The 123369-nt window shown below is 44.1% G+C and overlaps 8 protein-coding genes and 2 pseudogenes across 9 annotated transcripts; all 10 read right to left on the bottom strand.

The window, feature by feature from the left end:
• Positions 1–537: 537 nt before the first annotated feature.
• Positions 538–1640, bottom strand: LOC120713902 (germin-like protein 8-5). Its single transcript, XM_039999867.1, has 2 exons — positions 1458–1640; positions 538–1307 (listed from the first exon to the last, which is right to left on the bottom strand). Exons 1-2 carry the CDS (start codon positions 1570–1572, stop codon positions 745–747), a joined length of 678 nt encoding a protein of 225 aa, XP_039855801.1. The 5' UTR covers positions 1573–1640; the 3' UTR covers positions 538–744.
• Positions 1641–3600: 1960 nt separating this feature from the next.
• LOC120711632 lies at positions 3601–8448 on the bottom strand (annotated as a pseudogene). The gene is made up of 15 exons (XR_005690366.1): positions 8290–8448; positions 7141–7490; positions 6876–6986; positions 6562–6803; positions 6268–6471; positions 6092–6184; positions 5893–5985; positions 5450–5791; positions 5324–5371; positions 5200–5259; positions 4608–4700; positions 4428–4485; positions 4274–4342; positions 3923–4192; positions 3601–3838 (listed from the first exon to the last, which is right to left on the bottom strand). The product of XR_005690366.1 is annotated as an uncharacterized LOC120711632 (transcript).
• A 21961-nt stretch (positions 8449–30409) lies between these two features.
• On the bottom strand, positions 30410–31898 carry LOC120711635 (germin-like protein 8-7). Its single transcript, XM_039997231.1, has 2 exons — positions 31375–31898; positions 30410–31205 (listed from the first exon to the last, which is right to left on the bottom strand). Exons 1-2 carry the CDS (start codon positions 31490–31492, stop codon positions 30646–30648), a joined length of 678 nt encoding a protein of 225 aa, XP_039853165.1. The 5' UTR covers positions 31493–31898; the 3' UTR covers positions 30410–30645.
• A 2005-nt stretch (positions 31899–33903) lies between these two features.
• LOC120711634 (germin-like protein 8-7) lies at positions 33904–35051 on the bottom strand. Its single transcript, XM_039997230.1, has 2 exons — positions 34878–35051; positions 33904–34670 (listed from the first exon to the last, which is right to left on the bottom strand). Exons 1-2 carry the CDS (start codon positions 34993–34995, stop codon positions 34108–34110), a joined length of 681 nt encoding a protein of 226 aa, XP_039853164.1. The 5' UTR covers positions 34996–35051; the 3' UTR covers positions 33904–34107.
• A 2716-nt stretch (positions 35052–37767) lies between these two features.
• LOC120711636 (germin-like protein 8-5) lies at positions 37768–38878 on the bottom strand. Its single transcript, XM_039997232.1, has 2 exons — positions 38688–38878; positions 37768–38537 (listed from the first exon to the last, which is right to left on the bottom strand). Exons 1-2 carry the CDS (start codon positions 38800–38802, stop codon positions 37975–37977), a joined length of 678 nt encoding a protein of 225 aa, XP_039853166.1. The 5' UTR covers positions 38803–38878; the 3' UTR covers positions 37768–37974.
• A 1975-nt stretch (positions 38879–40853) lies between these two features.
• On the bottom strand, positions 40854–45857 carry LOC120711633 (annotated as a pseudogene).
• Positions 45858–53287: 7430 nt separating this feature from the next.
• On the bottom strand, positions 53288–54409 carry LOC120713901 (germin-like protein 8-7). The gene is made up of 2 exons (XM_039999865.1): positions 54235–54409; positions 53288–54038 (listed from the first exon to the last, which is right to left on the bottom strand). The coding sequence occupies exons 1-2, from the start codon at positions 54350–54352 to the stop codon at positions 53476–53478; spliced, it is 681 nt and encodes a 226-aa protein (XP_039855799.1). The 5' UTR covers positions 54353–54409; the 3' UTR covers positions 53288–53475.
• A 5526-nt stretch (positions 54410–59935) lies between these two features.
• LOC120713209 (germin-like protein 8-7) lies at positions 59936–61017 on the bottom strand. The gene is made up of 2 exons (XM_039999214.1): positions 60897–61017; positions 59936–60684 (listed from the first exon to the last, which is right to left on the bottom strand). Exons 1-2 carry the CDS (start codon positions 61015–61017, stop codon positions 60122–60124), a joined length of 684 nt encoding a protein of 227 aa, XP_039855148.1. The 3' UTR covers positions 59936–60121.
• An 8303-nt stretch (positions 61018–69320) lies between these two features.
• Positions 69321–75614, bottom strand: LOC120713208 (germin-like protein 8-11). Its single transcript, XM_039999213.1, has 3 exons — positions 75536–75614; positions 75415–75467; positions 69321–69878 (listed from the first exon to the last, which is right to left on the bottom strand). Exons 1-3 carry the CDS (start codon positions 75612–75614, stop codon positions 69321–69323), a joined length of 690 nt encoding a protein of 229 aa, XP_039855147.1.
• A 36967-nt stretch (positions 75615–112581) lies between these two features.
• Positions 112582–113645, bottom strand: LOC120713900 (putative germin-like protein 12-4). The gene is made up of 2 exons (XM_039999864.1): positions 113452–113645; positions 112582–113341 (listed from the first exon to the last, which is right to left on the bottom strand). The coding sequence occupies exons 1-2, from the start codon at positions 113567–113569 to the stop codon at positions 112779–112781; spliced, it is 681 nt and encodes a 226-aa protein (XP_039855798.1). The 5' UTR covers positions 113570–113645; the 3' UTR covers positions 112582–112778.
• Positions 113646–123369: the final 9724 nt, after the last annotated feature.

Genomic DNA, 123369 nt, shown 5'->3' with positions numbered 1-123369 from the left:
GCGGCCGGTCGTGAGCTGTGGCGGACAACCGGTGGGGGGGGGGGGGGGGTCATGGTGAACACCGCCGAGGATGAAGATAGAGGGCAGCAGCTATGGTTGATCCGGCGGCTGGGAGCCGCTGGAGACGGAGGAGGGCATGGCGAGGGCGAGATCTTCTACGACGCATCAGGTGCGTGCATTGTAAATAATTGCATCCGTCACGTCAGCCGAAAAGCCCTCACGGCGGCAAGGTCTGTGATGTGCTTGATGTTAGGCGGGGAAAACCTCACCGAGATAATCATGTACGCCTCGCATAATTTGCAAGTTCTGGGTGGCCAAAGTAACTTGGCGGCTCCTCAAGACCCGTCACACACTTGTTCATTGACGAGCTCGTCGCACGTCTGCACCATTCTAGTTAACCAGTTCACGTTCCAATTTGACCCTTGAGGTCGGGGCCGGAAACACTTCATATGTATTGGGAGGGATTGAGGTGGAAAGTTTGTTTATTTTCCCTGCCAATCCATACATATTGGAAGGGAATGGGTTCACCAAAACAAATTTTGTACGAGCTCCATGTAATTCACTTCAATTTTCAAAGGAGGAATGGTACAACAGTGTCAACGAGTCAGCAGTGACAATATGTGAGTACATGCCATTTATTTTATTGATCATAACATCTAGAAACTCAAAACGTGTAGTAATATGCAAAATACATATAAAGCAAACACTGGACGTAAATTAAATATTATTTATCTAGTTGTTTATCTAGTTGTGATTGTTCTCCCAGAATTGGGCCTGGAGCCAATCAATTGTCCCCTTTTGCACCTGGAATGCCTTGGCCAAGACATCATCTGAGATTGGTGGTTTTGACCCAAACACCGCATTCGCAATGGTAATAGCCCCAGGGTTCTGGCTGCTGAGCGCGGCAAGAGCAACTGCTGGCTTGTCGTATATGGGGTTGAATTGGAAATGGATGAGCCCTTGTGGGAATACAAACACATCACCTTTGTTGAGCACCTTGGCAAATAGCTTGTTGTCTGGGTTGGAGGTGACAAATCCAACGTAGAGTGTCCCCTCCAGCACAGTGAGGATCTCTGTGGCACGTGGATGTGTGTGTGGTGGATTCTGACCTAGGGGTGCATAGTCAATACGGGCCAATGAGATGCCCAGGGTGTTCAGTCCAGGCAACTGCATGACATTGATCAAGGTAACATTGGATCCAACCTTGCTCTTCGTGGTGTCCATAGGCTTGTCAAGGTTAGCTGCCTTGAAGAAGTCATCTGCGTTCACGGCCATAGGATCCTTGCAAACAAACCCATTCACCTTCACTGAATAGATAGACAAAGATAATTGTAAGAAAATTAGGTTCAGTACATAATGATGTTTTTTGTATATAGGAGAGATGTATGTTCTAACAAATGATTAAGCATCGATTTAGTTAATTAAGACATCATTGCTTAAAGCGTGTATATTCATACCAGGAGAGTGTATGTCGGCGACGCAGAAGTCCTGGAGTGGGCTCGGGTCAGAAGCAATGGCCACAAAAGTGACCGTTGCTAGAAGAGCTGCAAGAAGAAAGTAGGAGGGAGCCATTTGGATTTCTCTTGCTTTTATGTTTGAGCTCTCTGAAGTAAACTGTCTGCTGCTTGATTGTGTTTGTGTCTGTCTTGTTGATGTTTTGGGCGTGGCCATGGTGTGCTTATATAGGGTCTGCCACTGCAAGAGGCAAAGTCTAGCTATGTTGAACCTACCAACAGAAGAAACGGTCTCTGGCTGTTAGAAGTTGCTGATGATGCAATGAAGAACATTTCAAAGCAGCCACACTTTCAATATTTTAAACCATGCTAACAAATCTGACGTCTTCTCTTTGATCGTATCACACATATAAAAATATATGATCTTTCTTGAGTAATGCTATTTGGATGCTAGTCAAAGATGGTTACATTTTTTAGAAAGTAAATTTTAAATTAGGGAGTAACCAAAATACGTGCTATTCCTAGTAATCACAATAATGGTGCTCGAGAGAACCCCAAATGAAAGATTACATGGTGTTTGGTTCGGTTATTTTTCAGCGTGATCCAATCACACCGTGAGCTGATACCGTTGATTCTGTTTGTTTCACCTTAAATGGGATCCGATAATTGGATAATCGATATCGCACCTTCAGCGAGTCGACTATGCCCGATTTGAGCGGTAAGCGATCCCTCCCGCAGGGACGCATGACACCGCATTGCTTCCCACTTCCGCGCCGTGCCGCTGGTAATATGAGCGGTTGTGGATGCTCCCCTATGCTACAAATCTCCCGATTCAACTCTCGGGCGCTTGCACACTTGGCCATCAACGCTCGTATAGTCACGTCTCAAGTCTCGCTCGTACGCACAATGCCTAATCGAGTCTGGTGATAGTCCTATCTGCTCAAGGGTGAGCTGCAAGCTATCCAGACCATCCATGGCTAAATCGAATATTCGAGCTCCTCCGCCCAAAACCAGGGCCGCACGATTGCCGAAATCTCTACTTTGGTGTTGGTCAAAGTGAGCCAAGAACAAGAAAATTTAAAATTGAGATGGGCATTTCTAATCTAACTAAGAAGAACTGAAGTTGCCTCAGCCAATTTACTTCAGCATCCATATAAAATCCATTGTTGTGGAGCACTAAAAAACAAACCTTATAACATCCTTGCTTTGTACCTAAGTACCTAACATAGGTCACAAATTTTCTTACGAAATAATAGATCATAAATAATCTTCTTATTGTCATCCATGATCAATTGAGTCCTACCTAGAAGATCAATGTCATTTCCATCATTTACTTGGCCAAAATTTTGTTGGAGTAGTTACTTCCACGACTTGATCCAACACATCCATACCAAAGATGGGGGGAGGGTAGATATCGCATACACATGTTGAACAATTAAGTCTTCTATATCAGTACCAGATCAATAACCATGTGGTTAGCCGAGTCAACTTCTTGACTTGTTCATATAAAACCCTGACTTGCTCCTTCAGAGGCAATAAGCAGCTACATATCAAAAGGGATGGTTAGTTTGGTGTGTGTGTGTGTTTGGTTTGGGGGGGGGGGGGATATAGCTAGGAAAGGTTCGAGTGGAAATGACAGGCACATTTGTGTGAGAAAACCAGTTTAAGCCCATATGGACCTAGACAACGTACTACAGAACAGAGTTTTAGTAACACCAACTTGTGTTACTGATGCTTAATTAAAGTGTTACTAGATCTCCTAGTAACATATCCTATTAGTGTCACAATATCCAATGTTACTACTATCTGATCTATTGGAACACAAGACATGTGTTCTTTTATATCTAGAAAAGTGTTACTACTCTATAACATGATTTTTTTATCTAGTGGAACATTTGTTAGTGTTACAATAATTATGTACTGTAACATTTTTCTTTATCTCTAGTAACACTTTTTGTTGTGCTAGTAGCACTTTGAGAGGATATAGTTTGGAATTTTAGGAATACATGGTTTGTAACACATGCTTTATCTATTGTAACACATTTAAAATTTCAAGTAAGCAGCAATTATTAACATGCAAACCAACTATAGCCTAAATGTATATTTTGGAGGAAACATAACACATTGCACAATCACTCAAATCATGGATCTCAGTAGTCATAGAAAGTTGCATTGATTGTAGGAATGTAACATAGTCTTTGTTCAAATAATGCAAAGTATATTTACACAATAATATGATAAAGAAGAGCAAATGTTTACAAATCTGCGCTACATGAAATGAAATGCAATAAAAAAAATAAGCAATATTCTAGAAATTCTTGTCTTCATGGTCCATGCGTGTGTGCATATTCAAGTACATATATTCATCCATTGATCATTTCAACCTGCATAGAGAATGAGTGTTGTATAAATGATCATTACAAGTTTTCTAGATAAATTATATATGTAGAAAGCTTGTTGTAACATACACAAATCAAAGGCCAAGCAATCGGTGCTCTTTTGGCATGGGCATTCGGTGCTCTTTTGGCATGGGCATCACTAATTTTCTTGCATCCACTTGTGGGCCTTACTAATGGCTCATCTTGTATAACAGGATGATTGATACGCACTTTGTAGAATTGTTTTCCTATCTCAACTCCACCAACAGTTTCTTTCGGATTAGAGCTCAAAATGTTTGCATAGGCCACAATTTCCTTATTTGGATAACTTGCAGACTTAAGTACCACTGTGGTTCCATCCTACATTAAATTAACAAAGTCACCAATAAACATTAGTTGAGTAAAGATAATCCAATCAGAATGGATGTTATGTGTGTTCACCTTAATTTGCTGAGGTCGTGTATATTTGGAACACTTCTGTCCTATAGCATTATCTTGGAGTGCTCCTTGCTGGTTTTTTATCATTTGATATTAGGTACGGAATCATGCCTAGAAAATTTTGCATGGACAACTCATAAAGAAGTGTAATTCTTACATATCTTTCTTTTCCTATTTATTCTAGCATCACTTGATGGATGTGTACGCACACCAACCTGAAATCAAGTGAATATTTCTGTATTTACATTAAGTTATGGAGTGCAATAATATTATTAAATGGATGTAACATTGTGTGGCAAATATGACACATATAACTGATTTGGCCAGAATAGTGTACCTCCTTTTGTCTAAAATGATTAGTAGAGCATTGTGGGGATGATTGTTGTGCTTCCTGATCTGAGAACTCTATGTAATTTGCATCACCTTGACACTAGATCCAACAAAAACTCATATGAATTTAAGACACTAGATAAAAATTTCAAAATATAATCAGCTAATAGTAGGGTGTGAAAGCCAAGAAGGCTCACATGTAGCAGACAGAAGCTCACACATAAAGAACACGTACACACTGGTTTTGGTGCTGCAAATGCTTCCTGCCTTTTCTGATTTTTTTCCTCCTATTTGATCCCAGCTGTACACTTCAATTAGCCTAGGCCAATCAGCTAATAACTACAGCAATTACTACTTTGATTTGGCTATTATTCAAACTAACTAGCATCTGGAAATCAGCTGCTAAAGACTTAGCACTTAGAATCTACAAACCTTGACAGATTCATGCATGCACAGGATTATTGCTAACAAGGTGTTGTTAAGTGACAAGCAACAACTTGATCACCATTTTGTTCGATAGAACTGGATCACTAATTCATGTATGTACACGTATGTAGAAAATAAGAAAGGTATTTGCATTAGGAGGGAGATTCAGTTACCAATTCATCCCTCTGTTGACAGAGAATATCTAGATTGTTTGGTTTAGCACATTGAACTCTCTGCAATTTGAAAAGAACATTTTAGCCCAGAGATACAATTATGTTCAAGCATGAAAAATAATACCTTTCTGTTGGAAGACACTACATGATTCTGAATTTTGTCATGGTCAATCTGAAAATGATCAGCCAATTCACAAAGTAAATTTGAGACAAATTTTGAAGCATAGAGTTTAGTAAAAGACATTGGTACCTTTGTTCGTTCTTCACTCTCATGGTGCATTTTGTTGTTTATAAGTTCATCAATAACTTTTTCTTGTCTTCTTGAACGCTCCTTGAGTTGCTTTATTTCCTCCAACATATGAGTCTCTACATCAGATGACGAACTATGTAGTGCAGCTATATTAATATCCTTGAAACGGCTTGTTGTTCTGCCTTAAACTTGTTTAGGAATCGGAAGCAATCCCATTCCATGTACTTGTCCAGGTTTCTCCTCTCCCAAGACTTGATGTAGTGCATCTCCTTCCCATGCAACTCTCCCCTCACTATCCTGTGCTAATTCTGGTTGTTTTTCAATCAGATTTTCCAACTGAACCTATAAGTGAAAAAGAATAGACCTAAATCTAAATATACTGATAAGTAAAAACATGATGTTTGCAGACATGATATTCACTTCATTGTGTGTGTATATCATACCGCAAGCTGATTTGCTTCCTTCGCCCTTTTCCTGTGAGTTGCTAAGTAAGCTGTTGCTATATGTGGTTTCTTTTTTTCAGGATCAGCTTGTCTCTAGACAAAATTCCAATACCAGAATGATTAGAAAAAAATAGATGACCCATTGTTCTCAAACCAAGGCTTCAAACTAATAGCAGATTAATAGAATAAAGGGGTTCACCAAGTCCTCTGACCAACGCGCATAACTCTTTGTACCCGCTGTATGTGTTGTCTTCTTCATTTCACGACTTACTTTGTTCCTCTCACTAAGGGCCTGTAGTACATACAACATTAATAAATATTCTTTCAGTTTATAAACAAAAGAGAATGATAGAAATATTGATGCATATTACTGACTTTTCCTTCTGCTGACTTCCAATATTTTACTAGTGCTTTCCATTGATCTTCATCAATATCATCTGGACAGAGCTTGTACAAAGCTGACCTTTTCTTCTTTGGATTATATAGCTTACTTTTTAGTGTTGCCTTGTACTTTCTCCAATCTCTACCGATCGACTTTAGCATCCACTTCTCACATGAGCGTGGATACAAGAACTTGGTCTAAAATCAGATAGAGGTATATTTAATTATTTGGATGGTAGTGACTATACCCAAAGCTCATATCATAATATCTTAAAAAATTTAGCATACCTGAATGCACTGAAGTATGGTTTCAGATTTATCATTCTTTACTTTTCTCCAATCTTTGATACGTAAAGGACAATAACCACAATTTCGTGATATGGTGCCTAAAAATTGCCCTAACAGACCACCTTCTTTCCCAATAGGTTGCCCAAGCTGGTTACATTTCACTAATATTCGGTTTTCCTCTGGTAAGTCCCAAACATGCGCCAAAACTGTTCCCTTTCGCTTGGTTACTTTATTGTCATCACCTTTGAAAATAGGTTCACATTAGTAATCCCAATTACACAGGTACTTGATTACTATTACTAACAAATCTGTACCTGATGTTTCTTGGATGTCATCATCATCATGCTGGTGGTCAACCTCATCGGCATATTGTTCTTTGGATTGAATTACATTCAGCTGTTGCTTTTTCTTTCTACCACTTTTCTCTATGAACAGATGTTGGACAAGAAGAAACACGTTCAGAGTAATATAATGCCTATGAATAAATGAAATGTAACTACTAGTGTGATCATGCATATATAAGATTTTCTTGGATGCTGAAACATATACAAAAAAGAGCAAAATGTGGCTTCACAGTACCTTTAGCTTTTTTCGCTGCAGATTTGGATGGTTCTTTGTTGGACTTGGTTGGTGCTATGGTGGCTATTCTCTGTCTTGTCACAAACAAGCTAACATTCTTCTCGCTCTCATTCTCTTCAAGCATTTTCATCACATCCGTATCCCATTGTAGTGCAACCAAACCATCTCTTTTCTTGTAGTATAGATAGTCGATTGATGTGTACCCATATTCCTCGATCAGCTCAATCAAGTTGAAGAAGCATATCACATCTCTGTCCATTTTCCTTTGTACATTTTCCTGTCCTGGAGCTGCCCCCTCGCATACAAGATTTAGGGTCCAAATATCCGCAGCCATGGTTAAAACTGAGCACCTGGGAGAAAACAACATGGTCAATAAAAGTATAAGGGTGTGGTGAAGTATTCTGAATGTTGGATAAATCATTTTCACACCTCCCTAGATCAATGCCATGAAAATACGGGCTGAAGGCTCCCTTTTATTTTACAAAGAGTAGGCATCTATCAGTAAACTTATGCATCAAAATTTAATGGCACATGCTGCAGGTTCCACAAGATTGGTGTGCACAACCTTGTATACATATATTCTATCATTATTGAGCACAATTAATAAAACCAGCAACATCTAAATATGATGTACTCCATCAGATAACATGTGTAAATAATTCAAGTGACAACAATTTCGAATTTAGAAGTTCTCAGATTGTATATAGTTATCTTCTAATATGCACAACTCATGCCCAAGGGTCAGGATTTTGACAAAATATCTTACGATAATCATCTGGATGATATTAGATTTCAGAGCATGTTTTCCTAATATATTAGAACATAACGGAGTGTGTAGGGATCAATGATTCACACACTCGATTCCATTCACACACTCGATTCCTCCAGTTCAAAATGGGCTAGGGTTAGATTGATTGCTTAGGGATAAATGGCTCTGCCACACGATTCGAGGCACAAAATTGAAGATATGGAATTATAGAAAATGATTGTGTAACTGCAAACAATTGAAATCATGATCAAAGAAGAGATATGGCATACCTTGAACTCCTCTGCGGCCAAGTTGTGGAGGCACAGTGAACTTGTAGAAATTGAAAATGAGAGGATTACAAATACCAGTGTCAGATCCACAAGAAGAGCGCAGGTACTCACAGTTGACTTCGAATGGGAGGGAGCTTGGGGCCAGAGATGATCCGGGAGATGGGAGACGAAGGGAGCGAGCTTGGGGACGGACGGAGGTGAGATGAGAGCCAGAGGGTCGGGGACTGGGGGGAGCGAATGGGAAACTGAACTGCCTGGTCCCCTGTTAATAGCTGAGGCGTGGTGGACCCTATTAAGGTGGGAAATTTTGTGCCGCCAAAAAATTTTTTGGTCACAAACTTTTGGTGGGAAACAAGAGTCGTTATCACACTTTGATTGGAAAATTGGATGGAAATAAAATTGTATAGCAGGGACGACACTTGCATATGTGTAACAAAATCTGTGATCACGAGCATGCATAAAGGGTACTAAAAAACTGATTGAAAATTATATACTGTTTTTTCAGCAGGTATATCCATTTTATTTACGTCTAATGGTACTAGATGCTGGTAGTGCTAATGTGATCATATCTTGGCTGGAGAAAGGGCTTCCCAATTTCTTCCTCTTTGCATATTTTTCTAGGAACCCATATTATAGGGTCTGTTTGGCGGTTGGAGCTCCCATGGCGGTGGCGGAGCCCAAGCTCCCGCACGCGGAACCAGTGCTCGGGCCCCGCTCGCGGCAGCAGTGGAGCTCCGGCTCCCCCCAGGTGGCCGAGCACGCTCGCAGTGGCTACCCTGCTGTCGTGATGCTTTTTATTTTGATACTTAACATGTAAGTAGGGATGGATAACGAGCCAGCTCAGCATGGTGGCTCATTAAGATAACGAGTTGGCTCAGCTCGGCTCGCCTTGTAATCTTATTAACACGTAGAGAATCCTACTCAGATCGATCCAGCTCACGAGCCAGCTCAAGCAGCTCGCAAGCCAAATAAGGAAATCGAGACTCAGGCAGCGCGGATGGTGGGGGCAAGCTAGGGAGCACCGATTTGATTGCGCAGTGGGGGAGCCGGGGTTATGACGGCGCGTAGAGGCCGGCGCTGGCGCCTACGAGTTTGCAAGACGACGTCAGCGGAGGACCGAGGCCTGCCGGCGCTAGTACCTGTGCTTGTGAGGCCGCGCGAATTGGCAGCAACGAGCAGATTGGGGTTGGAGGGAGACCTTGTTGCCCGAGGCCTTCGCCCGCTCGACAAAGCAGTCCGGGTCTTCGTTCCAGCTTGTCTTGACCTGCGTACTCGACGTGGAGCCTTCGGTGCGGGGGCCGAAGGTGGCGTCCTCAACAGGCAGCTCGCGAGCCAAATAAGGAAATCGAGACTAGGGCAGGCCAGAGGGGCACCGATTTGATTGTACAGCGTGGAAGCCGGGGGCTCAACGGCACGCAGAGGCCGACGCCGGCGCCTGCAAGTCGGCGTGGCTACACGGATTTTGCTAATCTATATTATTTAAATGTATAACCAAATGTATATATGTTAGTAATAGGTAGGCCTTGGACTTGTTGTCGATCGAAACCGACCGGCGAGCAGCGACGGGCAACACGAAGAGCCGGGAGGTTGCTGGGGCGCTGGCAGGCACTGCCCCCTCGTCGACGGCCTGCAATTCCGTCACGCGCCCGGAGAATGTGTGAAAACCGGGCGTGCCACCTGACCTATACCCGATCAGGAGGGTGTAGACGTGCTCCGAACAGTTTCCTGCGTACAAAGACACGTGTAAATGTAAGTCCGAGCCGTGGTCGGCTCCCCGGGACGACTCTTGCATCGGCTTTAAAGAGCCGATCGAGTCCCGGTGTCAGATGGGATCTGATTGTATCCAGATATGATAAATAAAGCAAATAATTGTAAAGCTGCTTCAATTGAATCTAGCTAATCTAATCCACGATGATAAAAGCTTCACTGCTAGATCGGAACATCCTACACGTGACTAGGCCTAATGAACGTAACAGACCACTGAACCGTAACCCAAAACAGAGGCCTAAGAACTAGCAAGAGCCGATTCCCGGAACAATCCCTATCAAGGCTAAGATAAAGCATCTACTACGCCACCGGATCTTCCAATCCGTTTGCAAGGCCTAACCTAGCAGATATTACGCAAACTCTTAAGAAAAGAGCAAACCATAACAGATTAGATCTACTAAACACAAAAGAAGTAGGGTGTTGCCTCTGTGCGACTAATTCTATGCGACAAGAACTAGCATAAGATTGAAACATGACTGCACAGAGACAACATGATATTCGTAGATGATAAACAACGACGCACAATGGATCTACTAAAAGCCATGCTACGAACATCGGGATAACTAGTACTACTCGCCATTAAAAATGCTTTAGTACGAGTAATACCAAGGTAAAATCAAGAACAATACTGCCCTGATCGCGAGGAGCGATCAGGGCAACATGGCACTTACTTGGATGAAACCCTAGAATTAGGGGTGGCGATGCGCCGAGAGTTGTTGTTTGTGAGACGTGATGACGCTCTCTTTCATGAATAACAAAGGATACATATTTATAGTCCGGAGACTTGGGAAACAATCTAAACTAATCTTGTCCCGATTGGACTCTATCTCTAATCTTGAACTAAATCTAAAGATACATGGCCCATGTGGCCCAGATGCTCACGCAGGAGCTGATTTACAAGTCTTTTTCAGTCTTCTGCTTTAAGCCCATCTTGATTTCGGCCCATAAATTAATCCTGTTAATTTATGGCGATAACACATGCCCCCTGGTTTTGGCAATGATAGTTCCAAAACCAATCCGTCGCTTCATCTTCCCGTTAATGCTTATTAAACATACTGTAACCACCAAGGAAGACGCAACGTCTCTGCAACTGGCTCCTCGTAGAATGTGAAAACTGCCGATCCATCTCCCATCTTTCGCTATTTAACCTGACCCCGAATCGGCTCTTCTTCTCAGCAAAAATCCTTCTTCCTCCCAAAGCCAGTAGCGCAGAAACCCCAATCCTCCAGCAGCCATGGCCATCTCCTCTTCCTCCGGCTCCAACTCTTTTGGAGATTCCTCTTCTTCCTCCTCCTCTCCTCCTTCTTCTTCCTCCCTCTCGGCCTCCTCTATCGACTCTATCCCAGAGAGCCGAGAGCCGACCCCCTGAGTGGGACCCAACAGCAGCCTATGAGGCGTTGGCTCCTCTGCACTGGGATGCAGAGGAGTTCGATTTCGGGGTTGCCTCCGAGGAGGACGAACCCACAACTGAGGGGGAGGAAGACCTCCAGTTCCTGCTCCATGAGGAACTGGAAAGCAACGAGGACGACGCCTTCTCCTGGGAAGGAGCCGACTCCTCCGAAGAGATCGGCTCTTCCTCCAGTGACGACACGGCGTCAAGGGGAAACCCCCACCAATTCCTCAAAGCCCCCTCGGAGGGGAGCAAAGAAGGAAGCAGCAGCAGCAGCGGCAGACGAAGCAGCAACAGCGCCAATGACAGCGGCAATGGCGGCAGCGACGACGACGACAACGATGATGATGACGACGGCGGAGACGCACCGCCGCGGGGCCCGAAGCGTCGTAGGTATTCAGATACCTACGACTGGTAGATGTAGATAGCATTGTAGGAATAGGATCACAAAGCCGAAGGATTGATTCCTTTGTAAAATCGGCTTTCCTTGTAATAAACTTTCCTTTAATGAAATCAAGTTTCCCCAATTTCATGTGTCTTCATTTATTTCTCAAAAAGCCGATGGCAACGCATCAGGCTTCTATAAATATCCAAGAGCCGACGAAATTCAAACTAGGAGCAACCCGCACAAGAGTAGAATATCGCTTCCAGCTTGAACCGAACTCGACGAACTCTCAAATTCGAGTGTAATTCGAAAACCAAACTCTACAAATCCGAGCAAGAACTCTCCAAGCAGCTAGAATTCAAATCAGAACCCATAATAATCAAACCCTAAGTCAACAGATCTGAACCATGGCGGATTCTGCAGTTCAAACAACAAGTTCTAATGATGCGGCAACTCACGGCCTGAAGGTAATATTCGGCCTAATCCTTTAATTTTCTTCAGTTTATCAAACTTCTAAAACTGAAACTCTGAAACATGACACCATACATATATTTCTGAACTTCTGAACTTCAGGTGTCAAACATCCTTTTGCCACATCCCTCTAATCCAAAATCTTTCTATCTTGGCCCACAAACCCATGAAAACCCCATAGATTTGATCTCTTGTGAAGCAAATAGGATCCCTTTTGTGAGTCAAAACATCGATTTGAACCTCTGGGCCAACTGCTTAAGAGCCTGGCCTAATCCACCTGAAAGCTGGATTACATGGTACAGCAGAGTAACAAAAGCCTACATGCCCTTGTGGCAAGATTTGAACATAGCCGATGCACTTAACCTATCACTGTCACCCCTTGACAAAAATGAAAATCTTCTGAAAACCATCGGCTATTTCTGGTCTGATGCTCTGAATTGTTTCCTCTTTGGTCATGGACCCATGACCCCTACTCTGCTAGATGTCACCATGATCACTGGACTAGATATTAACTCTCCTAATCCTGCTGCTCACAAAATGGCAGAAGTCCCCTTCAAACTTTCTTCCAAAGTTAACTGCACAAACTGGGGTACTTACATAAGTCAGCACATGAAAACAAAAGGTCCAGTGACTGAGAAGGAACACACAGCCTTCTTAAATCTTTGGCTAGAGCACTTCATCTTCTGTGGCCCTTCCTTAGCTCCAACTAAGAACTATCTCCCCTTGGCCTACCACCTGGCCCATGGTAATCACACCGGCCTAGGCAAACTCTTCCTTGGAGAAATTTACAGATATCTCCATTTGATGACATCTAACTTGCTTAATAAAAAGAAACTGAGAACTGGAGGCCCTTGGTGGTTCATTCAGTTGTGGGCACAACTGTACTTCCAACATCATATTCCCAACTTCCAAGGCCTGACCAAGAACTCTTTCCCTGATGAGAGTGGCAAACCAATCAGATGTACTAGTTACGGCCAAGCTTTGTTCAGTCTCCCAGGCAGTAAACTGAATTCAATAGATGCAGCAAACTGGTTTAGAGTCTTCTACAAAGGACTAGACAATCCTCTCTACTTCCCGTTTACTGAATCTGAATCCTTTGAGAACCCAACTGCCTTCAGATTAGATAACTTTGCCGATGATGACAGCACTCGGCATCTATATTCTTTAATGATTCGACCTGGCTTCCTTCCTGTTGGCATCAGCACTTCTAACAGAATTATCAAGCTAGGTTATGAATCTTACCAACCAGTTATAGCAGCTCGGCAATTTGGCCTAGGACAGGTCCCTCCCCACTTCCATATTCACCACTTGGTAGAGAGCAGAGCCGATCTGCCTGATGGTCTCACCAGCTCGAGATGCTACATCATGTTTGACAATCTCCACATTCCAATACCAGCCGATCTGTCCTTCACCTCCTCATCAATCGACTTTGATACCTGGTGGAACATGTGGAAAACTCATGTCTTCAGAAAAGCTCTAGGTCCTCGACTGCAGCAAATCGACCTTGAATATGCAATTCCCGAGGAAGAGGTACTGAATTTATGCATTCATCCTTCTAAGTCCTCCATCCTTTGCATCTGTCTAATTCTAACTCACCCTGTTTGCAGCAACAAGATGGTCCAGAACTTATGACCAGCACTGGGGAGCCATTCCACTTTCTTCCAACTGCTCCTGATGTACTCTTTTGCAAAGGATCACCACCAATGAAGAAAGTGATAATGACTGTTCAGCCAGACTTACTTCAGTCGGCTTCCAAGCGAAGACAAACTTCTACAAGCGTTGCCCCCCCCCCGAGTCTTGACCAAGAAAAGGAAGATGATCACGAGGCGAGTGGTCAAGAAACCAGCACCAGTATCCCCAAGTCCATCAGAGTCCAACACCAACCAGGTAACTCATCTTTCTAAAATCTCCTCTTTATTTCGCATACGTATACTCTGGTTGACTGTAATTCTATGTTCAGGATGCAGCTGAAGACATCCCCAATGTAGAAAGCCCGGATCAACATGAGATGGCTGCAACTCCTGATGCACTGTCGGATGCAAACGAGGAACAAGCCGATGCAGTAGATGCTCTTGACGTCAACACCAGCTCTGACAGGACGATTGCTCCTGAACCGCCCAACACTTCTTCTTCAAAACAGGTAACATTACAAAACCAATTCTGAACCAGCCGATAACTCCATAAATGCATCTTGCTCTAACTCCAGATACACCCATAGAGTTTCGATATTTCAGGTTTGCTTTCCTTTGACCCTGCATCAATGGGCCTGACTACCCCTGGAGCAGAGACATCTTCTCTGCAATAATCAGCTAACTTGGCACATCAGCTTCAACTTATCAAGGATCTTCTATCTGCTCCGATCACTGCTCTAGTTAATGATTCCAGCAAGACAAAGAACATTTTTGAGCAAATAGAATCCCAACTCCCGGAGCCATTGCAAATCAAGCTCTGGTCAGCCAGCAACCTTTCATTCTTTCGGATAGAAGTGAGTAAAGCACAACAAAGGATGGAAGCACGTCGCTCTCAAGCTTCTCTGAAGGCTGATATTACCCAAAAGTGCAAGGCCCTCAACTAAAAGAAAGCAACTCTAGATATCAAAGCTGACGTGTCTGCCAACATGAATCGACTCGACCTCCTGAAGAAAGAACTGGCGGAACTCGAAGAAAAGGTCCGCACCACCAAGGAACTCATCCAGGCCGAGGAAACTTCCATTGCAAACTCCAAACAAGAAACCCAGGAAATATCTGAGCAGATACAAGCAGAGTTCGCAGATATCAGCACCTTGAGTCGGCAGATAGTTTCAGGCAATAACAAGGATGACGAAGCGATTGTAGCACGAGCAGACGCCGTCCGTACTGAAGCCATCCACGCCATAGAAGAATTCCTGAACCAGTAGATAGGCTCAAGAGACAATGAGTACTGCCTGTTAACCTGAAACTTGCACTTGTTTAAAAACATCTTAAGTCGATGGTTACACATCGGCTATCTTACTTCTCATATGCATTTTTTTACCGGCCAACTCAACGTGTTGGCCTATTACACTGTAGCTAGATGGATCTCATCGGCTTTTCGTTACTCGCCTTTCCACATGCGCGGGAAATACTTCTTTAGATGTTGGCCATTGACAGCAACAGGAAACTTGACGCCGTCCAATTCCTCGAGCATGTATGCATTCCCAGGTAAAACCTGATCAACCTTGTACGGCCCATGCCAAGTTGGAGACCATTTACCAAACTTTTTATCTTTAGTTCCCAACGGCAATACTGCCTCCCAAACCAAGTCTCCCACCTGGAAATCCTTAGGCTTGACCTTCTTGTTGTATGCACGAGCAACTTTAGCCTTATTTTCTTTGATCTTCTCCAACGACCAAAGTCTTAGCTCTGTTAGGTCCTCCACGTTGTCATTCATCAAGGCTGCATACTGTTCAGCAGATAGATCATTCTGAAACTCAACACGCCTTGATCCGGCCGTGATCTCCCGCGGTAGCACAGCATCCTGGACGTAGACTAGATGGTATGGCGATGTCTTGGTGGACCCATGACACGAAATACGATATGCCCACAAAGCTTCTGACAACACCTCGTGCCAGCGCCTAGGATACTCATCGATCTTTCTCTTTATGAGCTTGATGAGGCTCTGGTTGGATGCTTCAACCTGTCCATTAGCTTGGGCATAATATGGAGATGATCTGATCAGCTTAATCCCCATGTCATCGGCAAATTTTCTGAATTCCTCTGATATAAAGACCGATCCTCCATCGGTCGTAATGGTCTGAGGGATCCCAAATCTGTGGATGCTACCGACCTCATGGGCACTGCCTCTACCTACTTTGTAAAATAATCTGTGGCAGTTAAGACCCATTGGTGACCCTTGCTAGACGACGGGTTGATTTGTCCAATCATGTCCATGCCCCAACCTCTGAATGGCCACGGTTTGATGATAGGATTCATCACTGATGCTGGCACCATCTGAATTTTGCCAAACCTCTGACATGCTTGACATCCCTTATAATATTTGAAGCAATCTTCAAGCATAGTGGGCCAGTAATAACCCGATCGCCTAATCAGCCACTTCATCTTATGAGCCGATTGGTGAGTACCGCAGGCTCCTTCATGAACCTCATGCAAGAGCCGATTTGACTCTGAAGGTCCTAGACATTTAAGTAGTAGTCCTTCCAAGGTCCTGTAGAACATGTCATCCCCTATCAGAACATACTTCATGGCCTTGAGTCTTATCCTTCTGGGTGCCCCCCAAACCGAATCCTTCAAGTAATTGAAGATATCGGCTCTCCAGTCTCCGGGTTCTAGAAACTGAACCTCCACCTCGACTCCATCGGTTGTCTCCTTATAGCCAGAAGCCATATGTGCCAAATCATTGGCTTCATTGTTCAGAGTCCTGCGTATCCAGTGGAAATTGATGTACCTGAATCGTGACATCAACTCACGGCACTGCATCCATATCGGGAAAAGATCTTCGCTCTCACATCTATATTCCTCCGTGAGCTGAGAAATCACCAGCTTTGAATCTCCGAAAATTTCCACCGCTTCTGCACCGGCTTCGAGAAGCAATTCCATCCCTTTGCGAACGGCTTCATATTCCACCAAATTATTGGTGCATGGGGCAGTCATCCTGATGGAGAAGGAGTAAGTCTCCCCACGAGGCGACACCAACAGAATTCCCACACAGCACCCATCATCACAAGCCGATCCATCAAAGAACATAACCCAAGCACGAATAAATACCGCAGCAATATCAGTGCTGATCCTGTCTGCAACGAGATCCGCCAGTGCTTGTCCTTTGACTGCTTTTGCAGGCTGGTATCGGATATTGAACTCTGACAATGCAAATATCCATTTTCCAAGTCGGCCTTTCAGGACAGGAGCCGACAGCATGTGCTTTATGACATCCGATTTGCATATGACAATTGTTTCCGCCGAGAGCAAAATATGACGAAGCTTTGTATAAGCAAAGGCAAAGCTTCTCTATTTCAGGATACCTGGTCTCGGCGTCTAACATGCGTCTGCTGAGGTAGAAAACCACCCTCTCTTGGCCATCATGCTTCTGGACAAGCACCGAAGCAATGGAAGTGTCACCCACGGATAGGTACACGTAGAACGGCCTATCTTCCTGAGGAGGAATCAACACTGGAGGCTTTGACAAATATTCCTTGATTTCATCGAAAGCTTGTTGCTATTCTGCCCCCCAGCGAAACTCATCATCGGATTTGATCTTCACTAAACCCATAAACGGCTCAATGCATACAGACAGATTAGAAATAAATCGCCTGACAAAGTTAATTTTACCGATGAGTTTCTGTAACTCCTTCTTTGTAGTAGGTGGCTTCATCGTCTTCACCGCTTCTTGACTCTTTAGACCGATCTCAATTCCCCCGTTCATGCACCAAGAATCCTAGAAACTGACCGGCCGTCACACCGAAAGCGCACTTCTTTGGGTTCATTTTAAGCCCAAACCTCCGAGTCCGCTCCAAAACTTGACGCAGGTCTTCTAGATGCCCCCCAGCCGATTTGGACTTGACCACAACATCATCAATATAGATCTCTACCAGTTTGCCAATGAGGTCATGAAAAATATAATTCATGGCACGCTGGTACGTTGCACCGGCATTTTTCAGTCCAAAGGTCATAACCAAGTACTTGAACAAGCCAACTGCGCCCGGTACTCTGAACGCAGTCTTGTTCACGTCTTCTGGGGCCATGAAGATCTGGTTGTAACCAGCATTGCCATCCATAAAGCTCATCATTTTGTGGCCAGCAGCTGCGTTGATCAGTGTTTCTGCAACAGGCATCGGATATTCGTCCTTTGGTGTTGCTCTGTTGAGATCTCTAAAATCGACACAAACGCGCCATCGGCCATCCTTTTTTTGCACCGGTACTACGCTAGAGATCCATTCTGCATACCGGCATGGCCTGATGAACCCAGCATCCAGCATCTTCTCCACCTCTTTCTTAACTTCTTCTAGGACTTCGGCCTTCATCTAACGTGCTCGTTGCTGAAACGGCCGAAACACTTTCTTGAGCGGGAGCCGATGCTCGACGATGCTTCTATCCAGCTCGGGCATCTCGGTGTAGTCCTATGCAAAGCAATCCCGGTATTCTTTCAGCAGTGCAATCATCTCCTCTCGCAAAGCCAGATCCAACTTTTTGCTGATAAATGTCGGTCGTGGCTTATCCCCAGGACCGATGTCAACCTCTTCCAAGTCATCAGCTGACGTGAACCCATATCCAAGTTTGCCATCGTCTGAAAAATCAGCTGCGAACGCAAGCGAGTCTTCGTTATCCACAAGATCAGCGGCAAACACAGGGAGATGACAAGAAAAATTATTTGGCCAACCGCACGGGCTGGCCGCTTCCATAATTCCATCATCATTCGAAACCAAATAGTCGATGAGTGGCCAACTGCCAGAGCAGGCCATCGTGTGTACATGATGTAACAATTCCGAACCTAAACAGAATTTTTCTATTTTTTGGGGCCGATCGCTGGGACCGGCCTCTCTAATTCTATTACACCCCGTGGCATGCCAGGATGCATATATTCTGTGAGGCCAGTGGATAAGACCAGCCTCAGTCCGTTTTTTGTCGCCTCGATCCGATCACAGTCTTCCAGGGCGATCCCTGAGATCGGCTCTTGTCCTTCCGCATCCCAGGCGTTCATATCTGCGAGCGAGACCTCGCTGGAATCGTCTGCAGGGACCACTTCTACTTCATCGCCATCCCATTGAACGAGGTACTGATGCATTGTGGAAGGGATACAACAGTTGGCATGAATCTAGTCCCTCCCAAGCAGCACTGTATATGTACTCTTGCTGTTAACGATGAAGAACGAAGTCGGGATCGTCTTGCGGCCCACTGTCAGTTCCATGTTAAGAACCCCCATCGCCTCTGATGGCTGTCCATTAAAGTCATTAAGCATCACATTGGTCTTGATCAGATCGGCAGAAGAACGACCTAATCGGCGCAGCACAGAGTATGGCATCAGGTTAACTGCGGCACCAATGTCGACCAACATCCTGTTAACAGGCTTGCCATTGATGAAGCCCTTGAGATATAACCCCTTCAGGTGCTTGTAGCTCTTCTCCTTGGGCTTCTCGAAAATGATTGGCCGTGGGCCGAGATCCAGCTGCGCGATGGCCAATTCCTCCAGTTGTGGTGCTCGAAACTCCGACGGGAGTACGAACAGCATGTTCACATCAGCCGATGGCTTGTCATCGGCTTTTGTCTGCTTGGGGCGCCACTCTTTTCTCGGAGGGTGCCTTTCCTCCCTTCGCGGTCGTCTGACTTGCTCCACAAGATCCGGACGCGCTTTCCTCAGCACGTCGAGGTACTTTGCTTCTGCCTCTTCCAGATTGCGCAAGAGCTGCACCCTGCGCTTCTACGAGTGATTGAGCCCGTCAGGGCACCACCGTGGGCGATGGTACCTGTCTTCTTCCTCTAGCTCGGAATCACCCCTGGATGGGCGCCTCACATGGTCATCCTGACGTGTTCTGGGCCCCAAGCGCCGAAACACCGATGTCTCGTCCTGCTGGCGTCCTCGAGGCCTGCACTCCAAGCAATCATCTATAGTAGGCAATCGGCTCATGCCGGAATTCCAGCAATACATGAAGAACGGGCAGTGCCAGTGATCGCGTATAGCCTGGTGTCTCCCCAGTGTCCTTCCTGTGCGGTGCTCATACTCGTCCTCTTCCGATTCGTATCGGCGGCGCAACTTGTACTGGTACTAGTACTTTTCCAGAAGCCGATTAGAAGCTGGAAGCTGATTGCGGATGTGACGCACCTGCTCTTCAGTCACATGCTGCTGTTCCAACTTGCGTTCATTCTGCGGCCGTTTGCCAAAAGCGGCCTCTCTCCTCTGCTTGTCATGGCGGCGCATGGGTCCCACCATGTTGATCTGGAATGCCAAATCCTGGTCCTCGGATCCGAAGTCCGACAGCTCCACCATGTTAGCGTGTGGGAAGGACTTTGTGTCAACCTTCATAGTGTGTTGAGCCAGGATTAATCGGCCTTGCTCGATAGCCGATTGGATCTGATGACGCAGCAACTTGCATTCACCCGTGGCATGAGTAAACGAGTGGTGCCACTTGCAGTATAGCCTCCCCTGCAGCTCTTGTGCCGTTGGTAGCTTGTGATTTTCTGGGAGCTTCAGCTGTTTTTCCTTGAGGAGCAGATCGAATATCTGCTCTGCTTTGGTCACATCGAAGTCGAAGCCCTTCACAAGCCCCTGCTGCTTGATCCACTTGCACGGGACAGGGTTTGCCCCCCGAGTCCACTCTGCCACGGCCACTTCTTGCTCTTCACCAGAGTCATCAGATTCTTCTGCCTGGGCCATGTTTACATGGTGCTTGAACTTGTCCTGGTACAGCTCAGGATGATAATGCTCGTATGCCGTAAGCTTCTGTACCAGGTGCGCTAGAGATGTGAACTCCAACTGGAAAGCCGCATCCTTGATCGGCTTAGCAAGCCCGAGGACAGCCAGATCGACTGCCTCCTTCTCCGTGATGCACGACGAGTAGCATCGGTTCTTGACTTCTCTGAAGCGCTGTATATACTTCGACACAGTCTCTCCTCGCCTTTGCCTGACCTGGGCGAGGTCGGCAATTCCGGCTTCAGCAGCCTCCGAATGGTACTGGGTATGGAACTGATCTTCAAGCTGCCTCCAAGTTCGAATCGAATCCGGAGCCAGTGTTGCATACCATCCAAAAGCTGGGCCTGTAAGAGATTGGCCAAAAAACCGAACCCTCAACGGGTCCGACACTGAGATCATCCCAAGCTGCGTTAAGTATCGGCTCACATGCTCGATGGAGCTGGCTCTTTCTGACCCGTTGAACTTGGTGAACTCGGGAAGCCGATACTTGGACGGCAGAGGGATCAAGTCATAATCACTTGGATACGGCTTTGAATAGACGATCACTTTCCTCTTTGGCAGGATGCCGAACTGGTCTCTCAGTATTGCACTGACCTGCTCCACACTAAGAACTCCTGGGGCCGATGGCTCAGCACTCGGCCCAGTAGTGTACTTTGCCAGCCACGCTTGTTTCTCCGCGTCTGCTCCAGAAGCTCCTAGGTTTGCCATCTGCACCGAGCGTGTTGGACTGACGCTGTCAGGGATGTAGGCGCACGTGTAGCCGTGCGGGATCTCCTTGGGCGGCTCGGTGAGGAATTGACCTTCTCCAGGATCGCCGCCGATCTTATGGACGACGTAGATCGGCGAATTTTGTGGTCTTGGGGCCGCAAACGAGAACGGCAGCACCGGTCTAGAATGCAGCGTAGCTTCCTCTGTGTTACTCCCCAGGGTTGGCCCCGATGGGGAGTACTGGTTCTTGATTATCTCCTGGATGACGCGATGCGCCATGCGCTCAAGCTCGTTCATAAGGCTCTGAGAGTGCCGATGAAGCGCATGGGCCACCATGTAGTTCATCTCTTGACGCAGGGCCCTGGTGCGCTCCTCTGATGGTACAGACAGGTCCACGTTGTCGAGAGCGCCTTCAGGCGAGAACCCCTTCCACCTGATGCCATGGTTGCGGGTCTTCTCAAAAGAGCCGATGAGATCGGCTTCCAGCAGAGCTTTGATCTCATCGTACTTCTTCTTGCGTTCAGGAGGGAGCTCTTCATACGTGACGGGCTTGGGAGCGGGTTCTTGATCTTGAGCTCCAGTCATTGTTGTAGTGGACGTTGTTGCCGAGAAAGGTCCCACCGGGCGTGCCAGAATGTGTTGTCGATCGAAACCCACCGGCGAGCAGCGACGGGCAACACGAAGAGCCGGGAGGTTGCTGGGGCGCTGGCAGGCACTGCTCCCTCGTCGACGGCCCGCAATTCCGTCACGCACCCGGAGAATGTGTGAAAGCCGGGCGTGCCACCTGACCTATACCCGATCAGGAGGGTGTAGACGTGCTCCGAACAGTTTCCTGCGTACAAAGACACGTGTAAATGTAAGTCCGAGCTGTGGTCGGCTCCCCGGGACGACTCTTGCATCGGCTTTAAAGAGCCGATCAAGTCCCGGTGTCAGATGGGATCTGATTGTATCCAGATATGATAAATAATGCAAATAATTGTAAAGCTGCTTTAATTGAATCTAGCTAATCTAATCCACGATGATAAAAGCTTCACTGTTAGATCGGAACATCCTACACGTAACTAGGCCTAATGAACGTAACAGACCACTGAACCGTAACCCAAAACAGAGCCCTAAGAACTAGCAAGAGCCGATTCCCGGAACAATCCCTATCAAGGCTAAGATAAAGCATCTACTACGCCACCGGATCTTCCAATCCGTTTGCAAGGCCTAACCTAGCAGATATTACACAAACTCTTAAGAAAAGAGCAAACCATAACAAATTAGATCTACTAAACACAAAAGAAGCAGGGTGTTGCCTCTGTGCGACTAATTCTATGCGACAAGAACTAGCATAAGATTGAAACATGACTGCACAGAGACAACATGATGTTCGTAGATGATAAACAACGAAGCACAATGGATCTACTAAAAGCCATGCTACGAACATCGGGATAACTAGTACTACTCGCCATCAAAAACACTTCAGTACGAGTAATACCAAGGTAAAAGTAAGAACAATACTGCTCTGATCGCGAGGAGCGATCAGGGCACATGGCACTTACTTGGATGAAACCCTAGGATTAGGGGTGGCGATGCACCGAGAGTTGTTGTTTGTGAGACGTGATGACGCTCTCTTTCGTGAATAACAAAGGATACATATTTATAGTCCGGAGACTTGGAAAATAATCTAAACTAATCTTGTCCCGATTGGACTCTATCTCTAATCTTGAAGTAAATCTAAAGATACATGACCCATGTAGCCCAGATGCTCACGCAGGAGCCGATTTACAAGTCTTTTTCAGTCTTCTGCTTTAAGCACATCTTGATTTCGGCACATAAATTAATCCTGTTAATTTATGGCGATAACAGGACTACCCTAAATTTGGGCCCAAAGTATTTACCAGCAAACCACACGATAATTAGTCATCTGGCAAGATTCATCTGCTTCTATTGCTGCCCAACACCGTGACCCAATTACGATATAGCGTTGGGTTGTCTAAGCAAACGGCTATCCAAACTGATACAGTTCATGGGCCGTTCCTGGCTGTTGCTGGATTGTAGATGCGTAGGCTACGTACCATCCAGGTTCCCCCCTACGCCTCCCCGTGGAGCTGCATCGTGCCGCCGCCGGCAGCTCCTGCCTCCATCGGCCACTGCCCACCAGGCCATCAGACTCGCGCCTCCTACCAGCCCCTCGACTCCGACGGACCCCTGCTTGGAGCTGGACTGCTCGAGGTGGCCCCTCGCGGCCGCGCCCTGACCCAGCCGCTCGGCGTGGCTCCGCACTCCGCAGCCCCGCACCAAGTTTCCTTCATGCGTGACACTTGGAGTTATTAATAGTTATTTTTTTTATTGCAGAACTATCAAACTTGGAGAAAGCCATGAGTTGTAGATATATCATAGTTTGTTTTGATGACATTGCAAAAGCTACATTTGTAATAAAAATTTGTACAATATACTTTATTTATTGTTAAATTTTCAATGAGTTTTGTTTGTACACATACTCCTTGCCTTATTATCATATATTGCGCTGACCCCACATTGAACATTATGTATGCCGTGGCCAATAAATGAGTCCTTTTCATCACTAATACTTCTTTTTTTATATAATTTCTTCGATATACCCAATTGTCTACTCGCGATGCTATATAGTGTCATCACATTCATGGCACTTAGTGAATTTTTTTTTGTATGGGCTTCTTTGTAACACTTAAATTGTAACATTTTTTTATATGTGTTACAAAATACTACTATCCTTGTAACATTTTAGTGTGTGTGTTACAGTAAATATTTTCTGTAACACAATTTTACATAACAAGTGCTATGTGTTACAGCATTTATTTGTAACACATATCTATGTGTTCCTATTAAATTTCTCTGCAACACAATGATGAATGTGTTACAGGAGTGTGTTACAATATCTTCGTTATGTAGCCAGAAACACAATTAGTTGGAGGTTTCAAACGATTTTGTTTATTGTGTCTTCAATACAGTTGCCTAACGGATAGTGATTGTGCCCTAAAAAATCACTACCAGTTTAAGGCTCTAATTGATATTTGGCCACAGTCACCTGGCGGCTAGCAAGACCCATCACACACTTGTTCATCGGCTAATAAATACCTTTCACTCCTATAAAACCGATTTGTAGAAACACCTGGACTTTTTTTAGGGACGGAACAAAATTTCACCATTCTCACAAATATTGCTTAGTTACTGTAGCAACCGACCCGCCTCTAAAGATATATTTGTACGGGGTGACGGCGCTAAGCGGCGGCAGCGCAGGGCCTGGGCCGTGGGGGCAGCGGGGCACAGCAGCCAGCGGCGTGTGCGGCCTGCGGCGGACGCGGACGCGGCGGCCGGCGTGGCGCGGACACGGCGCATGGAGGTCTACGGCGCGTTCGGCGGTCCGCGGCGAGCACGGCGAGCGGCGGCGGGCACAGCGGTCCGCGGCGAGCATGGCGGGCGGCGGCGCGGGCGGCGGCGCGCTCGGACGCAGGCTGTGGCGCGCGCGGTGGGCACGCGGGCCGCAGCGGTCTGCGGCGAGCGCTTCGGGCTGTGGCGAGCGCGGTTGCGAGCGTGGCGCCGGCAGGGATCTAGGGCGTGTACTACATGAAGGACGAGGGCTGCTGGGGTGATTTACTGATTCTATTTGAGCACGGCTTCGCTAGGCCTGGAAGATGCTCGGCAGCACATAAGCTTTGCCACTCCCAACGCCCGTTCCTCCATCGCTTCATCCTCGTCTTCTTCGACGACATCCTCATCTACAGCGACACGTGGGCGGACCACCTGCGCCACCGGCGCCTAGTCTTCACCGCCCTCCAACAGCACCACCTCTACGTCTGTCACACCCTGAAATTTTTAAATTTCAGGATGTCATTAAAATTAAAAATAAAACAATATTTTTCTCATAATTTTAATATTTTCTCAACATTTATTTTCTTCACAGGGAATTTAGTATTTAGTATGTAAATACTAAAATAATTGGTTGTTTTCAAAAATTAAATAAGGTTGTTCTTTTGTGTTGCATGCATGCCGCAATGCATTATTCCATTGCTTGTTGTTCAACTCAAGTTTGAATTCTCCTGAATTTAAATTTGAATTGAATATGTTTGAATCTATTTCAAAAGAAAATGCAAAACCTTTCTCCCTCTCCCCATCTCTTTTCAGCCCAGCCGGCCCAATCCCTCTCTCCCTTTTTCATTCCCTTTCTCATTTTTTCCATTCTTTCCTGCGGCCCAAAACACCTCCACGCGCCGGCCCACTCCCTTTCCCTGGCCCAACCTGGCCTCCCATCCCTTCCTTTCCTCCCTGCCACCGACAGGTGGGGCCCACCTGTAGGGGCCTTCCCCTTCCCCGTGCTCACCGCGGACTCTGGTTGAGTCCGGACGCCACCCGAGTCCCGCGCCGCCTCGGGCGTGGCCCGCACGCCAAGGCCCTCCTCCGGCCTATAAAAGGCGCCGCCCTGTGCTCCTGGAACCCTACCGAGCCTCAGCCGCCGCCCAACCCGCGCAAAACCCTAGCACCGCCGCCATTGACGAGCCCGAGCTCGGAGCTCCGCGTGGCGCCGTTGCTCCGCCGTGCCCCCGTCGTGCTTGAGCCGCTACGAATTTTCGCGCCAAGGTAGTGAAGCTCGCCGGAGCCCCCGTCTTCTCCCTCCCTCTCGCTCTGTTCCGCCCAGAGCTGCTCGCCGGAGTACCGCGTCGCCGCTCCGCCCGCCATCCGCCGTGCCTGCGCCGCGCACAGAGCCCTGATCGAGTCTGCTTGGACACGCTCTCGCTCCTTGTCCCAAAACCCGCGCCAAACCCTGTCGGAATCACGTTTTATGCGATGCGCCAGCAATGCGCCGCCGCCTAGTTCGCTGCCGGTAGCCCTGCGCCGCAGCCAGCTCCGCCGCCGCTTCGCCCAAACCGATTCGAGCCGCCGGATCTTGATCCAAGGTCCAAAACGGATCTAAACAGTCAACCCAGGGAATACCGGTCAACCCTAGGGCATTTTGCAAAAGAGACCCTAGGTTTTGAGGAAATCAACGCGCCGTCCATTGCAGTTCAAAACTATTTCTGTTTTAGTCCAAATCTTTACAGAAAACACCCCGAGGTTTTCTAAAATCAAGCCCGCCGTCCAAAGCTTTAGTTTTTGCTTGCTAGCCCCTATAGTTTAGGTTTTATCTCGTTTTAGTCCATGGATTCTTTAGAGCTAGCCTCTGGAAGTTTAGATCTATCGCAAACAAGTCCTTGGAACCATGTTTTAGCCATAACTTTTTTGTTTTAACTCCGTTTTCATCGATTCTTGCGCTCACGTGATCCTTGCAACGTGTGCGATAGCTTTATGACCTTGTTATCCTCTGTGAACACAGTTTGCTTTGTCTTGCAAATCTTTCCCGCTAGTCTTCAACTCTATAGTTAATCGCAACTAGATCCCTGAAGCACCGTTTAGTCAATAGAATCGCCGTTTTAGTTCTGTTTTCCGCGTTTTTTGCGCTCTCGTAACCGTAGCAGCGAGCCCGATCCTTTAGTACAACCTTTTAATGCTTTTATATGATTGGTGTACTATTCTTAGTGGTTTTTGTTTGTTGCTTTGTATGTTTGCTCAATGATTGCTTCGAATAGAAGGATCGCTGTTCGAAGATTGAAGAATCAAGATTTCCATGTAAGCCAGAGCGGAAGAGCAGTAAGAGTAGCTTTTCTTTGGAGAAAGGCAAGTGACCCTAACCATCTTTCTGTCTTTGCTTATTTACAAGAGTATTATGATGATTTAATTGGAACATGGAGAACCACCCAAGAAAACCGTACAACCACAATACTACATGGCTCTAGTCTTGGCTGATTAATTAGAGACTCTAGCTTGTGACAGTCTTACCAAAAGGGCAAGAGGGGATACATCGATGGGGTATAGCTCGGTCCTCTTGGGGCAATTGGTATTGTTTAATGGCCTTTGGCAAGGTATCACCTCATTAGGGCAGTGTTATGACCACTTTGGCTTGAAACCTTAGCGGATTGTCATGGGTTAGGGAATCTTTGTAAAGGCCTCGTAGCGTCCCTATGCAATCACACCTCGCAAGTGTGATACTGTGCCTAGCTAGCACATTGCGTGGTTGGGTTTAAAGTTCTTCAGAATTTTTACGCGAATTGTGGTGAAAGTGTACAACCTCTGCAGAGTTAAAACTAACCGGTTAGCCGTGCTCACGGTCAAGAGCGGTTTAGACCCTCACATGATTAATAAACTTAAAGATGGATATAAAGCACATTCTGGTTATTTCTTGTGGCCTTACTGAGTACCAACCATAAGTGTACTCACCCTTGCTTACTGCTGCTCAGAAGGGAAAATTGCTGAGAAGTATTTTGAAGATGATGCTGAGTTCTAGGCGTGCGCAACCCCCAGTCGATTGCCTGTGAAGTTTGAAGCCTTCGTTTCCAGGATAAGCTGTATAACTCTGATTTTTTTAATTGTTGTTTTTACGTGATACTGTTACTGATTATTCACTTATAATGTCTCTATATGTATGAAACTTGATCCTGGCACACATATGGATATGCATTCGGTTTTGTTCTTAAAACCGGGTGTGACAATGTCAAGTGCACCAAGTGTGCTTTTGGCGTTGACTCCATCCACTACCTGGGGCACATCATCTCGGCCGATGGCGTGGCCATGGACCTGGCTAAGGTCCAGGCAGTCCGCGACTGGCCTCGACCATGGTCTAGACATGCCGTTCGAAGCTTCCTCGGCCTAGCGGGATACTACCGCAAGTTCGTCCGCGACTACAGCTCCATCGCGGCACCGCTCACTGCGCTACTGTGCAAGGAGGGGTTCCTCTGGACAGAGGAAGCCACGATGGCTTTCGAGGCCCTCAAGCTCGCCATCATGTTGGCACCGGTGCTGCGCCTCCCCGACTTGACGTAGGACTTCACCGTCGAGTGCGACGCGTCCACTTACGGGTTCGGTGCCGTGCTCCTGCAAGAACAGCAGCCAGTGCCTTTCTTCAGCCGCCCGATTGCTCCTCGTCACTGTGCCCTCGCCAACTACAAGCATGAGCTGATTGGGCTTGTCCAGGCGATTCGCCACTAGAGGCCATTTCTCTGGGGTTGCCGGTTTCTGGTGCGTACTGACCACTACAGCTTGAAATTTCCCTTGGATCAACACTTGGCCACAATTCAGCAGCACCACTGGGTCGGGAAATTGCTGGGTTTCAACTTTGCCGTGGAGTACAAGCCGGGCGCCACGAACATCATCGCCGACGCCTTGTCCCGGTGCGACATGGAGGAAGGCATGCTGCTCGCCGTCTCGAGCCCCCGTTTCGACTTCATCAACCGGCTACGACAAGCGCAGGACTCGGATCCGGCCCTATCCACCATCAGGGACGAGATCACCGCAGGGCATCGCACAGCGCTCTGGTCCATCATCGACGGCATGGTCGCCTTCAATTCTGGCCTCTAGATCACGTCGTCGTCGCCGCTACTGGCTGAGCTCATGGCCGCTGTCCATGAGGACAGCCACGAAGGAGTGCAGCGCACATTGCACCGCCTTCGCCGGGAGTTCCATGCGCCAAACTTGTGACGCATCATCCAGGACTACGTCCGCACATGTGCGACATGCCAGCGCTACAAGTTGGAGCATCTTCATCCAGCGGGACTCCTTCTGCCACTGCCGGTGCCGTCGGCGGTGTGGGCAGACCTCAGATTGGACTTTGTGGAGGCGTTGCCGCGCGTTGGGGGCAAGTTTGTATATTGACGGTGGTGGATCGCTTCAGTAAGTACTGCCATTTCATTCCGCTCACTCATCCATACTCGGCGGAGTTGGTGGCGCAGGCGTTCTTCACCAACATTGTACGGCTCCACGGCGTGCCCCCAGTCGCTGGTCTCTAACCGCGATCCCATCTTCACATTGGCGTTCTGGCGTGAGCTGATGCGGCTCATGGGCACCAAGCTACACATGACCACGGCTTTCCATCCCTAGTCCGATGGTTAGACCGAGGCGGCCAATCGGGTCATCGTGATGTACCTACGCTGCTTCACGGGAAATCATCCCCGGCAGTGGCTCCGATGGCTCATGTGGGCAGAATTCGTCTACAACACCGCCTACCAGTCCTCGCTCAAGGACACCCCGTTAAAGATCGTGTATGGGCGCGATCCCTATCCATCCGATCCTATGAACTTGGCGAAACTAGGGTGGTGGCTGTCGCGCAGAACATGGCGGAACGGGATGAACTCTTAGCGGATGTACGCTACCGCTTGGATTAGGCGCAGGAGATCCAGAAATGACACTACAACAAGAACCACCGCGCTGTCTCCTACGACGTCGGTGATTGGGCGTGGCTTCGCCTCCGCCACCGTACCCTGACGTCCCTACCCTCGGTCATGAAGGGGAAGCTAAAGACTCGCTACTACAGGCCCTACCGCGTCGCCGAGATCATCAATGACGTCGCCGTTCGCCTGGTCCTGCCTCTGCGCGCATGACAGCACGATGTGTTCCACGTCGACCACCTCAAGAAGTTCGTGGGTACACCTCCGGAGGCACCACCACCACTGTCGGATGTCCACCATGGTGTGGTGGGTCCCGAGCCAGAATGCACGGTATGCGCACGCCTGGCGCGTGGCGTTCGGCAAGTCCTCATTCGGTGGAAGGGTGCGCCCGCGTCGGCAGCTATGTGGGAAGAGATCGATGGCTTCACCGAGCACTACCTGGCCTTCCAGCTTGAGGACGAGCTGCTCGTCGATGGGGGGGGAGTCATGTGGGGCCGACACTACACCCGCTGGGGCCGCCGCAGCAACGCCTCAGGATCCGATCAAGCCGCAGCCATCGCGCCGTGATCTGTTGGCGGCGCCATCAGTTCCTAAATTTTAACGTGTGATCTCCAGGGTTGTTGGAGAAGACACTATAACTAGTAGACGTAATCAGGGATTGAGAATTAAGCAAGAACTACCAGTTCCCCTAATCTCTCTCTCAATCTCAATCTCATCCCCTTCACCATTGGTTCGTAGGAAAACAACCCCGGCGACTCTACCTGCCTAGGCTACGAACTCCGTAGTCGGGGACCCACTGTCTTGGGCCCCAACGCCCTTGACAACCTCCCCCTGTTATGGCTCTCATGCATATTCTGCATTTGAAATGTATAATTATTGCATCATTAGTCAGCTGTCAATATAAAATTTCTGCCATAACTTCATCCAACTTACCACTTTATTAATGTAAAGGAAAACTCATTAGTACATCATACAGCCTTATTTTGATACGAACTCTAATTATCAAAGTGATTTGAGGGCCTTAAACATACTTGGTATACGACTCGATACACACCATTTGCTTTTGTTGTTTGTTACATAAAGATTAAACACATATGCACTTCCCGACCGAAGATTCAAGATATGCATCACCTCACATGTTTTAGTTTTTAGTAGTGATTGTTCTCCCAGAACTGAGCCTGGAGCCAATCGATTGTCCCCTTCTCCACTTGGAATGCCTTGGCCAAAACATCATCAGAGATTGGCGGCTTTGATCCAAATACTGCGTTGGCAATGGTAATGGCCCCAGGGTTTTGGCTGCTGAGTGCAGCAATAGCAACCGCTGGCTTGTCATAGACGGGGTTGAACTGGAAATGGATGAGCCCTTCGGGGAATACAAACACATCACCCTTGTTGAGAACCTTGGCGAAGAGTTTGTTTGGGTTGGAGGTGACAAACCCGACGTACAGGGTGCCTTCAAGCACCGTGAGGATCTCAGTGGCACGTGGGTGGGTGTGCGGTGGGTTCTCACCTAAGGGAGCATAATCTATACGGGCCAGAGAGATGCCAAGAGTGTTGAGGCCAGGGAGCTGCATGACATTGATCAAAGTGACATTAGACCCCACCTTGCTCTTCATGGTGTCCCTAGGCTTGTCAAGGTTGGCTGCCTTGAAGAAGTCATCTGCACTAACAACCATGGGGTCCTTGCACACGAATCCATTCACCTTCACTGTATGGATTATAGAAGCCAAATAGATACACAGACATAAGAAATTGGGCTGTGCATATAAATGTTTGCAGTGTGTATTTGTGTATTTTAACGAATGACTACTGTCTGATAAGTGACTTATAGCATAACAAGAACATTAGAAAATGACATAAACTAAGTGCACACATACCAGGACAGTGCAGGTCGGCAACACAAAAGTCCTGGAGCGGGCTAGGATCAGAAGCAATGACCTGAGAGGCCACCAATGCTAGAAAAACTGATATAAGGAAGTAAGAGGAGGTGGCCATTTGGTTAATTGAGCACAGGTGGGTGTGTTTGTTTTGCTGATGGTTCGCTATGGAGGGAGATGGATGTGCTTATATAGCCACAGCACGCGGCAGCGTGAACTTGTGAGAGACTGAACCAGTCAAGTTGAGCCGACCAACAGAAGAATTGGTCTCCGGGTGTGGTAGAGAACCTGCTGATGAAACTACGTAGTATACGCAGTTACCTTTATGAACTCTTCAAAGCTACACCAACTTTAAATTTAATCGTTTTTACTCTGCCAACTAACTATTCTGACGTGGTCTCTTTTGCTCTAGCAAAACTTTTTAGTAAAATGATACCTGTTCTTTTGCTCATGTATGTTGTGTTGCGTATTCAAGATTGTTTATCTTAGCGTGGTACCAGTCACCTATATGTTAGCTTACAATACTCACTAGTACTGCTTGACTTTTCTAGTAGACACGGATGAAATGGTCTCTGTATCAACCTTTCAAAGCTAGCTTTCTATTACTACTGTAATATAATCTGACGTTTGGGGGGGGGGGGGGTGACTTGTGCGTGTTTTGGGACACTCTGAGCTCAACCTTAAGCACACCTTTGCAAATGGACTTTGTCATTGTCTCTTACCATCCGATCCATTGAAACCTTGTTACTCTGATTAGTGACCCTCAGCTTCTACATACACCGACCAGGGGAGTGCGCACGACCATCGTACGTGTGAATTGTGTGCACAAGGATTTTGAGACTGTTAGGGTTTATATTTATTACCATGTTGTGAACATCATGCACATTTCCACATTTGAAATCATGGGCAACCACACCATGATTGAGGCATCGTATAAAATTTGTAGGAAGAATTTAAGAAATTTATCGTTTTATTAATTAACATAATATAGGGGTCGAGCACGACACATCATATGTTATTAATGATTACATACGAAGCCTATTTTTTCAACGATTTCAAGGCCGGAAACGTAATTGGTATAGAACTATGAACGCAGTGAGGGGCTGTTTGGTTGCCGCCGCAACTCGCCATGAGTAAAGTGAGGCAGCCACACCTGTCCGACTGGTGTTTGGTTGTCTAGTAAAATTTGGCTGCCACACATTTATTTGCTTGTCGTTTTGCTTCTGTTCACTTATCCTTTAGCTGGTGGCGAGTGTGGTGAGTTGCGGCAGGTGAGGCAAGCTTTCTCGTTGCCTCGGCCGTGGCGACGCTACTGACGCCACACTGTGGCGTGGCTGACTGAGGCTAAACCAAACATCCCCTGAAACTTCATTTTGTTGGTTGTTACATAGAGATTGAAATAATCCTTGGAAACTCTCTATACGCATCTTCTTATATATCCATAAAGTTCCGCCTTTTAGTATTGATTATTATTATTCTCATAGAAATGTGAGATCAATTGCAACGGATGGGTGGGTGGGGTTGGGGTGGGGGGCGGGGCAGGGGCAGGGGCGCGGGGCATCCCCACCTGATTCATTTTCTTCATTGAATCGGTGCACAGATTGTTCAAAGGGTTGCAGCTCTACAAACCAGGTTTCTAAAAGGAAGTGAGTTTGGTCCAAATACTGCATTGGCAACGTTAATAGCCCTAGGATTATGACAACTTATAATATAACTTGAGTTGTATGAGATAGTATATAGTCATACTATATGTAGGGTACAACTAGTAAATGATCTCGTCATCCTAAATGGTCTTAAATTAATAATATATAAAATATGAAATTTTAGATCTTACCATTACAACTTTGATATGGAACTACTCTACATCCGAGGTTGTTTGAAAATAAATCAAAACTTGTGGATTTTGAAACTAGAGAACTTATAATAATTTTTTGGACTATTAAATGACCTTAAATGAAAAAGTTATCAACTATAAAATTTTAGATCTTCGTCAAGCTCTACAATTTTGGTATAAAATTTATCTTTATCCGAGATCATATAAAAAATTATAATTTTTTGTGTAATACCATTTGTAGGGGCGGATCATTGCCGTCACCCGCCCCTAAAAATCAATTTTCAAAGGCAGGTAATGGTGTCACCCGCCCTAAAAAATGATGGTCATTTCTAGGGGTGGGTGATGGCATTACAGGGACGGGTGACGCCATCACCCGCCTCTAAAAATATATTTTCATGGATGAGTTAGTTGCTACAGTAACCCCGCTCTCTTTGTAGGAGCGGGTTACTTTTTGACCTGCCCTTGAAAAATGGGGAGTGTTCCTACAAATCTTTTTTTGTAGTTGTGACTCCAGTGCCCTACCTATTTGACCATTTGCCACATATACAACAAATCACAATTATCTGTTGCGGGCTCAAAAAAACCCATGTGCTACACACACACACACACACACATATATATATATATATGTAAAATGGGCTTGTAATAATTATTGTTTTATGCAATCAGACCAACAAAACATGAAAACATATTCTTGAATAAATTGTATACAATGTTCACTTTAAATAATTATCCAAAGAGGGCAGTAACCCTCGCAAGTACACAATAACATTGGCGCAGTACATAAATACTCGCCATTTATTTTACCAAACATAGCATATAAACTAAAAATAGGTAATTGTATACAAAATGCATGTAAAACAAACATTTTCATACTAGAAACCCATGCTTGATTTGATTTAGTTGTGGTTGTCCTGCCAGAACTGAGCCTGAAGCCAATCAATTGTCCCCTTCTCCACCTGGAATGCCTTGGCCAAAACATCATCGGAGATAGGCGGTTTTGATCCAAAGACTGCATTGGCGATGGTGATAGCACCAGGGTTTTGGCTGCTGAGCCCAGCGAGTGCGACCGCTGGCTTGTCGTGGATGGGGTTGAACTGGAAGTGGATGAGCCCTTGGGGGAATACGAACACGTCACCCTTGTTGAGGACCTTGGCAAACAGGGTGTTGTTTGGGTTGGAGGTGACAAACCCAACATAGAGCGTCCCCTCGAGCACCGTGAGGATTTCAGTAGCGCGTGGGTGCGTGTGCGGGGGGTTCTCACCTAATGGCGCATAGTCGATGCGAGCCAGAGAGATGCCAAGAGTGTTGAGGCCAGGGAGCTCCATGGCGTTGATCAATGTGACAATAGACCCCACCTTGCTATCCTTGGTGTTCTTGGGCTTGTCAAGGTTAGCTGCCTTGAAGAAGTCATCAGCATTCACGGCCATGGGATCCTTGCAAACAAATCCATTCACCTTCACTGTTTGCATAGAAGAAGCAAAATAGATATACAAGATCAGAAACTGGGTGGCGCAAACGATAACAAGTTTCACTGTACAAATAGAAGAAGCAAAACACATACACAATAATATATATGTACCCTCTGACAGATGATTACCGTTTTGATTTTTGTTTATTGCATTAACATCAAAACTACATGAATTACAGCAAGTGCAAGCATGCATACCAGGAGAGTGCTTGTCTGCGACGCAGAAGTCCTGCAGAGGACTAGGATCAGAAGCATTGCCCAGACATGCGACCAATGCTAGAAGAACAGCTAGAAGGAAGTAGGAGGATGGGGCCATTTTCTTTCGTCTCGTGCCTTTTCTGTTGGCGTTCTTTGCAGTAGGCCAACCAGCTACTTGTGTTTGTTTTTTGTTGATGCAGGGAGATGGGATGTGCTTATATAGCCATAGCATGCACGCAGCTGCTTGAACTTCTGAACAATTGAGCAAGTCAATAAGTTGAATGGACCAACAGAAGAAATGATCTCTGGTTGCTAGCACCTGCTGACGAAATAAGGAGCTATATGAACCTTTCAAAGCATATCATTGTCAATATCTTTACACGGCAGTACCAAATCTGATCGGGTCGCTTTGCTCCTTGGCCAAAGATGGAATACTCATACCCGTTCCTTACTTTGTGTTGAGTGTCATACAAAAGATTTCTTTCCCTTTTCAATTTGAAATCTCAGACTTTAAAAATTAAAAGTTATACCCTCCGTCCCTAAAATAAAGTCATGTAGGAAAAAGACTCAGACATATATAGCCATATTATGCATATCGTACATACTAAATATGATAACAATGACAAGGATTCTTGGATAATTTTAATCACAGAATGATTGTCTTTTAGGATTACTTGGTCGCCATTGTGTTGGAGTGGTTACATTTTGTTTGGTTACTTAATTAATATTGCAAGTTAAAGAATGAAATAGTCCTCCATCAATAGGTACCAGATCAAAAGGTACGTGGTCTGACTAGTCACCTTCTTGACTTTGTTCTATCACAACACCATCCTTACCTGCTCCTCAGGCAACATCCAAGCAGCTGCGTTCATGAAAAATTGTATTTAGTTAGGCCAAGCATATGACCGCGGCCGGCCTGTGGCGCTGTGATATATGCATGTAAAATGATACACATTATGCATCTTTTTGTGTGCGAAAGAGGATACACATGTATCACAGACTCAAGTAACAGATTTGATGTGTTCTCTTTGCTGTTATCAAGACATTAGAAAAAAAAACTATGCCTTTTTCCGTTTTTTGAGATGCAAGTTCAAGGTGGTCACCTTTTCTAAAAAAATATTTTAAATTAGGGAGTAGAGTACATAAGGGAGATTTCTAGTAATCACAAAAGTGCTCAAGATCCCCAGAAAATTTTTTAAAGCAGGTAAGTGTTTGTTAATTATTACTAGTTATTAATGTTGTCGATATGGTTCAAAAAGAAATTAAAATAACAAGTGACCTCATTCTTATTTACAAATTAGTTGACAGAAAAAATGCTAATATATATATGTAGAAGATCCAATTTTCTAAAATGGAGAGAGTCACACGATATATGAGACCCTGGCAAATGCGGGCACGGTGGTGGATGTGAAAACTAGAAAAATGGACCGGTGCTTCGGTCAATCTATTGCGCTCAGATCACATACATAAGAGGGGATGAACTTGTCAATTTAGCAGTCGTGCACGTTTTACTTTTGGGTCACACACCTTGGCATGATCCCTGACCACCCGATGAGTAATAGAAGATTTAGTCCAGTACAATGCATCCGTACCAACAGGGGTAGAAGTTGTATAAGAGTAACTGTCGCAAGCGCTTTACTTTTGAGTTATTCAGGCGAGGCTTCAATCTGGTATGTGGTCAAACCAAGTTACGTGTCCACGATCTGCCTATTTAACTCTTTGACTTGTTCATATCACACCCTTATCTATGCTGTCCTTCTGAGGCAACTTGGATCTGCAACATGCATGTGAAAGTGCTCTTGAATTTAGGCCAACTATTCTTCTTAATGACATATAAGAACTACAAGATTAATTAGGTAATAGCTAATCGTGCCTTAATGCACATAACTCAATATTATTTAAAATACTGATATTACATAAACGCAAAATCCATTTTATTTATTCAGAATTAAATCTAAATCATGATTGTGCACATCCACATAAAGATTATTTCTCCATTAATCTTATTATGGGAGACCTACAGTGATTAATTTGTTCCCTTATTACTAGACTAGTTTTAACTTACAATATCCTGAAGCACGATCAGTGTTGGCGGCCTTGTTTTCTTGGCATCATTAAGCTGCCCATGGAAGACAATAGCAGTCACGTCGGGGAAATCTATTTATCTCGCACGTGGCTGCGAACAGAGATGTTGTAGAAGGATGCGATGCTCGCTGCTACTGTGTTGTTGCCGCCAAGTTCAGGGTCTGGATTGCTGGGCCGGGTCTTGTATGGTGGGTCTACGGAATTCGAAAGAGGGACCTTGGGCAGCGGCCGATGATCGGCGCGGTGGCGACGGGTTGTGGACATGGTAGGGAGGCGCGGCCGGTCGTGAGCTGTGGCGGACAACCGGGGGGGGGGGGTCATGGTGAACACCGCCGAGGATGAAGATAGAGGGCAGCAGCTATGGTTGATCCGGCGGCTGGGAGCCGCTGGAGACGGAGGAGGGCATGGCGAGGGCGAGATCTTCTACGACGCATCAGGTGCGTGCATTGTAAATAATTGCATCCGTCACGTCAGCCGAAAAGCCCTCACGGCGGCAAGGTCTGTGATGTGCTTGATGTTAGGCGGGGAAAACCTCACCGAGATAATCATGTACGCCTCGCATAATTTGCAAGTTCTGGGTGGCCAAAGTAACTTGGCGGCTCCTCAAGACCCGTCACACACTTGTTCATTGACGAGCTCGTCGCACGTCTGCACCATTCTAGTTAACCAGTTCACGTTCCAATTTGACCCTTGAGGTCGGGGCCGGAAACACTTCATATGTATTGGGAGGGATTGAGGTGGAAAGTTTGTTTATTTTCCCTGCCAATCCATACATATTGGAAGGGAATGGGTTCACCAAAACAAATTTTGTACGAGCTCCATGTAATTCACTTCAATTTTCAAAGGAGGAATGGTACAACAGTGTCAACGAGTCAGCAGTGACAATATGTGAGTACATGCCATTTATTTTATTGATCATAACATCTAGAAACTCAAAACGTGTAGTAATATGCAAAATACATATAAAGCAAACACTGGACGTAAATTAAATATTATTTATCTAGTTGTTTATCTAGTTGTGATTGTTCTCCCAGAATTGGGCCTGGAGCCAATCAATTGTCCCCTTTTGCACCTGGAATGCCTTGGCCAAGACATCATCTGAGATTGGTGGTTTTGACCCAAACACCGCATTCGCAATGGTAATAGCCCCAGGGTTCTGGCTGCTGAGCGCGGCAAGAGCAACTGCTGGCTTGTCGTATATGGGGTTGAATTGGAAATGGATGAGCCCTTGTGGGAATACAAACACATCACCTTTGTTGAGCACCTTGGCAAATAGCTTGTTGTCTGGGTTGGAGGTGACAAATCCAACGTAGAGTGTCCCCTCCAGCACAGTGAGGATCTCTGTGGCACGTGGATGTGTGTGTGGTGGATTCTGACCTAGTGGTGCATAGTCAATACGGGCTAATGAGATGCCCAGGGTGTTCAGTCCAGGCAACTGCATGACATTGATCAACGTAACATTGGATCCAACCTTGCTCTTCGTGGTGTCCATAGGCTTGTCAAGGTTAGCTGCCTTGAAGAAGTCATCTGCGTTCACGGCCATAGGATCCTTGCAAACAAACCCATTCACCTTCACTGAATAGATAGACAAAGATAATTGTAAGAAAATTAGGTTCAGTACATAATGATGTTTTTTGTATATAGGAGAGATGTATGTTCTAACAAATGATTAAGCATCGATTTAGTTAATTAAGACATCATTGCTTAAAGCGTGTATATTCATACCAGGAGAGTGTATGTCGGCGACGCAGAAGTCCTGGAGTGGGCTAGGGTCAGAAGCAATGGCCACAAAAGTGACCGTTGCTAGAAGAGCTGCAAGAAGAAAGTAGGAGGGAGCCATTTGGATTTCTCTTGCTTTTATGTTTGAGCTCTCTGAAGTAAACTGTCTGCTGCTTGATTGTGTTTGTGTCTGTCTTGTTGATGTTTTGGGCGTGGCAATGGTGTGCTTATATAGGGTCTGCCACTGCAAGAGGCAAAGTCTAGCTATGTTGAACCTACCAACAGAAGAAACGGTCTCTGGCTGTTAGAAGTTGCTGATGATGCAATGAAGAACATTTCAAAGCAGCCACACTTTCAATATTTTAAACCATGCTAACAAATCTGACGTCTTCTCTTTGATCGTATCACACATATAAAAATATATGATCTTTCTTGAGTAATGCTATTTGGATGCTAGTCAAAGATGGTTACATTTTTTAGAAAGTAAATTTTAAATTAGGGAGTAACCAAAATACGTGCTATTCCTAGTAATCACAATAATGGTGCTCGAGAGAACCCCAAATGAAAGATTACATGGTGTTTGGTTCGGTTATTTTTCAGCGTGATCCAATCACACCGTGAGCTGATACCGTTGATTCTGTTTGTTTCACCTTAAACGGGATCCGATAATTGGATAATCGATATCGCACCTTCAGCGAGTCGACTACGCCCGATTTGAGCGGTAAGCGATCCCTCCCGCAGGGACGCATGACACCGCATTGCTTCCCACTTCCGCGCCGCGCCGCTGGTAATACGAGCGGTTGTGGATGCTCCCCTATGCTACAAATCTCCCGATTCAACTCTCGGGCGCTTGCACACTTGGCCATCAACGCTCGTATAGTCACGTCTCAAGTCTCGCTCGTACGCACAATGCCTAATCGAGTCTGGTGATAGCCCTATCTGCTCAAGGGTGAGCTGCAAGCTATCCAGACCATCCATGGCTAAATCGAATATTCGAGCTCCTCCGCCCAAAACCAGGGCCGCACGATTGCCGAAATCTCTACTTTGGTGTTGGTCAAAGTGAGCCAAGAACAAGAAAATTTAAAACTGAGATGGGCATTTCTAATCTAACTAAGAAGAACTGAAGTTGCCTCAGCAAATTTACTTCAGCATCCATATAAAATCCATTGTTGTGGAGCACTAAAAAACAAACCTTATAACATCCTTGCTTTGTACCTAAGTACCTAACATAGGTCACAAATTTTCTTACGAAATAATAGATCATAAATAATCTTCTTATTGTCATCCATGATCAATTGAGTCCTACCTAGAAGATCAATGTCATTTCCAACATTTACTTGGCCAAAATTTTGTTGGAGCAGTTACTTCCACGACTTGATCCAACACATCCATACCAAAGATGGGGGGAGGGTAGATATCACATACACATGTTGAACAATTAAGTCTTCTATATCAGTACCAGATCAATAACCATGTGGTTAGCCGAGTCAACTTCTTGACTTGTTCATATAAAACCCTGACTTGCTCCTTCAGAGGCAATAAGCAGCTACATATCAAAAGGGATGGTTAGTTTGGTGTGTGTGTGTGTGTGTGTGTGTGTGTGTGTGTGTGTTTGGTTTGGGGGGGGGGATATAGCTAGGAAAGGTTCGAGTGGAAATGACAGGCACATTTGTGTGAGAAAACCAGTTTAAGCCCATATGGACCTAGACAACGTACTACAGAACAGAGTTTTAGTAACACCAACTTGTGTTACTGATGCTTAATTAAAGTGTTACTAGATCTCCTAGTAACATATCCTATTAGTGTCACAATATCCAATGTTACTACTATCTGATCTATTGGAACACAAGACATGTGTTCTTTTATATCTAGAAAAGTGTTACTACTCTATAACATGATTTTTTTATCTAGTGGAACATTTGTTAGTGTTACAATAATTATGTACTGTAACATTTTTCTTTATCTCTAGTAACACTTTTTGTTGTGCTAGTAGCACTTTGAGAGGATATAGTTTGGAATTTTAGGAATACATGGTTTGTAACACATGCTTTATCTATTGTAACACATTTAAAATTTCAAGTAAGCAGCAATTATTAACATGCAAACCAACTATAGCCTAAATGTATATTTTGGAGGAAACATAACACATTGCACAATCACTCAAATCATGGATTTCAGTAGTCATAGAAAGTTGCATTGATTGTAGGAATGTAACATAGTCTTTGTTCAAATAATGCAAAGTATATTTACACAATAATATGATAAAGAAGAGCAAATGTTTACAAATCTGCGCTACATGAAATGAAATGCAATAAAAAAATAAGCAATATTCTAGAAATTCTTGTCTTCATGGTCCATGCGTGTGTGCATATTCAAGTACATATATTCATCCATTGATCATTTCAACCTGCATAGAGAATGAGTGTTGTATAAATGATCATTACAAGTTTTCTAGATAAATTATATATGTAGAAAGCTTGTTGTAACATACACAAATCAAAGGCCAAGCAATCGGTGCTCTTTTGGCATGGGCATCACTAATTTTCTTGCATCCACTTGTGGGCCTTACTAATGGCTCATCTTGTATAACAGGATGATTGATACGCACTTTGTAGAATTGTTTTCCTATCTCAACTCCACCAACAGTTTCTTTCGGATTAGAGCTCAAAATGTTTGCATAGGCCACAATTTCCTTATTTGGATAACTTGCAGACTTAAGTACCACTGTGGTTCCATCCTACATTGAATTAACAAAGTCACCAATAAACATTAGTTGAGTAAAGATAATCCAATCAGAATGGATGTTATGTGTGTTCACCTTAATTCGCTGAGGTCGTGTATATTTGGAACACTTCTGTCCTATAGCATTATCTTGGAGTGCTCCTTGCTGGTTTTTTATCATTTGATATTAGGTACGGAATCATGCCAAGAAAATTTTGCATGGACAACTCATAAAGAAGTGTAATTCTTACATATCTTTCTTTTCCTATTTATTCTAGAATCACTTGATGGATGTGTACGCACACCAACCTGAAATCAAGTGAACATTTCTGTATTTACATTGAGTTATGGAGTGCAATAATATTATTAAATGGATGTAACATTGAGTGGCAAATATGACACATATAACTGATTTGGCCAGAATAGTGTACCTCCTTTTGTCTAAAATGATTAGTAGAGCATTGTGGGGATGATTGTTGTGCTTCCTGATCTGAGAAGTCTATGTAATTTGCATCACCTTGACACTAGATCCAACAAAAACTCATATGAATTTAAGACACTAGATAAAAATTTCAAAATATAATCAGCTAATAGTAGGGTGTGAAAGCCAAGAAGGCTCACATGTAGCAGACAGAAGCTCACACATAAAGAACGCGTACACACTGGTTTTGGTGCTGCAAATGCTTGCTGCCTTTTCTGATTTTTTTTCCTCCTATTTGATCCCAGCTGTACACTTCAATTAGCCTAGGCCAATCAGCTAATAACTACAGCAATTACTACTTTGATTTGGCTATTATTCAAACTAACTAGCATCTGGAAATCAGCTACTAAAGACTTAGCACTTAGAATCTACAAACCTTCAGATTCATGCATGCACAGGATTATTGCTAACAAGGTGTTGTTAAGTGACAAGCAACAACTTGATCACCATTTTGTTTGATAGAACTGGATCACTAATTCATGTATGTACACGTATGTAGAAAATAAGAAAGGTATTTGCATTAGGAGGGAGATTCAGTTACCAATTCATCCCTCTGTTGACAGAGAATATCTACATTGTTTGGTTTAGCACATTGAACTCTCTGCAATTTGAAAAGAACATTTTAGCCCAGAGATACATTTATGTTCAAGCATGAAAAATAATACCTTTCTGTTGGAAGACACTACATGATTCTGAATTTTGTCATGGTCAATTTGAAAATGATCAGCCAATTCACAAAGTAAATTTGAGACAAATTTTGAAGCATAGAGTTTAGTAAAAGACATTGGTACCTTTGTTCGTTCTTCACTCTCATGGTGCATTTTGTTGTTTATAAGTTCATCAATAACTTTTTCTTGTCTTCTTGAACGCTCCTTGAACTGCTTTATTTCCTCCAACATGAGTCTCTACATCAGATGACGAACTATGTAGTGCAGCTATATTAATATCCTTGAAACGGCGTGTTGTTCTGCCTTAAACTTGTTTATGAATCGGAAGCAATCCCATTCCATGTACTTGTCCAGGTTTCTCCTCTCCCAAGACTTGATGTAGTGCATCTCCTTCCCATGCAACTCTCCCCTCGCTATCCTGTGCTAATTCTGGTTGTTTTTCAATCAGATTTTCCAACTGAACCTATAAGTGAAAAAGAATAGACCTAAATCTAAATATACTGATAAGTAAAAACATGATGTTTGCAGACATGATATTCACTTCATTGTGTGTGTATATCATACCGCAAGCTGATTTGCTTCCTTCGCCCTTTTCCTGTGAGTTGCTAAGTAAACTATTACTCTATGTGGTTTCTTTTTTTCAGGATCAGCTTGTCTCTAGACAAAATTCCAATACCAGAATGATTAGAAAAAAATAGATGACCCATTGTTCTCAAACCAAGGCTTCAAACTAATAGCAGATTAATAGAATAAAGGGGCTCACCAAGTCCTCTGACCAACGCGCATAACTCTTTGTACCCGCTGTATGTGTTGTCTTCTTCATTTCACGACTTACTTTGTTCCTCTCACTAAGGGCCTGTAGTACATACAACATTAATAAATATTCTTTCAGTTTATAAACAAAAGAGAATGATAGAAATATTGATGAATATTACTGACTTTTCCTTCTGCTGACTTCCAATATTTTACTAGTGCTTTCCATTGATCTTCATCAATATCATCTGGACAGAACTTGTACAAAGCTGACCTTTTCTTCTTTGGATTATATAGCTCACTTTTTAGTGTTGCCTTGTACTTTCTCCAATCTCTACCGATCGACTTTAGTATCCACTTCTCACATGAGCGTGGATACAAGAACTTGGTCTAAAATCAGATAGAGGTATATTTAATTATTTGGATGGTAGTGACTATACCCAAAGCTCATATCATAATATCTTCAAAAATTTAGCATACCTGAATGCACTGAAGTATGGTTTCAGCATTATCATTCTTTACTTTTCTCCAATCTTTGATATGTAAAGGACAATAACCACAATTTCGTGATATGGTGCCTAAAAATTGCCCTAACAGACCACCTTCTTTCCCAATAGGTTGCCCAAGCTGGTTACATTTCACTAATATTCGGTTTTCCTCTGGTAAGTCCCAAACATGCGCCAAAGCTGTTCCCTTTCGCTTGGTTACTTTATTGTCATCACCTTTGAAAATAGGTTCACATTAGTAATCCCAATTACACAGGTACTTGATTACTATTACTAACAAATCTGTACCTGGTGTTTCTTGGATGTCATCATCATCATCATGCTGGTGGTCAACCTCATCGGCATATTGTTCTTTGGATTGAATTACATTCAGCTGTTGCTTTTTCTTTCTACCACTTTTCTCTATGAACAGATGTTGGACAAGAAGAAACACATTTAGAGTAATATAATGCCTATGAACAAATGAAATGTAACTACTAGTGTGATCATGCATATATAAGATTTTCTTGGATGCTGAAACATATACAAAAAAGAGCAAAATGTGGCTTCACAGTACCTTTAGCTTTTTTCGCTGCAGATTTGGATGGTTCTTTGTTGGACTTGGCCTGGTTATTAAAACGACGTTTAAACGTCGTGAAAACGATGTTTTCACGAGAAAACGTTCTTGTGAAATCGACGTTTAAACGTTAAAACGTCCGTTTAAACGATAAAACGTCCATCGTTTCGTTAAAATCTACAATCTAATCGTTTCGTCGTTTTATCATTTGAATAACCCTAGGACTTGGTTGGTGCTATGGTGGCTATTCTCTGTCTTGTCACAAACAAGCTAACATTCTTCTCGCTCTCATTCTCTTCAAGCATTTTCATCACATCCGTATCCCATTGTAGTGCAACCAAACCATCTCTTTTCTTGTAGTATAGATAGTCGATTGATGTGTACCCATATTCCTCGATCAGCTCAATCAAGTTGAAGAAGCATATCACATCTCTGTCCATTTTCCTTTGTACATTTTCCTGTCCTGGAGCTGCCCCCTTGCATACAAGATTTTGGGTCCAAATATCCGCAGCCATGGTTAAAACTGAGCACCTGGGGGAAAACAACATGGTCAATAAAAGTATAAGGGTGTGGTGAAGTATTCTGAATGTTGGATAAATCATTTTCACACCTCCCTAGATCAATGCCATGAAAATACGAGCTGAAGGCTCCCTTTTATTTTACAAAGAGTAGGCATCGATCAGTAAACTTATGCATCAAAATTTAATGGCACATGCTGCAGGTTCCACAAGATTGGTGTGCACAACCTTGTATACATATATTCTATCATTATTGAGCACAATTAATAAAACCAGCAACATCTAAATATGATGTACTCCATCAGATAATATGTGTAAATAATTCAAGTGACAACAATTTCGAATTTAGAAGTTCTCAGATTGTATATAGTTATCTTCTAATATGCACAACTCATGCCCAAGGGTCAGGATTTTGACAAAATATCTTACGATAATCATCTGGATGATATTAGATTTCAGAGCATGTTTTCCTAATATGTTAGAACATAACGGAGTGTGTAGGGATCAATGATTCACACACTCGATTCCATTCACACACTCGATTCCTCCAGTTCAAAATGGGCTAGGGTTAGATTGATTGCTTAGGGATAAATGGCTCTGCCACACGATTCGAGGCACAAAATTGAAGATATGGAATTATAGAAAATGATTGTGTAACTGCAAACAATTGAAATCATGATCAAAGAAGAGATATGGCATACCTTGAACTCCTCTGCGGCCAAGTTGTGGAGGCACAGTGAACTTGTAGAAATTGAAAATGAGAGGATTGCAAATACCAGTGTCAGATCCACAAGAAGAGCGCAGGGAGATGGTCAATAACAGTTGACTTCGAATGGGAGGGTGCTTGGGGCCAGAGATGATCCGGGAGATGGGAGACGAAGGGAGCGATCTTGGGGACGGACGGAGGTGAGATGAGAGCCAAAGGGAGGGTCGGGGACTGGGGGGAGCGAATGGGAAACTGAACTGCCTGGTCCCCTGTTAATAGCTGAGGCGTGGTGGACAGGTGGGAAATTTTGTGCCGCCAAAAAAATTTTTGGTCACAAACTTTTGGTGGGAAACAAGAGTCGTTATCACACTTTGATTGGAAAATTGGATGGAAATAAAATTGTATAGCAGGGACGACACTTGCATATGTGTAACAAAATCTGTGATCACGAGCATGCATAAAGGGTACTAAAAAACTGATTGAAAATTATATACTGTTTTTTCAGCAGGTATATCCATTTTATTTACGTCTAATGGTACTAGATGCTGGTAGTGCTAATGTGATCATATCTTGGCTGGAGAAAGGGCTTCCCAATTTCTTCCTCTGCATATTTTTCTAGGAACCAGTATTATAGGGTCTGTTTGGCGGTCGGAGCTCCCATGGCGGTGGTAGAGCCCAGGCTCCCGCATTCGGGCCCCGCTCGCGGCAGCAGTGGAGCTCCGGCTCCCCCCAGGTGGCCGAGCACGCTCGCAGCGGCTACCCTGCTGTCGTGATGCTTTTTCTTTTGATACTTAACATGTAAAGTAGGGTCGGATAACGAGCCAGCTCAGCATGGTGGCTCATTAAGATAACGAGTTGGCTCAGCTCGGCTCGCCTTGTAATCTTATTAACACGTGGAGAATCCTACTCAGATCGATCCAGCTCACGAGCCAGCTCAAGCAGCTCGCAAGCCAAATAAGGAAATCGAGACTCAGACAGCGCGGACGGTGGGGGCAGGCCAGGGAGCACCGATTTGATTGCGCAGTAGGGGAGCCGGGGTTATGACGGCGCGTAGAGGCCGGCGCTGGCGCCTACAAGTTTGCGAGACGACGTCAGCAGAGGACCGAGGCATGGCTGCCTGCCGGCGCTAGTACCTGTGCTTGTGAGGCCGCGCGAATTGGCAGCAACGAGCAGATTGGGGTTGGAGGGAGACCTTATTGCCCGAGGCCTTCGCCCGCTCGACAAAGCAGTCCGGGTCTTCGTTCCAGCTTGTCTTGACCCGCGTACTCGATGTGGAGACTTTGGTGCGGGGGCCGAAGGTGGCGTCCTCAACAGGCACCTCGCGAGCCAAATAAGGAAATCGAGACTAGGGCAGGCCAGAGGGGCACCGATTTGATTGTACAGCGTGGAAGCCGGGGGCTCAACGGCACGTAGAGGCCGACGCCGGCGCCTGCAAGTCGGCGTGGCTACGCGGATTTTGCTAATCTATATTATTTAAATGTATAACCAAATGTATATATGTTAGTAATAGGTAGACCTTGGACTGCCCTAAATTTGGGCCCAAAGTATTTACCAGCATACCACACGATAATCAGTCATCTTGCAAGATTCATCTGCTTCTATTGCTGCCCAACACCGTGACCCAATTACGATATAGAGCGTTTTGGTTGTCTAAGCAAACGCTATCCAAACTGATACAGTTCATGGGCCGTTCATGGGCTGTTGCTGGATTGTAGATGCGTAGGCTACCTACCATCCAGGTTCCCCCCTACGCCTCCCCGTGGAGCTGCATCGTGCCGCCGCCGGCAGCTCCTGCCTCCATCGGCCACAGCCCACCAGGCCATCAGACTCGCGCCTCTAAGGGTGGGAATGTGGAAATGGTTATCCGAATTTTTTTTCATCCGTATCCGTATCCGCACCTAATATGGATATCCGTATTCGTATCCGATTGTAATGTGGTACTAAAGTGGATATATCCGAATTCATTTTCCCTCATTTTTCTCTATCCGATTCCACATCCGTATTCGACAATATCCGCAACATCCGTATTCGAATAAGAATGAGCACATAGGAAACTATTAAAAATTATATATATAACTAATGATTAGTGATATATTAGTTTTAGTATTAATAATAATGTATTTAGTGGAACTATTTAAGAGTGATCATGAATAAATGACATGTGCTACTAGGTTTAATATTACTAATGATATATAAATATTAAGTTTAATTAATTTCAATTTAATTAACTATGTTTTTATATGGATAATCATATTGATTTTAATTTACTTTGGTTTATCCACTTATTGATAAAATTATAAATATACTTTATTCCATTTATTCTTTATAACTATCTATATTTCCATTAAATATTTATTTATTTACATTTATATCTTTATATTATTAACTATTTAAATATTTATGGATAAATATGTTTTGATGAGATGTCTTTTTCTTAACTACAACAATTACATACTTTAATCCTTATTGTATAATGACTTAGCGATACCTTCGAAATATATTTATAATGAATAAAACAAACGAATATAACTATGTTCCAAATCAAGTAAATATCCGAATTCGGTATCCGAATTCGAGACATCCGTTTTGCATCGTATCCGACAACACCCGAATCCGTATCCGTATCCGAGTTAAAATATGGTAAAAAATACTATCCGAATCCTATTCCATACGTATCCGATCCGATTCCATCCTTACGCGCCTCCTACCGGCCCCTCGACTCCGACGGACCCCTGCTTGGAGCTGGACTGCTCGAGGTAGCCCCTCGCGGTGGAATACTGAGTTTACAGTTAACTGTAACTCCAGGAACTTACGGTCGATTCGTTTCCTTCCCCTTCCCCATTCCTCCTTCCTTTCCTTCCCATTCCTCTCGACAGATCGGGGTCCCGACCATAAGTTGCTGCCGCCGCCGGCGCGCCTCCCCGCTGCCGACTCCCCGCCGACCGCCACTCCCCTTCCTCCCCGAAGCCGCGCTCCCCACCCTCCCCTGAGCCGGCTCCCATTCCTTGCCGAAGCCGCCGCGCCTTCCCCACGGCCGGCGCCGCTGCTGTCGCTGGACCGTCTCCATGGGAAGCCACAAACCGCCGGCGGCGCCGCTGGATCCGCCTTCCTTGGGCCGCCGCGCGCTCCCCCGTCGCCCGCCGCTGTGAGATCCTGCCTCCGCTGGGCCACCGCGTGCTCGCCCGCCGCCGCCACAGCCGGATCCACCTCCGTGCGCTGTGCGGCGGGGGATGCGCGGCGCGGTGGGCCGCCGACGGGCCGGCGGCGTTGGCGGGGAGGTAGGTTTTTTTTATTTAACAATTTTTTTTTACCGACCAAAAGTTTACCCAAATTTTTTTCTTTCTTGATTTTGATGCAAATTTTTTTATTCTAAGTATTTTTTTTGGATGCAAATTTTTTTCTATTCTGGATGCCAAATTTCTCTTTACAAAATTTCTCAATTTTTCTCTCAAATTTTTGTTTCTAACTTTTTCTCGTCAAAAATTTTTCTCTCTCCAAAATTTCTCTTAGAAAAAAATTTCTAAAATCGGAAAACGACAAAAAATTACTAAAAATGAAAAAAAAACGGTCGGAAGATCGACCGTAGGGAGCCCTTCCCTACGGTCAACCGTAAATTAGCGATATCACCCCCTCGCGGCCGCGCCCTGACCCAGCCGCTCGGCGTGGCTCCGCACTCCGCAGCCCCGCACAAGTTTCCTTCTTGCGTGACACTGGGAGTTATTAATATTTTTTTTTATTGCAGAACTATCAAACTTGGAGAAATCCATGAGTTGTAGATATATTATAGTTTGTTTTGATGACATTGCAAAAGCTATATTTGTAATAAAAACTAGTACAATATACTTTACTTATTGTTAAATTTTCAATGAGTTTTGTTTGTACACAAACTCCTTGCCTTATTATCATATATTGAGCTGACCCCACATTGAACATTATGTATGCCGTGGCCAATAAATGAGTCCTTTTCATCACTAATACTTCTTTTTTTATATAATTTCTTCGATATTCCCAATTGTCTACTCGCGATGCTATCTAGTGTCATCACATTCATGGCACTTAGTGAAAAAAAATTGTATGGGCTTCTTTGTAACACTTAAATTGTAATATTTTTTTTATATGTGTTACAAAATACTACTATCTTTGTAACATTTTAGTGTGTGTGTTACACTAAATATTTTCTATAACACAATTTTACATAACAAGTGCTATGTGTTACAGCATTCATTTGTAACACATATCTATGTGTTCTTATTAAATTTCTCTGTAACACAATGATGAATGTGTTACAGGAGTGTGTTTTACAATATCTTCGTTATGTAGCCAGCAACACAACTAGTTGGAGGTTTCAAACGATTTTGTTTATTGTGTCTTCAATACAGTTGCCTAACGGATAGTGATTGTGCCCTAAAAAATCACTACCAGTTTAAGGCTCTAATTGATATTTGGCCACAGACACCTGGCGGCTAGCAAGACCCATCACACACTTGTTCATCGGCCATGGGAGTCGGAGCTCCATGGCGGTGGCGGAGCCCAGGCTCCCGCACGCGGCACTGGTGCTCGGGCCCCCGCTCGCGGCAGCAGTGGAGCTCCGGCTCCCCCTAGGTGGCCGAGCACGGTCGCAGTGGCTACCCTGCTGTCGTGATGCTTTTTCTTTTGATACTTAACATGTCAAGTAGGGTTGGATAACGAGCCAGCTCAGCATGGTGGCTCATTAAGATAACGAGTTGGCTCAGCTCGGCTCGCCTTGTAATCTTATTAACACGCAGAGAATCCTACTCAGATCGATCCAGCCCACGAGCCAGCTCAAGCAGCTGGCAAGCCAAATAAGGAAATCGAGACTCAGACAGCGCGGATGGTGGGGGCAGGCCAGGGAGCACCGATTTGATAGCGCAGTGGGGGAGCCGGGGTTATGACGGTGCGTAGAGGCCAGCGCTGGCGCCTACGAGTTTGCGAGACGACGTCAGCGGAGGACCGAGGCATGGCTGCCTGCCGGCGCTAGTACCTGTGCTTGTGAGGCCGCGCGAATTGGTAGCAACGAGCAGATTGGGGTTGGAGGGAGGCCTTCGCCCGCTCGACAAATCATTCCGGGTCTTCGTTCCAGCTTGTCTTGACCCGCGTACTCGACGTGGAGCCTTCGGTGCGGGGGCCGAAGGTGGCGTCCTCAACAGGCAGCTCGCGAGCCAAATAAGGAAATCGAGACTAGGGCAGGCCAGAGGGGCACCGATTTGATTGTACAGCGTGGAAGCCGAGGGCTCAACGGCACGCAGAGGCCGACGCCGGCGCCTGCAAGTCGGCGTGGCTACGCGGATTTTGCTAATCTATATTATTTAAATGTACAACCAAATGTATATATGTTAGTAATAGGTAGGCCTTGGACTACCCTAAATTTGGGCCCAAAGTATTTACCAGCATACCACACGATAATCAGTCATCTGGCAAGATTCATCTGCTTCTATTGCTGCCCAACACCGTGACCCAATTACGATATAGAGCGTTTGGTTGTCTAAGCAAACGGCTATCCAAACTGATACAGTTCATGGGCCGTTCATGGGCTGTTGCTGGATTGTAGATGCGTAGGCTACGTACCATCCAGGTTCCCCCCTACGCCTCCCCGTGGAGCTGCATCGTGCCGCCGCCGGCAGCTCCTGCCTCCATCGGCCACTGCCCACCAGGCCATCAGACTCGCGCCTCCTACCAGCCCCTCGACTCCGACGGACCCCTGCTTGGAGCTGGACTGCTCGAGGTGGCCCCTCGCGGCCGCGCCCTGACCCAGCCGCTCGGCGTGGCTCCGCACTCCGCAGCCCCGCACCAAGTTTCCTTCATGCGTGACACTTGGAGTTATTAATATTTTTTTTATTGCAGAACTATCAAACTTGGAGAAAGCCATGAGTTGTAGATGGAGTATATCATAGTTTGTTTTGATGACATTGCAAAAGCTACATTTGTAATAAAAACTAGTACAATATACTTTATTTATTGTTAAATTTTCAATGAGTTTTGTTTGTACACATACTCCTTGCCTTATTATCATATATTGAGCTGACCCCACATTGAACATTATGTATGCCGTGGCCAATAAATGAGTCCTTTTCGTCACTAATACTTCTTTTTTTATATAATTTCTTCGATATTCCCAATTGTCTACTCGCGATGCTATCTAGTGTCATCACATTCATGGCACTTAGAGCATCTCCAGCAGTTTGCCATATTTTACTTGGCATATCTTGTATTTTGCCAACTTCTAAAAAGATATGCCAAATAAAAAAAAAACTTATCTCCAACAGTTTGGCATAATTCACTTGCCAAACCCAATCTAACTTACATCAGGAACCCTGAGAGAAAAACAAAATTATATTTGTGTCCTTCCACATCTTGAAAACTTAAATCAGGAACCCTTCTCTGTTATTTATTTCTTTTTTCAACCTCCCACCTGACTAGAAACCACGATGCCAACCGCGCACCGCGCGCGTATATTTACGCGCTGGAGGCTAGTTTTTCCCAAATTGCTAAAAACTGCCAAGTCTTTTGCCAAACTGTTGGAGGAGTATTTTTAACGTTTTTGCCAAAAATCAAAGATGACAACTCGATTTGCCAAACTGCTGGAGATGCTCTTAGTGAAAAAAAATTGTATGGGCTTCTTTGTAACACTTAAATTGTAACATTTTTTTTATATATGTTATAAAATACTACTATCTTTGTAACATTTTAGTGTGTGTTACAGTAAATATTTTATGTAACACAATTTTACATAACAAGTGCTATGTGTTACAACATTCATTTGTAACACATATCTATGTGTTTCTATTAAATTTCTCTGTAACACAATGATGAACGTGTTAGGAGTGTGTTACAATATCTTCGTTATGTAGCCAGAAACACAACTAGTTGGAGGTTTCAAACGATTTTGTTTATTGTGTCTTCAATACAGTTGCCTAACGGATAGTGATTGTGCCCTAAAAAATCACTACCAGTTTAAGACTCTAATTGATATTTGGCCAGTCACCTGGCGGCTAGCAAGACCCATCACACACTTGTTCATCGGCTAATAAATACCTTTCACTACTAAAAAACCGATTTGTAGAAACACCTCGAATTTTTTTAGGGACGGAACAAAATTTCGTCATTCTCACAAAAATTGCTTAGTTACTGTAGCAACCGACCCGCATCTAAAAATATATTTGTAGGGGGTGACGGCGCTGAGCGGCGGCAGCGCAGGGCCTGGGCCGTGGGGGCGGCGGGGCACAGCAGCCAGTGGCGTGTGCGGCCTGCGGCGGACGCGGCGGCCGGTGTGGCGCCGACACGGCGCATGGAGGTCTACGGCGCGTTCGGCGGTCTGCGGCGAGCGCCGCGGGCTGTGGCGAGCGCGGTTGCGAGCGTGGCGCCGGCAGGGCTCTAGGGCGTGTACTACATGAAGGAAGAAGGCTGCTGGGGTGATTCACTGATTCTATTTGAGCACGGCTTCTTTAGGCCTGGAAGATGCTCGGCAGCACATAAGCTTTGCCACTCCCAACGCCCTCTACCTATTTGACCATTTGCCGCATGTACATAACTTCGTGTTTCCACAAATCACAATTATCTTTTGCGGTCTCCAAATAAACCCATGTGCTATATATATTCATATATAAATTAGGGTTCGTAATAATTATTGTTTTATGCAATCAGACCAACAACATGAACACATATTCTTGAATAACTTGTATACAAGGTTCACTTTAAATTATCCAAAGAGGGTAGCAACCCTCCCAAGTACACAATAACATTGGCAGTACATAAATACTCGCCATTTATTTTACCAAACATAGAATAGAAACTAAAACAAAGTAATCGTATACAAAATGCAAGTAAAACAAACATTTTCATACTAGAAATTCATGCTAGATTTGATTTAGTTGTGGTTGTCCTGCCAGAACTGAGCCTGAAGCCAATCAATTGTTCCCTTCTCCACCTGGAATGCCTTGGCCAAAACATCATCGGAGATCGGAGGCTTTGATCCAAAGACTGCATTGGCTATGGTGATAGCCCCGGGGTTTTGGCTGCTGAGTGCAGCGATTGCGACCGCTGGCTTGTCGTGGATGGGGTTGAACTGGAAGTGGATGAGCCCTTGGGGGAATACGAACACGTCGCCCTTGTTGAGGACCTTGGCAAACAGGGTGTTGTTTGGGTTGGAGGTGACAAACCCAACATAGAGCGTCCCCTCGAGCACCGTGAGGATTTCAGTAGCACGTGGGTGCGTGTGCGGGGGGTTCTCACCTAATGGCGCATAGTCGATGCGAGCTAGAGAGATGCCAAGAGTGTTGAGGCCAGGGAGCTCCATGGCATTGATCAATGTGACAATAGACCCCACCTTGCTATCCTTGGTGTTCTTGGGCTTGTCAAGGTTAGCTGCCTTGAAGAAGTCATCCGCATTCACGGCCATGGGGTCCTTGCAAACAAATCCATTCACCTTCACTGTACGCATAGAAGAAGCAAAATAGATATACAAGATCAGAAACTGGGTGGTGCAAACGATAACAAGTTCACTGTGCACATAGAAGAAGGAAAACAGATACATAAATATATATGTACCCTCTAACAGATGAGTGCCGTTTGTTTACTGCATTAACATTAAAACTACATCAATTGCAGCAAGTGCAAGCAGGCATACCAGGAGAGTGCCTGTCTGCGACGCAGAAGTCCTGGAGCGGACTAGGATCAGAAGCATTGCCCAGACAAGAGACCAATGCTAGAAGAACAGCCAGAAGGAAGTAGGAGGATAGGGCCATTTTCTTTTCTCTCGTGCCTTTTCTTTTGGCGCTCTTTGCAGTAGGCTAATCAGTTTCTTGTGTTTGTTTTGTTGATGCAGGGAGGTGGGATGTGCTTATATAGCCATAGCCATAGCATGCACGCAGCTGCGTGAACTTCTGAACAATTGAGCAAGTCAATAAGTTGAATGGACCAACAGAAGAAATGATCTCTGGTTGCTAGAACCTGCTGATGAAATAATAAGGAGCTATATGAATCTTTCAAATCTATCGTTGTCAATATCTTTACACGGTAGTACCAAATCTGATCGGGTCGCTTTGCTCGTGGCCAATGATGGTTACCCTTGTCAATTTGAAATCTCAGACTTTAAACTGCTATTTCCTTTGTGCCTAAAATAAAGCTATGTCATCCAGGAAACAACCATAGAGCTAGTGTGCCCTCAGGGGCCCCTGCAGATCTTGAGGCCATTGATCTGGATGACGGACCCCACCTTGTTCTTCATGGTATCCATATATAGGCATATGTCAAGGTTGGCTGCTTTGAAGAAGTCGTCTGCCGTCACAGGCTCACAGCCACTGGGTATTTGGCTCTTTGCAAACAAGTCCATCCACCTGCACTGTGCCAAGCAGTAGTGAGAACTTGTGGGCAGCAGAACAAGTCAAGTAGATCGATCCTATCAATGGAGTTGTTTCTTGTCAGCAGGTTCACGGAAGTGGTGACCTCAGTGCTCGTCTAGAACCAATTGGTTACTATGTTTATTTTGTCAATCCCCCAACAAGTCAAAACTAATGGTTTTGTTATTCCAGGGATCCATAAATCAATACGTGCATTAAGAGTTCTTTTTTTGAAACGTTACAGAAGGGTTCAAGAATGTCATGGGAAATAAGAAGCACAGATTGTTGCATATTCCATCTTGATAATATTAATTAAATACTCTCTCCGTTCTAAATTATAGGTTGTTTGACATTTTCAACTCCAAGTTTGACCACTCGTCTTATTCAAAAAAATTATACAGATATAGTCAAATTTAAGTCATTTTTGAAGAACTTATATTGATAAAGCATCCAACAGCAAAAGAAGTGATATTTTGTACAAATTTTTGAATAAGACGAGTGATCAAACTTGATGTCAAAAAAGTTAAATGATCTATACTTTGGAATGGAGGGAGTAGTGAACAATGCGAGACTGTCATTGAACACTCGGGATTTAGCAAAAAAAAAAGGTTTTAATTATTTGTGGTACGGTGGTCACGAATCCGATCCATATAATCCTGATTCGAGGCACATGGCCCACCTCTGTTTTTGATATTACAGTATGTGTGTGTGTCTAAAAAATCTGATATAACTTAAAGTTTGTTTAATCCCTAAAAGTGACATTTAATAAGTAAACATTTTAACTAATTATCTGGTCAGAAATTTCTATATTAATTGAAAAGCAGAGGGAGTACTACAAAAAGCATGGCTTCGGATTTCCTCCCACTTTCATGTTTCTTATCAGCAGGTACACGGAAGCTGTGACCTAAGAGCTGATCACCACCTGGTAGAAATTAGTTTCTATATGTTTATTTTGTGAATCTCCCAAGTCAACTAGTGTTGAGTACTTTGGATACCAATAAATACGACACATCATATAGACGTAGTGGAAAAGTGTTCAAAATGTCAAGGAAAAGAAATCACAAGCACAGCTTGATGCGTATTCCATCTTGCCATTGATCACGTAGTGAACAATGTGATTTTTTTCATTGATCACACCAGTTAGAATTTACGGTCATCACCATTTTGTAAATTTTGGTGTTTATTACACTACTACTCAGTGGTCATCACCAACAGTCAACAGAAGAAATGGTCCCTGACTGTTAGAAAACTTGCTAATGTGGAGTATTAAACTACACTGTTATCTTATACTCAATCCATTTTAAATAACTAATTAGTTTGTCCTAACCGTGAAAACTGGGTTGTGGGAAACATCTTATATTCAAGAACCGAGGTAGTACGTATATAATCTTTTAGAATTACCTTTTCGCAGCATATTCAAGATATATGGTTACATAAATTTCAAATGTTAGTTACTAACAAAAAAAATGTGATTTCCATATGACTAAATATGGTACACTACTACAGAAATTATTTTCAGCACCGGTATTTTCACCTCCCGGTTCTTAAGGACCGGCGATGAAGTTAGGGCGCAATGGGCTGTAGGGCTGGTGGTGAAAATTATTAATTGTTACCATGGAATAAGTACTGTGATTGCTAAAGAATTTAAAGCAAGTGCCCTAACATGCACGAGAATGATTCTTTTTTGTAAACAAATGGACATTAATATGGTAGATCGCACTGGCATAGGCGCGTACTCCGAATTGACTCGTCACCGTCTAAATCTTCAAACCACACTATTCATACAACTGTTGAACAATCTCTGTGTTGTCACTGATGATCACAAAAGTAATAGAAGATTAGCGTTTCCAATATTTACTTTCTTGTGTTTTAGTTGGAATGATACTTGCAGGAATTATTCACAGTGCAATAATGCACCCGATATTACTAGACGCGGGCAGAACTGGTGCATATGGGTAGCTGACGCACATACATTGCTTGCAAGTTAAACAACAAAAGCGTCTATCAATACCAGATCAACGACTAACACACGATCTACCCAGTCAACATCATTACTTGATCGTGTCACACGATTTTGTAGTTAGTCTCAGTTTCTTCCAAATTTTAGTTTATTGCTTGGTCATATATATCCAGAGGACTGAGCAATACGGGTTATGGTCATATCAAACTTTTGGCTGGGCTTACAATAATATTGAGAGAAATTTGAGGATATAATCCATTTTCATACTCAATTATTGGATGCAAATTCGTGGCAGTGAGAAAACAGGGGAGTTTCGATTGGTAGCAAGCAGGAATAATTTTGGTTGCTGAGGGATTTGTTTGAGTCAGAAAATGAATCCCTACCAAATAGTGGTTAGATAGATATTGGGCGCGTGTATATATAATTAAATACTGCACTACTATCGCATCAAAATTTGTTAACACGTGCAAGATGATATGTAACACCCAAAATTTCACCTCTAGAATGTCCTTGCCTCCTTTTTCTCCTTCCACAAGACCCGCAGCCCTAATGCCCCCTACCCCACCACCGTCGATCCTCCATCACGAAGGTCCTCCGCTCGGGCCATTGCCGCCAGCAACTCTGTAGTGAGCCAAGGACGCGCCCAACATTTTCTCTCTCGTTTTCACGCTCCAATCGCCGTTCCCCATGCTCAACGGAGTCCGTCACAACGAGCTCTTGCCGCCGGACTCCACTGTGACTCCTCAACCCGGCCTCTAAGCCCCTAACTTGCTTCACCGCGACCCCCTCGTGCTACAGCACCACTCGGTGCATTTTTTGAAACTCTGTAGAGCCATACCGGCGCTACGCTAGTGAGCTTCGATGAGCCGCCCCCCTTACGCCCAGCACCACCGCGTTGGCATTCTCCACCGGCCCTATGCCCTCCGGTGTCTCCAGCCGTCCGATTCGGGGCTAACGGCCTAGATCAAATCTATCTCCGGTCAAACTAGTCACCCAGCTAGTCATCGGTTTCCAAAACTCCGCTGGAGTTTATCAAATCAACCCGCCATCCATCCTTTCTCAAAACTATTTCAAACTAAGTCCTTTTTATTGCGTTTATACCCCTTATTGTTTAAAAATAGAGCCTGCCGTCCCTAGTTGAGTTTTTAACGCTTTAGCTCTAGTTTTTATATAAAATTGGTTTTTTATCCCCTAGTTTCTTTATGTTTAGCCATGCTAATTAGTGTTTTTTTGGTGTTTAATAAGCCGCTGCAGAGCTTTATTAGAATATCTTTAGCCTTTAAACCCATCTATTATCTTATTATTTGGCCAACAAACGGACTCTCCACGTTCGCTCTCAAGGTCTAGAAATTCCCACGTTAATCGGAGAAAAATAGAAAAATAAAAATTACCCACCACTGCCATTACGATAAAAATTAGCCTAAAATACCCCTATGTCTAATTAAAAATCGCCCACCAATATCATTATGAAAAATTGAATATAAAATACCATTTAGCTATGTATCAGTTACAAATACATACTACTAATAAAATCTAAAGCTAACAACAATCAATCAAAATAAAATGAAAATAAGAATAATTATCTGCACAATATTATTAAAGCTCAACAAATCAAATTGTTATTTTAGATAGATCATAGTTGAATTGTTTTAATCAACAATAAGACATAATTTACGATAATGAACAGGATGATGAATGGTAAAAATATAGTATAACCTTTAAGTAAGGATACAAGGACATTTAAATTTTCAATACTAGCGGCGCAAATGCGCGGGCTATACGCCTAGTTTCAAGTATTCTTAGTACTATTTTGATGTTGTAACACATAGAACTAGTTTTAAGCTTCTTTTATCTATTTAACTCATGTTTGGTGTACTATTCTAATTTTTTGTTTGCCTGTATGTGATTGTATTATTTGGCTTGTTCGAGATGCGTAGATGAGGAGTGGTCCCAAGAGCAAGAGTTTGAAGAATTTGAGCCTTAGAAAGTAAAGGAAGGTAAGTATATTTCTTGATCATACTTTTGTCCTAACAACCTTTATTGTTTATTTTACACTTGCTTGAATTAAATTGATGGGACCTATTCTATCCGTATTTGTTATCCATCTCCTTGAAGCTGAGTTATTTATTTAATTGTCGGGTAATTTGCTTAGTTGCTAAGTTGCTAAACGCAATGGTTATGGGTGGTTTATGAAAATAATACTTGACATATGACTTGTATCTTTTGAAACTACTGAGATGGATTGGTTTTAATGATTAATTAAAATCCATGCAGTGACCACCCGGGAGAACAGTGCAATCACAAGAACTCATAGGGTCTGATCTTAGTTAAGTATAATTGGATGTGTCTATCTTGTTACGCAAGAGGGAGGGGGGATTGTGATGAGGTGTTCGCTGCATGATAAGGGTGTACACATTTGTTTGGTTTTTGTCATGACTCGGGTGAGATTCACTCACGTAGCGGTTGAAACCTTAGTGGGCTACTGACCTGTTAGGGAGTTCTTGGAAGGGCATCATAGTGAATCTCTGCCACTCACCTCAAAAGTGTTTAAGGGCCTTGCAAACTCCGGCATCAAGGGAAAAGACTTGTGGATAAAGTGTACAACATGCTTTTTTTTGTTCTTAACTCTGGGCACCAAGGAATACAGGGGAGCTAATAGTCTGCACTCTGCAACATGCTTTGTGCCTTTGTTTTTAACTCTGCTCGCAGCAATTTATTTTGCCCATTTTAACTGAGCTTGCACATGCATGTGGCCTTCCACTGGCGGAGCCCGGGCCGGTGCCCAGGGTCGCCGGGCCCTGGGTCCACCCCTGGCGCATAAGCTTTGCCACTATCGACGCCCTATACCTATTTGACCACTTGCCGCATATACAATATAACTTTGTGTTTCACAAATCACAATTATGTGTTGCGGGCTCCAAATAAACCCGTGCGTTATATATATTCATATGTAAATTGGGGCTCATAATTAATTATTGTTTTATACAATCAGACCGACAACATGAATACATATTTTTGAAGAAATTGTATACGAGGTTCACTTTAAATTATTCAAAGAGGGCAGTAACCCTCGCAGGTACACAATAACATTTGCAGTACATAAATACTCACCATTTATTTTACCAAACATAGCATAAAAACTAAAAACAAGTAATCGTATACAAGATGCACGTAAAGCAAACTTTTTCATAGTAGAAATCTATGCTTGATTTGATTTAGTTGTGGTTGTCCTCCCAGAACTGAGCCTGAAGCCAATCAATTGTCCCCTTCTCCACCTGGAATGCCTTGGCCAAAACATCATCAGAGATAGGAGGCTTTGATCCAAAGACTGCATTGGCGATGGTGATAGCCCCAGGGTTTTGGCTGCTGAGCCCAGCGATTGCAACCGCTGGCTTGTCATGGATGGGGTTGAACTGGAAGTGGATGAGCCCTTGGGGGAATACGAACACGTCACCCTTGTTTAAGACCTTGGCAAATAGGGTGTTGTTTGGGTTGGAGGTGACAAACCCAACATAGAGCGTCCCCTCGAGCACCGTGAGGATTTCAGTAGCACATGGGTGCGTGTGCGGGGGGTTCTCACCTAATGGCGCATAGTCGATGCGAGCCAGAGAGATGCCAAGAGTGTTGAGGCCAGGGAGCTCCATGGCGTTGATCAATGTGACAATAGACCCCACCTTGCTATCCTTGGTGTTCTTGGGCTTGTCAAGGTTAACTGCCTTGAAGAAGTCATCCGCATTCACAGCCATGGGGTCCTTGCAAACAAATCCATTCACCTTCACTGTACGCATAGAAGAAGCAAAATAGATATACAAGATCAGAAACTGGGTGGCGCAAACGACAACAAGTTCACTGTGCACATAGAAGAAGCAAAACAGATAGACAAATATATATGTACCCTCGGACAGATAATTAGTTAATTACTGTTTTGATTTTTCTTTATTGCATTAACATCAAAACAACATGAATTACACCAAGTGAATGCATGCATACCAGGAGAGTGCTTGTCTGCGACACAGAAGTCCTGGAGTGGGCTAGGATCAGAAGCATTGCCGCCCTGACAAGTGACCAATGCTAGAACAACAGCCAGAAGGAAGTAGGAGGATGGGGCCATTTTCTTTCCTCTCGTGCCTTTTCTGTTGGCGCCCTTTTTAGTAGGCTAAACCAGCTGCTAATTGTGTTCGTTTTGTTGATGCAGGGAGATGGGATGTGCTTATATAGCCCATAGCACGCAGCAGCGTCAACTTCTGAACAACTGAGCAAGTTGAATCGACCAACAAAAGAAATGGTCTTTGGAGCTACATCAACCTTTCAAAGCGGTACCCAAATCTTTACACGTTAGTAATAGTACCAAATCTGATCAGGTCGCTTTGCTCCTGGCCAAAGATGGGAAACTTAAAATGCTATACCCTCCGACCCTAAAATAAACTCATGGAGGGAAAAACTCAGACATATTAGCCATATTATTATGGTACTAATTGAAACTGCGGCATGCATATCGTACATAACAATGACAATGATTCTTGGACAAAGATTGAATAATCACAGAATGATGTTCTTTTAGGTAACGCGGAGGTAATAAGTATAGGCAGCTAGCAGGTGTCTAACAGGGATACGTGGAAGACATTGGCCTAATCTTGTATCTGCTGGATGATTGTGACAAACCAACGTTCAGGGCATCAGTCAATATATGCATTCGATCTTGTATGTACGGAGAGAGTCTACAGTACCAAATTAATTTACAATGATTTAAAAAAATAAGAGCCGTCCATCTGATAAAATTCTACGGTGGTGAAGGTAGGAAGTACCCCGAAGTACCTAGGATAAAGTACCTGATACTTCCAAAATATGAGACCAAATACCAAAAAGTGGGACCGGATACTAATATAATTTAATTTTAATAAATATACTTTCCATAGATCAACGGCTAGAAAAAAAATTCAAGGTAAAAGTACCTAAAAGTACCCATTGGTACTTTACAATCATTATAAAAGAGCTCTAATTGAAAACATCAGTAACAGATGTTATAATGGTGTGAAATCACCTGACATGATCACATAAGTTGTAGAGAGCTAATATTACCAACATTTATTACTTGGTCGCCATTGTGTTGGAGTGGTTACATCTTGTTTTGTTACATGCAAGCTAAAGAATGAAGTAGGCCCTCCATCAATACCAGATCAAAAGCTACGTGTTCTGCCTAGTCACCTTCTTGACTTTGTTCAACAAAGCCCTCCTTTTACCTGCTCCTCATCAGGCAACATCCAAGCAGCTGTGCTCATGAAAAATGGTATTTAGCTAGGCCAAGCATATGACCGCGGCCTGTGGGCGCTGTGATATATGTAAAATGTTACACATCATGTATCGTTTTGCGTGTGAAAGAGGATACACATGTATCATAGACTCAACTAATAAATTTTACATGTTCTCTTTGCTATTATCAAACATTAGAAAAAAAGTATGCTTTTCTTCAATTCTTAATGCTTTTGAGATGCAGGTTCAAGATGGTCACCTTTTCTAAGAAAATATATATTTTAAATTAGGGAGTAGAGTAAATTAGGGAGATTTCTAGTAATCACAAAAGTTCTCAAGATCCCCAGGAAAAAAATTAAAGCAGGTAAATGGTTATTAATTATTACTACTTTGTCGATATGGTTCAGAAAGAAATCAAAAATAACTAGTGTCCTCATTCTTATTAATTTACAAATAAGTTGACAGAAAAAAATGCTTATATATAGATCCAAAATTTTCTAAAACAGAAAGAGTCGCGTTGCTAATGCACGGTGAGTGATGTGAAACCTAGAAAAATGGACCAGTGGATCGGTCAATCTATTGCGTTCATATCACAATCGTAAGATGGGATGAACTTGTCAAGTTAGCAGTCATACACGTTTTACATTTGGGCTCACATACCCTGGCATCATCCGTGACCGTGGCCTGATGAGCAATAGAAGATTTGGTCCAGTACGATGCGTCCGTACCAACAGGGGGAGAAGTTGTACAAGAGTATAGCTGCAGCAAGCGCTTTGCTTTTGGGTTATTCAGACAAGGCTTCAATCTGGTATCAGGTCAAACCAAGTTACGTGTCCACGCTAGCTCTTTAATTACTTGTGAGTTAATCAGGTCATCAGGCTATTATGGATCACTACCAGATAAAAAAGGTGACGATCTACCCTACTATTTATCCACCGTGCCTAGGCACGATCACGAAAAAAATCTACCTACTATTTATCTCTTTGACTTAGCTTGTTCATATCACACCCGTGTCTGCTGTCCTTCTGAGGCAACTTGGAGCTGCTGCATGCATGTGAAAGTGCTCTTGAATTTAAGCCAACTATTCTTGTTCGTCTTCTTTTGTTTTTTTTTCTCGAACACGCAGGAGAGCTGCATATTTTTGTATTAAGAGAAAATTCTTTTGTGAAAATTTAGGCCAACTATTGGGCTCTTTCAGTTTACGTTAATATGTATCATGACATAAGAACTACAAGATTAATTAGGTAATAGCTCATCGTGCCTTAATGGACATAACTCATTATATATTATTTAAAATACTGATATTACTAAAACGAAAAAAATGCATTTTTTAATATTTAGAATTAAATCTAAATCATGAATGTATCCACATAAAGATTATTTCTCCATTAATCTTATTATGGGAGTCCAGTGATTTGTAGGGTTGGATCCAGGCCCAGTGCTGCCTGTGCTACAGCCCGGGTTCTGAGTCTAGGATACAATGGTAAATCAGACTAAATATATAATAGATAACAGCTAAAGCTAAGCAATTAATTAGGTGTGAATTAGCTTTTAAGCCCGGGGCTTGAGTTGTTCCTATAGCTCCGCGCTCTGGTGATTTGTTCCCTTACAAGACTAGCTAGTTTTAACTTTAAACATTTGCACCTTTTTTCCGAGTCGTTTGTTGTTTAATTTGATACTAGTATTTTATTAGCGTGTTTGGTTAGACAGCTTGTGTTTCTTGGCCTGCATCCACCGTGACTCTTTTTTTTTTTTGCAAATAGTCAGGCATATATAATCCTTACGTAGAAGAAGAAGCTGGTGAAAGCATGTAGCATCTTTATATTCATCGATGATCACTGACTCATATGTGGAAGATCAGTTTTTTCAACATTTAGTTTACTTGGGCAATCGTTTTGTTGGAGCATGCAGTTACTTGCGCGACTTAGTCAAACGCATCCGTACCAAAATTGGGAGGGTAGAGGTCGGCCTGTCGCACACGCTTGCAGGTTAAACAAGCTAAGTAACCACGCGGTCTCTGCATAGTCAACTTCTTGACTTGCTCATACCCTTCTTTACCTGCTCCATCTGACGCAACAAGCAGCTCGATATCAAAAGTGGTGTTTAGTTGGGCCATGTGCAACGCTGACTGCAGTATGTATTAGCTATGTACCGTAGAAACCTTTGCATTAATTTTTTTAGTTTATTTGCATGATTTTTTTTGGTTATTTGCATGAAATAAGTAAAGCACGGTTACAATTAATTTCTTGGCTTGTTTAATTTATAAGCACTTTACTACACTTCTTTTTGTTTCATTTTATATTTTTGCATGTGAGATTACTTGGACGCAGCATATATGCATGTAGAATTCTCAAGTCCCCAATGCTGCAATCCTGATAATCCGACTCCATCTTCTCAATATCCTGAAGCAGGATCAGTGTTGGCGGCCTTGATGTGGCAGAACCGTCCAATTTATCCCGACTTAAGAGCGCCGGATCAATATGTAAAAGAATAATCTAGTCAACGCTCTTAAAACGGAATAAATCCGGTAGTTCGTCGGGCTTCACCTGAACTTTCCACCATACAACCGTTCCATAAACATGCATACGGGATCATGAGCATAGAGCTTCAGATATTACACACAGACATTTATTATAGAACATAAAACTAGGAAAGTGTTATTACAATATAAGAACAAACTTAATGCATACCGACTCTACAGAGTTTTCAAAGAGTACACCTACAGTCTTAGGGATTGTTGCCAGACAAGTTCATATATTACAACGAGTTTATAGAACATTCAGAGAGGTATGGACTCAACATACTCTCTGAGTCTTGGTGCTCTACTCCTGAGGCTCCTCCGGCAGAACTGAAAAAAAAAATTTCAACACAAACACTGAGTACAAAAAGGTACTCCGCAAGACTGGTATTTTGGTTCAAAAATTTGGACTCAAAGCAGAAATTTCTAAACTGAGACTCATATACAGACACTAGACTTAAGAACAACCCTAGTTCACAAACATTATAATAACTCTAGGTTCACAGGCAACAACTTTTATACTGGTTGCATCGTAATTATTTACAATGTTTAAGCAAGATCAAACAACATTCATATCCGAGAATTGCGGCAATTCGAATCGATTTACATCCTGCAGGAGATAACTGGGCACACGTCACGTACAACTTCCGGTAAGCTGCACGCGGCAACCTTTCACGAGGAGGATACTAAACCCTGAACCAAGATTACCAACACCCGGGTTCGCACCACTGGTGCGAGGACCCCCCGTCGGGCCTGATCTCAACACAGGTTTCAGGCTACGACCCTGCCACCTATATCCACGTCGAGTGGGGTACAACTTGGTTCAAGTATTTAGGTCAACCAAGCTACCGGGCTTACTGGTTCCATATGTCAGCATATGACCAGTTTGTCAATGCCCGATCAAGGTTAAACATACCGTAGTTCCTTATTTCTTTCTTTGAAGGTGAGGACAGAGCCAGAACTCCTCTTCTGCTCTGTACTCAACGATCACCCTACTCATCAGACATTGCCTGTTTATATCAAGTGAACCTTTGAGTAATACCTAGACCTTTGGTTGCTTTTAGAGTGGGTTTCTTTTAGACCTTTTGGTTTGATCTAACTAGTTAAGAAGGTGGCAAAGATGTCCTTAAAGCAAGGAAGTTAAATATGCATCAAATGAGTTTCAAGCAACTCCTAGACTTAAGCATTCACATGCGATAACATGAAACAACAACAATCATTAAGAAATTAGTAGGTATAGATGCTCCGGTGCTTGCCTTGATCGGCTTAAGGAGGTGGGACTTCAGCTTGGAGCTCAGGCTCGTGCTCAATCACAATCACCTCCTCTCCTTCTGTGGGTCCCTCGGGCGGCAGCTCGATGTATTCGACGCTAACGTCCGCGACTTCCGATTCTAGTCATAATGAGATTCAAGGTTAGTGCATGAATGCAAAAACATTTGAAAGAATTGAATTACAACCTTATACCCCCTATAAAGTTGTAATTGAACACTTAAACACAAGCAAAAGTCCTAACCACATTTTGACCTTAATTTCCTATTTCTTATTATTCCTAATTATTTCTATTAAATATTTAAGAATATCAAAGTTCTATTTTAAAAAGAAAAAGTTTAAAGTTTTATTGTAAAAAGAATGGTAAAAGAAATCTAATAAAATTTATTTCACAAATTTTGGACGAACACAAAATCTTTTAACACAAGAAACAAAGTTTATCTAAACCATTAACACACAACCCCCTTTATCCCTTTCTTTTCTTTTCCTTTCTCTTTCTTTTTTTCCCCTTCTCCTCTCTTCTCTTTTTTTTCCCCTCACGGAAGCCTCCTCCCTCCTCTGTTTTTGCCGCCCACGCACGGACAGGGAGCGACGGCTCCAGCAGCTCGCCGGCGACCTGCGGCCGGCCCCCAGGCCTGCGGCCCTGCTCCCCCTCTCCACGCGCCATCCACGCGCCCAAACCCCCCAAATCCCAGTGCCCCCAGCGAGGAACGCCATGGGGGGCGGCAGCCTGCCATGGCCAACGCCGACCAGCCAAAGCGGCGCCTCCCCGCGCCGGGAGGGGGCTTGAGGAGCACCACCACCACTCCACGAACCCATTCCAGCCCTCAATCGAACCTCGGGAAGACTGGAGCACAGAGCTCCGCGGCGCGCCCCGGCGACCACGCCGGCAACGGCGGCGCGCGAGTGTTCAGACCGCCCCGGCCACGAAACAACGCGGCAAGCAGCACGCACACCTTCTACGACACCTAACCAACTTCCTAGACTGCCCAAACAAGACCCAAAACCTCGGGAACCTAGAGCTCACCGACGACCTAGTTTCTCTGCTCGATGGTGGCCAGAGGAAGAAGACGATGGCGAGCTAGCGGTTGTGGTCGATGGAAGGGCTATAAACTCTTTGAATCAGTCGAGATAGGGCTGCTGGTGATGTGTGTGCGGGGAATCGAACCAAGAACGCGTGAGGGCGACGAAAACGGCGAGGAACAGAGAGCTTGGTTTGGGGAAAAAGATGGCGGGAGAATGACGATGAACTGCATCCAAGCAGTATATATTTGAAATTTTCACCGTGATCCATTTGCCACCTCCAGCCTGCTTGCTGCCACGCTCATCTCGTTCATGAACGCCACGTAGAAGCTTTGAATTTTTACCGCCTCCTTGATCGAGCGGTGCTCGGTGGAACAGATAAGGATGACTGGAACTGTAGCAGTCTGAAATAGGCTGAAACTGAACGAAATACCTATATTTAGACCCCTTTTTTTCCAAATTCCACTGCTAAACTTTGAAATATTCCAAAATAAAAATTGTATTCCTACCATTTGGCTACACTTTTTCTTTCATGCACCTCCTCTAATTTTGCCTCTAAGATAGTCAAAATCAGCTCTGAACATGGCTGGTCCAAACAAATTTCAGAAATTCAGCAAACTTATTCCATTTACCAGTTTTTGCATTCAAATTTAAATGACTTTATGCCATTTTACATATATAAAAATAGTACCACTGTGAAGCCTGGACATCCAAGTTTCCATTTTGGCACATGGTACACAAAGTTGCTACATCGAATGTCATTTTATTCATCTCTAAATTCAGTCATTTGTCACTGTTTTCAGACTTCAAGAATTGTCTGTCTTTGCTGAAATTCTTGTTTTCTTGTAACCTTGGAGCTTTCAAACATGATCAAGTCACTATTCCAAGTCTTCCAACTTAGTTCCATTACAACACTCATACCTTGCACTACATTTTTCATATTGACCAAATGTTGACTTAGTCCACAAAATTGCAAATTAGGATCACTTAGAGTTTGATCCCACTCATTAACAAGGGTGAGTTGTTACACCTGAATTCTTGGCATTGTTTGTCCCACACTGCCCATTAAAGACACAAGCGGTCACCTCAGGAAAATCTGTTAGAATAATAGTGCGGAAGCGATAACCCAAAACAACAAAACCAAATCACAAGATCACACAAACGATAACGACACCGAGGCACGATGTTTCTTACGAGCTCTTTCTTTTTCTGCGATGTGCCTACATCCTCGGGGCATGACTACGAGCACTCCTCCCCATAAACAGCAGCCACACCGGCATCCGGGCACCACTACGGCCATGCCGCCGCCGACGCCAACCGTCCAAGTCGTCTCACGGTTACACAGTAGTGCCCTCATATTTATGGGCCATAGGGATACAAAGTATGACCCGAACTCTATCCCTAATCTACTAAATTACAACTCTAGTTCAATTGTAATCAAACTGTACACATATTCGACATATATCTAACAAAATCTATGTATTGTACACGTGGCTGCGAGCAGAGCTGTCGCTGAAGGAAGCAATGCTCCCCGTCGCTGCACCGTTGCTGCTAGATTCATTGTTCGGGTTGCTGGGCGGGGCTCCTTTGGTGGGTCTACAACCTTAGTAGGAGGGGCCTTGGGTGTTTGCCGACTGGCGGTGGCACTGGGTTGTCGGCGGGGCGGTGAGGCGGCGCCGGCTGCTAGGTGAGGCGGACAACTAGCAGGCGGTGGAGGAGGCGGGGGTGTCATGGTGAATACCACTGGGGACGAAGAGAGAGGGTAGCGGCTATGGCGGAGGAGCCGCCCGAGATTAGGAGGAGGCGGGCAGGGGCGAGATCTTTTGTGATGCGTAAGTTCACAACTGTGCGCATGTTGAAAATAACCGCCTCAGTCACGTCACACATAGCGCTCGCGCCAGCAAGGTCATCAGCCATGTGCTTGGTGTCAGACGGGCAAAACCCCACCGAGATGATCTTGTACGCCTCGCACAGTTCACAAGTTCCGGGTGGCCATAGTCACCTGGCTGCTCTCGCAAGACCCGTCACGCATTTGTTCATCGACGAGCTCGTATGTCTGCAATTATTCATATCTGTATTGGGAGGGATTGGGAGTGGAAATTTAGTTTATTTTCCCCTCCAAACTATACATATTGGAAGGGAATGGTTTCTTCAAAACAAATTTTGTAGGAGGTCCATGTAATTCAATTCAATTTTCCAAAGAGACATGGTACAGCAGTGTCAACGAGTCAGCGGTGACAATATGTGAATACTTGCCATTTATTTTATTGAACATACCATCTAGAAACTCAAAACATGTAGTAATATGCAAAATACATATATAAAGCAAACACTGGACGTAAAACATTAGTTATCTAGTTGTGATTGTTCTCCCAGAATTGAGCCTGGAGCCAATCAATTGTCCCCTTCTGCACCTGGAATGCCTTGGCCAAGACATCATCTGAAATCGGTGGTTTCAATCCAAAAACCGCATTTGCGATGGTAATAGCCCTAGGGTTCTGGCTGCTGAGCGCGGCAATAGCAACCGCTGGCTTGTCATAGATGGGGTTGAATTGGAAATGGATGAGCCCATGTGGGAATACAAACACATCACCTTTGTTGAGCACCTTGGCAAATAGCTTGTTGTCTGGGTTGGAGGTGACAAATCCAACATAGAGTGTTCTCTCAAGCATAGTGAGGATCTTTGTGGCACGCGGGTTTGTGTGTGGTGGATTCTGACCTAGGGGTGCATAGTCAATACAGGCCAATGAGATGCCCAGGGTGTTCGGTCCAGGCAACTGCATGACATTGATCAAGGTAACATTGGATCCAACCTTGCTCTTCATGGTGTCCATAGGCTTGTCAAGGTTAGCTGCCTTGAAGAAGTCATCTGCGTTGACGGCCATAGGATCCTTGCAAGCAAACCCATTCACCTTCAAACATAGTTACATTTTTTATATAAAATAAATTTTAAATTAGGTAGTAACCAAAATACGTGCGATTCCCAGTAATCACAATAATAGTGCTCGAGAGAACCCCTAATAAAAAATTAATTCCGGTAAATGATTGATTGATGTGTAGTGGTTGCTAGTTGCTACCATGCAAGTTACTGCTGTTATGGTTCAGAGACAAAGTGTTCAGCTATTTACTTAACTTACAGAAAAATCTGAATGAGATTATTCAAAACTTCCTAAAGCAAAACAGATAGCGTCACACATATGTGAAATAAACTCACAGGCGCATAATTGGTGCGATATGATAGTTGTGAAAACTAAAAAAAATGTTCGGTCAATCTATGCTAACTTGTGCTCCCAAATGTGTCGGATCAGAAGAGTCAACAGTATTAGATCTTATACAACTCTATACCTGGTACAATAAACAATCACCCTATGGTCATTCATGATCACTGCCTATTGAGTAATAGAAGATTTGATCCAGTGCAATACATCCAGCTCATAAATAATTTCCTTATTGTCATCCATGATCAATTGAGTCGTAGAAGATCATCAATGTCGTTGTTTCCAACATTTACTCCGCCAAAATTTTGTTGGAGCAGTTACTTGCACGACTTAATCCAGCACCAGATCAACAACCATGCATGTGATTGGCCTAATCAATTTCTTGACTTGTTCATATAAAACCCTTACGTGCTCCTTTTGAGGCACTAAGGGCGAGGGCAATGTTAGAGGACCACATGGTCTATAAGGCGGGGGCCATAGCAGGTGTCAATAGCCTAAAAGTAACCTCACAATGTCCAAATAATTGGGGAGGTCATAAGGTGGATCCCACAAGTTAAAAAATACTGCTTTTGCTCAACCCCTCATTTCCAACTTGAGCCAACTGTTTCAGTTTAATATTCATTTGTACATAATGGAATCAAAAAATAATATATTCTATTCTCTTATGGCCAGCTATGGACTACTTTAAGGACCACCTCTGCAATATATATAGCCAGTTCTCAAAGGCACATTTATTGCATAATGACCACTTTTTCACCATATTGCGGCTGCCCTAAGCAGCTCTACATTAAAAGGGCTTATTAGTTTTTTTTGTGTGTGTGGGGGGGGGGGGGGTGACAGAGCGAGATATGTGAAAGAGACGAGTGGAAATGGCAGGCACATTTGTGTGAGAAAGGCTGTTGAAGCCCGTATGGACCTACACGACATCCGAAGCCAAGTTCAGGGCTTCAACAGAAACTCCACCCCCATAATTAACCGCAACTAATCTAAAACAAAAAACGTTCCATCCCTCATGAAAAGTATTTTGATGAAGCAAAAATATCAAATGATTGCAAAGTTTTTCACCAAACAAATGATGACACTTATGCCATTACTGGAAATCCCAAATATGCCAAGTGCCCGAGGCTTTGCTGAGTGCACAATATCGGACACTTGGCAAATATAATCTTTGCCGAGTGCGTATTGAAAAGGTCTCGACAAAACAACGACACTCGGCGTACTGCGGTTTTGCCGAGTACCGCGGGAACGACACTCGGCGAACAACGCTGTTTGCCGAGAGCCTCCTCGGGGCACTCGGTACTCTACCTCTTTGCCGAGTGCCTCGCCGAGGGCACTCGACAAAGCGTGTCACGTGCACCTCACGCGCGCAAAACGCACCCGTTGCTCCCTGGGCCGTTATTCTTTGCCGAGTGCCGCCACAGAGCACTCGGTATCTCTTTACTTTGCCGAGTGCCTACACAAGGGCACTCGGCAAACTTGGTCCGCGCATGAGCCCGTTACCGTGGGAGAGCCGTGACGGCCATTATTGTTTGCCGAGTGGCTAACCGTTGCACTTGGCAAACTTGGTCACGTGCCGCGCACGCGCCCGTTGTGCGCCCGTTACCGTAGGAGGGCCGTCACGGCCGTTTTTCTTTGCCGAGTGCCAGAAGTCGGGCACTCGGCAAAAATCTGATTTGCTGAGTGCTATAGCCTGCGCACTCGGCATTCAGATCTGTTTGCCGAGTGTCCTCTTTAGCAATCGGCAAAATAACAAAAAAAAAATTCTCCAATGCACTCCAAACTTTTTTCTTAGCTACTATACTATACAAAACACTGCATATTAGAATTTGATACATTTTTCGTTATGTTTATTATATTTAGTTAATTTATTTCATTAAAAGGATATTTTGGGGATAATACAATTTTGAACTGCAAAATATAGTATAAATGAAGTATAATGAATGGAAAAATAATATTTATGTTATTTAGTCCAATTTGAGACATTGTCAAACAATTGAAAGGAAAATTTGAACATCTTGGTCATGAAACGGGACAAAGTGCGCTGTGGACAAATTTGTTTTTAATTTATAAAAATCAAAAGTAATCAGAAATTCTTGAAATTTATCATGACAACATGATATCATACAGGGAGTCTATGGTAAAAATTTGAAACGGTTTTGCAAAAGTTGTCATGTATGTCGCTTACGAAACGAGGCATCTCCAAAGAAGTTTCAGAGAACTCAGAAGGATTCTTTGAGATTATGAGTTAGAGTGATGTTCGAATTGGAGTTTTACTTGCTATTTTTTTATAGCCATAAGACATGAAGAATTGTGTAATGTTAAATTTTGGTGATTTTTTAATCCATTTGATAATTTTTAAATATTTTTTTGAACTATAGTATTTAAATTGATGTAAATTGAATTTGAACTAATAGTGCATGAAATAATGACATTTTTTTGGGTGAAGCATGCTAACTTTTTTGTATATGCAATAGACGTCATAAATTGGTTCATGTTAAATTTGGGTTATTTTTTGGATTGTTTTTGTATTTTTTATTTTTTTTGGCAAATGTAAAGAATTAGTTCATATAAATTGAAATATAGCAAATAGTGATTGGAATAATAGAATATTTTTAGTTGAAGCATGAGTAAGAATTGTTGTGTGAATTTGGCAAAGAAATTTTTCATTATTTGAAGAAATTTGTGAAATTTCGAATTTTATTCAAATAAATTTCTCAAAACAAATGAAGAAATGAAAGCGTACTATGCCAAGTGCTGTTCAGCGGCACTCGGCAAAATCGAGCTATGCCAAGTGTCTTGTCAGGGCACTCGGCAAACCTAGTCTTTGCCGAGTGACAGATCGGGGCACTCGGCAAAGACTCGAACACTTAGCCACGGCAGGCACCCACACTGCCACACACGCACACACCGTACCTCCTCGCCGTCTTCCCCCGCCCCCGATGCCGCCGCCCGTGCCACCTCCCCGCCCGCGCCGCCTCCCCGCCCCAGCCACCGGAGCCCGGCAGCGGCATCCCCGAGGCCTGCCTCGTTCCCGGCGCACGCGACCTCCCCGACCCCGCCCCTGGCGCCGCCCGCGCATCCTCCCCGGCCCCGACGCCGCCTCCCCGCCCCGGAGGCCGCGCCCGCCCCCTACGCCGACGCCCGGCCCCCAACGCCGCCTCCCCGCGCCCGGCAGCGGCGTCCCCGGGGCCCGCCTCGTCCCCGGCGCGCGTGGCCGACCCGACCCTGCCCTCGACGCCGCATCCCCGCCCCCGGAGGCATCGCCCGCCCCCGACGCCGACGCCCGACCCCCGACGCCACCTCCCCGCCCCCGCCCTATAACCTGCGCCCGCGTGAGCCGCACCCGCCACCGGAGCACGGCAGCGGCGTCCCCGGGGCGGCTCACGGGGGCCGCGTCCTCCCCCGGAGCTCACGCCCGCGTCCGCGTCCGAGCCCGGTGCTGCCAGCGCCCCCGACACCGCCTCCGACACCCGGCCTTGCCCCGGAGGCTGCACCCGCGGCACGGCTCCCGGCTCTCGGCGCCCGACCCCGACACCCCGGCCACGCCCACACCGCCCGTGCCCGCTCTTGGCGTCCCCCTGCTTCATGCTCGACGAAAAGCTTGAACCGCGAGTCCACGCCAAGTCGGCCACGCCTACACCTCCGACCCGCTGTAAGCACCGCCACCGTCCTCCTGCATGTTAATTAATGTTAGTAGTTCATGTAACCTAGTTAGGTGTCTCCCATTTGGAAGAGATACAATTGAAGATATGCAGATCTTTGCATATCTATGACTGTATCTTTTCCGAATTGTCCACATTTTTTGGACAGCCCGAGGATGCGTAGATACGGTTAGTTTTCATGGTCGACTCCTATCCGAGACAGAGTCTCGGCATCACCTCCCCGTTGTTCTCCGGATACACAATCTCCCTTCCGGGACGTGTATCTGGAGAACAGTGGGGAGGTGCTGCCGAAATTTTGTCTCGGATGGTAGTGGATCATGAAAACTGACCGTAGCTATGCATCCTCGGGTGGGATTAGGACCTGCCTTCACCTATTAGATTGTAGGGACAACACGTAGATGCATTTGATTTTTATTGTACTTACTCTGGTCTAGAGGATGGATGACCGTCATTGGATGTACACGGGCCGTGCAAGTCAGGCTAGCATGACTGATGAATGGATTTGAAAGACCAATGATTTTTTGGAAACCGCATGGAGTCAGGCTGAAGGATCGAGTTTCTTGTGGTGTCCAAGCAACAGATGTGGAAATAAGAAACGGAAAATGAAGAAGGTTATGGGCCAACATCTTTGCAAGTATGGATTTACGCCTGACTATACCCGGTGGACCTTCCATGGTGAAGCCCACCGTATGAGGGACGAGGTCGTGAGGCAATGCATCGATGATTGTGATGTTGATGGTGGGGTTGGAGACATATTACATGACTATAATGAAGCACATTTCGGTGAAGGACCGCAGGAGGAGCCAGAGGCATATGCAAAGGTGTATTACGAGATGTTGGAGGCGGCACAGAAACCACTTCATGACCAAACAAACATTTCTCAGCTAGACGACATCGGATGCCTAATGGCCTTGAAGTCTCAGTTTAGCCTGAGTCGAGACGCCTTCGACAGTCTGTTGACCATTTTTGGAAGCATGCTTCCAGAAGATCACATTCTGCCAAAGTCAATGTATCAGGCACAGAAAATCCTCGGTGCACTTAAGATGCCATATGAGCAAATACATTCTTGTCCAAATGGATGTATCTTATTTAAGAAAGAGCATGAGAATGATGCTTACTGTCCAAAATGCAAAGCCTCTAGGTTTCTTGTGGACTCTAGTGATGGTCAGCCTAAGAAGTAGCTCACGATTCCTGTGAAAATCGTACGCTACCTTCCTTTCATTCCGAGGATCCAGCGACTGTTCATGACTGAAGAATCCGCGCAACAGATGACATGGTACAAGAAAGGTGTTCGATACAACCCTGACAAGATGGTGCATCCATCCAATGGAGAATCATGGACCCATTTTGATAGGATTCATCATGACAAAGCTGATGAAGCTTGTAATGTACGTATTGCGCTTGCAACAGATGGGTCCAATCATTATGGGATGGTGGCCGCCTCATACTCATGCTGGCCCGTGTTTGTTATCCCTCTGAATCTCCCCCCAGGGGTCCTATTTCAATGACATACCATATTCGTGTCGTTGATTATTCCAAAGCACCCGGGGAATAAAATGAGTGTTTACATGGAGCCTCTGATCGATGATTTGGTCAAGGCATGGGACGAAGGGGTGTGGACCTATGACCGAGCAACAAAGACAAATTTTAAAATGTATGTCTGGAACCAATTCTCCCTGCATGACTTACCTGTGTATGGCATATTCTGCGGCTGGTATACTCTCGGGAAGTTCCCATGTCCAATTTGCAAGGCAACTCTGCAGTTCATCCCCGCTGAAGGGGGTAAGTATTCGTCGTTTGACAAACATCGACAATTCTTCCCCGCTGACCATCCTTTTAGACAAGATGTTAAGAGCTTCACGAAAGGTGTAAAAGTTACAGAAATTGCACCGCCGATTATGACGGGTGTTGCTATTCATGCTTAGATAGACGCTCTCTGAGTCAAAGATGGCGGTGGTTTTGTTGGGTACGGGGCGGTGGTTTTGTTGGGTACAGGGAGGAACATGCTTGGACTCAGAAGTCTGGGCTGTGGAGGCTCCCCTATATTGATGATTTCCTCCTTCTACACAACATTGATGTGATGCATACTGAAAAAATTAGGGGGAGGCTCTTTTTGGAATAGTCATGGACATTCCTGATAAGACGAAGGACAACATAAAGGCAAGGGTGGATCTAGCAACGTTGTGCGATAGACTAAGATACGAAATGAGGACTCCTGGACCCAGGAGAAAATGGAAGAAGACACAGGCCGACTTTGTCCTCACGAGGGCCCAAAAGAAAGAAGCACTAGAGTGGATCCAAAAGTTACAATTCCCCGATGGATATGCAACGAATCTGAGGAGGGGAGTGAACTTGACTACTATGCGAATCAATGGGCTAAAGAGTCATGACTACCACATATGGATTGAGTGGCTTCTTCCGGTTATGGTTCGAGGCTACTTACCTAATAATGTATGGTTCGTGCTAGCAGAGTTGAGCAATTTCTTCCGTCAGCTTTGTGCTAAAGAGTTATCTCGGGCTGTTATTGCGGATATGGAAAAAATGGCTCCCGTGTTGCTCTGTAAGTTGGAGAAGATCTTTCCACCAGCCTTCTTCAATCCAATGCAGCATTTGCTTCTGCACCTGCCTTATGAGGCAAGAATGGGAGGTCCTGTGCAGTTTCGTTGGTGCTATCTAGTTGAAAGATGTCAGAAGGTTCTTCGAACGAAATGTAAGAATAAATGCAAAATTGAGGCTTCGATTGCAGATGCATATATTCTGGAGGAGGTGTCAAACTTCACGACTAAATACTATGGTGAGAAGCTTCCCAGCGTGCATAATCCACCACCTCGTTAGAATGCTGGCGATAATGAATCGAGCCTCAGCATTTTCCAAGGGCAACTTGGAAGTGCAAGTGATTTGAGGTACAAGACCCTGAACCATGAAGAGTGCCTCCGTATCATGCTTTATTTGTTAACAAACCTTTCTGAGGTGGAGCCGTACATAGGGTAAGTTCTCATTTAACATGTTCACGAGGTTCCACGATTTAGCATCTCATTTAACATGTTCTTGAGTTTTCACTAATCAGCATCCAACCCCCTTGATCATATTTCACACATGCAATTTCTTTGTCAATTCTGGCGTCGCTCAAGGCCTCCGACCCAGAACGAATCGGAGGCTCTTCTTAAAAATGGAGCTGGAAATTCTCAGCCTAATTTTATTTATTGGTTGCAACAAAAGGTAAACTCCAATTCACAGGATATCGCTTTAGCTAAAGGGTTAAGTCATTTGTTGGTTCGAACAATATGACGAACTATGTTGCTTTCGCTTTCAGGGGCAAACCGATTCGTCCATGAGTGCTGAGTTGAGACAAGTTGCCGGTGGATTTAGCTATCGGGTTAAGTCATTTAACGTTAATGACATGAATGGATATCGCTTCCACACAACAGGATACGAGCAAAGTTGGTCCAATCGAAAAACAACTAATACTGGAGTCTTTACGCTAGGCCAAGATGGGGTCGAGTATTACGGAAGCGTTGAAGAAATATACGAACTCAAGTTTCATGGTTCCGTACCACTGACTCCCGTAATTTTCAAATGCCATTGGTTTAATCCTACATTAACGAGGCGTACCCCAAATGTTGGCCTAGTCGAAATTCGTCAGGATTCAAAGTTACCAGGCGACGATGTCTACATTGTGGCTTGACAGGCCACACAAGTTTATTATCTCTCATATCCGTGCCAAACCGACAAACGTCTTCAGGGTTGGGATGTTGTGTATAAGGTATCACCTGAAAGCGATCGGGTGTTCTAGCCTAAGAGGGGGAGGAGGTGAATTAGGCACTCTTAAAACCTTGACCTATGACTCCAACTAGTTTGCACAAAACTTAAGCTAAAATAAGCTATCTAGATGTGCAACTATGATTCACCTTAGTGTAAAACCCGCATCCCAAAAGAGTTTAGCTACCTATTGCCAATCCTATCATGAAACTACTCTATGAAAGTAAAGGCACACAAGTTGCAATATGAAATGCGAAAGCTTAAAGAGAGGGATGAGAGGAAGCGAACTCTCGACATGAGGATTTATCCCGTGGTTCGGATTGCCACAAATGTGCCCCTACGTCCACGTTGTTGAAGCACTCATGAAGAGTATCGCTTCCCGGTAATCAAGTATCTTCCGTGAACACAATCATAGTGACCTTGATCCCGAACTTCACTAAAGGAGATTGCCCATGAAGGAGGGGTCTCCGTCCCCCACACAAAGTTGTCAATGCCGCTCCACACCAAGCCGGAGGGTCGTAGACTTGCCGGCGAGCCACAAAGGCTCCAAGGATGGCCGGTGCACCAAGATACAAGTTTGGTTCACTCTAGAACCACAGCACAAGGATCTAAACCTTGCTTGATCACTCACTCAAGAGTTAACCTAGCACTAACACTCACAAAGCTTGTGCTAAGAACTAAGGATTTGATCTCTATGCTCTTGGATGGCTTGGAGGTGTTCTTGGGTGTGGGTATGACTTCCAGCAACTCCAGCAATCTTCAAATGGCAGGGGGAGCTCATATATATAGGCCACCAACTCAAGAGAGCCGTTACTAGCCGTTAGTAGCTTTCTGCGTAGGCATCGGAACTTCTGGTGCATAGGGCATCGGTTCTTCCAATCACACTGCGCTCTGAACTAGCCGTTGGCTTCTCTGACACAGTTGCAGCCAGTTCAGGGACCATCGGATGAACCGATGATAGGGCGTCGGAACTTCCGGTGACACTTGATCTTCAGATAGCCGTTGCACCTTGCTGACATCATTGCTCCGAAGCTTGATTCGGTGGCCGTCGGTTCTTCCAGTGCTGAAGGCTTGGCTGCTGCATTCTTAACATCGTCTCTGGAACATAGTACGTTGATTGCACCGACGCTTGTCTTGACACCGTCGGTTCAACCGGTGCTTCACTCTTTCTTCACTTGATCTCCAGAGGCGCTCAGTCTTGCACCAAAGCCAGGCTGTCGGATCTTCCGACAACCATCGGATGCACCGATGCTTAGGCATCGGTTCTTCCGGTGCTACTGGTTTCTGCAGAACTCGTCCAATTCAGCATTTCTTCAAGTTCTTTCTTCGTGTTTTGCTTTGCATGGCCTTTTTACTTCATCCCTGGGATCTAGAAATGTTCACTTAACAAAACCAATAGTCCCATTGATTGTGTTGTCATACGATCACTAAAATCACTCGAAATGGCATAAATGATGCCATATTCGTTACAATCTCCCCCTTTTTGGTGATTGATGACAACAAAATCAAAGCAAGCATAAAATTTGCAAGAATTGTCAAATTGTACCACTTACACTTGCTTGGATGCTTACCATCATCCAATGACGGCTTGACCTCCACCTAAAACCATGATTCCCCCTTTGTTCCTCCCCCTATTTGCCACTCCTCCCTCATATATTGACTTGATCCACTTAGCATATCTCCTTCTTTGGAATATATCTCTCCTTCTTGGGATAATTTCTCCCCCTTTGGAATCAAATCACCTAAAAAGGTCTTGCAAAACAATATAGCTCAAGGAAGGATTAGTAGCATAGGGAGTTAGTTCTATAGTTCCATGACTCATGATCCATTTGTATGATATCAATGAAGATACCAATTGAAAAATTTACTACGGTGGATCACAAAATTACAAAACTAGCATGGCATGAGCTAAGCTTTCCACAAGTGTGTACACAAAATGATGATGTGGAAATCAAGTGCACAACTAGATGTTTTAATAAGAAAGTTTAGATCATATCATGCTCGGAGGTAGCTCTAAAATAACAAATTGACAATGATACCAATTGAATGAGTTTAGAACCTTGCATACCTCCAGGGGGATATTTGTTTACCTTGCATGTACCAATTTGAAAGTGACTTGCAACTAATTGAAAGTCTTTAAACAATGAGTATTTGGTACACCAAGGTTAAGCAAATGTATGAGCACATAGCTTATGAACTTAGATATGAGCATTTATGTTCAATAGAGCATGGCTCAATATGCATGAAGCACAATTCATCTAATCACTCTTGTAGAGTTGTTTGTTCACATTGAGCGTGAATAACATTCTCTTAGAGTGTTAACTCCATTGTGATACTACAAAAGGTAAACTTGAAAATATGTTAGTCTCAAAATCACAAACCATATGATGAACTCCCCCTAAATATGTGCATTTAGTGTTTGAATCACCAAGTAAATGTATGCACATTGATTTTGACACAATTGGGAAGTTTGCCCTATAGCTTGTGTTCATGGTACACATATGAAATACATACCTCATGAAGTCCATGTACCATGAAGGATAACCTTGTGTAGCTTTCTACATACTTATCAAACCATGTAGGTTGCTTATGGGTTAGAATCATGACACAAGCAACCAACCATATATAACACTAGGAGATGCAAAACATGCAAACATCCTAGCAAAGGTAATGGAGCTACATGATGCTTGAATTGAAATCTAGCTACCATTATCTTATGGGGGACTTGGGCAACAAATGTCCAAGTTGTGAGCTTAGCTTGTTTAGGCTTGAACCTTCACTTCAACTTGTAAGCTAAGCCTCCAAATCCCCCAAAGCCGTTCTTGGGCTTCAAGTCTCCATTGGAACCCACACCATTTGAGGCTCCTTCATATTAATGATGATGTCCTTGGGCACCCAAATGGAGCGGTTCCAACTTCTTTCCTTCTTCCCAACCTTGTGAGCAACCACCTTGCCATTGGTCTTCTTCTTGATCACATAGGAGGTGCTATTGCTTTTGTTCCTCCGGTTGGGCTTGGTGTAGATGAGAGAACTCTTGATTGTGAATTTCTTCTTGTTCTTCTCATCCAAAAGCTTCTTCTTTGGTTAAGGATACTTGTTGGACTTGTGGCCTTCTTTGTGGCACTTGGAGCAAGTCACGGTGGACCCCTTCTCAAGCTTCTTCACCATGTCTTCACAGTTATCTTGAGAAGGTTGGACATTGCTCTCTATGCCTTTGCCCTTCAATCTATATAAGTCCTTCATGAGCCTTTCCACTTCTTACTTGAGCTCATCATTCTCCTTGGCAATGAGATCATCACATGATTCTATAACAACATTCTTATAGCATTTCTCATTGCAAGGGTTAGAGCAAGATTCATCAATTAAATCAATGCGAGAAGTTGAAGCATCTATCCTAGATATTGGGATTGCACAAGGGATAGTTTGTTTCATTTCCAAAGAGTCATTAGTATCATTAATGTTCTCAAATTTTAATTTGAGCTCTTCATGCTCTTTGCTAAGCAATTTGAATTTACACAACAAATTTTCATATTTTGTAACAAGTGAAGCATTTAGATCATTGAGAGCATTAAGGTTTTTAATTTCTTTAGCTTGTCTTTTCATGACTCTTTGTTGCTCATGGATTAAGTCAAGAAGATCTTCAAAAGAAGGAGTATCGGAGTCATCATCACTTACATTGCTATCCATACCTTCGGCCATGTGGCACGTGTTGAATGATGATGAAACTCCCTTGTTGGTGCGGGTGATGTTGCTCTTGATAGACTCATCACTTGATCTTGTGCTTGGCTCTTCATCACCACCCACCCATTCTCCAAGAAAAACACGAGGTTCATCCTTGGACTTTTTCTTCTTCTTTTCCTTCTTCTTCTTCTACCTTTTGGGGACAATTAGATAGTAGAAAACTTAATCCTTCCCCGTTTAACCGTGAAGCCATTTCTAATGGATTCATCCCTTCCCCCTAAGAGCTAACCCACTAGGCGGTGAAGCCTACCGATCTAATGAGCCGGTAAACACAAATTTGCCAATGGAATTGGCTTTCTTTGTGAGAGAAGTGAGTCCCGGTTCTGATATCAATTGAAAGCGATCGGGTGCTCTAGCCTAAGAGGGGGAGGGGGTGAATTAGGCACTCTTAAAACCTTAACCTATGGCTCTAACTAGTTTGCATAAAACTTAAGCTAAAACAAGCTATCTAGATGTGCAACTACGGTTCACCTTAGTATAAAACCCTCATCCCAAAAGAGTTTAGCAACCTATTGCCAATCCTATCATGAAACTACTCTATGAAAGTAAAGGCACACAAGTTGCAATATGAAATGCGGAAGCTTAAAGAGAGGGATGAGAGGAAGCGAACTCTCGACACGAGGATTTATCCCGTGATTCGGATTGCCACAAATGCGCCCCTACGTCCACGTTGTTGAAGCACTCACGAAGAGTATCACTTCCCAGTAATTGTTGACGCTCCTTAGCGCCCCCGATTTATATACTGCAAGCGCACGGTTTCGTGTAGCTTTTCCCTTAGAGTATTCCCCCAAGGTTTATCAATCCACGGAACCAAAGAGACAAGAAACAATCTACTAGCATAGAGATTCCTTTGTGTTGATGTGGTGTAAACGAATCTAATCTACTAAAAACGACAAACACCGAAGGTAGCGAGAGAAAGTTAGAGATAACCAATCTAGATCACCTAGATCATGCTTATGTTGTAGTTCCAGCTAGATAAAGTGAAGTAAGGTAGATGTGAATCTCAATGAAAAGCCTCTTTAAACCCAAAATCTCCAATCCGATCCCTCGATACTCCACCTACTCTGTGGAGACGGCCTGTCACGACGCCCCCCTTTTGATCGAAATACCCTGAAGCAAGTCGAACCCCCTTTGGTAGTTCTGTCATGAACCTCTAGCCACCATGACTACAAGATCATGCTAAGTGATCTATCTCGATAATAGATCTAGGATGAAGCAAACCCAAAGAAAAGAACGAAATCGAAAGAGAGAACATGGTCGCTAAACATTCGGAATCACAAATAACTTCACCATGAATGATAGTACATCACAAGATCACAACCGGGGCCCTACCTTGATCTTGATGATCCTAGCTCCAGAACTCCGACGTGGTCTTCCTTGCAAGGTTCCCAAGTTGGCTAGGGCAAACCCTAGACAACTAGCATGACCCTCAGCTCTCCGAGAGGTGTCCCTCTATCTTCTCTGCTCCTTGGCGTCGTCTCCCGAATTAATCTCTGCATGAACCTTGGGGAGGGGTCTTTAAATAGCCTCAGGCAACTCTCGGTCAAAGGGGAGGTCGAACCGACCTAAAAAAGGGCTGGGCCGGCCGGCCCAATGAGCCTAGGCCGGCTGGCCTGGCTCTTTCCTTCGCCGGCTCGTGTTTATCTTTCTCCCCAAGTCTCCTGGAATCTTCTAGAGTTTATGTCTTTCACGATTGCACCCCATTAGACGTCGTTATCTTCGAGATTTCTTCGAGGAAAAGGATAGGATGGAAAATCCTTCCTTAAATATCTCTTTGCTTTGCTTAGCCCCGAAGTATCTTGATCTTATCTTGTGGGCTTTGTCTTTTGGGCTTCATTGGAGGGTGGATGTGCATGAACGAGCCTCTAATCATTATGGCCTTCGATCCTTTGTTCGGGCTTTGGCCTTTGTCTTTCTTCGTGTCATCGCGTGATCGTGGGCCTCGCCATTTCATGCTCCAAAATTGGTCAAAAACCTGCAAAAACGAAGTACCTCCAAAATATATGTGCAAACGCGAAAACGACCAATAATTGGGCTGAGGTTAGGATGGTTAGTGATTCTGATATCAAATTCATGCCATTATCAAAGTTAAACAAGGGATAAAATGGATACTTAAGGAGCGCCAACATTCCCCCCATGCTTAAACCTTGCTTGTCCTCGAGTAAGTCTTTGATAAAAATCAGCGCTGCCTTTCAGTGTCCAATCCCTGCACTTGATCATACACGAGAAAACACAATGCTCCCAAAAAATATTTTGCAGTTAATAGTTCAAGTTGTAACCAGCTTTTTCAATGTGGAAGGTAGATACAAGTTAAATGCTTCCCCACAATTATTAAGCACATGCTCTCAAAATTAAACAAGTCTCAGAATTAAGAAAGTAAGTTCCATAAGTAATGCTAAACCAAAATCAATAATTTAAACCTTCATTGCAATTTGCTCATGGAAACTCTCAGCTCATCTTGTCTCTCAAACTTGCTAGAACTACCTCCTTTCTTTCTCTCATATGTATGTGTGAGGCTTTATCTGGAGCTCTGGAAAGGTTAGTCCTAACAAAAGATATTATAATCAAGATATTATCAAAACAAGAAATACTTCTTATGGATTTACCGAGACTCGTCAAAAAGACCATTGGAAAATAATTTCTTTATGGAGAGGGAGAGAATGGAACACACACTTTAGATGGTGGGCATGTGCAAATGACAACGGTTGATCCCAAGGCACAGCTGAAGTCCTTGTTATCGGATTGCATATGGTTGGAATAATTGAGTATAGAATAATCTTCAAAGTACCTGGAGTTTTAATGAAGCTAAAGGAACCAAGGAGCTTTTCATCATCATTCATTTTTTTTCTTTTCCTCTCCTTTTTTTTTCTTTTTGCTCCTCAGAACCATTGGCAACACAATGCACTTACTCCACCTCCCCCCATGCTTGAACGTTTGCTTGTCCTCAAGCAATGAAGTGATGATAACTTGATGGAATGAGTGCACAAAACCTTTATCAATTCTCTGGACTCAACTTTGGAATTCAAGGGAGCATCTCCTCGTGAAAGATTGAAGCCAACAGAGGAGGAAAAGGGGCCGGCCGGCCGGCCGGCCTGGGATTGTTGGGCCGGCCGGCCTACTGCCTGTAGGCCTCCACTTCTTCGGACTTTTCTTCTGCGAACTCTTTGATGCTTCCCAAGCTTATGTTTTACTGAATTTTGCTCTTGATTCCACTGTTTTGCCGTCGAAATAAATATATACTCAATATATAGGTTGTGCTCAAGGAGGTGTTTCACAAAAAGATGTTTTTAGTTAAGGGTGGATATCCAGCGAGGTTTGCGATGTTCCCAGTATAGAAACTCACAATGCATGGATAGAATGGCTAGCAAAAGAGAGGTACGCAAAAATACGGAATGGTCAGCTTCTTAGTCTCGTACCAAAGAAGATAAATCCTGAATTAATGCACCTGAAAATAATTCTTGCTCTATGGTTTGTTATGATATATCATGTAGGCTTATAGAAGGATAGAGCAATTGCAAAAGGTATCATTGACAAGGTTAGCTCAGGATTAAATCCAAAATAAATTTTCCTTGACAAGCTTAAGTAAGAGAGCATGAATAAAAGATATGGGTCTTAATTTATCATAACCTCCACAATTGAATTAGCCGGCATTTAATTAATTTTTCAGATCATGTTAGAGAGAGCATTAGTTTAATCATGCATAAACCAAGCACAAGAAAGTAGACAAAGCGGCAACGATCATTATATTTTAACATGGCACAAACTTTCTATCATCATCGCTAACCATAACATTAAAGCATGGGTGATGCATTTATTTATCATGGTGATGAAAGCAAAAGGAAACAATTTGCACACATGCTGAAAAATAAAAACAGAAAAATTGCTACGCACACACAAGCTTGCACACATGCTGAAAATAAATGAAAGGAAATAGAAAAATCCAAACCACACGTGCGAGCATTTTATTCATGGTCATGCCAGTCGATCAATCTCCTTGATTGGCTCTTGCAGTTGTATCCTTGATCATAATACTGCTGAAATGCTCCTCCATTAAATTGTTCCAGTGGCGCCAGGCCTAGAAGTCTCATTTGATATGCAATTCCCGCAGTTCCATCTTCTAGTTGGGTTGTATGCCTCCGGATGGCGTCTATATCTTCCATGTTTCTTCTCGCATAGGCACCCATGATTCTCATTCCTTGTTCCGATTGAGGGAGGTCAAAATATTGTGCTCCAAATGACGGGTCGGGCATCTCTCCTTGGTATGACGAGGGTGGGTAGCCGTAGTTGGTGGATGGTGGGGGTGCCGCCGCAGCGTGCCCCCATGCTTGTTCTTGGCTTCCTTCCCATTGGCTCGTCCATCCTTGCGGGTATCCCTGTCCACTTGATGCACCTTGAAATTCATTCCTCCAATAAGCGGAACTTGGCGGTGGAAGGTTTACTTCCAAGTCTTCTTGTTGTGCCGATGCCGATGTCCCTTCAATTAACCTTCCTCTTTTTGATTTCTTCACCTTTTTTCCAATATTTTCAACTCGCCAATCAGTCCTCCCTCTTGCAAATAATTTCAGCCTTTGATCGGGGAGGGAAATATCCATCTCAGAAATAGTGAATCCCTTCTTTTCATCCCCTCCGATATAATGACCTTGCCTCAAATGATCAATCCCAATATCTCTTCCCGGGACATAAAATTTTTGGATCACTCGTAACCTCGGATTCATGGCTCGGGCTATCATTGTGAGATAACATCCCGAACCAACTTCTCCCGTGCCGGATGATGCTTCACAAATCCACCTTTCAACCATGATGTAGGTGGGATCAATTACTTGCTTCTTCACCAATGCAGCATACATCCAATTTAATTCTTGGTCGGTGACCTTCGATTCTCTCATCCTCCCGAGAATTCTCTTGCTCAACCAAGAGTGGAATATTTGGAGGGTCACATTACTTATATTTTTCATTTGGCGGTTGACATCTTTTGCTATCTTTCTCCAAAATTCATCAAGCTCTCCATCTTCAACTTGCACCATTTCGTATGCATTACTTTTGAATCCGAGCAAGCTTCCTATTTCTCCATAGGTGATCACTTTCTCTTCATTCTTGAGCCTAAATTTCAGACATGGAACTTCTTCATCATCCACCACTTCCGTTGATTTTTTTAATGTCATGAACATCTCAAGAGCCACTTCTTCTTGCATATCAACCGTGACACCGTCGGAAAATAACTTCCAACCGATGTTCTCCAAGAGCTCATAGATGTCATGATGAAATCCCAGCTTCACCAATGCTTCATCATCAAAATCATAATTTGCTCGTAGTCTTCCCCTTCATGAACTTGAGCCTTTCTTCTTCTTCCTTCGACGAGATAATAAACCCATATTCTGAATTCTTGGGCTTGTATGGTGGTGGTGCGGATGACCTTGTCGAACGCCGTGGAGGAGGTGGCATCCCTTTGGTGAATCTCATGGAGGAGCTTCTCGGGTCTCTCATCCCACCAAGGAACAACATGTCGCTCCTCGGTGCGGAGTTATCTTCCTCCATGCTCCGCGGAGACTCGGAGACTGAGTGCCATCGCGAAGAACTTGCCGATGCGTCGGATGTTGATGAACGCGTCCTTCTCCTCCCGGCGATGAACTTCATGAGGCCACTCATGGTGACTCCTTGCTGCACACACTCAAAAACAAACACACCGGGGGTTTCTTGCCGGCAGGGAGAACAATATATCGAAGAGTGGAACAAACTAGGAATTGTGGTGAATTTTCTGGAATTTTTGGAGTAGATTTTGGTGGACGAATTTTTCAGGGCTCTAACTGATGTTTCTGGGCGAAGAACTTGAAGAACATAAGCAAGGAACTGAGTGAGGAGTATACCTTCCAAAGGGGAGCACCAGAGGGGTTAAATAGGGGCCAGGCTGGCCGGCCTAGGGCCTTGGGGCTGGCCGGCCCAGGGGATTCTTGGCTCCTCTTCGCTTCAATCTTCTCTGGTGGCTTCCTGGTGCAATTATTCGCTTCTGTCCAGTACATCTTGCATGCTTTGCACCGTCCAAATCCTGTGAACCACTCCTTCTTTGCCTTTGATGTCCACTTGCAACATTATTTCTCCACTTTGTGTCAATCACCTTGTCCCATGCTTCATCATTCATCACATGGTGCCATCTTTGCTGAAAATCACATGTCCTTCCCATGCATGGCTGCTTCCCTCCTTTGAATTATTTGCATGTGGTGGTAGGTAGAGAGCACAACTCTTTCCCGTGAACTCATTTTGATCAATGGATGTTAATCAAGCACAAAAACCCTCTCCAAATCATGCTTAGATGTTTAATCCTCCTCTAACTTTGAAATTTCAGAATTGACTCAAAGCATGCAATGAGTTTAAATGAATAATCAGAGGGGAATTGAAACATCTTTACATTTGTAAGTCGAAAAAATATTTCCCGACTACAATAATTTTGATTGCACCGGAACCGTTCACTTTCATGAATTGATAGCGAACAATCTCGAATTCAACCGCGGGTCTTGGGTTTAGGTTCTAATTTTTGCCAAAATGAGAGAGAGAATTTTGAAAAAGAGAATAATTAAGGTTAGAAAAATTCTAATCCTATGGTGATGAAAACTGAAAATTCTCTCTATGTTTGTGCGAACCTACGCGTCAAAAATTCAAATGATATAAACATAGCGCGGCTCTATTCGTGTGTTTTATCTCAACTTGGTTCGGCCGTCATGGAGAGGACGGTCGCCAAAAATTGGTATGGAATTTTGGATGTGCCTTTCTCAAGAAGAGGCAAATAAATCATAGGATGGCTCATTTCATTGGTTTAAAATAAGAAATATCATCAGAATGACCGAGCAAATAAAATCCAAATCGAATTGTTCGACCGAACGACCAATTGTTCAAAAGTATATCATGTCTTTGCGTTGCAAAATTCTTGATTCACTTACCTAAACTTTTCGCGGGTGGTCCTCCCGACAGCTTATTCTTGACTCGACGAATGGGTTGAACTCCCGGCAGCTTTGTTCTTGACTCGACGAACGGGTTGCCTCCTGCAAAGCGCTTCGTTTATAGTCTATAGCTAGACTTTCCTCTTCTTCACTTCGGACCAACGCTCGGTGATGGCACTGCAGTCTTGGGTACCCACTTCCGCACAATCCTTGGTGCGGGTTTGTCTTCTACGTTAGTCGTCTTTTGGTCTTCACAGGCAGGCTTTTAGCTTTCTTCTTGACGGGTGCAGCGATCTTCTTTGTCGCGATGGACGCGACGACTTCTATCTCCTTCTTCGCTTCCTTCTTGTTCGGCTCCTCTTCTTTCTTTGGCTTCTCCTCTGTGACACGGCGGTGAGGCGGAACATATTTGACATTGATCATGTTGCATACCTCGAGGCATTGACGAAACTTGAATTCGCTTGTGGTGTCATTGATGTCGAACTTTATCTCCCCCTTGCCAACATCGATGTTTGCCCTTGCGGTCTTGAGGAAAGGCCTCCCAAGTATGAGAGGCGCCTTGCTCCCTTCTCCCATATCGAGAATCACAAAGTCAACGGGGACTGAGTGTTCTCCAATCTTCACGAGTACATCTTCGGCGATTCCCAAAGGATAGAGAAGGGAATTGTCCGCTAACTCTAGGCACATGGCGGTGGGCTCCGGCTCCAGTAAGCGTAGCTTCTCGAACACATTCTTTGGCATGACACTCACACTTGCACCGAGATCACAAAGTGCTCTTTCGAACATAAGAGATCCAATGGAACACGGGATGGTAGGTCATCCGGGGTCCCTCTTCTTTTCAGGAGCTTCATTAGCGATTGCCGCGCTACATTCCTCGGTTAGCTTGACAGTGCTTGGCGGTATCTCGCGCTTGTTTCCCATGATGTCTTTGAAGTAGCGAGAATACGTCAGAACTTGTAGAGCATCCAAGAGCGGCATATTGATGCTCAACCTGCATACCATGTCAACAAATTTGTTGAATTGCTCATCTTCATGTTTACCTTTGCGGTATCGTGGCCTTGGCGGTAGAATCTTGGTGTCTATATCATCTAGCTCAAACTCCGGCTCTTCGGTGACTATCTCTGGCATAGGAGTAGGTGCCTTCTCCTTGATGATGGTCTCCACTTCAACTCTTGGCTTAGGCTTCCTTGCTCCCGCTGCATGTTCGGGTTCTTCGGTCTCCTTTCCCGAGCGAGTTTGAATTGCCTTAGCCGTCTCCAGACTTTGAGGTTGCCCGGGCAATTTTCCTTCATTGCTAGATAGGCGTCTGGCGAGCTGGGCTACTTGTGTTTCTAGCATCTTCATCATGTTGAGTACTTGAAGGTTAGAGCTCCCGACCTCCGTCACCTTGCCATCAATGTTCTCCAAGATCTTGTCCATAGCCTTGAACTTGGTGACGGTGTCCTTGTTGATCTTGCCTTGCTCCTCCATGAACTCCTTCAATTGTATACGAAGAGGCACCGAGTTTTGAATGGAAGAGCTTGCATTAAATTGGGGTCTACCTTGCCCGTAGCGGAAGTTGGTCAGCGGAATCCGTTCTCCCTTCTTCATGTAGTCGAGCATCTTGGCTTCCTCCGGGCAATTCTTTTGGACATGGCCGTACTCTACAAATTCTTCACATGTAGACCTTGCTTCGGATGCCTTCAAATCGATAGCTTGGGCTTCTCTCTTTTCCACTTTCATCTTCTCCAACCTTCTCATGAGCGAGTCGATCTTCCCTTCTAACACTTCTTCGCGTTCCACTTGTAATACACTCTTCGCGGAGCCCATGGCTTGGAGTGGTTGTAGGCGCCCCGATGATGCCCATGCGTCATTGTCCGCCACCTTCTTGAATAGCTTGAAAACTTGAGTAGGCGTGAGCTCAATGATAGATCCTCCGGCCGATGCGTCAATGATCCCCCTTGATGCAGTAGTGAGGCCTTGATAGAACTTCTGGACCACATCTTCCCTCGAGAACTTGTGATGAGGTACGGCGCGGATGTAGTCGTTGAAGCGCTCATAGGCTTCCGCAATAGTCTCCGTCGGGGCTTGCGCGAATGTTGCAATCTTGTTGCGCAGAATCTGGGTCTTGCCCGGCGAGTAGAACTCCAGTCATGAACTCTTTCATCAAGGACTCCCAATTTTGCACCGTGCGCGGTGGTAGAGAATGAAACCATTGCAGCGCTCTCCCAAGTAGAGAGAACGGAAAGAGCCTCACTCTTATTTGATCTTGAGTCATCCCTTGCATGTCGAAGGTGCGGCATAGTTGGAGGAACGCTTGAAGATGTAGATTAGTGTCTTCTTTTCTAGTGAAGGGCGATCTATGCACCATCCTTATGATTGAAGTCTTGATCTCGAACGGAACTCCGATGTTGTCGAGGTTTTGGATCGGCAAGTCCCGAACGTCCGGAGTGCATAGCTCTCTGATCGTACGCTCCGGCTCCGGTAGCGCCATCCCTTGGTGAAGTGGCGCCTCCTTTGGACTTGTTGGTGGAGTTGCTTGAGGTGAAGATGATGAATCGTCGGCTTCAACTTTTGGATCTACTAGTTCCGGCTTCCTTGATCGTGCTTCTCGTCTCCTTTGCTTGTAAATTTTTTCTGGATCATCCACAAAATTTTTGGGTTTGTTGGAGAGGCTCCCGTCCATCTCCTGTTAGGGGTTAGTGAAAAAGAAAAATATATACGAGATCTAAAAGATGAATATACAAGATCTAAAACATAAAATAAAAAAAGCAAAATAAAGAAAACTCTAGATTAGATTGATTTTCGTGGAATATATCCGTTTTTTTAGTTAGGTCAGAAAAATAAGAGATCTAAAAAGGTCAAAAAGAAAAATCAAGAAAAAGAAATATTTACGAATGCAAGTAAGATTGGATCTTAAATCGATGGTTCCCCGGCAACGGCGCCAGAAAAGCTTGTTGACGCTCCTTAGCGCCCCCGATTTATATACCGCAAGCGCACGGTTTCGTGTAGCTTTTCCCTTAGGGTGTTCCCCCAAGGTTTATCAATCCACGGAACCAAAGAGACAAGAAACAATCTACTAGCATAGAGATTCCTTTGTGTTGATGTGGTGTAAACGAATCTAATCTACTAAAAATGACAAACACCGAAGGTAGCGAGATAGTTAGAGATAACCAATCTAGATCACCTAGATCATGCTTATGTTGTAGTTCCAGCTAGATAAAGTGAAGTAAGGTAGATGTGAATCTCAATGAAAAGCCTCTTTAAACCCAAAATCTCCAATCCGATCCCTCGATACTCCGCCTACTCTGTGGAGACGGCCTGTCACGACGCCCGCCTTTTGAACGAAATACCCTGAAGCAAGTCGAACCCCCTTTGGTAGTTCCGTCATGAACCTCTAGCCACCATGACTACAAGATCATGCTAAGCGATCTATCTCGATAATAGATCTAGGATGAAGCAAACCCAAAGAAAAGAACGAAATCGAAAGAGAGAACATGGTCGCTAAACATTTGGAATCACAAATAACTTCACCATGAATGATAGTACATCACAAGATCACAACCGGGGCCCTACCTTGATCTTGATGATCCTAGCTCCAGAACTCCGACGTGGTCTTCCTTGCAAGGTTCCCACGTCGGCTAGGGCAAACCCTAGACAACTAGCACGACCCTCGGCTCTCCGAGAGGTGTCCCTCTATCTTCTCTGCTCCTTGGCGTCGTCTCCCGAATTAATCTCTGCGTGAACCTTGGGGAGGGGTCTTTAAATAGCCTCAGGGAACCCTCGGTCAAAGGGGAGGTTGAACCGACCTAAAAAAGGGCTGGGCCAGCCGGCCCAATGAGCCTAGGCCGGCCGGCCTGGCTCTTTCCTTCGTCGGCTCGTGTTCATCTTTCTCCCCAAGTCTCCTGAAATCTTCTAGAGTTTATGTCTTTCACGATTGCACCCCATTAGACGTCCTTATCTTCGAGATTTCTTCGAGGAGAAGGATAGGATGGAAAATCCTTCCTTAAATATCTCTTTGCTTTGCTTAGCCCCGAAGTATCTTGATCTTATCTTGTGGGCTTTGTCTTTTGGGCTTCATTGGAGGGTGGATGTGCATGAACGGGCCTCTAATCATTATGGCCTTCGATCCTTTGTTCGGGCTTTGGCCTTTGTCTTTCTTCGTGTCATCACGTGATCGTGGGCCTCGCCATTTCATGCTCCAAAATTGGTCAAAAACCTGCAAAAACGAAGTACCTCCAAAATATATGTGCAAACGCGAAAACGACCAATAATTGGGCCGAGGTTAGGATGGTTAGTGATTCTGATATCAAATTCATGCCATTATCAAAATTAAACAGGGGATAAAATGGATACTTAAGGAGCGCCAACATTCCCCCCATGCTTAAACCTTGCTCGTCCTCGAGTAAGTCTTTGATAAAAATCAGCGCTGCCTTTCAGTGTCCAATCCCTGCACTTGATCATACACGAGAAAACACAATGCTCCCAAAAAATATTTTGCAGTTAATAGTTCAAGTTGTAACCAGCTTTTTCAATGTGGAAGGTAGATACAAGTTAAATGCTTCCCCACAATTATTAAGCACATGCTCTCAAAATTAAACAAGTCTCAGAATTAAGAAAGTAAGTTCCATAAGTAATGCTAAACCAAAATCAATAATTTAAACCTCATTGCAATTTGCTCATGGAAACTCTCAGCTCATCTTGTCTCTCAAACTTGCTAGAACTACCTCCTTTCTTTCTCTCATATGTATGTGTGAGGCTTTATCTGGAGCTCTGGAAAGGTTAGTCCTAACAAAAGATATTATAATCAAGATATTATCAAAACAAGAAATACTTCTTATGGATTTACCTGAGACTCGTCAAAAAGACCATTGTAAAATAATTTCTTTATGGAGAGGGAGAGAATGGAACACACACTTTAGATGGTGGGCATGTGCAAATGGCAACGGTTGATCCCAAGGCACAGCTGAAGTCCTTGTTATCGGATTGCACATGGTTGGAATAATTGAGTATAGAATAATCTTCAAAGTACCTGGAGTTTTAATGAAGCTAAAGGAACCAAGGAGCTTTTCATCATCATTCATTTTTTTTCTTTTCCCCTCCTTTTTTTTCTTTTTGCTCCTCAGAATCATTGGCAACACAATGCACTTACTCCACCTCCCCCCATGCTTGAACGTTTGCTTGTCCTCAAGCAATGAAGTGATGATAACTTGATGGAGTGAGTGCACAAAACCTTTATCAATTCTCTGGTACTCAACTTTGGAATTCAAGGAAGCATCTCCTCGTGAAAGATTGAAGCCAACAGAGGAGGAAAAGGGGCAGGCCGGCCGGCCTGGGGGTGTTGGGCCGGCCGGCCTACTACATGTAGGCCTCCACTTCTTCAGATTTTTCTTCTGCGAACTCTTTGATGCTTCCCAAGCTTATGTTTTACTGAATTTTGCTCTTGATTCCACTATTTTGCCGTCGAAATAAATATATACTCAATATATAGGTTGTGCTCAAGGAGGTGTTTCACAAAAAGATGTTTTTGGTTAAGGGTGGATATCCAATGAGGTTTGCGATGTTCCCGGTATAGAAACTCACAATGCATGGATAGAATGGCTAGAAAAAGAGAGGTACGCAAAAATACGGAATGGTCAGCTTCTTAGTCTCGTACCAAAGAAGATAAATCCTGAATTAATGCACCTGAAAATAATTCTTGCTCTATGGTTTGTTATAATATATGATGTAGGCTTATAGAAGGGTAGAGCAATTGCAAAAGGTATCATTGACAAGGTTAGCTCAGAATTGCAAAAAAGAAGTACCTCCAAAATATATGTGCAAACGCGAAAACGACCAATAATTGGGCCGAGATTAGGATGGTTAGTGATTCTGATATCAAATTCATGCCATTATCAAAGTTAAATAGGGGATAAAATGGATACTTAAGGAGCGCCAACAGTAATCATGTCTCTTCCGTGAACACAATCACGGTCACCTTGATCCCGAACTTCACTAAGAGAGATTGCCCATGATGGAGGGGTCTCTGTCCCCCACACAAAGTTGTCGACGCCGCTCCACATCAAGCCGGAGGGTTGTAGACTTGCTGGCGAGCCACCAAGGCTCCAAGAATGGCCGGCGCACCAAGATACAAGTTTGGTTCACTCTAGAATCATAGCACAAGGATCTAAACCTTGCTTGATCACTCACTCAAGAGCTAACCTAGCACTAACACTCACAAAGCTTGTGCTAAGGACTAAGGATTTGATCTCTATGCTCTTGGATGGCTTGGAGGTGTTCTTGGGTGTGGGTGTGACTTCCAGCAACTCCATCAATCTTCAAATGGCTGTGGGAGCACATATATATAGGCCACCAACTCAAGAGAGCCGTTACTAGCCGTTAGCAGCTTTCTACGTAGGCATCAGAAATTTCGGTGCATAGGACATCGGTTCTTTCGGTCACATTGCGCTCTGATCTAGCCGTTGGCTTCTCTAACACAGTTGCAGCCACTTCAGGGACCATCGGATGAACCGATGACAGGGCGTCGGAACTTCCGGTGACACTTGATCTTCAGATAGCCATTGCACCTTGCTGACATCATTGCTCCGACGCTTGATCCAGTGGCCGTCGGTTCTTCCGGTGTTGAAGGCTTGGCTGCTGCACTCTTGACATCGTCTCTGGAATATAGTATGTTGATTGCACCGATGCTTGTCTTGGCACCGTCGGTTCAACCGGTGCTTCACTCTTTCTTCACTTGATCTCCAGAGGCGCTCAATCTTGCACCAAAGCCAGGCCGTCAGATCTTCCGACAACCATCGGATGCACCGATGCTTAGGCATCGGTTCTTCCGGTGCTACTGGTTTCTGCAGAACTCGTCCAATTCAGCATTTCTTTGAGTTCTTTCTTCGTGTTTTGTTTTGCATGGCCTTTTTACTTCATCCTTGGGATCTAGAAATGTTCACTTAACAAAAACATTAGTCCCATTGATTGCGTTATCATACGATCACCAAAATCACTCGAAATAGCATAAATGGTGCCATGTTCATTACATCACCACACGACAAACTTTCTTCCCAAACAATGAAGACTACAACAATGGCAGAGAGTTCTTTCAAGAAGAAGGACTAGAAGGGAGTTTCGAGATAGACTTAAATGATGTGATGGAAATGGAAGTGGATAATGAAAGGGTTGCTTGTAACATTTGGGTGAAATCTTATAGGCCCAGATGGACGAAGAGAAGTAGAGGCGGGAGGAGATCGAGGCGAGGCTGGAGGAGGAGCAGACACTAAGTCAGGAGCAAGAGCGCATGTGGCAGGAAGAGCAGATGCAGGAGCGGCAGAGGATGGAGTAGGCGCTTCTTGCTGAGCAACAGGCCGCGCAACAACAGATGCAGACAATGTTTTCCTACCTCCAAGGTCTTGGCGCGTCGATCAACTATCAACCGCTGCCAATGGTGCCCTGGCCTCCACCACTGCTGCCACAGATATGCTTTCCTTCTATCTTTCCTCCACCTGGCGCTACAGGCACTCCTGTGAGTATGAATCTATTTACTTGCTTGCGCATACATATTGACTTAGAAATGTAATCCTATGTCAATTTCTTTTTGCAGAATCAATCGATTGGGGCGTCAAATGAGCCTCCGGATGAGCATTCACCGGCACCGGCGTCGCAGTGACCACCTAGCTGATTTAGAGTTGTTTATAGTATTTGTTCTACAGACTTGTGCTTGTTGGACTAGGCTTGTTTAATTTGTTGGACTTGTGCTTGTTGAACGTTACACTTATGGCATCGATGTTGGACTTCTGCTATTTGTGATATTCGTGCTATGTACCGTGAGATATTTGTGCTATTTTGCGATATTTGTGATGGATGTGCCGTATATATGCTATATTAACTGCCTGGAATGTATATAAGCTATATTTGTGATGGATGTGATTATTACATAATAAGCAGAAAATTCAAAAAAAAACAAGCTTTGCCGAGTGTTATTACCTAGACAGTCGGCAAAGCGACCGTTTTTCTATTTTTTGGAAAAATGCTTTGCCGAGTGCTATTACCTAGTCACTCGGCAAAGTTTGGAACTTTGCCGAGTGCCACACGTCTGGCACTCGGCAAAGTTCCAAACTTCGCCGAGTGCCGAACAGACAGCACTCGGCAACGTCTAAAACTTCGCCGAGTGCCCAGCGTTTAGCACTCGGAAAAATTTGAATCTTTGCTGAGTGCTTTCCTGAGGGCACTCGGCAAAGACCCCCGTTCCCACCCCGTTTCGCCCGTCCCATTTACTGTACGACAGTCCCGTTCTGTGCCGTTCGCCCGTCACGTTGCCCGGACCACCATCCCGTTCACACTTTTTTGCCGAGTGCGACCTGGCACACGGTAAAACTTTGCCGAGTGCCAGAGAAATGGCACTCGGCAAAGCCTGCTTCGCCGTCAGATGAAAAGCCGTGTGCGCTTCGCCGTGAGCTATACTCAGCAAAGTTGTTGCCGAGTGTTTTCTAGGCTTTGCCGAGTGTTTGTGGCACTCGGCAAAGTAGAGAAGTCTGGTAGTCTGTGCACCCTAGCGATGAGGAAATTGAGTAGCATTCTAAAGTAGTAAAAGTTGTAATGCAGTGAAGACCTGGGATGGATTCATCAGAACTATGGTGTCATGTTCTCTACATTTTTATATATATAACCCATTTTTTTATGCAGCACGGAAGAACTTCAGGTCCAAGAAACTATTAATGAATATAAAAGAACATGGTCCTTCTGTGGCCATTACTCCCGTTTTGTAACTAAAATTGGTAGTGATTGTAGCAGCCTGAAACACAACTGGTTGGAGGTTTGGAACATTTTGTTTATTATGTCTTCAGTACGATCATTGCCCAACGGATAGTGATTATTTGTACCCTAAACAATCACTACGGGTTTAAGGCTCTAATTGATATTTGGCCACAGTCACCTAGCGGCTAGCAAGACCCATCACGCACTTGTTCATCAGCGAGCTTGTACGTCTGCATCATTCTAGACAACCAGCAGTTCACGCTCCAATTTGGTCCATCAGGATGGGGATGGCGACACTTCAGGTCATGCTTGATGCATAGGTAATCCACTCCAATTCATATGTAATCCCTTCCAAACAAAGTATTTTTTAGACAAATTTCAACGAAATAAACGCAGGCTCTAGTTGTTCATACATAATGGCTATTTAATTGTTTCATCGTTGGTATGATCAGAGGGGAATCCTTCACCATCAGCTAGCCCGTGTCTTGTCGTGTACAACACTATATTTTGTAAACGGCAGGTTTAAGTACCCCTGATGTTTTGGCTGTTTACAATATTGCGAGCAACTTGGAATAATAATTCATTTCCAGATAAAAAAAATATGGCTGCCAAGATCTGTCCAGTGAGAAAATGACCTCCGGTTACTGTCACACCCGATTTTAAGAGGAAAACTGAATGCATAACTATATGTATACCAGGATCAAGTTTCATACATACAGAGACATCATAAGTGAATAATCAGTAACAGTATCACGTAAAAGAGAATTACAAAAAATAAAAGACTATCAGAGTTATACAGCTTATTCTGGAAACGAAGGCTTCAAACTTCACAGGCAATCGACTGGGGGTTGCGTACGCCTAGAATTCAGTATCATCTTCAAAATTCTTCACAGCAACTTTCTCTTCTGAGCAGCAGTAAGCAAGGGTGAGTTCACTTATGATTGGTACTCAGCAAGGCCACAAAAAATAACCAGAATATGATTTATATCCATCTTCAAGTTAATTAATCACGTGAGGGTCCAAGCCGCTCTTGACCGTGAGCACGGCTAACCGGTTAGTTTTAACTCTACAGAGGTTCTACACTTTCACCACAATTCGCGTAAAAGTTCCGAAGAACTTTGAACCCAACCATGCATGTGCCGGCCAAGCACGTTATCACACTTTCTTAGGTGTGACTACATAGGGACGCTACGAGGCCATTACAAAGATTCCCTAACAAATGACAACCCGCTAAGGTTTCAAGTCAAAGCAGAGCATAACCCTCCCTAATGGTCAGTTCCTTAGTAAAGGCCGCTACCCCAAGAGGACTGGGCTATACCCCATCGATGCATCCCCTCTTGCCCTCTCGGTAAGACTATTACAAGCTAGAGTTTCTAATTAATTAGCCAAGACCAGAGCCATATAGTATTGTGGTTGTACTATTTTTCTGGGTGGTTCTCCATGTTTCATTTAAAACATATGATCTTGTAAATAAGCATAGATAGAAGTATGGTTAGGGTCACTTGCCTTTCACCAACGATAAGCTACTCTTACTGCTCTTCAGCTCTTGCTCATACAGTGTCTTGATGCTCTTCAGCTCTTGCTCATACAAAGCGTCTTGATTGTTCAAGCTTCAAACAACGATCCTTCTACTCGAAGCAATCACCGAGCAAACATACAAAGCAAACAAAAAGTACAGCTAAGAACAATACACCAAAGCAAAAGAAAGATTTAAAAAGAACGCACTAAAAGACCGGGCTCGTTGCTACGGTTACGAAAACGCAAGAAACGCAGAAAACAGAGCTTTGGTTGAAAAGAAACAACTATCAGTAATTACACTAATTAAATAATTAATTAGAGAACAGATATGTGAGAGCATCTAAACGTGTAACTTTAGGATTGGTGTTGAGCTTAACAAATTATAGCTAAAACACATTGATGTTGATATTAATCATATTAATCATTATTTATGAAAGACTGTGTAACATCTAAACACCTAAAATTAGGATTTGGTTGAACTAAGCAAATTAAAAATATGTTTAAGTGGTTATTAATTAAATTAACATTATTAGCAAAATTCGGAGTTAGAAGCCTAATTTGCTTTTAATTAGAAAAGCTAATTAGAAATAGACATTAATCAAATAAAATCTACCTTTAATTTAAAAACAGAAACTATGGCACAACGACACTACTAAACTATAGCTTTCGCCAAAACTAACGCAACAAGAACGAACTAAAACAGATCTAAAACAGCGAATCTATGGGCAAAACGGTGATCTAGGGACCTATTCATGATTAAACGTAGATGTGAAGGGCTAGCAGATAGCTTTCGCAAGGCATAGGCAACAGTGCTCGCCAAAAGATTAAAGGCTAGGGTCAAATCTGCAAAAGAGATGGGCTTGGGCTGAACTGCAGGGACCTAATCTTCAGAGGGGTTAACTGAGAACTCGCCAAGACACAAAGAATAGCAGATTAATTACCTTCTCTCATAGGGGCCTTGATGCAAAAGCTTGAAGACACAGCCATGGCGTTCGGAGGTTCCGGCCCTCCTGCGCGCTGGTGTTCTGGTGTGAGGGAAGATCCGGTGAGAGGGGGGAAACAAAGAGATGACCATCAGGTTGATCGGAATCGAGATCGGCGACGGCGGCGGAGGTTTGCTCCGCGGGCGGCAGCATTCCGATGGCGGAGTGATGACGAGGATTGGCAGCGGGGTTTTGGCACAGGTTGGGGGTGCGGCACCAGGGCACTTAGGGCTAGGAGGCGTGGCATAGCGGACGACGGCTCCTGGTGGCGGCGCCCGGGAGAGGCAGGGAGGAGGCGCACGGCTGTGCTGTAGGGCGATGGGGAAGGCGGAGCAGCGAACGCAGGGGCACGAGCGCTCGCACTTTATAGGCGAGTAGCCCTAGCCTTGGCATGCTCACCACGAACTCTAGGGGTGGTGGTGCAAGTCCCTGTCGGGCTGGCACTGGACACGGGCTGCGACGTTGAGTCAGGTTGGGCCGGACGGTTTCGGGCTAGGCTGAAGCGGGTTCATTCATGGTCCTAAGAAGGTTCAGTCTGCATGCGGCACTCGGCGCGCTAACCAGTAGGACAGGATGGATGAGCAATACTAGAGAGAGCGGATCTGAGAGAAAAAGAAGGAAGAGAAGGGTCGATCAGGCTGCACTTTGTTTTTACGCAGATGGTCGGGCTTGTGCGACACGTATGCTGAGGACTGCAACGAGGGCCATCCGATCTCGAGACGAAGTCCGAAATAGGCATGGAGCGAATAGCTAACTCGCGTGTGTGGTACGATGAGGTCAAGCATGCATGGTCGTACCAAACTCGTTCAGCAAGTCATGGCGCGCACATACAGAAAAGCGGAGATTACATCAGGCTGAAGGATAGAATTCGAGTGACGGAAAGAAGGGTAAAGATATAGGCAAAAAGGATGGGCTGTTGATGGCATTTAGGTTAAGTCTAGGATTTTAGAACAATGGTGTTGGTCATCCGAGCTGACGGTGCAGATAGTGAAGCCTCGCCGAACAACGCGGAAATCGAGATATGACTCTATTTTGGGTGTGGTTGATCAAGGACAAAGATTAGAGAATGGAATACTCGATGGGACATTTTAGGGTGTCGGATATGATAGAGTAAAAAGAGCGAATTGCGATAAAAAGAATCAATCTAACTATGACGGGAAATCGAGAACTGAAAAATAATAGAAAGAAAAGGTAACAGACTTTAGAACTTCACGGGACAACTTCTTGATAACACCAACTTGGTGAAGGAAGATGATCGATGGCGATTGTCGGTCAGCTAGCTTCGAAGAGCTATTAAGCTTCGGAAAGAAAAAGGCAAAAGGTGAAAACAAGGGTGTTTGCTTCTGTACATCAATGAGAAGCTTCAGGAGTACTTTTTGTGGTGGAAACACTATGGAAGATGAGATCGTGGCAGTGGCCAAGCTCAAGCTTGCGCGTGGCACGATTCTAGAATTTAGGGTGGATTGAGACAAAAACAGGTTGAATCCAGCCCGAGGTGAAAATAAAATGAATTTGTTTTTCAGAACATATTTTCAGGCTTAAAGTAAATATAGAACAGTCTATATAACTATTTTAAATTAAACCCCAAAAAAAATAATCCGAAAATCCAATAATTTCCCAATAATTGCTGAAGATAGTTCGGGATACAAGAGTCCAAATAAAATATTTGAAACTCTTGAAAAATATTTTAGAGCCATTCAAATAAATGAAATTAGCTCACAGGAAAATGAGAATAGTTTCAAGAAAAATCTGGAAAATTCTCGGAAAACCCTAAAGATGGCTAAACACATTCTAAAAGATACTCACAATCCAAAATTAAATATTTTGGAGTGTGACAGAACTACCCCCCTTAAACAGAATCTCGTCCCGAGATTCGCAAGGGCTGGTGACAAAAAGAAGATATAGGGCAAAGGGACTTCATCAAAGAGAGATCAAGATAACAGGATGGGTGTTAAGAAACAAGGAGGTTTTGGATTTGGGTCTTCTTCACATGCTTTCAGTTGGATCGAATAGACGGCGTTGATGAGAGCTTCACAAAGTCTGGTGATAGAAAGAAGAGGTAAGGCAAACAACTTCTGATAAAGAGTAAAGTGAGATGAGAAGATGGGTATCGAGAAAAAGGTAGAATTTGGATTCAAATCTACTTACTTTTGATTGGATCAAGCGAAAGGCATCGAAGATATACCAAGGAATGAATGATGTCATTGCAGGCACAGGTCCCGCAATACACAAACAAGGAAGACAAGGTGTTAACAAACAAGGATAAAACAACAAGCATCACAAGCACACTAAAACAAACACTCAGACAAAGCGGGTCTATTGTTATACAACTGAAAAGGGAAACCTCCTACGTATGGGTCATATCCTAAAGCTTCAGCATTCTTGATGTAGGCATCTCTTAGCTTGTTTGTAATGCTGGCACAACCTCCACTTCTTGGTTGTAACATCTTTGAGTCTGATGTGCTCTTCAGTTGCTCCAGCTTAACTTCTTGTAGTAGACCATTACTCTTATTCTTCGTGTGGGGCACAAGTTTGGGCAGTCTAATGTTTGTAACCAGAGAAGAGAAGAAAAACACTTTAGAATAAAAGACAAAGGGATTTCCAAAGTGACCATACTTGAAATAAAGGGGGAGGTGGGTTTTGGAACCGATAGATGTAAGGTACTCGGTCACGAGAGGACAAGTGGAGAAGGAAAATGGGAGATGCAAAAGCAATCAAAAGAATGGAATAATAGGCGAAGATAAAGGGACTAGAGAAAAACAGCATCAAGGATTTGGTAAATGAAGAATGTATAAGAATAAACATCAATGAAGTTAGGATATGGCAAATAATGTTTTTTTGAAGCACTCAGATAAATCAAGGTAGAGAGATGAATGATATAGGGTAACAAAAAGGAAAATAGAGAATTCTTGGCTTGAGCTTGTTTCATGTGTCGACAACTGTAGATATTTGTAGGTTTTTACTGTTGATGTCAACTTCTTCCTTGGTTGTTGAGGTTGTCAATAGAGCAAGGTAGACTGAAGAATAGCAAAGGCAAGGTGGTAAAGAAACTAAGGTAGGCTCTTCCTTTCTTTGACTTGCTTCTACCAAGACGGTGGTGGTGACGGTAGCTTCTGCTTTGTGGACGCTAGTGTTGCCTTCAGTTTCTCCTTCTGACGTCCTCTAGAGGATTGGGTAGAAAGACGGTGGATAACAAGGAGGTGGGAGGTACAAAAGAAGAACCCAACTAGGCAACTGATGTCATTGTAGGTAATAAACCCACAATACACACCAACAATCATTACAAAGAAGCGGATCAGACAAGATTATAAAGACAAGCATCATCACCCAAACATAGAATTCCACCAGTTAACACAATCAAAGAACGGTGCTAAGCATTGTTAATAAGACTGCAAGGGATATTCCTAAGCAAGGTTATCTCTTCCAGCATCAGTATTGATGGCACATGCATCCTTCAGCTTGTCCAGTGTTAACTCCATCTTCATGATTGTATTAGTAGTGAGGGTGTCACAATCTTGCTCAGGCTTGATTCTTTTGTGGTGCTCTGAATTCTTCATCCAACATGAGCATAAATGTGAGCACTTGGTACAGTTCCAATTGCTTCATCTTGGCTCCACATGATGAACTAGCAGTTCTATTCTTCAGATGACTCGGATCTTAAAATGACTTGGACATACATTAGGATACGTGGCATGGATCTTTTAAATATTTTTGCATCAGAAGGGATACTTTGGAAAAAAATCAAGGGGTGAATCCAAAGCAGCATTCATTTGGAAAGAAAGGAGAGGCACTGAGCACATTGTGAATAAAGCAAAGGAGAGATAGGTCCAAAAGGTAAGTTAAAAAGAAATTCAAGGATCAATTTCACCAGCATATCAAAAGGAGGTGAGCTGGATGAAATTGGAAAATCATACATCAAGGGGGAGGCATGATCAAAATCAAGGAGTGATCCAGGAAAAATAAATAAATAGACAAGGGTTGAGGATCTAACATTTGCAAAACAATGAAGTGCAACTGAAAGGAGAGTCAGGTGAGGAAAGTGAGTTATCAAGGCCGATTTAGAAATGAAAATGGTCAAGGAGTGAGAATGTTCACCAAAGAGGTCAAGGGTAAAGTAGGAATTGTGTTTGTGACAAAATAAATCTTAGGAAGTGACTATTGCTATCTAGGCTTACGTCCTACAGTTGACATAGCTCTGATACCACTTCTGTCACACCTAATTTTAAGAGGAAAACCGAATGCATAATTATATGTATGCCAGGATCAAGTTTCATACATATAGAGACATCATAAGTGAATTACAATAAATAGAAGACTATTAGAGTTATACAGCATATCCTGGAAACGAAGGCTTCAAACTTCACAGGCAATTGACTGGGGGTTGCGTATGCCTAGAACTCAGCATCATCTTCAAAATTCTTCACAGCAACTTTCTCTTCTGAGCAGTAGTAAGTAAGGGTGAGTACCCTTATGGTTGGTACTCAGCAAGGCCACAAGAAATAACCAGAATATTATTTATATCCATCTTCAAGTTAATTAATCATGTGAGGGTCCAAGCCGCTCTTGACCGTGAGTATGGCTAACCGGTTAGTTTTAACTCTGCAAAGGTTGTACACTTTCACCACAATTAGCGTAAAAGTTCCGAAGAACTTTGAACCCAACCATGCATGTGCCGGCCAAGCACGTTATCACACTTCCTTAGGTGTGACTGCATAGGGACGCTACGAGACCTTTACAAAGATTCCCTAACAAATGACAACCCGCTAAGGTTTCAAGTCAAAGCAGAGCATAACCCTCCCTAATGGTCAGCTCCTTAGCAAAGGCCGCTACCCCAAGGGGACCGGGCTATACCCCATCGATGCATCCCCTCTTGCCCTCTCGGTAAGACTATCACAAGCTAGAGTTTCTAATTAATTAGCCAAGACCAGAGCCATATAGTATTGTGGTTGTACTATTTTCCTGGGTGGTTCTCCATGTTCCATTTAAAACATATGATCTTGTAAATAAGCATAGACAGAAGTATGATTAGGGTCACTTGCCTTTCACCAACGATAAGCTACTCTTACTGCTCTTCGGCTCTTGCTCATACAAAGTGTCTTGATGCTCTTCAGCTCTTGCTCATACAAAGTGTCTTGATTGTTCAAGTTTCAAACAAAGATCCTTCTACTCGAAGCAATCACCGAGCAAACATACTGAAAGTGATCGGGTGCTCTAGCCTAAGAGGGGGGAGGGGGTGAATTAGGCACTAATAAAAACTTAGACCTATGGCTCCAACTAGTTTGCACAAAACTTAAACTAAAACATGCTATCTAGATGTGCAACTAGGTTGTTCTAGTGTGAAACCCCTATCCCAAAAGAGTTTAGCAACCGATAGCCTTTCCTATCAAGAAACTATCCTATGAAAGTAAAGGCATACAAATTGCTAGTATGAAATGCGGAAGCTTAAAAGGCGGGATAGGAGATAGCAAACTCTTGATGCGGGTGTTTATCCCGTGGTTCGGTTAGCCACAAAGGCACACCTACATCCACGTTGTTGGAGCACTCACTAAGAGTATTGCTACTCAGCCACCAAGTCTCTTCCGTGAACACAATCACGGTCACCTTGGCCCCCGGATTCCACTAAGGAGCTTCTCCACAAAGGATGGGGGTCTCCACGTCCCCCGCACAAAGTGTCGTCGCCGCTCCACACCAAGTCGGAGGGTTGATGACGTTGCCGGTGAGCTTCACGCTCCAAGGTGCCGGCGCACCAAGCTCTTGTTTTGGTTCGCTAATGAACCACAACACAAAGGCTCAAGGCCTTGCAATCTCACTCACTAAGAGCTAATCCTTTACACAACACTTTCAAGGTGTGCTAAGGGCTAAGGATATGAACACTAAGCTCTTGGATGGCTTTGAGTGGTTCTTGGGTGTGTATGTGACTTTCTTGGACTCCAGCAAGCTTCAAATGGCCAGGGGATGCCATATATATAGGCGTCCAAGACGTGGAGCCGTTGCTCCAACGGTCAGCAAAATTCTGCGTACCATCGGATGAACCCATGCCTCTGGATGGGGGTAGCGTCGGTTCATCCGGTCACTCATAACCCGAAGTAGCCGTTGAACTCCTGACAGCTGACGTCATTACACCGATGGTATGCACCGATGCATCACCGGTTCAACCGGTGCCGAAGTAACTTCCCCAGGGTGCTTGATATCGTCTCTGGAACATAGTATGCCCAATACACTGATGCCTGTTGTGGATTCGTCGGTTCAACCGGTGCCTCACAGACTTGCATCAAAAGCCAGGCCATCGGATCATCCGAAAACCATCGGATGCGCCGATGCCTATAGCATCGGTTCTTCCGGTGCTACTGAAGTATTTCTGTCTTGATTTCTTTGACTTGGATTTCTTCACGGTCTCTTCAATTCTTGTCCTTTGGACCGAAGAGCTTTCAGGGCGGAACCACCGTAGGGGCGGCCCTTCGGGCCTAGCTGCGCCTATCTTCTCTTTGTCATCACTTAAAAGCCTGAGAATGGTCATCTTAACAATCAAATTAGTCCCATTGATTGCGTTGTCAATCGATTACCAAAATCACTCGAAATGGCATAAATGGTGCCATGTTCGTTTCACATACAAAGCAAACAACAAGTACAGCTAAGAACAATACACCAATGCAAAAGAAAGGCTTAAAAAGAATGCACTAAAAGACCGGGCTCGTTGCTACGGTTACGAGAACGCAAGAAACGCGAAAAACGGAGCTTTGGTTGAAAAGAAACAACTATCCGAAGATTTATATTATAAAAGAAACAAAAGATCTACAAACTTTATTTATTTTAATTTAGAAATCACGTGTAAAGAACATTTAAAAGAAATATGCTTGATCATAATTAACTCACTTTATATTTGCATTTATAAAACCGAAATAGAACTTATTCAAATTTATATATAATTGTCTATGTAGTAATTACACTAATTAAATAATTAATTAGAGAACAGATATGTGAGAGCATCTAAACGTGTAACTTTAGGATTGGTGTTGAGCTTAACAAATTATAGTTAAAACACATTGATGTTGATATTAATCATATTAATCATTATTTATGAAAGACTGTGTAACATCTAAACACCTAAAATTAGGATTTAGTTGAACTAAGCAAATTAAAAATATGTTTAAGTGGTTATTAATTAAATTAACATTATTAGCAACATTCGGAGTTAGAAGCCTAATTTGCTTTTAATTAGAAAAGCTAATTAGAAATAGACATTAATCAAATAAAATCTACCTTTAATTTTTAAACGGAAACTATGGCACAACGACACTACTAAACGATAGCTTTCGCCAAAACTAACGCAACAAGAACGAACTGAAACGGATCTAAAACAGCGAATCTATGGGCAAAACGGTGATCTAGGGACCTATTCATGATTAAACGTAGACGTGAAGGGCTAGCAGATAGCTTTCGCAAGGCATAGGCAACAGTGCTCGCCAAAAGATTAAAGGCTAGGGTCAAATCTGCAAAAGAGATGGGCTTGGGCTGAACTGCAGGGACCTAATCTTCAGAGGGGTTAACTGAGAACTCGCCAAGACACAAAGAATAGCAGATTAATTACCTTCTCTCCTAGGGGCCTTGACGCAAAAGCTTGAAGACACAGCCATGGCGTACGGAGGTTCTGGCCCTCCTGCGCGCCGGTCTTCTGGTGCGAGGGAAGATCCGGTGAGAGGGGGAAAACAGAGAGGAGATCAAGGGGAACTCGGGTGTGTGCTAACCTGCGGCAGAGAGGTCTGGAATCGCCCGGAATCGGAGGCCGGCGGCCTGCTCCAATCTGCTCCATGGCCATGGCGGACGGTGCACCTGGGGGCTCTGGGGACTTTTCCTCACTGGAGTTCAAGGGAACCAGAGACAGCGGACGACGGCTCCTGGTGGCGGCGCCCGGGAGAGGCAGGGAGGAGGCGCACGGCAGTGCTGCAGGGCGATGGGGAAGGCGGAGCAGCGAACGCAGGGGCATGAGCGCTCGCCCTTTATAGGCGCGTAGCCCTAGCCTGGGCATGCTCACCACAGACTCTAGGGGCAGCGGTGCAAGTCCCTGGCGGGCTGGCACTGGACATGGGCTGCGACGTTGAGTCAGGTTGGGCCGAACGGTTTCGGGCTAGGCTGAAGCGGGTTCATTCATGGGCCTAAGAAGGTTCAGTCTGCAGGCGGCACTCGGCTGGATGAGCAGTACTGGAGAGAGCGGATCCGAGAGAAAAAGAAGGAAGAGAAGGGTCGAGCAGGCTGCACTTTTTTTTTACGCAGATGGTCGGGCTTGTGCGACACATATGCTGAGGACTGCAACGAGGGCCATCCGATCTGGAGACGAAGTCTGAAATAGACATGGAGCGAACAGCTGACTCGCGTGTGTGGTACGATGAGGTCAAGCATGCATGGTCATACCGAACTCATTCAGCGAGTCATGGCGCGCACATACAGAAAAGCGGAGATTACATCAGACTGAATTATAGAATTCGAGTGACGGAAAGTAGGGTAAAGATATAGGCAAAAAGAATGGGCTGTTGATGGCATTTAGGTTGAGTCTAGGATTTTAGAGCAACGGTGTTGGTCGTCCGAGCTGACGGTGCAGATAGTGAAGCCTCGCCGAACAACGCGGAAATCGAGATACGACTCCATTTTGGGTGTGGTTGATCAAGGACAAAGATTAGAGAATGGAAAACTCGATGGGACATTTTAGGGTGTCGGATATGATAGAGTAAAAAGAGCGAATTGCGATAAAAAGAATCGATCCAACTACGACGGGAAATCGAGAACTGAAAAATAATAGAAAGAAAAGGTAACAAACTTTAGAACTTCACGGGACAACTTCTTGATAACACCAACTTGGTGAAGGAAGATGATCGATGGTGATTGTCGGTCAGCTAGCTTCAAAGAGCTATTAAGCTTCGGAAAGAAAAAGGCAAAAGGTGAAAACAAGGGTGTTTGCTTCTGTACATCAATGAGAAGCTTCGGGAGTACTTTTTGTGGTGGAAACGCGATGGAAGATGAGATCGTGGCAGTGGCCAAGCTCAAGCTTGCACGCGGCACGATTCTAGAGTTTAGGGTGGATTGAGACAAAAACAGGTTGAATCCAGCCCGAGGTGAAAAGAAAAATAAATTTGTTTTTCAGAACTTATTTTCAGGCTTAAAGTAAATATAGAACAGTCTATATAACTATTTTAAATTAAACCCCGAAAAAAATAATCCGAAAATCCAAAAATTTCCCAACAATTGCTGAAGATAGTTCGGGATACAAGAGTCCAAATAAAATATTTGAAACTCTTGACAAATATTTTAGAGCCATTCAAATAAATGAAATTAGTTCACAGGAAAATGAGAATAGTTTCAAGAAAAATCTGGAAAATTCTTGGAAAACCCTAAAGATCGCTGAACACATTCTAAAAAATACTCACAATCCAAAATTAAATATTTTGGAGTGTGACAGTTACAGGTAGTAACCAGGAGACTTGGTTGTTTGAGAAAAAGTACACTTTTGAGTCAGACAACAACCATAGTCAATGGTGGCTAGATGTTATACTCTGCGCATAGTTTGGCAACGGGCCCGCCCCTAAAAATTCATTTCCAGTGACGGGTGTGGACCCCTATAATGTCCTTTCCTGCCAAAAAAATTTACCATTTTCACGCCAAATTTTTAAAATGGGGTTCCCAAATAACCCATTCAGCTCTAACACTCAAATAACAATGCATATGCAATCAGATTATATAACTACTTTTGTACATCAGTAATTTAGGTCTTAAGTTCATACATCGATCAATACTTAAGTTTGTACAAACTATTCAAATCCATAAGAAAAAGGTTAGGGTTACATCCATTCGTATTATAAATTTCTTGCTACTCCGGCCTACTTCTGTAGATATGGAAGATAGTTAATGTCTCCAATCGTCCAACCTAGCTAGAACTTCATAAAAATAAGCTAGAGCACGGACGAGTGCACTCTCCTCCGCCTCCCACTGATACTAACATTCAGAACTATAAATATCGAACAATAGAGTATTAAGCTGATTTGTCTTGTAGAAGGTGAGGTTTGCGTGGAACTTCAAACCTCTGGTGCAGAATGGCTCTCCACCCATGTACGTTAAATCCAATTTGTGAGTTTTAAGCTGAATTGTCTTGTAGAAGGTGAGTTTTGCTTGGAACTTCAAACCTCTGGTGAATAATGGCTCTCCACCCATGTACCTTAAATCTAATTTGTGAGTGTTAAGCTGATTTGTCCCGTAGAAGGTGAGTTTTGCTTGGAACTTCAAACCTCTGGTGAAGAATGACTCTCCACCCATGTACCGTTAAATCCAATTTGTCCAAGACTTGGTTCAGAATATCTCAAAAGCTCACTGCCGCAATGGTAGTAGTACCATAGATGAGATCCTAAAAAGTGATAATAATGTTACAAAAGTTAAAAGATGTAACATAACTAAAGTTAACAATGATAAAAAGAATACCTCATACTCTGTTTTGTGATTAAGCTAACAAAGCCTCTAAGCAGTAAGAATAACATTATTTTCTCCCTCCTCGAGTTGTTTAATTCAAAAATATGAAAAGTGAGGCACAAAGTACCCATGATCCTGAAATTGTTGTAGGCAGGCCTCCTTGGCTAGCCTTTCATAAGTTACCCAAGTTGGTGCTACTTCCCCCATTGCGGCAATTGAAATCATCGGGGTGGCCTCTCCTGGTGCGAAATCTATGTTGAACAGGTACTTGAAAAGAAATATGTACCTTTTTGAAATGAGCTTCACGAACAACCTCTGTTTGCATCACAGGAGTAGTACCACCCAAACCTTGGACAACATCTTTGATATTTTGTATTGTATGTGAGTAAATTAAAAATTATATATTCATATGTAGTAAAAAATATATTAAAAGAAAGAATGAATATTGTAGCGTTGGGAATTGATTTCGGGGGTTCGATCGCCTATCTGCAAGGCAATGGCTTCATAGAAGCGTAGTCCTGGACGATGAGGTAATGCATCCTCGAACATGCATCCACAGCCACCACCAAGATGGCCTCGGATGGCCACCACCACGATGGCCATCACGCCCACTGCTAGAAAACTGAATATTAGTACCAGGCAGGAACCGCCGGTTAGTACCGCTTCCCCGTCCGGTACCACCAGGTCGGTACTAAGTGCACGTGCACTTAGTACCGATCAGGCCGCCCAGTACTAAACTGCTTGCCACGCAGGGGCGTCTACTATAGCATTTAGTACCGGTTGGTAACAATTTGTATATATTCGTTCATATGCTATCCATTTCCATCCCTAGTCACTTTGGTTATTCATTATTCTCCATAGGGTCTAGAAATTTCGACATCACATCATAAATGCACAACCTTTTCAAGAAATTTTATTGAACTACATGTAGTATACTTCAAAATTTTCAAAAATGACAACCTTGTGGTACAGCTCACTGAAGCACATAATATTAGTGATAGTATAGATATGCTACCCCTTTATTTTATCGAGTGAACATTAATAACAAATGTCATACGCCAATAATCACACCATACAGTGAAACCGCACTTGTTTGTTTGATTAGTTGTGGTTATTCATTAGTTTAATATATATGCTCAATACTATTTACAAGTCACGACGCTGAAATGGGCATGGGTCACTCTTTTCCTTCACTACTAGAAAACGGGCGACTCCCAAAAATACCATTGCAGCCGGTACTAATGCGCATCAGTACCCGTACAGCTAGAGAAACTGGCATTAGTACCGGGCTGGAATCCCCGATTAGTACCGATCAGGCATCCAGTACCGCTTAGTCGGTACTAAATGCCCTTTTATTTAGTACCGGCCAAAACACCTGGTTTTTTTCTTTTGTTTTCTTTTCTCTTTTTTTTTTTCTTCCCACAGCATCGGCCATCACAAATTTCAGAATTACACAATCACAATTCTTCAAAAGTCACAACAATCACAAGATTTTATTTCACAAGAATCAAAAATTCATTTGACAAGTCACAAGGATCGCAAGACTACACAACAATCACACGAATTCATTTCACAAGACTACAAAAGAATCACAAGATCCAAATTCACTATAATTACAAGAGTTCACCGGCCGAATTTCCTAGCCACTCCGTCGATGGAGGACGGCGACCCCCTTGCCTCTGGCCAACTCTCCGCCCGCTCCCCCGCCGGGTGGCCCGATGCCGGCAGGCCGACCTTCGCGCACTCTACTGTTGGGGTGGCCCGGCCCCCACTCCGCCGCTGTGGTGACCCGACCCCTGCACGTTCCACTACTGGGAAGGCCCGGCCACGCTTCGCAGTCGGGAGCCAGTCCCGCACCTGCTAGTGCCCGGCGGCCATCCTCGCTCCCCAGCGCGCTAGCAGCGCACGCAGCTAGGCCGGCGGCCCTGCGCCAGCGGCATCCACAGCAGCCAAGCGCACTGGCAGCCCGCCTGGCATCCGGCCTCATACCCGCAAGTGCCTGGCTGCCAGAGTAGAGGAAGGGAATAGAGAGAGGGAGGAGAGAAGAAGAGGAAGGAGAGGTTAAGGACTGAGGAGCCAGTGGAAGAATGGGAGAGGATAAAGTGGTTAAGTGGGGATAGAGAGGAGCCAGAGAGGGGACGTAGCGCTTCAATACCTACTGATGGCCTTTAGTATCGGATGATGCCTCCACCTGGTACTAAAGAGGATCACGTATATTAGTACCGGCTATGGACAACAACAGATAATAATATGTCACCTTTAGTACCGGGTGATTCCACCATCCGGTACTAAATGGGGTCATGGAGCATGCTAGAGATTTACCCCTTTGATCTGGTACTAAATGTACGTGTTAGTACCAGGATACTAACGCTAGGGACGAATGCCCCATTTTCTAGCAGTGCGGCTGCAATGTCAGCGGGTATTTTTAGCCTGAATCAATGGCCCAACCGCCCGAGGTGCCCACTGCCCACTGAGAGCCTTTGGCACCGGGTCCTGGCACCGCGTCCCTTTTTAACTTTAAATTTTCAATGTTCCTCAAAAAAACTTTAAATTTTCAATTATGATTAGATTTTATATATTGCTTTAATTTATACATGGGTATATACGTTGAAACTTGGAACCACAAACGGAACAAAGCATATAATAATTTAACAGCACTCTAATCAATACATCATTAGATATTACAAATAAGGACGTTTATTGTTTTGCGCAATCTGAAAATAAATAAATAAATAACTTAACCAGTTTGCTACATCACATAGAAAAATCAAGCACGCACAGTTTTGGTTACACATCTAAACATAAACCATGACAAGAAATGTTAACTTAGTTGTGGTTATTTTCCCAAAACTGAGCTTGAAGCCAATCCACAACCTTCTTGTCCACCTGAAAAGCCTTAGCAAGAACATCATCTGCGATTGGTGGGTGGGATCCAAATACAGCATTGGCAATGGTTATCGCGCCAGGGTTCTGGCTGTTCAGTGCAGCGATGGCAACAGCTGGCTTGTCATAGCTCGGATTGAACTGAAAGTGGATTAGGCCCTGCGGGAACACGAAAACGTCTCCTTTGTTGAGCATCTTACTGAAGAATTTGTTGTCAGGGTTAGATGTGACGAAGCCAACATAGAGGGATCCCTCAAGAACTGTTAGGATCTCTGTGGCGCGGGGGTGTGTGTGTGGAGGGTTCTGTCCTCGAGGAGCGTAATCAATCCTTGCCATGGAGATGCCGAGGGTGTTCAGACCTGGGAGTTTCATCGCATTGATCAGGGTGACGTTTGACTTGACCTTATTCAGAGTAGTATCCATTGGCTTGTCCAGATTAGCTGCAAGGAAGAAGTCATCTACCTTCACATCCTTCATATCCTTGCATGGTAACCCATTGACCCGTACTGCATCAATGAAACAACATACATGTATGTGTTAGAAAGCTAATAATCTCTGGATTAATTTGTTATAAGATATCAGAATGTGATCATGTGTTCGCTTCGATGTTACGTACCAGGTGAGTCTTTGTCAGCAACACAAAAGTCCTGGAGAGGACTGGGATCCGAAGCCACGGCCCCACAAGCGATCAAGGCGAGAAGAACAAAGTGAAGAAACAACTTGGAGGAGGCCATGTCTGGCTACCTCTTCACTTCTTCAGGAGGATGCTTTATTCTAGCTAGGAGGCTGCAGGTTGTGTCAGAGAACTTGTATGTATAGCTGATGCTTTGTCCTTGGAGGGGTGCATCTATATATATAGCTTTTGAGAGTTCGAAGAGGTCAAAAAGAGCAGGGCCGACTTTCTAATTGCTTTACAGAAATGGTCTCAGGTGTAGTGCATCCCATGCAAGCAACTATTTTTGAATTTGTCAACACGGTCTTGTTGTGGAGATCAATATCTACTCCCACTCTTCCAGGAACCCATATGAGGTGACCTAGCTAGTAAACTGATGATGGTCATGCATGACAGTATAGAGTATTGCTGATTGGTTCTGCGATCCAGGTAAAAAGAAACCCTTAATTAGGTTAACTGTAGGACATGGCGATTAGCATAGGTGCATTCATAGGCTGACACTTTCTTTACAGATAATCGGCTCAGAAATGACCACCTGATCTGATTATTCTAACTCGGTTCGTGAAAATTTTATTGGTACCCTAGACTCTGCACTGCATATGTCTGACGATCAGTTGGATCATATCTCACCTTCAGTATTAAGGTGAGAATTTATATCTCCACTATTCGAGGCCGTACAACGACTGCAGGGGCCGCACCTGCATGAAAAATTCCAGCTCTTGGTAAAATCCAATTCCTGCTAGGGATATACTATGTCTTCGCATCAAATAGGTGTTTCTTTGGAGAAGGTGGCCAGTCACCATCATTAACTATTTTTAAATGGGACATATTCTTAGTAGATTGGTTCCAGTAAACACAAAAATCTTGTTTGTGCAATGGTAGCAGTCCTCATTTAAATTAAAATAAAATGATCTGTTGTCCTCGTGGTGTTTGACTGCATCTGCAGATGACCAAGTTTTGTGCAGATTACAACTCCCAGCAATTAATATAGCGAGATAAAAAGGTAAATTTTAACAAAAAAAAGTTTGATATTTAACTTCACGTGATGTCCTCTAAAGTCTCATCAAGCTGCTCCGTGTATAAGTTCAGAACTTCAGATAACTCATCTAGTCTGGTCCATAAACCTTTCGGATTCGTCCCATAATTCATACTCTCTTTTAGTGAAAGTGACCTCGTAGATACTGATGTTATCCACCAGGAAGTATCCCTAGCAGTTGGCTCTTATTGTCTTTCAGATTCCTTTCACCCCATTCATACACACAAACCAGATATATACTAATAAATTACAATTGCTCAGTCCCAGGCATGACCTTGTCGATCAGGTTCGTTAGCAGACACATATAGAAAAGGATGAACATGAGAAAACATCATAGAGTTGAGTTACGCGAATAGATAATTGCAGTTGGTCAGAGCACTCTACCTGAGATCGATAACGACCGTTCCATGATGACCAAGCAATTTGCAAGATGACTAAGTAAAGACTAACCAAACGACCAAGTAAAGAAGACTAACTAGTAGTTGTAGATTGATATAATTAACTTATGGTCTGTAGGGACCAGCGCCTAGCTACAGGATTTGGAGACAATGTCGTCATGTTCATCATTCATGACGATGATGTTCATACACTACTACAGAAAAGCTTTGTAGGGGCAGGCTAAATCCTATTTGTAGGGGCGGACGGCGCACCCGCCCCTAATCTCCGCTCCTAGAAATAGCTATTTCTAGGAGCGGATGCGTTACCCGCTCCTAAAAATAGATTTCCAGGGGCGGGCGACTGCATGAGCCGCCCCTGAAAATCGATTTTCAGGGGCGGTCCATGCCCCAAACCGCCCCTAGCAATGGATTACTAGGGGCGGTTTGTGGGGAGGACCGCCCCTGAAAATCTATTTCCAAGGGCGGCTCAGGGTGTCGCCCGGCCCTGGAAATGTTTTCAGGCCCGCAAAAAAATACAGCGATTTGAAATATGGATTCCCGCTATATTGTTCTATGGAGCTAGTTCGCAATTGAATCTCCACTATATTGTTCTATCGAGCTAGTTCACAATCGAATGTCCTAGTGATCGACGTGGAACCTTTCACAAATATCAATAAATATGAATGCAAAATTAAATGTAGTGATTAACCACACACATGTATCATTACAAAGTGTATATAACTAATACAGTACATCATTAAAATTGTATCTTGAATGCATGGTTTTCTCCTATTTACCGACGCTACTAGAGGAGGCACAGTGCTTCTTGTTCTCCCACTCACAAAGACCAAGATATTTACTCTCCATTGCTAATTCGCTGTGTTTATCATAAAATGTTCCCCTCGGGTTGATCACTTCGTGCATGATGAAACGGCATAAATCGGCGACTACTTCTAGAAGTTGTTTCTCATGAAGTTGCCCATAGTTCCATTCGGGATGGTCCTGAAATTAACGAGAATCCATGAAAAAAGTAAGCACAAGTGTTAGATGTACGCAAAAATAATGTAACACATGTAAATCTATGCGTAATAAATAGTAGTTCCTTACATTTTCAGGATCAGTTGTGTATCTCCCTTGTACCTTGAGATGCTCGCACAAGTAATATCCACAGTACACGGAGCAAGCAGGTTGCTTGTGGCACGGAAAGTGTGTGCGTAGAGTCATTTCTTTAGGCTTCTCAGTGGGATGAGCACCATCTAATGCAATATATTGCTGGTAAGCCCTGTTTGAAAAAGATAGAAGTGAGAAGTTTGTCTATAAATGCATGTTATTTATGCGATACATGATGTACGTATGAAGCATAGTAAGTGCACTAATATTCTGAGGATGAATAAGAAATCAGTGTATTTGTTCTTTGGCCAATCCAAGGAGTCGAAGACAAGGACTCTTCCAATCTTGGGTTGCAGTGCAAAAGCGATCTAGTGATTTCTGCAATATTAAATATGTATTTTCTTTAGCTATGAATCGGAGCAAGTGTATATTGTAACAAATGATTAAAAATAGAAGTACCTAATGTTATATGGCGCAAAAATGACATTAGCATCATCTTCCCATTTTTTCATCATTTTTGCTATGTAGGCCGCCACCATCTTCATGGCCTCTTTGAGGTGAAATTTTCATTCATTTGCTATCTGCGCAAGCGTTTTACAGTTCTTGAAGAGACCATGGTCCTCTTTCCACGTATTTGGCCCGTGGTGCTTGGCCTCACAAATTGCTAGAGGATCAAGATACTTGATCCTTCTACCTAAGATATATGCATCACTTGTTTGCATCCTGTAGAATAGAATTATATAATTAATAAGATATGTGTATATATACTAGTTAAGACAATAGCATAAAAGAAATTAAGTATCAATGAGGCACTTACATGCACCATAGTCGAACCATCTCGATGTCAAGTTCTTTAAGGCGGAACATAGCGTGGATGTCATGAAAATCGAACAAGACATCAGTGATGCCAGGGCCTACAGGTCCAAATACTTGGGAATAGTATGGAGCGGATATGGTACGAAGCCCAAGTCTGCATGCCCTAATGTACCAATTATGCATCCACTGCATTTCACTTGGAACATCCTGGAGGCACCAATCAGGTAGAAGTGGCTGTCCGTACATAATCTTCTTAGAACAACTAGGCAAATCTGGAATGTCATCGACCCCGACTATTTGTTTGAAGTTCGTGTCAGTGCGGGGCTGGGAAAATCCTGATCTTTTAGCAGTAGAGGTTGAATCATCTTTTGACTTCGCCTTTGTCTTGTCCTTCGCTTTAGCCTTTGGATCAGCCTGCTTCATGTTTGCCTTGTGCCACAAGTCTGCAATCTCTTTCCCGTCCTTTAGCTCCACATAAGCACATATCACTAGCGGCACCTCATGTGGCGGCTGTTGTTTCTGTGCTGCTATTGGAGCCTTTGTCGGGGCCGGTGATCGCGGGACAGGTGGAGATGTCTCTCGGGATATAGCCGGTAGTGATCGCTGGGCAGGTTGTGATGCCTCTCTGGATGGAGTTGCCGGTGGTGATCGCTGGGCAGGTGATGCCTCTCTGGATCGTGGAACTGGTGGTGATTGTGGGGCAGGTGGTGATGGGTCTGGTGGAGCCGGTGGTGATCGCGGGGGCAGGTGGAGATGACTCTCGAGATGGTGGAGTGAAAGAGATCGGGTGCTCTAGCCTAAGAGGGGGAGGGGGTGAATTAGGCACTCTAAAACCTTAACCTATGGCTCCAACTAGTTTGCACAAAAGCTTAGACTAAAACAAGCTATCTAGATGTGCAATTATGGTTCTTCTAGTGTGAAACCCTCATCCCAAAAAGAGCTTTGCAACCTATAGCCAATCCTAGCAAGATACTACACTAAGAAAGTAAAGGCACACAAGTTGCAATATGAAATGTTGAAGCTTAAAGAGGAGGGATGAGAGGAAGCAAACTCTCGACATGAGGATTTATCCCGTAGTTCAGATTGCCACAAAGGCGCCCCTACATCCATGTTGTTGAAGCACTCACGAAGAGTATCACTTTCCAGCAATCAAGTCTCTTTCGTGAATACAATCACGATCACCTTGATCCCGCTTTCCACTAAGTGAGCTTGCCCACGAAGGAGGGTCGTTGACTTGCCGGCGAGCCACCAATGCTCCAAGGGGCCGGCGCACCGAGATACCATGGTTGGTTCACTCAAGAACCACAACACAAGGATCTCAACCTTGCTTACTCACTCACTCAAGAGCTAATCTAGCACTCACACTCACAAAGCTAGTGCTAAACTTAAGTATTTGATCAATATGCACTTGGGTTGGCTAGGAGGTGCTCTTCAATGTGTATGGGGTCTCTCTAGTCTCCTGCAACAACAAAATGGTCGTGGTGAGGTGTATATATAGGAGACCAAGTCTTGGAGTCGTTGCTCCAACAGATAGTTGAAATTAGCAAACCATCAGTTGAACCGATGCCTCCGCATGGGGTAGCGTCGGTTCAACCGGTCACACTCAGCATCTGAACTAGCCGTTGGACTTTCTGACACGCTTGCGGAACCATCGGTTTAACCGATGATTGGGTGTCGGTTAAACCGGTCACACACAGCATCTGGACTAGCTGTTGGACCTCCCTCTTCTGCTGACGTCATTGCACCGATGCGATGCTCCGATGCACCATCGGTTCAACCGGTGCTAAAGGCGTGGCTCCTGCGCTAAAGGCGTGGCTCCTGCGCTCTTGACATCGTCTCTGGACAATAGTACGTTGATTGCACCGATGCCCCTAAGTGTATCGTCGGTTAAATAGGTGCTACTGAGTTTTCCTCACTTGGCTCAGTAAGCACGACCAAATTGCACCGATGCTTGGGTGTTGGTCCTTCCGACAACCATCAGCTGCACCGATGCCACAGCGTCGGTTTAACCGGTGCAGCTAATTCTGTACTACTTTGTCCAATTTGTCGCAAGAATCATTTGGACAACCATCTCTGGATTTTTACTATGCTTTGACACCTCTACGGCTGATTGGTCTTGTCATCTTGATGGTGGATTGGACTTGACGTCTCGACGATAGATTGAACATTGCGTCTTGACGATGAAATAGACGTGTTGAATCATATCCATGGGACCTAAAGACACCTACAAATGTGATCTCACAAACTTGTTAGTCCCATTGATTATTTTGTCACTCAAATACCAAAATCACAAACAATGGCCTAGATGGGGCCATGTTCTTTACTGTGGAGCCGGCGGTGATCACGGAGCCAATGGTACTTGATCAAGCAGTACGATATCTCGCTTATGCCAAAGAATTGTGCTGCCAATATATTGTCCAAGGCAATTCTTCCCATCTGCAGTGGGGATATCTATCTCATTATACTCATAAATTGAATTCAATCTTTGCTCCACTTGCACGCATGCATACAGGGGCGGGATCGGCTTCCCCTCAAATAAACCAACAACGGGCTCCACCTGGGCCTTAGCGACTTCTTTTTTCTTTCCGGCCCTACCGATTAGATAGAGCAACAAGCAGGGAGTAGTAGTCGTGATTCTATCAACCGGATATGGCTCTCCACTAGTCGAGGCGACACTGCTCTGAGCACATGAACTCGGTTGGGCAGGTACCGGAGGGGTCACCGGCATGACCACCAACTAGTGTTGCCCCACCTCTTGCGACGAGTTCAACAAAAGTTGCCCCGACTGCTGCTCCGCAAGTGTTGCCCTCAACAAATCTTTAAACTTAGCTTCCATTGCAGTCTCAGCCGCTGCCACAATTTCTTCTTTATAGAGGTCATGGCTCCTGTATCTAGACCGGTCTTTCTCGAACCCATCCTTGAGGCTCAACTTAGAGGACAGGCCTCTGACGCGGCCTCCATGCTCTTTTGATCCAATTTCTTTACTCAGCACATCCCTCACCCTATGTGGTTTGAACTTTCCTTGTTTCTGAAGCTCGGCAAGTTGTAACATTTTTTCTACCACCGCTTCGGTCTCGAGGCAATCAAATTTTGGCTTTCCTTCAACTATTTTTGGCTTCCTTGCTTCAAGCCACCGCCATCCACATTCATCCAAGCCTTCGTAAGGATTGGGCTGGCTGGCAGCTATTGCCGCCTCTCTTTCACGCCGCCATTGATCCACCTTCCTTTGATACCCACCTGGCCCAAGATGGATTTTATGGATATTGCTCTGTGCTAGTTCTCGATTTTTCCTACTTAGAGCTAGAGCTTCTTCGGTGGTCTTTTGTCGAACAAATTCTTCACACTGTGCTGGTGTGATGCTCCCATAATCTGCAAATGGAGTTCGACCCTTCTAGACGTATTGGGTATTCAGTTACTTTTCCACCGGTGAAAAGATTCACCTAGCATCTTCATAGCATAATACTTTATTTTGTCTGTAGTTCCTTTTGGCAGAACAAAAGTGGTGCTCAATAATACCCACATCGCGTCTTTGTTGCCCCGGGGAACCAGTGTCCAATTGGTGATCATTGGATCCAAAACCATCTTTGTTCTGATTATTGCACCGATGGCGGTACGAAACTTTGCTGCAATCTTCGGGGGTTCTATAGGTTCTCCTGTCGCGCATATTTCATTGACCGTATACCGCCCTTCGGGGTAGTGGTTTCTTCCTCGTTGACCCCGTTTTCTCTTGTTTTGTAGGTCCGAGGACGTAGATGCAGGATCAGGGCCCGAGCTTGCATTGTCTTCGTCTGTAGGGCTAGGGGGTTGGCGTCAGCGCTTACCTCTTCCTTTCTCTATCGCCTACATGGATCATACGATCCGGCAAGTCGTTACACATAGTCTATGAAAACGTATAGTATGTGTTGAATCGTGTATGCATTACCTGACGCTCCTGTTCGTAATCCGGATCAAATTCCTCCCTTGAACACCTTTGTCTTGGTTCAACAGGTTGTGGATCAAGCGGATCTTGCCATACGCCATCTACCCAAGCCCCTTCACCAATCCTAGGACCCCCCTCGTCCTCAGATACGGCATCGACGTTGTACTCATCGTCCCACTCCATTTGGGATGCAATTTTTTCAAGATCCTCACCCTCACCTTGCGGTGAGGCATCATCCCTTCGGAACGGAGATGGCAACAATAGATCCATCTACGATTTGTTCACTACATAGTCATCGACGATATATTTGAATAATTATTTTAAGTCACATGTACAGTAAAAATTAATTCACACGTATACAAAAATATGAAATGTGAATAATTATTTGAAGTCACATGTAAAATTTTGAGATAGTAAAATTTTGATACAACAATATTAAAGTACATGACATGTGCTCAGATTAATCGGGTCCCTGCTTACAAAATTACAAAGTTAACAATATTAACTTACAAAGTTTTGAGATAGTAAAATTTTGATACAACAATATTAAAGTACATGACATGTGCTCAGATTAATCGAGTTCAGATAGTAAAACTAGCAACTTGTGCTATTTCATGGATTAAATAAAAACTAAATCTAGAGAGTTGTGATGACTTTCAAACTTCTACCCTACTGTTCATTTAGTATCTAAAGTGCACAGCAAAAGTTTCATTCAAAGTTACTAAGTAGAACACCTAGAACAAAAATAGGTATTTTAAGTCTAGATTAAACCAAGATCTAGTGAAACCTATAGTTACAATGGGTTTCTGGTTATGAAAATTTTATGTGATACTCTAATCAGTGATGTAAGGCTACCATCCAAAAATCATCCTTAGTTCATGTGTGGAACTCCTAGAACCATTATATGCTATTTATGCTAATCTTTAACCTAGATTAAAAAAAGAAGCAGAAACTGAACATGTGAGTGTAACAAAAGTTGTAGAGTTTGTTGCAAGGATTCCAGAACAGTTGAGTTTGCATTTTTATGATTTTTTTACAAATTGTTATTGATTTTACAAGTATGCAGCTAAATGTTCATGTACATTTTGCCGTTTACCCCCTGGAATCATTTATTCTTTTGCAAGGGGGCCCTTGTCTGGACATGCAGAGCAAGGGCGGCGGTGTTTGGCCGGATTCCGGCAAGGAAGCTCACCGGAGGCAAGGGGCAAGTGGGGGAGGGGCTAGAGGAGGTTGAGCCGCACCTTTTGGTGGCCTTGGCTCGCGGGGAGGTGGTCTGAGGCGGTGTCGCCACGAGCGCTTGCCGTCGGCGGCGATGGGGTTTGCCGGCGGCGATGCTCCGGCGGGGATGAGGATGGGGAGGCCGGACGGCGCACGGAGAGGATGGCGCGCGGGGAGGAGGCGTCCGGACGAGCGCCGCGGGACGAGCGGAGGCGCGCTGAAGATGTGGCCGGCCGGTGAGGAAGCCGCCGGGGCCGTAGATCCGGTCGCGTGCGCCGCCGGGGAAGCGCTGCGGGGAGGACAGGCGAGCGGGGGCGAGCAGCGGCGCAGGGTGGGGGAGAGCGGGGGCGCAAGGAGGGCAGCAGCGGGGCAGGGAGGGCGGCGGTGGTGCAGGGAAGGCGGCGGCGATGCAGGGGAAAATTTCGGCAGCCTGACGGCGTATCTGTCTCGCGTGACTCCAGGGTTTGGAAATTTTTCCAAGTGTTGGAGTATATATAGCGCCCACATTTGTAGGGGCGGATGAGCTCATCACCCGCCCGTACAAATCATTTTTAGGGGTGGGTGAGCTTACGGCCCGCCCCTACAAATGATTTTCAGGGGCGGGTGAGCTTCCGGGTCGCCCCTACAAATCATTTGTAGGGGCGGGTGATATTCCGGCCCGCCCCTACAAATAATTTTCCAAAATATTCTAAAAATTTATTTATTACAAAATAAATAGTAAAACAAATCAGAATTTTTTGAAATTTTTACCATAGGTACATTGCGAAATATGTAACATAGGAAAATGTCAAATCTCAAAAAATATATAACATAGGAATAAAAGTGTTGAAACAATTATTTAAACATGTCATCATACTACATACATACAATTTAAGTCCAACTTTAGGTTTTGAACACTCTTACACAATAAACATGGTGCATTGTAGTTTTCATATTTTTTGCATGTCCCACTGGTCATTGTATTCTTATTCTTAAAATTTCACAAATTTTCAATGTGTTTTAGTAGTTCTTTTGTATTAAATGAATTTGCAGAGAAATTTTGAAAATCATTTGTAGGGGCGGTTGGAAGACCCACCCGCCCCTAGAAATCTGTTTGTAGGGGCGGGTTATGGCCCCACCCGCCTCTACAAATAATTTTGCAAATTACACTGAAAATTCATTTATTGCAAAATAAATAGTAAAATAAAAAAAAATTTAAATTTTTACCATAGGTACATTGCGAAATAGGTAACATAGAAAAAATATCAAATCAGATTTTAGTGGATAAAGGTGTTGAAACTATATTTGCAAAAGTCCTACCAAAATTCCTTTAATGCAAAACAAATAGTAAAACACATAGAAAATTCTTAAATTTTTTGCCATAATCATATTATGATTTTTAGAAC

The sequence above is a fragment of the Panicum virgatum genome, chromosome 6K (assembly GCF_016808335.1).
Source record: "Panicum virgatum strain AP13 chromosome 6K, P.virgatum_v5, whole genome shotgun sequence".
NCBI classification, from domain to species: Eukaryota; Viridiplantae; Streptophyta; class Magnoliopsida; order Poales; family Poaceae; genus Panicum; species Panicum virgatum.
The sequence above is the reverse complement of the archived record's forward strand: the minus strand, read 5'-3'. Positions and strand labels throughout refer to the sequence as shown.

Excerpts from the sequence above, each read along its gene's own strand:
- LOC120713209 (XM_039999214.1), bottom strand. The coding sequence starts at position 61,017 with ATGGCCCCATCCTCCTACTTCCTTCTGGCTGTTGTTCTAGCATTGGTC. Across the intron at positions 60,685-60,896 it reads CGCAGACAAGCACTCTCCTG|TGAAGGTGAATGGATTTGTT; the intron begins GTATGCATGCAT and ends CTATGCGTACAG.
- LOC120711635 (XM_039997231.1), bottom strand. The coding sequence starts at position 31,492 with ATGGCCACCTCCTCTTACTTCCTTATATCAGTTTTTCTAGCATTGGTG. Across the intron at positions 31,206-31,374 it reads TGCCGACCTGCACTGTCCTG|TGAAGGTGAATGGATTCGTG; the intron begins GTATGTGTGCAC and ends TAATCCATACAG.
- LOC120713208 (XM_039999213.1), bottom strand. The coding sequence starts at position 75,614 with ATGAACTGCAGAGTTGCCTTGCAAATTGGACATGGGAACTTCCCGAGA. Across the intron at positions 75,468-75,535 it reads GCAGAATATGCCATACACAG|GTCCACACCCCTTCGTCCCA; the intron begins GTAAGTCATGCA and ends GCTCGGTCATAG. Across the intron at positions 69,879-75,414 it reads TCATCGATCAGAGGCTCCAT|GTGAATGGGTTTGCTTGCAA; the intron begins GTAAACACTCAT and ends CTATGTTTGAAG.
- LOC120711634 (XM_039997230.1), bottom strand. The coding sequence starts at position 34,995 with ATGGCCCCATCCTCCTACTTCCTTCTAGCTGTTCTTCTAGCATTGGTC. Across the intron at positions 34,671-34,877 it reads CGCAGACAAGCACTCTCCTG|TGAAGGTGAATGGATTTGTT; the intron begins GTATGCATGCTT and ends CTATGCAAACAG.
- LOC120713901 (XM_039999865.1), bottom strand. The coding sequence starts at position 54,352 with ATGGCCCTATCCTCCTACTTCCTTCTGGCTGTTCTTCTAGCATTGGTC. Across the intron at positions 54,039-54,234 it reads CGCAGACAGGCACTCTCCTG|TGAAGGTGAATGGATTTGTT; the intron begins GTATGCCTGCTT and ends CTATGCGTACAG.
- LOC120713902 (XM_039999867.1), bottom strand. The coding sequence starts at position 1,572 with ATGGCTCCCTCCTACTTTCTTCTTGCAGCTCTTCTAGCAACGGTCACT. Across the intron at positions 1,308-1,457 it reads CGCCGACATACACTCTCCTG|TGAAGGTGAATGGGTTTGTT; the intron begins GTATGAATATAC and ends CTATCTATTCAG.
- LOC120713900 (XM_039999864.1), bottom strand. The coding sequence starts at position 113,569 with ATGGCCTCCTCCAAGTTGTTTCTTCACTTTGTTCTTCTCGCCTTGATC. Across the intron at positions 113,342-113,451 it reads TGCTGACAAAGACTCACCTG|TACGGGTCAATGGGTTACCA; the intron begins GTACGTAACATC and ends TCATTGATGCAG.
- LOC120711636 (XM_039997232.1), bottom strand. The coding sequence starts at position 38,802 with ATGGCTCCCTCCTACTTTCTTCTTGCAGCTCTTCTAGCAACGGTCACT. Across the intron at positions 38,538-38,687 it reads CGCCGACATACACTCTCCTG|TGAAGGTGAATGGGTTTGTT; the intron begins GTATGAATATAC and ends CTATCTATTCAG.